Here is a 144,179-nt window from a genome sequence, read left to right as displayed (position 1 = left end):
GCAGGGCAACGAAATGAAATGATATTTTAAGGTCCACGAGACTAAAAATAATCTATGAGACCATTAGTTCCCTGTTTTTCGCTTTTTGCAATTCAATACTTTTCCATTTCAAATTGATGATTGGCCCAACCTTCCAACAATCCCCTCGCTAAAGAGACAATGCCAAGAAACATATACTAACATGTTCTCATAACTTTCTCTAATGTACTTGAGTGCATCACATTCCAAAATGAAATGTTTTTCTGATTCCATAGCTCCAGACGTGAAAAATGTGTACACCCGTTCTTCCCAAGCTTCTTTAGCCTTTTCCACTATCCTATTTCACACCGAAGTTGATGCGAGTTGGTACTTAATTGAGCAATAAGAACCTTTTCCCTCCACGAAATGCTAGCTCCAATGAACTCTTTTTGTTGTAGACCACACGTAGGGTTGAATTCCTCAATGTAGTACTTCTTCTTTCTACCCAATTCTTTTCCCCATACCTTTTTACGAAACTTCTCCATAACAAAAACCTTTGCATTGAGGTGGATATTCCATTTTTGTATCCAAGTGTAGTTTTGTTTCATCCATGTTTTCTTTCTTTCACTCATGCCTTCATTGAAGATAACGTTAGGCCATCTACCTACTCTCACTTTCTCAATTCTTTTAGATATCTTATGAGTGACACCATAGAAATTGCTTCAATGGGAGTTGCTCCTGTTTCCCTCAACATTATCTCATAAGGTATTGGACTTTTTATTTTGAACTTTCTCATGATCAAGCGTTTTTGGATTTTTCTCAACCTATTTCCATTTTGAGACGGGGGTGCCACTAGCCCACAATTCACACCCATATAGCATCATTGGACAAACTAGGAGTCCAAAAAGCACTTTAATCATTTTCCAATCCCATAACTCTGCCTCTCTACATCTGTTTTGAAGAGCATATAATGATTTCCACCCTCCTAAAATTCTCTTCTTTCTGTAGTCCTCCCAATTGAGTTTGTTGTTGAAATCAATCCTGAGGTACTTGTACTCATTTACTTCTTCAAGAATGTTGTCTTCAAAGAAGAAAGTATGTTGACTCTACTTCTTTTTATTAGTTAAAATCATTATTTTGGTCTTTCTAGTATTGACTTGCATCCCCGCTACTCTACAAAAATGCTCAAGGGCATATGAGTGCATTTTCAATCCATGGGCCGATTTAGAAATCAATACAATATCATCAACATAGAAAAGAAGCTTTATCACAAACTCCCCCAACCGAACACCATCTCCACCTTGCAAATTTGGCCACTCTTCCAATTTATCAATATCTAAACCAAAAAGAGTAGGGGATAAAGGGAAACCTTTCTTGACTCCAATGTCACTTCTAAAACTTTCTGAAATACCCGCTGAGGTTCTAATTTTGACTTTCACTTATTCATAAAGTCTATGGACAACGGCTCTATAATGCACAAGAATTTCAACTTCTTCCATTCTACGCCACAACTTGTCTCTAGGGACTGTGTCAAATGCTTTTTTTAAGTCAACAAAGCAACATAATACTTCTTCTTTGTTCTCCCAAACCGTTTCAACAATGCGTCTCAACGTGATACCATGATCCACTGTAGAATGCTTCGGCCTAAAACCCACTTGTCCTCTTGCCCTCTTTTCTTTTGTTTCTGCCCACTTACTAATTATGTTTTCTATCATGCTGCCGAAAAGCTTTGCAAAAAAAGGATTGATCATAATTGTTATATAGTTGGATAGATTATTAATGTCTCCACTTTTAAAAAGGGGTATTTCTAGGCTAGTTGTCTAGTCTCTTGGGAATCCTTACTGAATGATGTTGTTGAATATTTCCATGATGTGCAGTGCATGAGCATTCATTCCCCATTTTAGATACTTCGCTTGAAGTTCAACTAAGTCCTTCGCCTTCCCTATTTTCAGCTTCTTAATTCCAGTCTCCACCTCCTGTAACATGAAGAGCTTTGAATTTGTGTTGATCCTGGGGGGGCTCCGCCTCAAATTCTTTCTCGTAGAGTTGCCTTGCATATTCAAACGATTGATTGGCTGTAATATTATTTTCAATTTTCTTCTTCCTTGGAGTTCTTGCCAGAAAAGCTTTGGATTATTCTTGCTTAAATATATTAACTCTTCTCTCCTTGTTTGCATGAACTCATCTTTTTTCTTTTTTAGTATCTACTTATATAGCTTTACATTCATCTTCTCCCTTCTTTCTTTTTTCAAGGTTCTCCTTGCCATTTTGCATTCCTCATCAAACCAAGCATTTACAGGAAAACAATTTGATTATGATTTCATATTTATTTTTTTTATTTTTATTTTATTATTATTATTATTATTATTTTTATTTTTTTATTTTTTAATTTTTATTTTATTTTATTTTTTTATTTTAATTTTATTTTATTTTTATTTTTTATTTTTTATTTATTTATTTATTTTATTTTATTTTTATTTTTATTTTTATTTTATTTATTTATTTATTTATTTATTTTTTCAATTCTCAAGTGCACTTTGAATTATATTTGTTAACTCTTGATTGTTCAAGCTTTTGAAACCATTTTTCTCCTTCTGAATTAATCTCTCTAACATTGTGTTGAAGATAGTACAATTTTCTTGTGTTCGCAGAATTTTGCCCCTTGATAGTGATTGTCGAGAGCATTGGGTTTTCCTCCTATGCTGTCTTTCTTCTAACCATGATAACCTTATATATATTGGGTTATGGTCCGGTTTTAAGTCCCAAATATGCTCTCCAATATTAACTTCGTCTATCTTTTCTATTAAGCTTTGTGAACACATCACATAGTCAACGACATTTGCCCCATTGTATGTGTTGCAAGTGAAGTTCCCAGACCTTTTCCATCTATCTATACCATTGCAAATAATTAAGTTGAAAGCCCCACATAGTGTAAGCAACTCCTCTCCAAAATGATTGCTTACTTTGTCATCTTCTAAACATCTCACCCATTGGGGATTCTCCTCTTCAGTGAGCCAAATAGGATTGCTATCTTCTTTGCAACAAAGAATGCTAGCTTGATTATTTGTTGTTCTAGCATTGAAATCTCCCACTAAAAGAACTTCTCCCTATTGAGAGTACACGACAATATCTTGTTTTAAAGATGCATACAGATCCTTGCTGTCAAGCCCCTTATTTTTGTAAGTTTTTGAGACTTGAGGGGAAAAATAACATGCTGCAATTCTTATGTGATTCTCATTCTCTGATATTTTCAACCATAAATATTGTTTATTTGCATCTTCTTTAATTAACTGAATGTGACGACCTCCTTTTTCTTTCACTAAAACTAGTATTCCCATACCCTTTGCCATTTTATGCTACCTTGTTCCAAACTGCCAACTTCAAATAACCGTCAAACACAGGAGTTTTGCAACCATCATGCTCATGAGTTTCTGTGAGACAAATTATGTCTCTACCTTCCGCAATAGGCCCTAACCCAGGTCCCCTCCTCCAAGGGTAACCTCTACAATTCCAACAAACTAAACTTAGGCAGACCTGGGTAGCATTTGATTGCTACGCAATTTGGCACATAAGACTCAAATTTGAGTCTTCACCCCTTTTCATCCATGCTACTCTTGTTGTTTTTGTCCCTATTATTGAATTCTCTGTTTTTTCTTTACTGCCAGCTTGCTGCCCTGTTTTGCCTGGAGGCCCAAACACTGCAATAACGACTTTACCATTGTACAACCATGCCCTTTTCCCTTCATTTCTTGTTGTTCTAATTTTCTCCACTTCATCCCTTCTCTCCTCTTGTTGTTTCTTGGTTAAATCTTCAACGAGGAAGAAGTGTGAGCCTTTCAAGAGTTTCTTTTTATCCAAAAGCTGGTGTTTGTCTTGTACGCTTGCCATGGTGACTTTTATGGGTCGAGGCCTCTCTTCATATATCCTCCCAACCCTCCTTGCTTGGCAAATTTGCCCTTTCCAATGTAGTTTCTCTTTCAGAAAGTCTCTTGTCAAATTGAGAGTACTTTCATTCTTCCGATAATCTCTTATTCCCTTGATAATAAAATTTGTTTCCCCGTCATTTATTTCTTTGTGTTCTATTTCGTGTGCTCTATGAGCACTTGCATCTTCTTCTTCTTCTGTCCTTATGTAAACATTAGCATCTTCAGCTCTAGCTTTGATTTCTTTTGGACTATCTTTCTCAATGTTCCTTTTTGCCTTCTATTTGGAAATGTTTGTTTACTGAGATACTTGTGTATCTCCCTGAGTTTGTTTAGAAATTATCACTTCCCTGTTTTTTGTTATTAATTCTTTCATGCTTTGCCACGTTGTCTTCATGCTTTTCCATTCTTGTTTCTCTGTCTCTAGAGCCTCTTCTAACATTGTTAATTGTTCTTTTAAAATTTTATTACCTTCCATTAGACATCGGTTTGCAACTGTGATCTTTGAAATTTTGCGGTCCCTTTCCTGTTCTTTGGCTTCCAAAATCTCCAGCCTTGTCTTGGCCTTCATCAGTTCTTGGACATATAGATATGATGCCCAAGTAAGAGGTGTAGATGTGGCATTGTAAATGATTGATTCTTCTTTATTTTTGTTGCACTTTTTTTTTTGATCGGTTTTCTTCTCATTTATTCGCATTTAAGGTGAACAAGCCTACACCTTAAAATGCCCTGATATTGCTTTGCATTTACCCAAATCCACTTTCTTGTTTTGTCTCTTGAAGCAATTTTGACTTGACCCAAATGATTTGTTTCCACAAAACCTAAAATTTTCTTGTCATTTTTAACATTTTTAACATTTACTTGATGTACTAGTTTCTTTTGGGAGCTTTTTTTATTAGTTGTTGTAGCAAGTTTATGAATACTTCTTGCGAGTTGGGAATAAGATAAACGCTTATTCTTATGTTGGCTGGACATATATTATTTTTTACCAGAGTTAAAATTTTGGCCGCTGGATCATTATCGGTTTGGATCTGTGGAAAGCCTATCCGATTTTTCCCAAAGTGGAAGAAGGCAAAGCAGCGGCCGCGCCACCTTTGCTTCAGCCCGCTGGCATGGAAAGGGTGAATGAGTAGGTCTTTGTCTCAATTAAAATTTTGTTAGGATTTTGATAAAATTTTGTAGAAATTCGAATCATTGTGGTCATGTTTGAGAGCTTCAGCTATTACAAATTTTTGAGGATACTAAATCTATTTCGGCAAATAAAACAATTCAAATACTTTAGCAGTAAATTTTTTTGAAAATAAATAAAATATCCAGATGTGAAATGACCATCCAGTCAAACTGTCTCCTCCTCGACAGACAACGCTTTCAAAATAACCCCATGTATGGTATTGTTCATGGCCCATGGGTACGGCCACCTTGTGGATGCAGGTTCAAACCATGCTATAACTCTATCAATTTACCCCCATTTAGTAGCATCTGGAACAGGAGGGCCGAGAGTTCGACATCAGCGACAGCAACAATGGGCATCAACTTAATTGTCGATGGAGTGAGCAAGAAGACCTACTACTCTCGGACTGTACTCACGAAGCTGGCCCAGACCGCGTAAAGAGGAGCACTGATGAAAAGGGTGCAAAAAGGAATAATGCAGAGAAAAAGTGGCACCGGGGAGGGAAACCCTATAGTATTTCGAAAAACAAAAGCCACCCTGCATGTCTAAATATTTCCATGGCTTTTGGATTTGAAACCATAGCACTGATACCTTCTGGCAATTGGCGGTTTTGAGAACCTCACATACTGAAATTTAACGTCAATTACAGAAATGCAAAGTAGCCTTCTGCATTCTTGAGAGAAATTGAGGTTGGAATAAGACCAAGGCAATGAGGAACGTAATTTAGGTTGTGGTTTCAAAAAGGAATCAACACACATAAATTGGATTTGAATTTTGATACATGGGAAAGACAAAAACAGTTGACAGTTTGATGATCATGGTAAGGTTTTATGGATGATATCAATGGGTTAATTTTGCCCTTTTTGGGTTGGGTTGGCTTGACTTATGGTAATTTGAACTGATTTACATAATATTTTATAATACAAAGATGCTCATTGAACTGTTCATGTTAATTTACTTATTTATTAAATATATGACAAAATTATTTGACTAATTTTATCTATTTATTAAAGGCATAGTCTAATTTATAGACAAAATGGTCTTTTTCACCATGTTTTTTCAGGTTAATTTTAATCAAAATTCGACAAAGATTTTTTAAAGCTTGAGTTTAAATTGTTTAATCTGCATAATTTGAGTGCCTCTGGGTTTTTCAGGGTGTTGAATCCATTTATGCATTCAAAAATATATTTTAAACAACAAAAATTCTTGAAAATGTATTGCCTAATTTTAATAAATTCCTGTGAAAAAGCTATTTCATCTATAAATTAGATTACTCCTTTATTAAATATATATAACAAAAATATTTATTTAATATATTATTTCATATGAATGGCAAAGATTTTGAATGATATAATAAGTAGATTTATTAAGCAATTTAATATAAGAAAATTCTAAATTATACACAAACTTAGAATAAAAGTTATACACTATTTTCAATTTTTAAGTATTGATGCAGAGCCATCTTTATGCAGAGGCAACTGCTATAAAATTTTTGATGTAAAACCTCAGTGAAGGATGTTTGATGTAGAATTTGGTTGAACAGATTTGAAATAGATCTTTGCTGAAGATAATGGATGTAGATTTTTGATGAAGACAACTGAGGTAAATGCTTGTTGAAGATGATTGATATAAATTCTAGGCTTCAAAACTTTTCAAAACAGAAAGTTCATTTTGTCACAAGATAACTGCGATGATTTATTAAAACACAATTGATAATTTGCACTTTGATTGTTGATTAAATTCAGTAATGAAGTTTCTTATAAGAAATTTCTGCATCAATAATATCTCTATAGCAGATTTATATAATCAATTTGTGCGAGATTTATGCAGTAGATTTCTTGTAGCAAATTTTTTAGAGCATGCAAGAAAACAACATCCACGTTTTTTTGAAATAGAAACAAATAAAATGCAATGGAATGGTAAAATAATTTTCAAATCAAATTTTATCTAACTATAAGTAAAATACGCAGTTAGACTTATTATTATTATTCATAAATAAACTCCAAAAAAATCAATTAAATAAAGAGATAGATGTTTTTACCTTTCTACTTACAATATCCAACTCAGGTTGTTTGATCAAAATTTTAACAAACACCCACTAGGCATCCTCAAAACATCTGTTCTTTCACTTTATCAAATACTCATAATACCCCTTGTTTTGGGTGCTCTTGTTGACCCTCTTCACCACAACTTCCTCTAGCTCTTCGACTAGCTTGATGGGAAAATATTTTTTCCACTTATCGAGGGTACCTCCTTCATCACCCCTTTCTCCTATACGAAAGTTGTACAAGTGACCAACATTGAAGATCAAGAAGTGTCAAATTCCTCTGGTAACTCCAACTTATAAGAATTACAAGAAATATTCTTCAAGACTCGGCATGGTCCAATTTTCTTGTCCATGAGCTTACTATACATACCTCTACGAAACCTACCTTTTCTTAAATGTGCCATCACCAACTCACCTTCTTCAAAAGTATTTTGTATCCTTCGCAGATCTGCCCTTGCTTATTTTTGGAATTGCTTTGCTTTAGATTTTGATTGACCTACTTATGCATTTCGTACATGTCCTTTGCAAATTCATTGGCATCAACACTCCTTTTATCTTCTAGATTTGACAACTTAACCAATTCCATAACTCCCCTTGGAAATTGACCATAAACAATTTGAAATGCACTTTTTCTATTAGACATGTTGACTAAATCGTTGTAAGCGAATCAATCTGTGCCAAAACCAAATCCCACTATCTTGGTTTCTCTCCACTCAAACTCCTTAACGAATTCCCCAGACTCTGGTTTACTACCTCGGTTTTCCCATCCATTTTTGGATGGTATGCTAAACTTTATAGCAACTTGGAACCCAATTTCTTCCAAAGTATCTTCCACAAATGTCCACGGAATTTGATATCTCTATCAGACGTGATACTCCTTGGCAGTCATGTAATGTCACAATTTCATGGAAGAACAAAACAACCACTTCAATAACACCATTAGTTTTCTTGTACCATCTTCAAAAACCTGTCTACTAAAACCATCATAGAATCACGACCTTCCTGTGTTCTAAGAATCCATACTTACAAATTCCAAAGCTTTCTTTGGTAATGGAAGTGGAGGATACAATCTTGTGTTGTGATTCCTTCCTTTCACCAACTTACAAATTCTATACCACTCAACAAGTTTCTTACCATCCTTGTTGATGTTGAGCCAAAAATATTTCTCCTTCGCCAACATTTTGGTCTTATCAACACCAAAATGTCCACCCAAACCTCCACTATGTAGCTCTTTTACAAGATTTAGGCATAATGAGCTCTACGGAATGCACAAACTCTAATTCTTAAATAAGAATCATTCTTGGATGTGGAATGTTAGTTCTTGGTAGCATCAGAAGAACTCTAGCCTTGAAAATTGGTGGAGAGGCTAAGGCACATGAGTTCTAAAGAACTTACAAACCGTTTGGTGAAATTCCACCTGGATTGTATTTTATTAAAATAATTAATATTTTTAATGCAGTTCCTAAGTCTAAATTTAGGGAAATTAAAATATTAATGGGTATTAATCAAAATATGGGTGAGAATGATCTAGAAGACGAATCAAGTCATGTTTTAATCTTAGCTGTTGATCAGAGACTTAATCTCAGTCGTTGAAGACTCAATAGGAAAGGTATAAAATGAAGGCTTGGGGTTCATTTGGAAACACAAAGACAGAGATAATTGATCTGGAGTTCGATTTATGGGGCAAGGAAGCTAAGAAATTCGAACTAAGTGATCATTCAACAGGAGAGGGGCAGTGAGAATCCGGGAGAAGGAATTTCTGGAGAACACTGACAGAGAGGAGGAGAGAGATTATAGAGAGGCAGCACAGAAGCTGGGAGAGCTAACGTCGGGCTAGTCTGGGCCCACGCAATCCCGACGCAGAGCCGGAAGGGTCAACGCAGAGCAAAAAATATTCCAGTCACGCAGAATCCAGAACTACCAAGAACAACCGGAACTGCTGGGAACTGTTGGGAAAGCCAGGATAGTTGACATAGGGCTAGTGCAGAAATAGTCGGGGTTAGCCAGTCTTGTGCCAGAATTCTGCTAGGTGAAGTGAGGTAAAACTCACTCAGATTTTTCGCCAGTATTTTCTTTGTAAAGGATTGCTAGATGAGCATTCTAGATTTGTATTCAAATATTTCTCTTGCATAATAATAAACCCTCAGAACTGCTGCACCCGTTTTCCCACATTGGGGTTTTCTGAGGACTATTGTGTCAAAAATAAGTGTGTATTATGTATCTTGTTCTTTGCTCTGTTTTCTGTTTCATGAGATCAAATATTTAATTAGTGTAGGCTACAAAAGTAATTTGCTTTAGTATTCAGAAGAATAACTTGATAAATGCAATTTAAAAATCAAGTAGGTGAAGTAGATTTAGATTTGCTGCAGTAGGGGTTCCTTCAGTAGTTGGAATTTTCACATGGTATCAGAGGATTGATTTTGAAATAGCAAGAGAAGATCTAGTGCTGAGCAGTGAGGTTGAAAGCTGCACTTGGCAACAATTTGAATCCCCTTGAAGGGATTGCACAGTCCTCGCCGGGAAGTAGATCTGAGGAAATCTCTCTCTGAGTGAGAGGACAAAGAGGTACAATTTCGAGTTCGTCAGTTTGCAGAGGCAAAGGGAGTGACACAGAGCCTCAACGCAGTTCTTGAAGGGTGTAGTTTCTGTCGGAGCAAAAATCTGCTGGAAAAGAACAAAGACACGTAGAAGGGGAATTTTCTCCTCAGAGAACTTTCCGCCAGAAAGTTTGAATTTCTCACTTGCTGAGCAGTGACTAGAGGAGCCAGTTCGACAGTTGGGTGAGATGGCATCACATGGGCTCAGAGATCAGGACAGGTTAGAAGGAGCATCCAACTATGTCATGTGGAAGACCAAAATCTTAGTTGTTCTGGAGGAATATGATCTCGAGGCCTACTTCAATAGTGTTGTAGTTGTTCTTGCTGACAACGATCAAAAGAAGAAGTACAAGGCCAAGCAGAGGAAGGTGAAGAGGCTCATTCTTGATGGAGTTTGAGATCATGTGGTCTCACACTTACTGGGCAAGGATACAGCCCGAGAGATGTGGGAAGCCTTGTCTTCTCTGTATGAAGGCTCTTCTGAACAACGAAAGATGTATTTGGAGCAAAATCTGTAGTGAACCTTGCTACATAAAGGAGAAGGGGTGAACTTCTATCTTCAACGTCTTCATGACACTAAGGACCAACTTGTTGTAGTGGGGTCCACTCCTCAGCCAACTGCGATGGTGAGGATATCCCTGAATGGAGTCTCGAATGAATGACAAGTTTTCGTCTAAAGCATATTGGGCAGAGAAAAACTACCTTCAATGGAGGAGATGTGGGCGGATCTTCAACAGGAGGAGTTAAGGAGGGACCTAGTGAAGGTCAACCTTAGTGGCAGCAGTGGGAGTGGCACAAAGACAAAGGAGGAGGAGGATAACACAACTATAGCATCGAAGGGACAACATAAGCTGAAGCAAAAGGACATTTCGAAGGTGAAATGACTCAGTTGTGGAAAGTTGGGCCACTATGCATCCTAGTGTCCTTTGAAGAAAAAGGGCAAGGATGAGAAACATGATCCTAAGGCTACTTCAACAAAGATTGATGAGGATGAGTATGCCATGAGTGCCCACACATCTCTAGGAGGGAGATGGGGTGATATTGAGTTGTAGTCGGAAGGGCTACATGTGGGCAGGATCCTTGAGGAGTCCACCTCTTGGATTAATTCCTTGCTACGAGAGCCTAGGATTCAACAGTAGCCAGATGGACTTAGTATCAGATGATGCAGTGGAGAGTTTGGAGGATAGATGCAGTAGCTTGGGACCAGATATTGATCAGTGCAAAGCAAGGTTGGCAGCAGTGCAGTTGGCACAATGCAGAAGTCAGCAACAATGCATAAGATTCAGAGGGTTAGCAATAATCAGACTCCAATATTCATTATATCATGTTGAGCACAATTAAGTTCATCTAATTTTGGATGTTTTTTAGTTGCTTTTCTCAGCAACTGAGTTGCAGTACAGATGCAGTGTTAGCAGTGGCAGTGCTAGCAGCATAGACGATGCAACGTTTGAGAGGGAGTTGTAGTACAGATACAACAATGGCAGTGGAAGTGTCATGGGTAGTAGTACAGTTGCAACAACAACACAGTGTTGGTGGCAACAACAATGCAGAAATGAGGTGCTTCAGAAACAGAGCAACATGCAGGTGGACATTGTTGTTAGAGCATTTTCCTCACTAAGAGAAAGTGCTAGTTTTTGGTAGCATCAGAAGTGCTCTAGCCTTGAAAATTTGTGGAGAAGCTAAGGCACACGAGTTCGAAAGAACCCAGAAACTGTTTGGTGAAATTCCACCCAGATTGTATTTTATTAAAATAATTAATATTTTTAATGGAGTTCCAAAGTATAAACTTAGGGAAATTAAAATATTAATAGATATTAATCAAGATATGGGTGAGAATGATCTAGAAGGCGGATCAAGTTATGTTTTAATCTTGGCCGTTTATTAGACTTAATCTCGACCATTGAAGACTCAACAAGAAAAGTATAAAATGAAGGCTTGGGGCTCATTTGGAAACACAGGGAGAGATAGAATTGATATAGAGTTTGATTGATGGGGCTAGGTAGCTGAGAAATTCAAACTAAGTGATCATTCAACAGGAGAGGGGTAGTGAGAATCCGGGAAAAGGGATTTCCAAAGAATACTAACAGAGAGGCAGAGAGAGCTTGTAGAGATGCAGCACAGAAGCTAGGAAAGATGACACTGGGCCAGTCTGGGCCCATGCAGTCCTAACGCAGAGCCAGAAGGGCCAACGTAGAGCAGAAAAGTTGCCTATCATGCAGAATCCAGAACTGTGGGGAAAAACTAGGATAGCTGACGCAGAGGGCAGAAGAGTTGACATATGGCTGACGTAGAGCCTAAAAGGCTGACGCACGGCCTACACAGGGCCAGCGCATAAATAGCCAGGGTTAGCCAGTTTTGTGCTGGATCAGCGATAATTTTTCCAGGTGAAGTGAGGTAAAACTCACTTAGATTTTTGCTAGTATTTTCTTTGTACAGGATTGCTAGATGAACATCCTAGATTTGTATTCAGATATTTCTCCTGCATAATAATAAACCTTCAGAACTAATGCACCCGTTTTCTCGCATTGGGTTTTTCAGGGGACTATTATGTCTAAAAATAAGTGTGTCCTATGTATCTTGTTATTTTCTCTATTTTGTGTTTCATGAGATCAAATATTTAATTAGTGTAGGTTGCAGAAGTAATTTGCTTTAGTATTCGGAAGAATAACTTGATGAATGTGATTTAAAAATCAAGTAGGTGAAGTAGATTCAGATTTGCTACGGTAGGGGTTCCTTCAGTAGTTGGAATTTTCACATGGTATCAGAGGATTGATTTTGAAACAGGAAGAGCAGATCCAGTGCTAAGCAGTGAGGCTAAAAGTTGCGCTTGGAAGCAATTCGAATACCCTTGAAGGGATTGCACAGTCCTTGCTAGGAAGAAAATAAGAGGAAATATCTCTCTGAGTGAGACGACATAGAGGTACGATTTCCAGTTCGTGAGTTTGCAGAGGCAAAGGGAGTGACACAGAGCCTTAGCGCAGTGCTTGAATGACGCAGTTTCTGCCAAGGTAGAAATCCACTAGAAAAGAACAAAGACATGTAGAAGGGGAATTTTCTCTTGAGAGAACTTTCTGCCAGAAAGTTTGAATTTCTCACTTGTTGAGTAGTGCTAAGCAATGACTAGAGGAGTCAGTTTGAAATTTGGGTGATATGGCATCACATGGGCTCAGAGATTAGGACAGGTTGGAAGGAGCATCCAACTATGTCATATGGAAGACCAAAATCTTAGTTGTTCTGGAGGAATATGATCTCAAGGCCTACTTCAATAGTTTTGTAGTTGTTCCTACTGACAACGATCAAAAGAAGAAGTACAAGGCCAAGCAGAGGAAGGAGAAGAGGCTCATTCTTGATGGAGTTCGAGATCATGTGGTCTCACACTTACAGGGCAAGGATAAAACCCGAGAGAAGTGGGAAGCCTTGTCTTCTTTGTATGAAGGCTCTTTCGAACAATGAAAGATGTTTTTAGAGTAGAATTTGCGGTGGACCTTGATGCAGAAAGGAGAAGGGATGAACCTCTATCTTCAACGTCTTCAGGACACTAAGCACCAGCTTGCTACAGTGGGGTCCACTCCTCAACCAACCGTGATGGTGAGGATAGCCCTGAATGGAGTCTCAGATGAATGGAAAGTTTTCATCCAAAGCATATTGGGCAGAGAAAAATTACCTTCATGGGAGGAGATGTGGGCGACTCTTCAACATGAGGAGTTAAGGAGGGACCTAGTGAAGGTCAACCTCAGTGGCAGCAGTGGGAGTGGCACAAAGACGAAGGAGGAGGAGGAGAACACAACTCTAGCATCGAAGGGACAACAGAAGCCGAAGCGAAAGAAGGACATTTCGAAGGTGAAATGTTTCAGTTGTGGCGAGTTGGGCCACTATGCATCCCAATGTCCTTTGAAGAAAAAGGACAAGGATGAGAAACATGATCCTAAGGCTGCTTCAACAAATATTGATGAGGATTAGTATGCCATGAGTGCCCATGCATCTCCACGAGGGAGATGGGGTGATATTGAGCTGTAGTTAGGAGGAATACATGTGGGCAGGATCCTTGACGAGTCCACCTCTTAGATCAACTCCTTGCTACGGGAGCCTAGGATTCAACAGTAGCGAGATGGACTTAGTGTTAGATGATGTAGTGGAGAGTTTGGAGGACAGAGGCAGTAGCTTGGGACCAGAGACTGATCAATGCAAAGAAAGGTTGGCGGCAGTGCAGAAGTCAGCCTCAACGCATAAGATTCAGAGGGTTAGCGGTAGTCAGACTCCAACATTCATTGTATTATGTTGAACACAGTTAAGTTCATCTAATTTTAGATGTTTTTCAGTTGCTTCTCTCAGCTCTCTCAGCAACTGAGTTGCAGTATGGATGCAGTGTTAGCAGCATAACAGATGCAATGTTTGAGAGGGAGTTGTAGTACATATGAAGTAGTGGAAGTGGCAGTGTCATGGATAGTAGTACAGTTGCAACTACAATGCAGAAAGAAGGTGCCTCAAAAACAGATGGACATTGTTGCTAGAGCTCTTTCCTTACTAAGAGGCAGTGCTAGTTTTTGGTAATATTGAAAGTGATATAGCCTTGAAAATTGGTGGAGAGGCTAAGGCACATGAGTTCTAAAGAACCCAGAAACTGTTTGGTGAAATTCCACCTGGATTGTATTTTATTAAAATAATTAATATTTTTAATGGAATTCCTAAGTCTAAACTTAGGGAAATTAAAATATTAATGGGTATTAATCAAAATATGGGTGAGAATGATCTATAAGGCGGATCAAGTCATGTTTTAATCTTAGCCGTTGATTAGAGATTTAATCTTGGCCCTTGAAGACTCAATTGGAAAAGTATAAAATGGAGGATTGGGGTTCATTTGGAACCAAAGAGAGAGAGAGAATTAATTTGGAGTTCGATTTCTGGGGCTAGGAAGCTGAGAAAATCAAACTAAGTGATCATTCCGCAGGAGAGGGGCAGTGAGTATCCGGGAGAAGGACTTTCCAGAGAATACTAATAGAGAGGCGAAGAGAGCTTGTAGAGAGGTAGCGCAGAAGCCAGGAGAGCTGACGCTGGGCCAGTCTGGGCCCACACAGTCCTGACGTAGAGCCATAAGGACCAACACAGAGCAGAAACGTTGCATGTCACGCAGAATCCAGGACTGTTGGGAACAACCGGAATTGTCGGGATAGCTAACGCAGAGGGCAGAAGAGGTGACACATGGCTGATATAGAGCCTAAAAGGCTGACGCAGGGCCTACACAGGGCCAAAACAAAAATAACTGGGGTTAGCCAATGTTGTGTCAGATCAGCCGGAATTCTGCCGGGTGAAGTGAGGTAAAACTCACTCAAATTTTCCACCAGTATTTTCTCTATAAAGGATTGCTAGATGAGCATCCTAGATTTGTATTCAGATATTTCTCCTGCATAATAATAAACCCTCAAAACTGCTGCACCGATTTTCCCGCATTGGGTTTTTCCGGGGACTATTGTGTCCAAAAATAAGTGTGTCGTATGTATCTTCTCCTTTTCTCTATTTTCTGTTTCATGAGATCAATATTTTAATTAGTGTAGGCTGCAAAAGTAATTTGCTTCAGTATTCAGAAGAATAACTTGATGAATGTAATTTAAAAATCAAGTAGGTGAAGTAGATTAAGATTCGCTGCAGTAGGGGTTCCTTCAGTAGTTGGAATTTTCACATGGAAATCCATATATGTGATTCTATCAATACTCCAAGGTGTCTTACATGCAACAACATTTTCCTCCGACTCAACATATTTGCAACTTTATTTGATTTTCTAGATTTATGTTTCAAAACAAACATGCAATGTTGCAAAAATTCTATCCATTTGCAATGCCTCTAATTCAACCGACCTTGACCATTAATGTATTGCAATACTTATGATCAGTAATAAGACAAACTACTAAGGTAGCAAGTACCGTGTAACATACCTCCTGAGCCTACTCAGAGAATTAACTACTAGGCTTTCATTCTTTCAAATTTTCTTTGTTTACAATTAAGATCCAACCATCGTCACCAGTATAATTATTCCGTCATTATATGATCATTATATTCATGCGACTATACTCATATTCTTGTCAATTGAACGACACCAAAAATGATGAACCATCATTTGTAAAAATCGGTAAAATATATATAAATGATTAGACTTTATTTATTGTAATATGGAGAAGAGAACAAATTACATTAAATAAGTATAGATCCATTTTAATTTTGGATCTAACCAGCGATGAGAGGGATCAAATCACTCAAGATGCAAACCTATTTTTAAGTGAAAAAATTGAGGAAATGTTTGCACGTCAAGAGGTTTGATTTCTCTCTACTCTTAGTAGATTTGGAATTAAGATGGACCTATGCTAATTTTGAACATCACACCAATAAAATGTTTTAATTTTCACTTCTTTTGTATAATGTATAGAAAATATTCCTTTTAAATGTTACATGTCAACTAAACATAAAATAAATTACACATCATTTACATGTTATTTGTCAACTCCATATTAAGTAGTGAAAGAATTACATATCTCCCTCATATTAAAAATTTTAATTAATTAATTTTTTTTTTATTTTTTTTAACTTTCACTTACTTTATCTCTCTATATAAAGTTTGATGTAAAATTAAAGTGGAAATTAAAATATTTTATTTATAGCCAATATTAAATTTTTTCCTGTTAGTATTTTTAAATTTGTTAATATAAGTATTATTTTATTATTTTTAAATGTAACATTACATGAAAACCTTTCCCTCATATTAAACTATAGAACATCTCTTAATGCAATCATTAAAATGTTTCTCACTAGCATTTTTATTGTTACAAATGTTTTTTTAAATAATTTTTGCTTATGGATTATGTTCATTTTTTACATTCATTTTTGCTTATAGATTATGTTAATGTCTTTCTAGCAACGATTTTACAAATATGTAGTGAGTATTTAATGTTTTACGATGATAATGTGTTTGGTTTTCATCATATAATAGAATATGTATTTTTAGGTGCTAGGAATTTTCTTCAAATAATTTTGGATTTGAGCATTGGGATGTTTTTGTTATTTGAGATTATCAGTAAATATTTCCTTGGTTTTCAATCTTAGCGTTAATAAGATTTAGAATAGTTTCTAAACATTCGAATATTGTTTTACAAAAGTCTTTTCTTTTATAAGTTTATTATTTATATATATATATAATTTTTGAATATTTAAAATAGGTATTATTTAATAAACAGTGTGTTTAAATATTTTTCATTTGTATAAATCTAAAAGTTATAATGTTAAATATATTTTACGTAAATTATTAAAATTGATTTATTGTAATATGGAGAAGGGAACAAACTACATTAAATTAGTATAGATCCATTTTAATTTTGGATATAACAAGTGATGGGAGGGATCAAATCACTCAAGATGCAAATCTCTTTTTAAGTGCAAAATTTTCGGAAAAGTTTGCACCTCAAGAGATTTGATTCCTCTCTACTCTTAGTAGATCTCAAATTAAGATGGACCTATACTAATTTTGAACAACACACCAATTAAATATTTTAACTATAATAATTTTTTAATTTTCATTTTTTTTGTGTAATGTATAGACCAACATAAATCCATCTTAAGTATGGATCTAACATGAGCTGAGAGGGATCAAATTTCTTCATGTGCAAACTCTTTTAGAGTGCAAAATACAATGAGTTATTTATCATTGTTTAAATTTTATATTTGAATGCTAAATAGAGTATATATAGGACCAAATAACAATTTTAACCATAAAAACTTAATTTTTTCTATATATAGATATATATGAAGTTGATATCAACATAAATAGTTTATTTAAATCTCTTGTTGAAATATTTTGGAAAAGTAAATTAGATTTAAACATCTGATTCACACTTCTTCTTTTTTACTTCTAATTACTTTACATATTCATTTTTTTAATTATAGCCGACATTATTTTTCTATTTAGAATATAATTTTATTTTATTTTAAAAGGGCACATAGGGACGAACAAACTTACACATCCCCTCATACTGAGCTGTAGAATGAGCCTCTCGGCTCAAAAAGTATTCCTTTTGAAATCTTACATGTCAACTAAACATAAAAAAAAATTACACATCATTTACATGTTATTTGTCAACTCCATATTAAGTAGTGAAGGAATTGCATATCTCCTTCATAGTAAAAAGTATTTTTTTTTTTAACTTTCAATTACTTTATCTCTCTATATAAAGTTTGATGTAAAATTAAGGTGGAAATTGAAATATTTATTTATGGCTGATATTGATTTTTTTGTTATCAGTATTTTTAAATTTGTTAATGTAAGTATTATTTTATTATTTTTAAATGTATCATTACGTGACAACATCTCCCTCATATTTGACTATAGAGCGCCTCTTGGCGCAATCATTGTAAAATGTCTTTCTTAGTAGTGTTTTTATATTTACGATTGTTTTTTTAAGTAATATTTTCTTATGTATTATGTTCAATTTTTATATTCATTTTTGCTTATAGATTATGTTAATTTTTTTTCTAGCAATGATTTTACAAATATGGAGTAGCGGGTATTTAATATTTTATGATGATAATGTGTTTGGTTTTCATTATATAATAGAATATGTATTTTCAAGTGGTAGGAATTTTCTTCATATAATTTTGGATTTAAGAAACTAGATGCTTTTGTTATTTGAGATTATTGAGTAAATACTTACTTGGTTTTCATTCTTGGCGTTAATAAGATCGAGAATAGTTTGTAAACATTGGAATATTGTTTTACAAAATTTTCTTATCTTAATGCAATTGGTTTTTAGTGAAAGAATTTGGATTTTTGGTCCCCTTTTTCTATGATAAAGAAAGTTGTTTCCTAAAAGCATACCTTGATGATAAATGCCACATATCTCATTTTGTTTTATTTTCTATAGATTCAAGATAATAAGTTGAGTGTACAATTAGATTATTGATTTTGTTATCTTTATCAACAACATATTCTCATTCAAATAATTATTTTATGATGAATCCATTTACCAATACCTTATTGGGCTTATGTGGGTTGAAGATTTGGGTTTATTTTCATTATTAGCAAAAGTATGTTCTCAACAATATGATTGGGTTTTCCTGAAACATATTTACAAAAGAATGTAGTCAAGTTTTTACATTTATGATAGCCTTAACAAAGTGTGGAGAAGTTCCCCAAGTAGGGTGACTATGATAGGATTAATATCTCACAAGTGCCTCGACTATAGTGCCCATCCATTGCATTAATCATGCAAGGTAGATGGGGTTTTTTAGATGGAATTGAAGCATGTCTCCAAAGGAGTAGTAACATATGAGGGTAATGATAACAATTTCTACACAATGGAAGGTGATCCATCTCTCATTCTTGGTACAATTGGTGGGGAATTTTATTGTCTTGTTAAAAACAATACATCCACTTAACATAAATTATCGACCAGGGTATATCTTTTTATTTCAAGGATATTATGCACAATATGCGCAAGAAAAAAACATTAACTGACATTAACTACTTTCTAATATACTATCTTCTATATGCTTCCTCAAGAAGAACATAACCCTCAATCAAAACCTAATGCTTATTGTAAATTGTTCCACATTTGTAGGAAATATGTTAGGTCCCTATACCACTTCACACAATTCTGGAATTAAAACCCTATTGTTGGAAATGACATTTGCATGAAAAGAAAAGCACTCTACACTTAGTTCTAGAAATATAAATCATTCTTTGCATGAAGGAAACAACATTCAATTACTCTTTGTAGAAAGGAAACAACACTTAATCACTCAACAAAATTAAATCCTCACTTTCATAAACAAATTATTTTAAAACCATAATCAATTAGAAATCATTCACCAATTCCAAGTAACATAATACAATCAGAAAAATGAGATATTACTACTATAACTGCATCAATAATGTCAGGACGGAAATAATAAAGGACAACATTAATAAACTATATCAACTACCCGCAATAGCATCACATAATAGTAACCTATAAGAATGATCAGTAATGGGAATCATGTAACAACAAGCAATAAACATTAATCTGTAACAATAACTTAATCAACACTCTGTAACAGTAACAAAACACAACAATACAATTTGGTAAATACCTATGATGGATATAGCTAAATAACAAGGATTTGTATTCAAGAACACCTGTAAAATATCATGAGTAACAACAATATGCTAATCACATAGAGAATCAATAAAACAATCGATTTTGATTCTGAAAATCTAAGTCACAACCCACAAGCTAATGAAAAAAACAACTATGCTACTTTGTACAGTCTCAACAATCCCTTCTAAAGAGGAGGGCCCTTTCTCAACAATGATTTGGAGGAAAACTCACAACCTACAAATTACACACTAATTCATAAAATGAGTCACAAACTTGTTGAACCTTGCAATAACGGTAAAAGACAAGTACAAGTGTACAATTTGAGAGAAAATAAAGTCAACCCCCTTCTTGAAGTAGGGAGATCCATTTTTATAGGTTTTCACTTACATCCAATCCTAGCAATAAATCAAAACAAGAACAACCTTGAGAATCTTTTGATTCTTAAGTTGTCCAAATAGAGTTAACTAAGAGTTCTTTAATAACAAATGACAACAAATTGAATACAAATAAAGTTATTTCCAAAATGACCACTTGATTATCAAGTGACTAAAAAGTTGGGTGATAGTAACCACCGCAACCAAATTGGTGACATCATTTAGGAGAATAAGATCTCTGCTGACATAAAAACCACATTGATCTTGTTAGGTAACAATGTACATAAAATTCTACCCAAAAACAATATTGAGGCTTTGGTAGTAATTGCATGGTATAATAACGACATATGGATATGCTGGAGTAACAACATCATGAGGATGGTGGAGTAACAACATCCTGGGCCAGACAGGTCATCCTGTAAACATTTTCCTCAACATATTATCAGTAATAACACCCAAAACAACTATTCTCCTTTCAAAAGCAAGCAAAAAATAGTGGATTGGACTAACACAGATTTAGCATACCTAAATCAAAAGATAGGATATTATATATAAAATATGTGGCTATTGAGGATAAAATAGGAAAAAACATAAGGAAAAAGGTGATAAGGATAAACTAATTCATTAACCCAACATCTATCCCCAATTACATGCCACCATGTAAACCACTGATCAATCCGACTCTTCCTCAGAGTCAGAGTGTTATAGATGAAGTTCTGTGAAATCATAGGCATTTGCAGTATCATACACAATAGCTTTGTATCCATTAGAAATAATTAACTCCAACCACCATATTTTTTCATCTCTTGGATTGAGCTTGTAGTAATGTTGATATTTTTCCATAGGGAACCATATCAAAGAAACCTTAGTTTAAGGCCAAGCAAATTAGGATAATAATATGGATCTCATTTCTTTAGCTCATTGTTAGAGGTATCCCATCTGAGTCTATTGCCCTCCAAAGCATCTTGTTTTTGCGGGTCACTAGTTTGAGAGTAGAGATCTAGGACTTTTTTCCGAACAATGTCCAAAACAACAACTCACTCTACCGATCCAAGAAAACCTTCATAAATCCTGGTTACTGCAGCAGAAGGGGTTGCTTCTCCTCTAATCCATAGCCTCTTCTACTCTTGATTTATTGTTACAATATCATGAGCCAATTTCCATTTTAATTGGTTATTAAAAAAAAGGTAAAGGTCCATAGTTGAATGTCTCCAACATATGGTCAAAGCTTAAAATTCCACTTTTTTCAAACCAGGAAAACTCATCCATATATAACTCACATAATAAATGATGTTCCATAGTGTTACTTTGAGAAAAAGTGTATAAAAATATCATAATTACAATTAGCTCATAATATATTTTTGATTTTATCATTGTCATTTGAAAAGGAACATATAACTCATGAAGAAACAAGGGGTAGGAAGGGAAAGGTCCTATGCATCTCAACAACTCATGTGCAAGGTCATACATTACTCCTTTTCCCACTGCATCACCTAAATTCATCCTTGAGCTCCTTCAATTATTTCTTTTCCTTCTCTCTTTGAGCTCTTTCCACCTAAACCCTTGAAATATAAGTTATTCTACCCAAGCATCCCTAAGATCATGAATGATTCTTCTATGCTCACTAAGGAATATTAAGTCAGAATGCAATGATAGGGCTATTTGCTTCCTTTCTCCTCTCTCAGTGACCAAAGCATTAATATAAGAGTTGACTACCTCAGTTGTTGTTACTTGAGTAACAATAGTGTCAATGTCAAGTTTTTGTGAATATACCAAGGTCTCTTCCTCTACTACAAGATAAACAGCCTCAACTACTAGTTCTTGTGGGTTAGGCTAGGTTTCTTCTCCTTCTTTTGTAGGTTGAATTTCCTCAGCTACCAATTCTTGTGTGTCAACCATGATTTATGTTGGCATTATGACTAACGTGTTGTCCTTAATTGCAACCTACTTATTGAGTTGTCATTTGATGGAAACCTAGTTGATGAAGATGTCAAGAGGATGTGTCTACATGTGATAGAGGGTTTGATCAAAGGCATAGCAGTTCAGAGATAGAGAAATAATAAATATAACTAGTGTGTTGAAATGCATAGCAGTTCAGAGACAAAGAAATGATAAAGATGTAGTTTGAAGAAGTATACGCAGGTTTGGTTAAGCAAAGTCGAGTATACACAAGTTCTATGAAGTAAAGTCGAGTATACATAGGTTCTATGAAGCAAATCCACGTACACACACGGGTATGAAGAAGGAAAGGCGTGTACAATTTCCGCACCATGGTACTCTAAATACCAAGGGTCTTTACCATGGTATTGTCTCGTGGTATTGAGCCCAACAACGGATGTTTTGATACCGTCTAAGAAAACCATCAGCTGGAGTATGGTTTTGATTTGTGGTATTGGATAAGGGCTAAGCTATATATGGAGATGAATATCAAAGTGGTAGTGGGTGCGCAAGTGATGAATAGTTTATGAATTGTTAGATCTGAAGAAAATATTCATGTAATGGGTTGTTGATGTTTTTCTTGATCTAAAACTAAGTATGCACCCGAGAATTTGATGATGGATCAGATCGAATAGATTTGTGATGACAGTCATGATTATGAGGTGATTTGATCTGTGTTGATAGTGTCTTGATGCATGATTTTTCTGTGTATGCTAAGATCTAGGTAGGTCTGAAGTTCTGTGTTGCAGCGAAGGTTTGAGCCAGTAATTATAGATATGTACATAGGTTTTAAAGCCTGAAAGGTGCGTACACATGCGGGTTTGATATTGGTAAGTCGCATATATATCCTGATCTATATGGGTTTGTTTCCTGAAAGACACGTATACACATGGGTTTGTTTTGAGGAAAGCACGTAAAAAAACTAGGGTTTCTGATGAAAAGGATAGCTGATCAATTTAATCAGTCTTGTTTTGTTTCTGTTGTCTGTCAATGAAGTCTTCTTGATGATCTAGGCTAAAACAATGATGTTTTTATTAAGGATTGATTGATTGAAAAATGATGATGATACTGGTTGTTTGTGATTGAAGCTCAATGAAGGTTCTGTGATTATTTCAGAATGATGCAGTGGTTTTGTGTATGACATAGTATTTAGTTCAGGATGACAGTGGTTCACTTTCAGGTTTCATTGGTTTAAGATCTGTACGCGGGTATTCTTCATGAAAAGTGCGTACACATGCGGGTTTGCTACTGTAAAGTAGCGTATATATTTTGATATATGGTTGATCAAGATTTGTAGTAACAAAATTTGGTTTTTGTGATGTGCATTATGTTGATTGGTATTCTGGTTATAGTGATATGACTATTTTGGTTGTTTAAATTGATTGATTTGTCTTTGAGTTGATTGGTTGATTCAGTTGATTCAGTGATTGGGTTTCAGTTGATGGTTGATTCAGTTGGGTCAGAGATTGGATTGTTTCAATTGATGATTGAGTGATTTGTTGTAGTGATCAGTTTCAGTTTTGATATTTGGTTTTGGGCTTAAATGTTGGTAGTGGGTCTAGTCTGAAAATTTGATGAAACGTGGCCTACAAGTTGTGATGTGTTGTAGCAGATGGATCCAATATGAAAATTTATGAAACGTGGTCCATGGAAGTGTTGAGGGTTGGAGCCTTCAGTAATGAAGTTGAAGCTTCCTTCCAGCAATAGCTCGTAAATCAGATTAGAGGGTTGGAGCTCCCTTCCAGTAGGATCTGGAAAATGAGCAAAGTTTGTAGCCTTCTACAGGTGGGTGCCTGCCTGCTGGTATGAGTCCGCGCTCGTACAAGGCTGTAAGAAGTTTTTCTTTATAATAAAAAGAAGACATAGATGACAACAACGATGGTTTTTTTCCCACATTGGGTTTCCACCTTAAATCTTGGGATCCATGTGTGATGGTTTATTTTGTTCTTACTGCACATGGATAATGTTTATTTAATGCTTAATGAAGTACTCGTGCACTGAATCAAGATAAACAAAATATGAATTAACTAAAAAATATGTTTTACTGGATATACGCTAGTTGTATAAATAACAGTCGGTACACGCGTGGATTCCATTCAGTATATTCGTGTAAAAAAAAGGATATGAAATTGAAAATTTTAATGGTTTGAAAATATTGATTCACCCCCCCCCCCCAGTATTTTTCCCAAAAATTGGTATAAGAGAAAGTCCTTCAGTAGAAGCTTGATCGCTTGAAGGAGATTTGTCAAGATGAGTAGTCTCAAAGGAGTATTTTCTATCAGACCACCTATATTTAATGGAACTATCTTTGTCTTTTGGAAAGTTAGGATGAGAGCATACTTGCAGGCACTAGGAGCTGATGTATGGGAAATCATTGAAAGTGGATATCAATATCCAACCTCTATTCCTTTAGATAATGTAGGAAAGAAATAGTATGAAACCAATGCAAATGTTGTAAATGCCATCTTGGGAAGTCTGGCTGAGTCTGAGATTGTGAAGGTAATGCAGTTGAACATAAAAAAAAGGAATGTGGGATAATATTATGAAAAGTTATGAGGGCGACACCAAGGTAAAAGGAGTTAAACTTCAAACATTCAAAATATAGTATGAGACATTGAAAATGCATGATGATGAAAGCATTGCACATTTTTTCTTAGAGTAGATGAAATTGTTAATTCCATGAGAAATCTTGGTGAAGAGGTAAAATATGTTACTGCTGTTGAAAATATTTTGAAATCTTTGACTCCGAAGCTCAACTCCAAAGTCTCTGTTATTGAAGAAATGTAGGATTTGAAAAGTCTCACACTTGATCAACTCCATGGAATATTGACAACATTTGAGATGAGGAAAGGTGGTCCTTTAGACATGAGAGAAGCAGCCTTCAAAGCTACTGCAAAAGGAAAAGAAAAGGAAGAATCAGGTTATGTATCAAAAGAAGAAGAGGCAAACTTCGTAAAGAAACTCCAAGTGGGTACTGGAAGATTTAGAGGTAAGATTCCTTTCAAATGTTTTTCTTGTGGTAGAGTTGGTCATTACACTGCTAAATGTCCCTATAGAGAAAATCAAGAGAAAGGAAAAGAAGCTGCAAAAATAAATAAGAAGAGGTTTGAAAACAAGAGAAGTTTTTATACACATGAAGACAGTGATGGTCTTTCAAATGGTGAAGAAGGTGAGTCTGATCAAGATTGTCACTTACTTATGGAATTTGAAGATAAAAGTAGTAATGAGTTTGATGGCCTAGAAGAAAAGGGTACTTTTATTGAAAAATTTGACAAGAATATATCAGATGCAATGACAGTTACAAATGTCAACAAATATTCAAGTTTGGGAGCAACCCGCTTTCTATTGATCAAGAATGAAGAAGACAAAGGATCATCATGTATGGGTTTTTGTTCAAAATGTGATCCATTTTCTTGTCTATGTAATAATGATAGTGAAATCGTTGAGCTCGTACTTATGGGTAAACATCAAAGTAAGCACTCTAAAGAGAAAACATATTAAAAAATGATGCCTCTAGAAACAACAGATCAAGGAAAGTTAGAATCAATGGACAATACAAATGTGCCTATGTTGAGCAAAGATAATTATCAACAATGGAAAGAAAATATGAAGTATAATATAATGAATCTCGATGTCTGGCATCTAGTGTGCAATGGTTACACCAAGTTTCCTCCATCAGACAAGGAAGTGCAAAAGAACAGTAAGGCTTTGAGTAATATCTTTTGTAGCATATCTGATTCAACATTAAATAAGGTTATGCATTATACATCTGCAAAGCAAGTGTGGGATAAGATACAAGCAATCCATGAATAAATCCCAAAGAGGGAACTACTAGGTAATCCTATATCTAATAATGTGTCCAAAATGATAGATGGAGTTGCTTAATCAAAACAAGACAGGTTAGAAGAATATTTTTATCTTAGAACAAAACACGATATTGCTTTGAAAAAGATTGTTAATCTTAAAGATAAGTTGCAGGCTTATGATAAAAAGGATCATGTTGGTATGGTATCTAGCCAATAATGTGAAGGTCTTGAAGCTGAGGTTGTCTCTCTAAGAGTAGAGCTTGAAAAATCAAATAAGCGGAGTGAAGAACTACTTCAAGCATTTGAAGAACAAGAAAATGGGTTGAAAGAAGAGATTCTTAAATTAAAACAACAAATGGAGGAAGGAAGAAAGGTTGAAGAAATTATGAAGAAGCAATATCTAGAAAAGGAAAAGCAATATCAGGTTGAGGTAAACATCCTAAAAGGTAAATTAGAAGAAAAATATAAACATTTGTGATTTCAAGATAGTACTAAGATTTTGGATAATATTCTTAGTAGTCAAAGGTCTCCTGCCATCAAATATGGTCTTGGTTTTCATGAAATTGTTGAAGGAGAATCTAGTTCACAAGCTGAGGCAAGGAATTCTAATGCAAAATCTGAAATGCATAAAAAGAGATAAGAAGTCAACCTCATCAACAACCAAGGAAAGTAAATATTCAAAGGAAATCATTTACTCCTAACTATAGAAGTGTTAATCGATATTCTTCTCTGGTCAATAATTTTGAATGTTCTATATGTCATAATTATGGACACGTTGCAACCAATTGCATAGGTATAATGTTTCAAGCTAATAATCACCTCATAGAAAGATCATAAGCTTTCAGGTACTTTAATGGATATTTTTTTGCTTGCAATATATTTGGTCACAAAGCCATTGATTGCAATAGAAGGAATATGAAACATATAAGATGTTATGCTTGTAACAAGTTTGGACATATAGAAAAAGAATGCAGGAACAAGTCTATGGATCACTGTAGAAAACATGGTAAGCAACCAGATAAGACCATTAATGTCAGAAGACCTGAGAATAATGGATCCACCAACATTTATCATAATAAGCGAGAATAAAAAGAACATATAAGGCGTGGTCTTGCTCTCTGCTCATTTGAAGATGAAGATGAATGGTAGATAGATATTGGATGCTCTCATCACATGACTGGAGATAAGAGTAAAATGGAGTCTCTCAAGAAAAAACAATTGTTGGTTGTGACTTTTTACCTATTTTCAGCACCTTCTTTCCCTAGTTTTGATCCTCTTATCCTCCAGGCCTATGAACTTTACATGATTAATCACCCATTTTTCTCACTTTTATAACCTATTCCACTGTCATGTTATTTTGTCGTATTTTACTAAATATTACGATACTTTATTCCTTTTTGTGGCTAACTGGGGTGAGAATTGAAGGAGTATTTTGAAAGCTTTTCTCCTTTTTAGGTGTTTCTCACGGGAACGAGGCTATGGAGTAAATAGAAAGCATTGATCAATTACAGATTAGGGTAGATTAGTTTGTTGTTACACCCTATATGTTGTTACAGGTTGCGGCTGCACATTGAATGTTGTTACAGGATGATGTTACACTACGTGCTGATACAAAGGTCCGTTGTTACACCAAGGGTGTTGTCACCAGTGATTGTCGTAACATCTCAAACCGCTATTCACTCGAAGGATGTTGTTGCACCAGAGCTGGAAAGTGTGGGTACTATTCCACATAATCACTGTCGGCAGTAGGAATTGTTTATTTTAGAAGCAACAGACCCAAACGGTTGCAATCCTAACTAATGCATATTTTTATTTAAAATCGTAACTACTTTTATTTTTTATCATCATGAGAATCGTGAGATTCTCATGACTGATCTATTTCTAATTTCGAGCATGTAATAACTATCAAAGAAACTCGATTTCCTATGTACAAGGGGGCATATAGAAGAGTAATTTTACTCTGCTTCTGAAACTCTGAATTATTTTTAATATTAATCACTACGGTAATGTTGTTACTACTCTTCAGCTGATTCGTTAATTAATTTCGTGTTATTCCTTTGCCCCTGCTAAGGAGGAAGGGCCCTCCTCTTTGGCAGGGACTGCAGTGGTAGAGGTAGTGTACATTCTAGTTTTGTTATTTGTTATATGGTTTCTTGTTGTTGCTGTACAAATTGCGAATTACATTCGTTGTTGTTCCAATTTATATTATGTTGTTACACTGAATTAATAAAACAGAATGGTAGTAACCAGCTGGAGTAGAGATTAGTCACTATGTGGCACGCCCTTGCGTTGGTAGTTGTGAAGTGTGATTTCAATTCTATGGAGTGTTTTTTTATTTCTACATGAATGATTTGATTTCAGCAATTTGATTTAGCGACATCTTTTACTGTTCTTTTCACTTTTCATTCTTAGTTGTAGTGTATTAGCACAAATAATGTGAACTCCATTGAAACAACAAGACCTACCCTGGGTTGACAATTAAATGTTGCAGTCTCGGTCAATTAGGATTGATTAAAACAACACTACATTTTGGCGTTGTTTCTGGGGATGGCAGTTGACGATACAGTCAGCCAAGTTGTTTGTTTGATGATAGAGTGTTCCTAGTCCACAATCGTTGGGCGGTAAGACGAGAGGTAAGAACCTGTGCATTGCTCTAACATACTTGGGCGGGCTCACTGTTGTGACCACTAGGGCACTTAGGGCATGGCATTTTGGTGTTTTGTTTAGCATGTCTTCAACTCTTCAGTCGCTGGGCAGTAAGACGAGAGGTAAGAACCTGTGCATCACTCTAACATACCTGGGTGGGCTCACCACTGTCAAAGACTGAGACACTTAGGGTGTGAATTAATACACATAGGGTCCATGTGTGCAACTGTAGGAACTATAGAGATACCAAAACTACCCCCACTCTAATTAGTCATAGGAAAAACGAGTCGTAAAAAGGAAAGGAAGAGTGTAGATTTGGGAAGGAAAACATTTATCTAGGAACTAATCTTTAAGGCAGAAAAAGAACAGTCAAGCTCTCAAAGGGATGCAAGGAAAATAGGGCCACAAAAAGCTGTCACTCCCATAACAAGGGCAGAAACCTTTGATTCCTCTATCTCGGGGCCATATCATTCTAAAGCTAGCACCTGCACTCCCAAGATCAAGAATCCAATCCAGGAGTAGGAGGGGGAAGCTAGTAGCCAGAACTTGAGGATCAAGGGACAAGGGGAAACTGAGGGGGGAACATCAAACACCTGAGACGGGAGAGCACCTGTTATTTTATCAATATCCAGATACATGTAGTGCAGTGAAACAACCAGCCTCGAGGATACCTGAGCCATCAATCACACCTGCAAGACCATCATAAGAATAGTTTGAAGGACGTATGTTACAGCAAGGGTTAGAAGGATTAGTCATGGGGGACAACAATGAAAACAACGCTAAAACAGATGCTACCATTACCACCTTTGAGTTCCCAATCGGGGATATCGGAGGTGAAGCTCCTATGAAAAATATTCCTCTATCATCCTTACCATCCTTCCAAGGGATGATTGTGGAAGATTCAGACACCTTTTTATTTGAATTTGATGTCTTATGCAGAAGTTATGATTATACCTCAGATGCTTAGAAATTGACCTGCTACTTTAAAAGGGGTAGCCTTGAGATGGTTCATGGGACTGGGCTCTACTTCTATTCGAACATGGAACGATATGAAGGAGATGTTCTTATCAAAGTACCAAGACTATTGTAGAACCAGGGACTTAAGGGAGGAGGTATTTAGAATGACACAAAAGGAGGATGAGAGCCTGGAAGACTATGTAGAGTGGTTCCACTATAATCTGCAGAGGTCTAAACACAATGATTTAGACCATGAAATCTTGAAGACTATATTTATCAGAGGAATGAGGGACGACTGCCTTGACACCTTGAACCTATTAGGGAAGGGGGATATATCGTAGGAACCATTCGCTGAAATTGTAAAGCTCTGTCTAAGATGCTCTAGAGGATTGTCTAAGGGGAGGAGCACAATTCGAGATGCCTCTGCCCAAATACAAAAATCTGCAGGAGGAGGAGTAACTAGAGCAGAGATCGGGAATTTGTTCGAAAATTTCAAGACCGATATCCTCAGTACTCTCTCTGCCTAGATAACGATAATGCAAATCAAGAAGACACAAGAAGAAGCTGATACACCTTTGGTTGTGTTCTATCTGAATTATCGGAAGAAGCATCCTTTGAGGGAATGCGAATTGAACAACATCAACTTGTGTAATATTTGTGAGCTGGAACATTCGACAGGACAATGTCTGGAGCTTCCTAAACTGAAGGCAGTACTTAGAGAGTCAAGCAAGGAGGTGCAATCCTCTTATTTCATCGCACCAAGGAGGCCATGGAAACCACGAACTCCAAGTATGTGTCAATATTTTTCCTCTTTCAATTCGTGGAACAATGCATATAATACTCAGCAATATCCATGGCAATATCCTGCTCCTTCTTCAACACAATTTCCTTCACCCTGGAACTAGTGGTCTCCATCTCCCTCTATCCAATATCCTCAATCTCAACCATATCCTTGGAATCAGAACTAGAGAGGAAATGCCCAGAATACAGCTTTACCTGGATTACCCATGCAACAACAGCTGCAATTACCTCCTTTCCAAACTCCTGCTCCTACACCGCCTATGCGACCCCAACTACCTATGCAACCTAACCCAAACTTGAACAATAAAGCATCTCAGGGCATAGAGGCTCTGAATACCTTCCAGACCAGCTTATTACCCTCGCGGGGGTTAATGAAATTAAATTGTGATCGGGTAAGGTAATTAAACCAATTCACTCCCCTATCATTACAGAGGAGGAATGTGAACCATCCAGAAGAGATACCGAAGGCTCTGAGGTGGTTGTTGTGCCTATAACAGCCGATACAGAGGAAGTTGTTACGTCTGTAACAACCAACCCACGAAGAATTGTTACTGCTGTAACAACCAACTCGAGAAAGGCTGATACACCTGTAACAACCGACTCGACTGCTGTAACTCAGGACCCTCCGTATCCTCAGAGATTGGCTGAACCTGGAATGAATTCATAGCCCAAATCTGATTTTCTTAGGGAGTTGCAAAATCTACATGTACGAATTCCTTTGCTGCAAGCCCTTAAAGAAGTACCTATCTATGCTAAAACAGTGCGATATTTGTGCATCAAGAAACCTGGGAGGAATCCTAAAGACCCTGCTACCATACATGTGATGGGGAAATTATATGAATTAATGTCTGCTCAACCTCTTCTAACTAATTATAATGATCCAGGAAATCCTATGGTTATTGTCTACATTAATGATCAAAGGACCTATGGTTGGGGCTGCCATTAATGTAATGACAAAGGACCTCTTTACCACTCTCGGGCTATAGGGACTTAGACATACTCCTACTGTACTTGAATTAACGGACATGTCCCGTGTTAAATCCGAGGGGGCGTTAGAGGATATAGTGATTACAATAGCTTCTTGGAGGTATCCGGCTGGATTTCTTATCTTACAGCCCAAATCCAATTTAGGGGGACATCCTTTGATCTTAGCGAGACCTTGGCTGGCCACTGCAGATGCATTTATAGGCTGCAGATATGGATCTATGGTGATTTCCAATGGCCAAGAAACAAATAACCTTAACCTTTACCCCCCAAAACCAAATATGGATTTATACGACGCTTGGTGGGATGAGTTTGAGCCTGAATCAAATCTTACCTTACCACTCCTCACTCTGGGGAAAGACCAATATTTCAAAGATGAGACAGAAGATGACATCATTAATTGTTTTATTAGTAACTCACTTTATGTCACTTTTGTTAAAAATGTGAATGAGGAAGAAGAGGTGGAAGATATAGATTTTGAACAAATGAGAACCACTCTGAATATTGACAGCAGTCCAATTGAAATAGAACCAAGAAAGTTTTTGAATATTAACCCCAACCTGACTATTGAGAAAAACCAACTGTTGTTACAACTATTACAGAAATACAAAAAGGCATTTGCATGGGACTATACGGATATGAAATGGATCCACCCTAACCTATGCACTCACCGTATTTATTTGAAGGATGGCTGCAAACCAGTCAGACAACCACAGTGCTGCATGAACCTTGCACTAAAGGAGGTGGTGAAGGAAGAATTACAAAAACTCCTGAGTGCTAATTTTATTTATCTGATATCTGACAGTCAGTGGGTGTCACTGCTTGTCATCGTTCCTAAGAAGAATGGCAAGTGGAGAGTCTGTGTGGATTATAGAGAACTCAATAAGGCCACTCAAAAGGACCATTTTCCTTTACCATTTATAGATCAGGTCCTTGATACCCTTTCTGGAAAGAAATTATTTTCATTTTTAGACGGGTTTAGTGGCTACAATCAGATACAGATTGCCCCGGAGGATCAAGATAAAACAACCTTTACTTGCCCTTGGGGAACCTTCACATACAAAGTACTCCCTTTTGGACTCTGTAATGCGCCAGCAACCTTTCAGAGGGCAATACTGGGGATTTTTTCTGACTTGTTGAATGACTACCTTGAAATCTTCATGGACGATTTTACACCTTATGGAGATGCTTTTGAAATAGCATTAGCTAATCTGGAAAAAGTGTTGGAACAATGTGTACAGACTAATGTTGCTTTGAGCACTGAAAAATGTCACATGATGATGACTGAAGGGATCGTGCTCAGACACTACATTTCTGCTGACGGAATCAAGGTAGACCCTGCAAAAATAGAGGTAATTATGAAAATTCCAACCCCCAAGATGAAAAAAGAGGTACGTAGTTTCTTGGGGCATGCAGGGTATTACATGAGATTTATAGAAAAAAATTCAAAAATTGCATCGCCATTATTTTCCTTGCTCATGAAGGATGTCGAATTTTTGTGGACAAGAAAGTGTGAGAAGGCCTTTTTAAAGCTGAAATGTTGTGTATTAGCAACTCCGGTCTTGCGAGGACCTAATTGGGAACTGTCGTCTCACATAGCTACAGATGCATCTGATATTGTTGTAGGTGTTGTTTTGGGCCAACCGAAGGATAAGAAACCTTATGTTATTTATTACATAAGCAAAAATCTAACCTTGACTGAGCTCAACTACATAGTGACCAAGAAGGAGTTCTTAACGGTCATGCACGCCATCAATAAATTCCAACATTATATCACTGGGTATCAAGTATTTGTACACATTGACCACTCTTCCATTCATTTTTAATGAATAAGCCAATTACCAATGGTAGAATCACACGCTGGTTATTACTATTACAAGAATTTGATATCACAATTGTCGATAAACTTGGAAAAGATAATGTAGTGGCTGATTTTATATCTAGGTTAACTATTGATGACAATTGCATTCCTACTGAGGATTATTTCCCTGATGAATATCTCTTTTCTATTTCTACTTACTCACCTTGGTATGTAGATATAGCCAATTATCTTGCTGCAGGGAAGTTTCCACAGTATTTGTCCTCCAAGGAGAAAAGAAAGATTATACAGCAAAGTGCTACCTATACCTGGATAGATGGGAATCTCTATCACACTGGACCAAATTTCCAGATCAGACGTTGTGTTAGAGAAGATGAGATCTTTGACATCCTTAAAGCTTGTCACGAGGAACCTTGTGGAGGGCACTTTGCAGACAAACGGACAGGGTACAAAGTCCTTTCGACAGGGTATTATTGGCCAACAATATTTTAGGATGCCAATAAGTTTGTGAAGGGATGTGATAGTTGCCAAAGGATGGGCCAACCACTGCAATCAGATGAGATGCCATTACAACCCCAAATCGTCTTAGAACCTTTTGAGAAATGGGCCCTAGATTTTGTGGGACCAATTAATCCTTCATCTAGACAAAAATCTTACATCTTGGTCTGCACTGACTATGTCACGAAATGGGTTGAGGCAAAGGCACTAACCAGAGCCACAAAGCAGGTTGTTTCAGACTTTCTGTTTGAAGACATCTTTGTCTGATTTGGCATACCCAAGGAGATAGTCACAGACAGAGGGCCCTAATTTACATCCCATATGATCCATAAGTTGGTTGAAAAATATAAAATCCATCATAGAATCACAACACCTTATCATCCACAAGCAAATGGCCAAGTGGAAAGCACTAACAAAGTCATTGAGGGGATCCTTACTAAGACTGTGGCCAATCACCGAAGGAATTGGGCCGACAAACTTCTAGAAGTGTTGTGGGCATACAGGACTACACGGAGGAATACCACGGGATTCTCACCATGTGAACTTGTGTATGGAAAAAATCCCTTATTCCCTATTGAGTTCGAAATAAAGACACTAAGAACACCATTGCAGGTAAATTTGGATCTAGCTACAGCGCAAAAACAGAGATTGAACTAGCACAATGAATTGGAGGAGAAACCATTAGCTATTATCCAGCAAACAAAGATTATCCAGCAGCAGAGAGCTAAGTGGCATGACAAATTCATCAAGAAGAATAAGTTCCAAAAAGGTGATTGGGCTCTCTTATACGACTCAAGATTCAAAGACCTCAAGGGTAAGCTTTTCACCAGATGGCTAGGTCCCTATGAGGTAGATGCAGTCTTTGACAATCAGACTGTAAATTTGGTGACCATTAACAGTGTGAGGACACCATTGCTTGCAAATGGGCACCGTCTTCGGTTATATCACAAACCTGCTTCAAGGGATTCATTCGTCAACATTATCACAAATTCGGATCTTCATATTACAGGAATAGGGGAAAGCCCCCCTGTGCTGCAAAAATTCTAATTTTTCCAATCAGTGTAATAGCTGAAAATCAACCATGGTTGGCGGATGTTACACCTTAAAGCTTTAAAAAATATAATAATAATAATAATAATAATAATAATTCTGTAGTAGTTGAAAACCACCTTGTGGCAGCTATTACACACTCTATAACAACATTTTTTATTTCAAAGCATACTTTACAATAGTGTTGTTACATGATCTTTTCTTCTCTATTTTTGTAAAAATTAATAATATATAATAGTCATCTTGGTTGTTACACCTGTAACAACCGACAACTTCTATAAATAAGTGGAATAAGATATTTTATTGCAATAGACAACAGGCATCATCGTGGTTCTTGTCATCGAAGTTAAGTTCGCGCGTCTTGCTGCCGGAGCTAAGTTTGCCACCAATGACTTCTCCCCATGTCACCCAGGTACGTCATACAAAGGTAATATCGTTATTTGCTTTATTCGGTAATTATGGCAACTTAACACAACATCCCTTTTGACGGCCAAGGTCGGCTGTCACATTTAAGACGGGGAGGGGGTGAATCATATTGTGACATGACCTTTGCATGACCTGTGATTATTCAAAAAACCCATAATTAAGGCATGGTGATCTGGTAATTATTGTTACTTAATGCTCAATCATACCAAAAAAGGGAAGTGTACCTTCGACGAGACCTCCCATAACCCAGCATTAATAAGGCAATATTACTGTGCAGTATGAACCATGATTGCAAAATCCTAATTTGAAATCCTCACCTATGCCACCCTACCATTTACCCCTGTTGGAGCATTGCATCCCCATTCAGAGTGCTCAGAGAGGTGGGAAAAGAATAGTTGCAGGCTAAAACAACTAAGTAGTGTGTCGACTGCCCCGAAACTTCTGAAGGAAAGGAAAAGGAAGGAAAACAACATTGAATTTGCATAGCAATGGGTGGAGTAGCAATTCGGCATGAGCTAGGGTCAACAGAAGCCTTGGAGAATTGCCCCAAAGCATGCCAGATTTTCAAGGATGTAGGCCGGTTTATGTTCTTCCAGAGGTTGGAGGGATCAGATGGCAGAGTTGCCATGAAATTAAATTAGACGGAGGTTAGGGGGTTGAAGCTGGAGGTTATAGAAGAGGTGATTGCTCGAGTGACGGGATTACTAGTGGAAGGAAAGAGGTGGTTTAACAGGAAGGTTAATGACCCCTCCCTAAAGGGGGATTTCCTCCAAGAGGAAGAGTCACTGGTAAAGAAAGGGAGGGGGATTGACAGGTTGTCACTTCCCCAGCCATGGGCTAATGTTTCCCTCTACCTCATCAAGTACATTACTTGCGAGGGAAGGGAAACAATTGTGTTTAATTACCACTTTCCATTACTAAATCACCTTCGGCATCGACAACTGATAAATCTTCCCTACTTCTTCTTGGGAAACATTAAGCATATGGCCACAGATGTGAAAATAGTTGCGCATCCAGAAACATGCGTCACCAACCATGGCCTCATCAATCTCATTGTGTTGGACACCTTAAGTCGTCAGGGCAGGAATTGGGAGGAATTCATGAGAAAGAAGGCCAGGACCACCCGTAGGAGGCAAACCGGGACGTCTGAGGAAGCTCCAATGGTGACAAAGGAGCAGCCCCAGCCTTTGACAGTAAGGGTTGGTAAGAGGCCAGTCGACAAACCAATTGGTGATAGGTGGCCAAAGCAGAGAATAAGGGTTAGCGGGCACCTAGAGTCCCCATCCATGTCAAAGAAGGAAAAAGAGGCAGTAGAGCAGAAGGATGAGGAGCAAGCTCAGCCAGAGGAACCTTCTTCACCTGGTAAGAGAGAAACTCAATCCTTGCTGTTAAAAATTGAAAATTTAGAAAAAGAAAATAGAGAGCTAAGGGAACAACTAGCAGAGGGGAAGGCAGAGGCAAGAGCCCCAGGGTTAGACACTTTGGTCGAGGCAGTGGACAGGGCTAGGAAAGGAGATGTCCTGGGTACTGTGTGCATGGCATGTGCTGAGAAGATACTGACAGTGGGGTTTAGAGTCTGTGCAGTAGACACCATCTCAAGGGAAACACAAATTGAAATCTAGGAGGCTGACACACACAAACCCGTTGAGGACGTTGTTGTTACACAAGAACTAGCAACTGAGGCAGCGCAGTCCATAGAAAGTAATCTAGTAGCGGATACACAGGAGCTCTTGGCTGACACTACTATTACACAAGAACTAGCAGTGAAGACAGAAGTCAGCCAAGGAAAGGAAGGAGAAGCTGACATCTACGAGCCTATGGTTGACACTACTGTTACACAAGAAGCAATGGTGGAGACAGAAGCCTACCTGGGGAAAAACGATATACAAAAATCTGTGGATCACATTGCCGCTACACAAGAACCGGCAGTGGTAATGAAAGCCAATCAGGGAGAGAAGGAAACTGTAACGAAATCCATTGACGAATCTGTTGTTACACAAGAACCAACAACTGAAGTGGAGAAGTTTCACTCTTAGGAGGCTGTTACACCCTCAATTGATAGTACATGTGGGAGAACATCGGGTCTTGACGAAGGATGGTGTTATGAAAAGATGTTTTTGTTACCAGAGCTACAGAAATGGAAGCAGTAGGCACTCTCTCTACAAGAGGGGGTGATCTCGCTCAAGGCACACAAAAGGATGATGGATTCCCTTAGGGAAAAGTGGTTAAAGGAAGAATGGGAGAGAGAATGGGAAGCACAGAGGCACAAGGAATCCATGAAGAAGAAGGATGAACAGTTGTATCAATTACAACAACAAGTCTCAGACTTGACGAATGACAAGACCAAGCTCTGTGATTTTGCCCTAAACTTGCTAGCATGCAGGCAGTCGTCCCATCGTATCCAGTTTTCCTTTGGGAGCAATATTATTTATTGCAATTGAAAGCATTTTTTGAGAATCGGTCTTATTTGGGTTCTTCAACCCGAACTTTTCTTGAAATTTTTCACTCCTACGATTTTTACGAATAGAGCTTGCTTTGCGAGATATTTTTGAATAATATCATGTGTGAGTACGTCAGCACAAAAATGGTAGAAAGTTTCTTCTCCTTTATGAGAGATTTGCAGTTGCGAGCCTTTCTTTCGTTTATGAGGAACCAGATTGAGTGGCATCTGGCCATGAAATTAGCATAAATTAATGAAGAAAGGACAACATTATGGGTCAGAGCAGAACCAGGGATGGTTTATGAACTCAGGTGTGAGTTTAAGCTATTCTTGAGCACTCCAGAGATTAGGGAACAATCAGCCGTCTATAGGAAAAGGATTGTGAGGATCTGCCTCAATTTACATGCACATATGAAAAGTCGAGCGCTAGCAGGATGTCTTAAATGCACCGAAGCCTGTAGCGCTGAGTTGCAAGAAGGGGATCCTTTTGAATACAGAAATTTCATGGCTGCTATTACACAGGTGCCTAAGTATACTCAGATCATGCAGACATTGGGGGCATTATGGATTGGGCTCAGATTTAAATTTCCTTTGATTTGGTTGTTAGTAGAAGAGTATCAGCCAGAATACCACCTATGTGATTATGAAGAAGAATCATGGCCACGTCAGTTAATGTCCATTCAAGGGTATAGAGCTCCGGGTGAAGACACTACTGGTGCTTAAAATTTTACAGACTTGCATCGGGGGTATAGCAGGAGAAGTTGAGATCTGCATGGGGACATGTAGTTGCTTCAGTTGGGGGCAGATGTTGGGTGTGACTTTTTACCCATTTTTTGCATCTTTTTTCCCCAGTTTTGATCCTCTTATCCTCCAGGCCTATGAAATTTACATGATTAATCACCCTTTTTCTCACTTTTATAACCTATTTCGCTGTCATGTTATTTTGCCATATTTTACTGAATAATATGATACTTTATTCCTTTTTGTGGCTAAGTGGGGTGAGCATTGGAGGAGTATTTTGAAAGCTCTTCTCCTTTTCAGGTGTTTCTCGTGGGAACGAGGCTATGGAGTAAACAGGAAACACTGATCAGTTACAAAGTAGGGTAGAGTAGTTCATTGTTACACCCTGTATGTTGTTACAGGTTGATGTTGCACATTGAATGTTGTTACAGGATGTTGTTACACTACGCGCTGATACAAAGGTTCGTTGTTACACCAAGGGTGTTGTCGCCAGTGATTGTTGTAACATTCTAAACCACTATTCACTCACAGGGTGCTGTTGCATCGGAGCTGGAAAGTGTGGGTACTATTCCACATAACAACTGTCGACATTAGGAATTGTTTATTTTGGAAGCAACAGACCCAAGCGGTTGCAATCCTAACTAATGTATATTTGTATTTAGAAATAGGTTGTAACTACTTTTATTTTTTATCAGCATGAGAATTGTGAGATTCTCATTACTGATATGTTTCTAATTTTGAGCATGTAATAACTATAAAATAAACTCGATTTCCTATGTACAAGGGTGTCATATAGAAGAGTATTGTTACTCTACTTCTGTAACTCTGAATTATTTTTAATATTAATCACTACGGTGATGTTGTTACTGCTCTTCAGCTGATTCGTTAATTAATTTCGTGTTATTCCTGCAACCGTACTAAGGAGGAAGGGCCCTCCTCTTTGGCAAGGACTGTAGTGGTAGAGGTAGTGCACATTCTAGTTTCGTTATTTGTTATATGGTTTCTTGTTATTGTTGTACAAATTGTGAATTACATTCATTGTTTTTCCAATTTATATTATGATGTTACATTGAGTTAATCAAGCAGAATGGTAGTAACCAGCTGGAGTAGATATTAGTCACTGTGTGGCGCGCCCTTACGTTGGTAGTTGCGAAGTGTGATTTCAATTCTGTGGAGTGTTTTTTTTTATTTCCACATGAATGATTTGATTTCAGCAACTTGATTCAACGACATCTTTTACTGTTCTTTTCATTTTTCATTCTTGGTTGTAGTGTATCAACACAAACAATGCGAACTCCATTTAAACAACAAGACCTACCCTGGGTTGACAATTAAATGTTGCAGTCTTGATCACTTTGATTGATTAAAACATCACTACAACAACATGGTAATGTTATTCTTGGAAATAATGTTATAACAAAAGTATTGGGCCGGGGTAAAGCCATAATTAATAAACATAAAGGAGCAGTTGATGCTTTATTAGTTCAAGGGCTAAAGCTGAATATTCTAAATGTTGGTCAAATGGAATATAAGGGAAATATAATTGTGTTTACATCAACCAAGTACAAGGTTATGAATGAAGAAACTAGAAAAGTCATAGAAAGATGATATAGAAATCCAGAGAAATTATATGTGTTTGAAGAACAAAATTCTTGTAGATATGAGAAAGATTCAGGCTCAGAGTAAAAGAAGATGGTGCCCATTGCAGTCCATTATTACTTAAAAGAATACTTCCAATAGTGACTGCAGAAGTGGTATGAGGTACTTGACCTCATGAGAATAGAAGATGATTATCAGGTCCTCAGAATTAGTGATGTCTAATCTCAGGGGGAGTAATACATGTTTTGTCTTGATGGTGATTCCCATGATTATTTTTTATTTTCATGTTGCTTATACTACTGATAGTGCCTCTACTGTAATAACAATAAATAGGAACATTATGTACAGGCACAGGGGGAGTTGAAGTTGTGAATTTTAGTATTTCACTTTCTATACGCGGATCCTATGAAGACAAGTTGCGTGTATATGTGAGTTCTGAACTGAACAGTCACGTATATCTTGGTATGATGAAGAAACAGTGGGACAAACTCAGGAAAAGGGTTTGATATGCTTTAGTCAATTATTGTTTGGCTTTCATGTTCTGTTGGTTGATGATTACAGTCTGTTGATGCTATTTAGAAGTGATTTTGGCCTTTATAAGTTGTTGATACCTTGATGGATGAGTGATTGATGAAGATACTTTGAAGTTCTTACTAATAAATGAGATGATATGATCAGATCTGACAGTGAATAGTTGGCACAAGTTCAGGGGGAGCATTTTCTATGATTCTAATAATGCATTGTTGGCATTATGTTTTCTTTAGAATTCCTTTGTACATAATGATGCTTATCAATAGTGATGCTTCTTATGTTGTTGAAGTTATTGAATGATGATGCATGAGTTGCTAATCATGCTTGATACTTATCAATTATGGAAAGAACATGTAGATCTTGTTGATAATGTTGTTATCATGGATGAGTAGTTGATTATGATATATGCTTGAGTTTCATATTGGTGAAATAAGTTCTTGATGAAGTAGTGTTGGTGTGATAATTCTTCTTGTATGAAGAATTTGGGCGAAGTGAATGTATGTTGCTAAGACATGGTTATTGATATGCTATTGCTACATCTAGTGGATGATACTTGGAAACATGGCATATTTTGATAATGTTGAAGAATTATGCTACACTTCCCTATCTTACTTTATGATGATTGCTTGGTCCCCACTTATGTTGTTGTTACTACATATCTGGTCACAGGTTGGTGATATTGAAGCTACATTTTCCTACCTTGCACGAGTTGCTGCTGAAATATGGTCATGGTGCAGATCATATGTGGTGTATGATAGTTTATGATGACTATCATGGTATTATTGAGGTTATTTGTCTTGGTTATAAATGTCATATCTATCATTTCATGTAAAGGTAATGTAAATACCTATGATGTATTCATTGTAAAATTTAGTCATGTATGGACTATTGTGGGCAAGTCCTTTTAGACATGTGATGTAATGTGTAATCCCATTGTGATTGGGTGGTTGATATAATCACGAAGTCAAATATGTAAACCCACTATGATTGGGTTATTGATGTAAGTTTGAGTCCTTGGTGATAGGAAAATTCATATTTAGTTGAGTCATAGAGTCATGTACTTCATTGTACATCTGTCAGAAATTTTAGCATCTGCTCAGGGGGAGCATGGCCAATCTTCAATGTTCATACTCAGCAATTCAGATCTATGAAAACCTTCATTCAGCATTGGTCAATCCTTTTCCCTTGATGTCAAAGGGGGAGAGTAACTTGGTGTTTGAAAATATTGGTGCTTGGCTTGATGTGTTTTACAAGTATCTACAGGTTGTGGTGACCAAACACAAAAGTGGTTTCCATCAAGTCCAAAGGGGGAGATTGTTGACATTATGACTAATGTGTTATCCTTGGTGGCAACCTACTTAATGAGTTGTCCTTTGATGGAAACCTACTTGATGAAGATGTCAAAATGATGTGTCTACATGTGACAGAGAGTTTGATCAAAGGCATAGCAGTTCAGAGACAAAGAAATGATAAAGATGACTAATGTGTTGAAAGGCATAGCAGTTCAGAGACAGAGAAATGATAAAGATGAATTTTGAAGAAGTATATGCAGGTTTGGTGAAGCAAAGTCAAGTATACACAGGTTCTATGAAGAAAAGTAGTGTACACACTCAGGTTTGGTGAAGCAAAGTAGAGTATACGTGGATTATGTGAAGCAAAGTTGCGTACACACGTGGGTATGAAGAAGGAAAGGCGCGTACAGTTTCTGCACCATGGTATTCTAAATACCAAGGGTCTTTACCATGGTATTTCCCTGTGGTATTGAGCCCATCAACGAATTTTTTGATCTCGTCTAAGAAAACCATCAGCTGGAGTATGGTTTTGACTTGTGGTATTGGATAAGGGCTAAGCTATATAAGGAGATGAAGATCAAAGTGGTAGTGGTTGTGCAAGTGATGAATATTTTATGAATAGTTAGATATGAAGAAATATGCATGTAATGGGTTGTTGATGTTTTTCTTGATCTAAAACTAAGTATGCACCCAAGAATTTGATGATGGATCAGATCCAATAGATTTGAGATGACAATATTTATTATGAGGTGATTTGATCTATGTTGATAGTGTCTTGACGAGTGATTTTCAGTGTATGTCGAGATCTGGGTATGTCTGAAGTTTTGTGTTGCAGCGAAGGTTTGAGCCAATAATTACAGATCTGTATGCATGTTTTAAAGCCTAAAATGTGTGTACACACGTGGGTTTGATACTGGTAAGTCGTGTATATATCCTGAACGATACGCGGTTTTGTTTCCTGAAAGGTGCGTATACACGCCAGGTTGTTTTGAGGAAAGCACATACAAAAACTATGGTTTCTGATGAAAAGGATGTCTGATCATTTTAATCAGTCTTGTTGTGTCTTTGTTGCCTGTCAATGAAGTATTCTTGATGATGTGGGCTTAAACAATGATGTTTTAATTAAGGATTGATTGATTGAAGAATGATGATGATACTTGATGTTTGTGATTGAAGTTTAGTGAAGGTTCTGTGATTATTTCAAAATGATGCAATGGTTCTGTGTATGACACAATATTTAGTTCAGGATGACAATGGTTCACTTTCACGTTTCAGTGGTTTAAGATCTGTACGTGAGTATGCTTCATGAAAATAACGTACACACGTGGGTTTTCTACTATAAAGTAGCGTATATATTTTGATATATGGTTGATCAAGGTTTGCAGTAACAAAATCTGGTTTCTGTGATGTGAAATATGTTGATTGGTATTCTGGTTATAGTGATATGACTGTTCTGGTTGTTTAAATTTATTGATTTGGGTTTTAGTTGATTGGTTGATTTGGTTGATTCAGTGATTGAGTTTCATTTGGGTCAAAGATTGGATTGTTTCAGTTGGTGATTGAGTGATTTGTTGCAGTGATCAGTTTCAGTTTTGATATTTGGTTTTGGGCTTAAATGTTGGTAGTGGGTCCAGTCTGAAAATTTGATGAAATGTGGCCTACAAGTTGTGATGTTTTGTAGCAGGTGGATCCAGTATGAAAATTTATGAAACGTGGTCCACAGAAGTGTTGAGGGTTGGAGCCTTCAGTGAGGGAGTTGAAGCTTCATTCCAGTAGTAGTTGGTGAATCAAATCAGGGGGTTGGAGCTCCCTTCTGATGGGTGCCAATAAACGAGATTAGGTGGTTGGATCTCCCTTCCGATGGGTGCCGGTAAATGAGATCAGGGGGTTGGAGCTACCTTCCAGTAGGAGCTGGAAAACAAGAAAAAGTTGTAGCCTTCTACAGGTGGGTGCCTGCGTGCTAGTATGAGTATACGCCATTACAAGATTGTAAGAAGTTTTTCTTTATAATAAAAATAAGATAGAGACGACAACAACAGTGGTTTTTTTCCCACATTGGGTTTCCACCTTAAATATTAGTGTTCGTGTGTGATGATTATGTGTGATGGTTTATTTTGTTCTTACTTCACATGGTTACTATTTAATTAATGATTAATGAATTACTAATGCACTGAATCAAGATAAACAAAAGATGAACTAACTGAAAAATATTTTTTACTAGATATACGCTAGTTTTATAAATAACAGTCACGTACACATGAAAATTCCCTTCAGTAAAGTCACGTACGGAAATCAAGATATGAAATTGAAAATTTTAATGGTTTGAAAATATTGATTCACCCCCCTTGCCCCCCCTCTCAGTACTTTTTCCAACAATTGGTATAAGAGCAAGTCCTTTAGTAGAAGCTTGATCGCTTGAAGGAGATCCGTCAAGATGAGTAGTCTCGAAGGAGTATGTTCTATCAGACCACCTATACCTAATGGAACTAACTTTGTCTTTTGGAAATTTTGGATGAGATCATACTTGTAGGCACAAGGAGCTGATGTATGGAAATTGTTGAAAGTGGATATCAATATCCAGCCTCTATTCCTTTAGATATTGCAGGAAAGAAACAATATGAAACCAATGCAAAAGTTGTAAATGCCATCTTGGGAAGTCTAGCTGAGTCTGAGTTTGTGAAGGTAATGCAGTTGAACACAACAAAAGGAATGTGGGATAATATTATCCAAAGTTATGAGGGCGACACCAAGGTAAAAAGTGTTAAACTTCAAACATTCAGAATATAGTATGAGACATTGAAAATGCATGATGATGAAAGCATTGCAACATTTTTTCTTAGAGTAGATGAAATTGTTAATTCCATGAGAAATATTGGTGAATAAATAAAATATGTTACTGTTATTGAAAATATTTTGAGATCTCTAACTCCGAAGTTCAACTCCAAAGTCTCTATTATTGAAGAAATGTAGGATCTAAAAAGTCTCACACTTGATCAACTCCATGGAATATTGACAACATTTGAGATGAGGAAAGGTGGTCCTTCAGACATGAGAGAAGCAGCCTTCAAAGCTACTGCAAAAGGAAAAGAAAAGGAAGAATCAAGTTATGTATCAAAAGAAGAAGAGGCAAACTTCGTAAAGAAACTCCAAGTGGGTACTAGAAGATTCAGAGGTAAGCTTCCTTTCAAATGTTTTTCTTGTGGTAGAGTTGGTCATTACGCTGCTAAGTGTCCCTATAGAGAAAATCAGGAGAAAGGAAAAGAAGCTGCAAAAATAAATAGGAAGAGGTTTGAAAACAAGAGAAGTTTTTATACACATGAAGACAATGATGGTCTTTCAAATGGTGAAGAAGGTGATTTTGATCAAGATTGTCACTTACTTATGGCATTTGAAGATAAAATTAGTAATGAGTTTGATGGCCTAAAAGAAAATGGTACTTTTATTGAAAACTTTGACAGGAATATATCAGATGCAGTGACAATTACATATGTCAACAAATATTCAAGTTTTGGAGAAACTCGCTTTCTATTGATCAAGAATGAAGAAGACAAAGCATCATCAGGTATGGGTTTTTGTTCAAAATGTGATCCATTTATTGTCTATGCAATAATGATAGTGATGATGATATTGAAACAACTGAGCTTGCACTTATGGGTAAAAGTGAAAGTAAGCACTCTAAAGAGAAAACAAATTAAAAAATGATGCCTCTAGAAACAACAGATCAAGGAAAGTTTGAATCAATGGAAAATACATATGTGCCTATGGCGAGCAAAGATGATTATCAACAAAGTAAAGAAAAGATGAAGTGTAATCTAATGAATCTCAATGTCTGGCATTTGGTGTGAAATGGTTACACCAAGTTTCCTCCATCAGACAAGGAAGTGAAAAAGAGCAGTAAGGCTTTGACTAATATCTTTTGTAGCATATCTTATTAAAAATTAAATAAGGTTATGCATTATACGTCCGCAAAGAAAATGTGGGATAAGATACAAGCAATCCATGAATAAATCCCAAAGAGGGAACTACCAGGTAATCCTATATCTAACAATGTGTACAAAATGGCAGATGGAGTTGTTGATTCAAAAGAAGACATGTTAGAAGAAATTTTTGATCTTATAACAAAACTTGATCTTGCTTTGAAAAAGATTGTTAATCTTAAAGATAAGTTGCAGGTTTAAGATAACAAGGATCATGTTGGTATGGTATCTAGCCAATATTGTGAAGGTCTTGAAGCTAAGGTTGTCTCTCTAAGAGCAGATCTTGAAAAATCAGATAAGTGGAATGAAGAACTACTTCAAACATTTGAAGAACAAGAAAATGGGTTGAAAGAAGAGATTCTCAAATTAAAACAACAAATGGAGGAAGGAAAAAAGGTTGAAGAAATTATGAAGAAGCAATATCTAGAAAAGGAAAAGCAATATCAGTTGAGGTAAACATCCTAAAAGGTAAATTAGAAGAAAAATATAAACATTTACGATTTCAAGATAGCACTAATATTTCGGATAATATTCTTAGTAGTCAAATGTCTCTTGCCATCAAATCTACTGTTGGTTTTCATGAAATTGTTGAAGGAGAATCTAGTTCACAAGCTTAGGCAAGGAATTCTAATGCAAAATATGAAATGATCAAAAAAGAGATAAGAATTCAACCTCATCAACAACCAAGGAAAGTAAATCTTCAAAGGAAATAATTTACTCCTAAATATAGAAGTGTTAATCAATATTCTTCTCTGATCAATAATGTTGAATGTTCTATATGTCATAATTATGGACACATTGCAGCAAATTGCATAAGTAGAATGCTTTAAGCTAACAATCACCTCACAGAAATATCATCAACTTCCAGGTACTTTAAGGGATATCGTTTTTCTTGCAATATGTTTGGTCACAAATTCATTGATTGCAATAGAAGGAATATGAAACATATAAGATGTTATGCTTGTAACAAGTTTGGGCATATAGAAAAAGAATGTAGGAACAAGTCTATGGATCACCGCAGACAACATGGTAAGCAACCAAATAAAAACATTAATGTCAAAAGACCTAAAAAAGATGGATCCACCAACATTTCTCATAATAAGCATGAAGAAGAAGAATAGATAAGGTATGGTCTTGCTCTCTGCTCATTTGAAGATGAAGATGAATGGTACATAGAAAGTGGATTATCTCATCGCATGACTAGAGATAAGAGTAAAATGGAGTCTCTCAAGAAAAAAAACATGGTAATGTTATTCTTGGAACTGATGTTACAACAAAAGTATTGGGACAGGGTAAAGCCAAAATTAATAAACATAAAGGAGCAGTTGATGCTTTATTATTTCAAGGGCTAAAGCAAAATATTCTAAGTGTAGGTCAAATGGAAGATAAGGAAAATATAATTTTGTTTGCATCAACCAAGTGCAAGGTTATGGATGAAGAAACTGGAAAAGTCATAATAAGAGGAGATAGAAACCCATACAAATTATAAGTTTTTGAAGAACAAAATTCTCGCAGATATGAGAAAGATTCATACTCAGAGAAAAAGAAGATGTTGCCCATTGTAGTCCATTATTCCTTAAAACAATACTTCCAACGATGACTGCAGAAGTGGTTTGAGGTACTTGACCTCATGAGAACAAAAGATGATTATCAGGTCCTCATAATTAGTGATGTGTAATCTCACGGGGAGTAATACATGTTTTGTCTTTATGATAATTCCCATGATTATTTTTTTATTTTCATGTTGCTTATACTACTGACAGTGCCTCTAGTGTAATAATTGTAAACATGAACATTATGTACAGGCACAGGGGGAGCTGAAGTTGTGAAATTCAGTTTTCACTTTCTGTACGTGGATCCTATGAAGACAAGTTGCATGTATATGTGTGTTCTGAACTGAACAATTGCTTATATCTTGGTATGATGAAGAAATAGTGGGACAAACTCATGAAAAAGGTCTGATATGCTTCATTCAATTATTTTTGGCTTTCATGTTATGTTGATTGATGATTATAGTTTTTTGATGCTATGTATAATTGATTTTGTCTTTTATAAGTTGTTGATACGTTGATGGATGACTGATTGATGAAGATACTTTGAATTTCTTACTAATAAATGAGATGATATGATCAGATCTGATAGTGAACAGTTGGCATAGGTTCAGGGGGAGCATTTGCTATGCTTCTAATAATGCATTATTGGCATTATGTTTTCTTTAGAATTCCTTCATACATAATGATGTTTATCAATGGTGATGCTACTTATGTTTTTGAAGTTGTTAAATGATGATTCATGAATTGCTAGTCATGATTGATACTTATCAATTGTGGAAAGAACATGTATATCTTGTTGATAATGTTGCTTTCATGGATGAGTAATTGATTATGATATATGCTTGAGTTGCATATTGGTGAAATAATTTCTTGATGAAGTGGTTTTAGTGTAATAATTCTTCTTGTATGAAGAATTTGAGCCAAGATAATGATGTTGCTAAGACATGGTTATTAATATCCTACTGCTACATTTGTTGGATGATGTTACACTGCCCTATCTTACTTTATGATGATATGATTGGTCCCCATTTATGTTGTTGTTACTACATATCTAGTCACAGATTGATGATATTGAAGCTACATTTTCCTATCTTGCATGAGTTGCTGCTGACAGATGGTCATGGTGTAGATCATATGAGGTGTGTGATAGTTTCTGATGACTATCATGGTCTTATTGAGGTTCTTTTTCTTGGTTATAAATGTCATATCTATCATTTGATTTAAAGGTCATGTAAATACCTATGATGTACTCATTGTAAAATTCAGTCATGTATGGATTGTTATGGTCAAGTCATTTTGGACATGTGATGTAATTTGTAATCCCAATGTGATTGAGTGGTTGACGTAATCATGAAGTCAAATATGTAAACCCACTGTGATTGGGTGATTGATGTAAGTTTTATTCCTTGGAGATAGGAAAAGTCATATTTATTTGAGTCATAGAGTCATGTACTTCATTGTACATTCGTCAAAAATTTCAGCATGTGCTCAAGGGGAGCATGGTTAGTCTTCAATGTTCATACTCAGCAGTTCAAATCTATGGTAGCCTTCATTCGACATTGGTCAGCACTTTGCCCTTGATGTCAAAGGGGAAGAGTAACTTGGTGTTTGAAAAGATTGGTGCTTGGCTTGATGTGTTTTACAGGTATATACAGGCTATATTGAGGTCTCTCAGATATATAGCAAGGATAACTAGGAAGTGAAAATACCTCTACTATGGTTAAATATTGTTATTAGATGAGAAGAATTGTAGGTATGGAAAGATGCATCATATTGAGAAGATGGAATCATGTGAAAATCATACTATTAAAACATAAAAGAGCTCATGACATCATTATAGAAGCTTGAAAGGATAGCTGAAATAAATGTGTACATGATTGTAGCAATCCTCATGATAAAAATGAAGTAGCTCATGGTAACCTCATTGAAAGCATAAGTAGTATATATGGTTGGAAGAAATTCATCTAGCATGATAGTGGATAGATAGAATTCATCATACATCATTAGGAAGGAGAATTGGCAAGAAGAGGATAATCAAGATCCTCTATTGGAATCTTCGTTAGAAGGTTCACCTCTACTTGGAAGAAGAAAGTGTCTCGCTGATCATTCCACCTTGTGTGGATCTATGGTCTAGAAATAATATGGTATGATGAGAAAGGAGTGCAACATGTCAAGATAGGTTGAAGTACTTTCAATCAGGGAAGTTGTTAAAGGAAGTCTAGATGACCAAAAGAATAAAAGAGGTGTGTATATGTTTGATAAATTAAGTCATGTCATCATATAGTCGCAAATAGCATGGGTGAATTCTCTATATCATGAGCATGATCGAATAAAATGAATTTGTTCCTTTGGTAAGATGCATTAAGGCATAAGTCTTGAACTAGTTCACATATTTACAAGATGAAATCAACATAATATGTTCTCATATGGAATATGAGGTGGTTGACAAAGATAGAGGAACTAGGTATATAAATTATTGGGGAGAAATATGTGAAGAAAGGAAGAAGAATTCATGAAAGATGCAACTATAGTCACATAAGACAAGTAATCAACATCCTAAAATAATTGGCTAGGAAATATCCATGGAGAAGGTATGAAGACTATGATGAAGTCTGTAAAGGAATGAGACCCTTGACATTGAATGTCTTGGAGATATGTTTATGAATGTGCAGGATGTTGATATTGCAAGCAAGAAAATTTCATGATGAAAGGCCATCATAAAAGGTAACTTTTACTTGATGTTCATTTTTATTTTTGAACAACATCTGGTTGGGTTGAAACATGGCTACCGAAAGAATGGATGGAAGATCCTAAAAGTAACATGACTTCGAAAATATGGATGGATGAAGAAAATCCAGATGTGGACTAGAAGAACACTTTTCTATGAAGAGAAGGATGACATGATTGATGGTTCAACTCTATGGTTTATTGAAGGAAATTGATGGATGGTTTATGTGCTACAAAGAAAACCTAGAATATGAATGCTCCATAATAATGAATATGAAATTAATGAGAAAAAGGAGGATATATACAAGTTTTTGAAGAATATACCATGATCTCCACAAAAAATAAAAAGTTGTTATTGGAAACAAGTCCCTAGTTAAGAGGGAGCTTGGTTATATTCCTTTATAGGAATGAGTATATCTTCCCTAGTTGAGAGGGATAGATAGACACATCATTCTTCTCTTCATATTGTGAAGAAATAATGGAGGATTGGGTAATCATATGAAATTGATTTTGATACTCTTTGAGGATGTGGTAGGGCATCCAATAGGCAAGAGTAGTCAAAGAGGAAATGCGTTGAGGATTTGTTATTCCAAGATAGAAATTGTGCTAAAGGGACATACCCTGTGAACACTTGGGTGGGGTATGTGCCTTAAGAGACAATGATGATGGTTTCTATTAGTCATTGGTCTCGCCAACATTGTGCTATGATCTTGTGGAGAGATATAATTGTTAGTCAAGGCCTTGCTATGTGACAATTGGTTAGTATGTTGAGATGTTATAGCATAAGCTAAGCAAGTAGCTTATGAGATGACTTACCAATCTGACTCTTCTCATGAGAATTCTTCAGTTTGATAGTGTCCAAGTACCTTGTATGGATTATGAATACCTCCATAGTTAAGAGGGAGTGTTGAAATATGTAAATGGGTTAGGTATTAATAATGACATATGTAATCATGATGTTATGTATTTATTGTAAAGAGAAAAATAAATTTATTATTTTCATTCTTGAGGCATGGGTTTCATACTCAAGGGAAATTTATTTTTATAGGTAAAGCACCCATTGGGTGCTTCTAGGGCTTGTCATTGAGTCTACAAGTCAAGTGAGTCATTTTCATGCATGAAAGACCATCTTGGGCACGTTACATATTGTAATGGAAAATTTAGTTGAGTCAAAAATAGAGTCAAAGACCCTCCAAGACCTTGGCAAAAGTGAAAACAACAAGTTGACATTACCAAGGGACAATGACAAGTTGGCCTACAAGATGTGACAAGAAGCCTATATAAAGGAATCAACCTCATTTGAAAACATCATCCAAGCAACTCACAAACAATTCAATCAAGAGAAATAATAAGACCTAAAGAAGAGCGAAGAGAAGGAGATTTAAAGGAAGAAATAAATCGAAGTATTTTTTATTTGTTTTTGGTTGAATCTCCTCAAACGTGTGAGATCTAGGGCATCACTCTTGTTGGAGTACAAATGAGTTGCAAAAGAATCAAAATTTTGGGTGTCAAGAAAACTCTCTTTGTAAGTCGAGTTCTTAATAAGGAAGGTCCTATCCAAGCGAAGAAGAGAAGGCTCTCAAATCTACTCCAAACTATCCACACGTGTGAAATCGTAGAGATTTCAGGCAGACCAAGAATGGCAGACTTGTAAAAGAAGTTGAAATATTGAAGGGGATTCAAAATCTGAAGTGTTGCAACAAATTTGACCATCGTTGACTCTGTGGAAGAAGAGTTGATCAAAGGAATGATTTGACTTGGTCTTGGAGGGGTTTTTGGTCAAGGGTCATAGGTCTTGGAATTTTTCAATTGAAGTATTATAAGAAAATAAGAGTACTTATGGGTTTTCCTCTCAAGTGGAGAGGTTTTTGCCATTGTTGATTGCCTATATCTTTTGTCCTCTTGTCTCACTGTTCTTTATTGTTTTGGTAGTTGTTTAATGATAAGAACACTAATTATAATCAAGTGGAAGAATAATTTAATCAAATTAAGTAAAATACATCACAAGCAATTATCAAGGTAAGATAAATCGTATAATCTTGTTGCCCCTAGATTTCTCAACAAACAGGGTAGTAATTATGTTGAAGTTCTATTCGTGTTATGTGATTTGTCAATTGACTTGTGTGCCCTAGTAACTATCAAGAATGTATCCATGTTAGTCAATTATGAGGTTATGACAGCTATTACTTGAGCACTACAATGATTTGATTGAAAGTGGAAATATTTTTCCACTTGTTCCAAGTATGAATTTTGTTGATGACATACCACCACTAGGTATGGATATCATGACTTTGGTTACAAGTCTTTATAATATTTATTGGCGAACATTGTTAAGCATGTCACAATTGTTTTACACATTTTTTTTCAAATAAATATTCCAATACTATATATTTTAAATAAGATTAATATTTTTTTCGCATATTTCCTTCATTGTCATACTCATATTAGTTTTTACATGTTGCATAGTGTATCATAATGTGTTTAAATTGTATTTACATTCCAAATGAAATGAATTGCAATTTTATATATTACTACTTCCAAATTTAATGATTGTGTATTTGGAAGGAATTCAAATTAGTATGTTTATTTAATAATTATGAAATTTTAGGGGTGATAGGAGGGGGAGGGGCACTCTATGGCCCTGAAGAGGACAAAGTTTTCAAGTACTCATGGGTCTTGGTCATATGAAAAATAATCAAGAAAATATATATGTTCTCTACCAGGAAATTTTGTTATCCAAAGAACATCAGGGGCACGCACTTACAATTATGGGAGATTCTCTCTGAATCTTGCATCATCTGGTCAAAGGCTTCCTCCCAAAGGAGAAACCTATGGAAAACATCATAAAAAGAATCAGGAAAAATATGAAAGATATCCCATCCAAATCATATTTCCATGTCCTAATAAACTTCAACAAAGAAGAAAACAAGTATGCTAACGATGGATCTAAATTGAAGATAGGTTAATTAAATATTAATGGCTAAATCAAGCTTGTTATAATTCCCTAATGGTGGATGTCATCTATTAAAAAAATTAGTTAAATTGGTTTATACAAGAAAATATAAAAATGGAAAATTGGGGTGGGGGGGGGGGTGCAAGAAGGGTGATTGAGGAGCTTAAATACCACATCAAGAACCTCACTCTCAAGCTAAGTGACTCAACCAACTCAAACATTGCGACAACAATTAATTTCTCAGGCTTAAATGAACCTCTCCACGGTAGCAACAAGTTCATAATAATGAAATATTTTACTATCAATTAGAAGCGTTATGTGTTGTAAATTTTGTGTATTGTTGGGGTAGATTTGTAAGGTATTCACCTACAAAACACATCTTTTTGTTGCTAAGATATATTCTCCTCATGAAAATCATGTATTCCTATTGGAAAGGAGAAAACAATTGGAAAATTTTGATGAATTAGCTCTGTAATGCTTGATGTATTTATTGCGAATCAAGCACAAAATTATACAATACAAAAACTCTTTCTTGTTAAAAAAAATAATTATGAAATCATTGGTACATAATTGTATAAATTGCAATTCAAGGTACAAGTAGGCATACTTTGAAACACATTGATTCTCCAACATGCATGAGATGGATAATGAAATTCATTGTTTATGGTATCAACAAAATGAAAGATGAAATAAATGAGTGAAAAAGAGTTGTATATTGTAGAAGACCAACATCAATTTTTATTCTAAAGCTATTTCCCAATAGTTACAAGTGTCAAAGTTGGATGATATTAGGCATGGAAAATTACCTATTAATGTTCATTTCTAGAATATTTTTTGACACCAAATATTTCAGTTGTTGTACTTTCTCCTAATAACACTTTTTTTTACTAGGGAGACTTCTCATGTTCAAGAATATTGTATACATAAACATAACCTACCTACAAACCAGAACCCTAAGTATTCAACAAATGCAAGTCCAAATTTGGAGCATGGAGCAAGCATGCAAAACATACACATTTGATGTCATTCAACAAATGGTATCATCTAACATTGTGGGTGATAGTGATATTCTTTCCCAATTGTTTTATAATTTGCAACCTTTAGCTAGTGTCATTGGATCTGCCTTTTATCACCCTTATTTTTAAGAAAATGTGCTCCTACATATAGAATTAGTTGTCCCTAAAACTATTTATCTTGGAACAAAAGAGGTATTTCAATCACCATTCATCATGATTTTTATACAATTGGATCTACTATATTGGTTACTTAACCATGTTTTCATTTATCCTTATTGGCAAGACACCATTCAATCAAATATAGTTAGATAAATGAATGTCCAATATCAAATAATGTCATATAATTACTTGCTTCAAGGAGCATGGACTATCTGTTTGGTAAGATAATGTAAATGTTGTATGTATATAATTTACTACTCTTTCTTCTAACAATTTTGTGATTGAATCTATTGGGTTAAGAGTAACCTACTTCTATTAGGATATACCTGATAACCTTGATGGTGGAAAAGAGGGTTTATGTAGGAGTCTTCAACGAGATTGCCCAATCCAACATATCAGGAAACATTGATCCACACATCTCGGGATCCAATCGAACACACAACAAATATTCCATCCACATTGCAATCTCAATTGGGATTTTAACGAGGATCTCTCCTCGTGAAACAGTGAACGAAATCCAAGCACATTCACAGTCTCTATTTGGATCCAGAAAGACCTCTTCCCACCCGAAACACACAAATCCACTCTCACAAAAAGCTGATCTACCCTCGCTCCAGCCAGATCTGGAGATCTGATTATGTCTCGACTCTTACACCAGATCAAGCCCTATCAATGCCTCCCTCATAGGATTTACCATCCGGCATAGCGCGACCAAAGAAGGAAAGAGATACATTGTTGTACTACTTGCATCTATTGGCATAATATATGATGGGTTGCTCGGGTATATAGTGAAATTGATCCCTAACCCACAAGCCTTCGCAAATGGAATTGATGAAGGGTGCTCTAGATCTGGTGATAGGACTTTGTATCCACGCCCCCACTAGGCTGAAAACAAGCGAAAGTATAGAGAAACAGTTGAAATCGTTGGGACTGCATTTGATGATGGCTTATCTGGATCGAGAAATGAGAAATATCTATTGCCTACCTTACAGACAGAAAACAAGAAGGCGCCAGAGAACATTCACGATCTCAGTATGGAAGGCTATGTTGGCCCAAATCGAATGACTCAAGCAATGAATCGGGATCCATCTCGACCAGATCTATCAGATCCTGAGTACCTTACAACAGATCAACCTCTATTAAGGACAGATTCACTCACCACAGTGCCAGTTCTGATACAATTTTATCAGAACACTGCAAGGAAGGATTGTCTGCAAGCGGATCTAGAAGGGGAGGTGGATACAAGAATTAAAGTATGAAATCCAAAATCATCTAGGCATATTAGTAAGTATGCAAAGTTTGATTTACTCAGGACAAATTTTGCAGGATAATCACACACTACAGGACTATGGCATTGCTTCAGACTCGACCATCATCCTCAATCTACGACTGTGTGGTGGATGCTCTGGAACTAGCTCAAAGGGCACATGTACTTTTAAAGATGTGGTAAAAGGGAAGAATGAAGCCCAAACTAAACCAGCACCACTGCCAGAACTACCTGGACCCTATATCGTGGAGCAAAAGTCCCAGATACCAGCCTTGACAATATCTCTACATGAGGTAAATGAACTTTATGTAGACTTTCATACTAAATAAGTCATATGTATATTTAATGGTTTCTGGCCTAAATCAGATGCTTTACACCAATGGATTTTCTCTACATGGACAATGAATTGTGATATTCATCTATGTTCCAAGGGGTTTTTTATTGTCAAATTCGACACAGTGAAGGATAAGGATTGTGCCCTTAATGAGGGACCATGGTTCTGGGGCAATGCATCACTGTTCATGATCCCTTGGTTCCCAAGTTTTGATGCCACCCCTATGGTGGTTTGTAAAATGCTTGTATGGGTCAAGATACACAATCTTCCACTACACTTTTGGCATCACAAAGTATTAGAAGGAATATGGAATTCATTGGGCAAATTTCTCAATATTGATGCAGATAAAGTTTCAAGAGGCATTTTTACCTTTTCCAAAATATGTGTTGAAGTAGATATTAGTCAAGGTTTACCTGACCGCATAATATTGGTCCATAACAATACACAGTGGACTCAACCACTAGATTATGAAAATACGGCATTCTGTTATTGTGGCTGTCAACAAATAGGTCACCTTCATAGTGCATGCCCACAAGCTAAAAAATACCCCAAAAGAAATAAGAAGCAATCCCAAAATCCAAAAGGTTGGCAATGCACTGAGCCCCGAGAAGAAGCAGTAGAAGAATAAGAGACAACAGAAAACATTGCAGACAATAATGTACATATAATACAGAACAACCCACAGAAGGACAAGTTAGAGCACAACTTTGCATTAACATAGAGGCCCAACAACTCTTCACAACAGTATGAGCAGCACGCATCAGGAAAGGAAGTAAGTGGTAGCAAATGAATTCATGGATCAGAGGGATCTAATTCTGACAAAGAATATCCAACTAATACTAATGAGAATCAAATGTCTATTATAACATCCACTCCCAACATTGGTGGTTGGCGAAAAGTGGAAAAAAAGAAAGGTAGGAAATAATAGATTAGTCTTTTATGGATCCTGAGAAATCAAGACCTGCTATTATTGCATATGCTCATTAGCATCTACAACATGTAATTTTTCTCATTATGAATAAAATTACGATTTTTCCATTGAAAAAAAAAAAAAATTACTACTCATTTTTTACATCTACGCTTCTCATTTTAGGCACAATTAAGTTAGACATTGAAGTTTCTAATATTTTCTAACTAGAACACCATTCTATGCAATATGTGTAGAGAAATAAAATCCATAATTTTTAGGGAAATAAATGTTAGAATTAATGGTCCCACTCCCTTTTATTTAAATCTAGGTAGACTAATGAACTATCTTCCAACTGGTGCTCAATGTGATCTTGTGCCTAGAGTTTCTATGGATCAAGGAAATGAACATGCTTTCCTTTACGTTTTGATAGAGACATAATTGAAGTTCAAAAAAAATATTGTCCAAAATTGATTATTTTTCTTTTGTTCAAATGTGTCATGTTTTCCATGAATTTTGTCTTGATATTCAAGTTCTAAAAGGGTTTCAAGGACTTATTTGTAAAATAAGTATGAATGAGCAAGGCTTCCATCATTTATTTCATTGTAATAACGTGGATCCTAGTGAAAAAATCTTGTTCTAAGAGTATTTAACCAGGTTAAGGCAATACTAATAGTATAGGTTAATATAATATTGCAAGTGACACATGCTCAAGGTGGGCACTATAGATATAGTAGCCACATTATTAGCTTGCAACCAATTTTCCATGATGTGTTGAATAATTAGACATCTTAATTTTCAAAATATATGGTGCCCATTCTAAAAATTATTAATGTTATATCAAGATAGCACCAGTGATTGATTAATTGCATTACAAAATTCAAATTGATTAGTATTATAGGGATGTTTAATTTGACATGGATTGAATTGCCACTCTCCTAAAAATACCAACTGATGTGTCTACTAGGCATCAATTTGTTGATTGTGATATTGAAGAAATAGAGACAAATGATGCACACATTCAAGGGTTGAACACTAATCATTTGTACTCTCATCCTCCATGTTCTATAGCTCTACGACCCAATGAATGGAGAGAATTGAAAGAAATAAAAATATGTATTGAAAATGCAGATTCTACACCGATTCAATCATTGGAATGGATCAATATTGGTTTGTCTCCCATCAACAAATATAATTATAAAGAAGGATTATTAGACATGGCATGTCCCACATTATTCCCCATTGGTGACACAGATTGGTTTCATCCACTTATTTATAGCATTCAAGTACATGAATATGGATTACATTTTCTCATGTTTTTGGATCAAATATTTGGAAGCCAACCTCTCTTTCACTATTTACTATTGAACACGTTTATTTTTTTATAGATATGTAATAGCATGTAATCCATGTGACATCCATTGACATAATGATTCTTTGAATACTAAATGATAATATCTACCTAATGAACAATGCAAATATTTTTTTATTTTAATCCTCATTAAGATTATGAACAATTTTTAAATAATGTTTAAAGACATACAAACTATGGTGCAGATTTTTGCTTGTAGAAAATGGGTTTGTTCTTACATGTTACAACAATGCTCAATGGAAAATTCACATTGAATCAATATTATCCATAGATGAACAAAGGAGTAAAAAATATGAGCCTACATATCATGATGATAGGATAAATGTTCACAATGTTGATCTTCTTAGAATGTGGCATGCTAATGTTGATTATAGTTAGTTGTTTCTCAACATGTAGTCTTGAAATGCATTGTAAAGTATCATTCAAAAGTGGAAAAGAGGTTATTCATATAGATAGATTATCATTTATGAGATACATTTCCATAGAATAAATCTAATACATTTGGTAGTAGATCCATCATTCTTATGGGTGGTTTTGATCAGTTACCTCTTGTGAGAGATAAGCTTTTCAATGTAAATAAAACAACAAGGAAAGTTTGAGGAAAAAAATCAATATTGTTGTCATTGTGTATATGTTAATCCCTATATAAGGCCCTTGTTAACCATGAAACCCCTTGTTAAGCCCTAGTGATTGAGTGATTATATTTCTATTTTTATATTGTTATGTAGGACATAACCTCTCATCTTCTCATTTTATTATAATTGTACCCTTTATCTCCTAAATATATACTAAGGAGACCCAGTCTTAGAATCATAAAATATTGCCTTGTACATTGTATTGATTGTAAAATGAGGCTTCCCCCTCGAATATGACTATAATTATTGGTTTCTTATCATTTTTAATATACAACATTCATAACAATAAACAATGTTCCACAAACAAGGAAGTGATCCAAAACAATCCTATTTTTTGAAAATATTAACCAACATGAGAAATGCATAACCCATTTTTTATGATTGGTATCATATTATATCACATGTTGCTATGATTTTTCCTCCTATGAAAATTAATTTATATGATTTATATGAAAATTCACTTGTTCCAAACAAAAAAATTGGTCACCCTACATAACAGGCACATGTTGAAATCATTGAATTCTCCAATTGCAAGATGTTTTTACAAATCATACAAGATGAATTGAAATTTTTAATGATGATTAATTAGAATATGAAGCCCTGTTATGCCCTAGTAAACATGTCATGTTCACATCTATCTATTGGGTTGAATTTGTCTAAGTTAATAGTGAACTTGGTTATATTAAAAAAAAATCTCTATATGCCTGGTTGAAAGACTGCTCAACTTCTAATGTTCACTAATGTTTTTTTATAAGCACGTTAGTGTTCCATTTGACACAAATTCTCTAAACATTGTACCAATAACACATGTTATTAAATAAAATTGTTAACAAATATATTTGAAGTTGTCATGGGCCCTTACTATGCATAAATCACTATGGCTAACTTTAGAATGGAAAACAATTGATATTAGGAATAAAGTGTGGCACAGGTTGATATTCATAGTCATATCAATAGCTAAATCTATAGATGGTTTATGCATATCATGACCTTTCAATTTTGAGCCGCTTATGCTAACATGAAAAATAATTCACATGTTACAATTAGAAAGAAAGACGAGGAATGATTAAACTCCATGCCTTTTTTTACAAGAGGAATAAACAACTAGGTTAGTTTCATATTCGCATGACAAAAGGTAGATTTATACCACTACCACTATATCTGTAGGTGTCTACATATGCCCCTCCCACAAACACAACCTAATCGAAAGAATTTGAACCTTGATTCTCATAATTTACATAACACTCAGTATCACAATGATCGCCAATTTAATTACCCCAAAGGCATAATGATTAAACTCCATGTCAATGTAACATCCAAGATAGATATTTTCACTCTACATAGTATGCCTATGTTTTTGTTCATGTTATTGTCCTCATAAATTTCCATTACAATATTTTTCCAATTATAACTTTTGTAATATCTTTTATACCTTCATCAACTCCATATTATTATTTGAATAAAATTAGCATCGTTTGTCATGTCGGTCAATTTATTTGTTTAAACATTTTACCTTGAGTCAATTTATTGTACTTATGTTTTATAAACAAAGGGGGGAAATGTTCATTGTACCTTGGGTTGACTTGTTGTAATTAATTTTAAAATTTGTTGTACATGTTTTGTAAACAAAGGGGAATTGGTTCAATTGTGTGACAAATGCTAACATTTATTATTCTTCATGTAACTTTAACACAATTTAAAATGATTGCCTTTTTAAAAAGTTGCAGTGTTTTAAAATTACATTTAATATGGATTGATATATTAAAGGATGATGTTAAAATCTTATATTCATACTTGATTTCATTTGATATTTTGGCTCATAATTTGTGAAAAATATGCTTTTCTATTTTTATTTCTTATGGTTAAAATATTTTTCTTATTTAGGGATAGATGGAACGAGAGGGGTGATTTATAATCTCGATGAACAAAAGGAATATATTTATGCTTGAGGACTAGGAATCACAACAAATGATCAAGCGAAATATTGGGCCTTATGGAAAGGTTTGGATGTAGCTAGGGGAAACAAAATAGAAAATTTAATTGTTCTGGGATATCCAATGGTGGTGATAAGGAAAATTTTGTTGGCACTAGCTGGAGATTATACAGAACTTCCTCCAATTGCATCGCAGATAGCCCTCTTATCCTCACAATTTGATGATATATCCTATTTTCATATTCTTTGTCATTTAAACTATGATGCAAACAAACTTGCTAATGTGAACTCCCAGCTAGAGCAAGGCATAATCAAATTTGAAGATGGAGGGAGGATCCGAGCCCCAATCCGGTGATCGCAAGATTAGTAAATAACAAGACTCACAAGTCAGATGAACCAGAGGGTTCTAATACCAAGGGAATTTAATTAGAATGGCCAAGTGGAAGTCCATCTAGTGTGGTCGAAGGAAGAAAGAGGATACTTGTGTCTCAGGGGTACAACAAACGTTTGGCACCACAAGCAGGAGATAGTATACATCTGGAGGCCTTATCTTGGAAGGTAACATGTTTTAAATATGATGTAGAACCTTAACACAAGGTTGAGGGACTCACTGAAGAATATTTTTTCTCAGTACATTCAATTCATCATGCGAACTAACTGCGCGAGGACTAACAGGATGGCAGGAGAATTTATCTCAAGGAAACTCTGGAGTCCAAAGTTAATGCTCATTTTTAGGGAGAGATTACACCAATGGGATATGTCCCTGCTATATAAGCTTGGCGGTATCGACTTTAGTCTTGCTATAGCTTCATTGAGCTTGAGTCATCAACATAGATTTTGGAAATTCGCTTGCATGGAGGGCCTAGACTCGATGAACGACTTGGCTCTTTGGAAGAAGTTGGTAAAGAGACTCTTCAAAATATTGATGGGATTTTATGAGATGGTGAATTAACGACTAGAATTCATGGAGAAGGAACAAGACAATAGAGCGAATATGGTGGAACACAAGTTAGAGTGGATGCAAGAGACAAGGATATCCCCTTCCTAATATTTAAATGACACACACACACACATGTTTAGAGGAATCGACCACTAGGTGAGACCCATACTCGCGTGACGTGGGGTCGATTCTGACTGATACCACTACAACTCCTAAATGAACCATGTTGGCCCCTAGCATGTGGCTACATGTAAGTAACCAAGGAATTGAACATGTGACTTTTACTCACATTTACTTTACATTTTCACTGGATTTCCAAGTGAGATCCCCTCAAGTGGGGGAGGGGTATAAAACCAAATTATTATTAACGGTACTTTAAGTATATGTATTGAGTTACTCTTCAACTGTGACAATATCATATTTTATTCAATTCAACCACATTTATAACTTTCTAAATGGCTAAATACGATATAAAATTTAAACTAAACCTCTTAACTTATTACTATTGAATTATTATAATATGTGATGACATAAAGGAAACCTTGTGTCAACCTTAAACACAAAATATTATATTGTTTCTCTTAGAATGTCACATTGTGTAATAACATTCAAGTCAACCACATTATTGGTTTGAAATTTCGCAACCTACCATATTGTGAAAGTGAACCTCCTATTTTATTGCTCTTAAAATGTGATCATGTTTATAACATTCTATCAAAAATTTTGTCTATACTCTTTAGTTTTCCTTGACAATAGCAACTCCAAACATAAATTTTATTACTCTCCAATTGTGACAATGTTATATTAAATTTAAGTCAAACATAATTTTACTTTTAAAATGGAAAAGTATGAAAAAAATTAAAGTAAGCCTCCTAACTTATTACTATTCAAGTGTCAAAATATGTGATAATATTAAAGGCAATACTATGTCAACCTTTGACATAACATCTTCTATTGTGACTCTTGGAATGTCACAATGTGACACAACATTGAAATCAACCATTTTATTGCTAACATAAACCTTGAGGAATGCCACATGTGACATAACCCTTAACAGACATTTCAAGTCGGCATCAATCAACCAAGATGAACACAACAATGCAACATTACCATAAGAAACAATGGTTTAACATAATCAACATGGCCAACCATAATCAACCATTTCTAACCTTAATGATTATGGTTAACTAGTTACAAACATTGCAATTTGACATAAGTCAACCAAGATGATTATCAAAATGCTACATAACCATTAAGGAACATTGAAATCCAACGTTTCTTTTCATGAACATCAATATGTGATATATCCCCTCAAAATCACTATAAATTTTAACAAATTTTCACTAATATGTACCTCATAATGTGACATAGCCCTTGATGGATATCATCATGCCTCATAGCACTTGACATAAACATTCTCGAACATTGCAATTTAATATGAAATAACTATGATGAATGTCACAATGTTACACAATCATTAAGAAACATCACAATCCAACATATCCTTTCTTAAATGTCACAATGCAACACATCCCTTCAAAAACACTGCAATTTAACAAAAGGACACCAAGATGTACCTCATAATGCAACATAACAATTTAGGAACACAATAATTTCATATATGATAACCGACAGGAATATCACAATGCATCATGACCATTCAAGAACATTACACTAAAACATTACCATGAAGGAATGTTGCATCTGACAAAATCCTTAATGAATGTTGTCGCATGTGACATAATTGTTTAGGAACATAGTAATTCGACATGAGTCAACATTCATGAACACCAAAGTGGAAAATAATCATTGAGGAACATCTCAATAAATCATAACCCATGAGGAACATAAAATATGACATAACCCTTAATTCGACATAAGTCCACCAAGATGAATGTCACAATGCAACATCACCATAGTAAACCATGGTTAAAGATAAACATCGCATTATAAAGTAACAATGGAGGAAAGTTACAATCTAACGTATCCCTTAAGTAACATTTCATTGTGACATAAACATTTAGGAACATAGAGATTTGACATAAGTCAACCAAGTCAAATGTCGTAATGCTACATAACCATTGAGGAATATCAAAATTAACATATCCTTTTATGAATGTTGCATTATGACATTTCTTGCCCAAAAACATAGCAATTTTAAACAACTCCATCGAGATGTACCTTACAATGTGACAATGTGATATGATCATTGATGTACATAATAATTTTTATTTTTATTTGAAGTTGAAATTTTCATTTCCTTCTAATATAAAATTACATCATTGATAAGTCTAGTATAAAAAATCATCAAACCTCAATCCGCTACTAGGGAAACCAATTTTATTGGCTAATAGAAAAATTCACACAGTATCATCAAGAAAACATCTACGACCAAGCACAACAGTGCTAAGCATGAACAAACTCCTAAAAAAAATGAACCATTTACTTACATGAATCAGAGTCTGACGATGTCACCAGAGCAGAGCGTTGAGAAATCACTGCAATTGGCATAGAGGGTTTGGATTCACATTGGAGATGAATCTCCAAATATTTCAAGAAGGCGTCCATCCTCTCAATGTTATATCTTTGGTTCCACTGCACTCTGCAAATATCGTTCATAAAGGAGACAATTTCATTTCTCTCTTCCATTTTTTCCTTGAGGATGTTCCCTAACAAGGTCTTAAGCTACCAATACAACATAACAAAGTGCATGTATTAGTTCCTTCTTCCACTGGTGTTTCCAGGGTTAGGAATCCAATTCGAAACCTCTACTATAATTTCTACATCTAAGAAATCCTGATGCTCACCAGCAATATTGGATTCCAGTTGATAGATTTCCTCCCAAATGTTAGTGGGGGTCATAGAATGATAGATTGATGTTTCTTCTTGAGCTTTGGACTGAGCATGTGGCTTTCTTTGTTGGTTGTCTCCACATTTCCCTCTATAGCTCTACATATGTTGTCTCGATGTATATTCCAAATAGAGATGAGACCATATGCTAAACTGAACAGGCAACAAAGAACCATGAAAAGAAGCTTGACTATGACAGGTCAACTTGAAATCTCGTCTTCTCCCACAAGCCATCATAGAAGAAGGACTATAAGGATCATTAGGGCCCAATCTAGGCTAGAGGGGAAAAGGCTAAATAGAGTTGGTAAAAGGAGCACTAAACCCCCACGATCTAAGGATGGAATATCCAAATAAATGCAACCACATAAACACCACTAGACAAGCAATAAAAATAGACAAAAAACACCACTTAAAAACCCCTTTCCAAGACAATACAGGAGAATACGACTGATATAGGAGCCATACAATGAAATACATACTAGCAGTTAAAATAGAGAGGGCCATGTTGAGATTGGTAACTTGGAAGGTACTCCAAGCCCTAGGGTTCGAGGTTTTGGAGGAATTGGCACCACAAATGGCTTTGTGGGTTAAGAACCCAAGCATGTGGGATTTTCACCCAATCTTATGGGTGTGGAACCACTAGGATATTTGGACCCTTAGTACTGGGATAATGTAGGGAACCCTTATAGGAGCAAGGGGCCACTTGAAGGACCAAGAGATGCCTTGTATAAATTGGGATAATATTTTTTATGTGTTTCCAAGAGGGTTGGTCATCCGAACTTAAACAATAACACAAGAAATTATAGATATAACCATAAATACATAGATGCAGCAGAAATAACACTTCATTTCATTAAATATCAAACACTGAAATATGCTTACAAACATAATGGAAATAAAATAGCTCGATCGATGCTAGCTTATCTCTAAGAAGAGATGTGGAGGCTACATGCCTCTGAATTATGTTACAATGAGGCTTGAAGGCCTATTTATTATTGAGAAATAATGGAAAACCCTAAACATCCAAAAACCTAACCCTAGGAGATGAAGTGCCAAAACTATGGGCCCTGTTTGGGTAAATTGGTATATCAACTTCCCGGGGTCATAAATTTGGCATACGATATCTATTTGACATGCACAATACCTCATTAGAAATATATATCCGAGGACTAAAACTTTTGAATGGTAAATATAAATTGAAGGCTCATTTTTGCTCCGATTTTCCCCCAAAAAACACCATTTAGGGCCTCAAAACAGCTCTAGTAATTCAAGGCCCGAAAAACTGCTAAAAATAGTAAACTGTGCTACAATTAAGGAAACTGAAAAAATGAAAGAGACAATGATTGGGGTCCAAGTGGAACAGGCGGGTGGCCACCAACATCCACCTGGATCAGTCCTCCCCCCTTAGGAAGCAATGGTCCCCATCATTTTGAGTGCTTCCATGAGACGGGGAAACTTCTGTTGAACTTGGTCTCGAGTAAGCCACTTGCTTTGATGCAAGAGTTGGCCAGCTTTGACAACCCGATATAGTTGGATCTTCTGTTGGCGAGTGTTCTTGATTTGTGTGTCCATAATTCGATCAGTTGTGGCCTGCTCCATGCAGTCTGGGTTTAAATTTTTTGGTGTGAGTTTTTATGCAATGTCTAATGTGTCCAGTAATGGTGGGAAGTATGGTCGAAGGCGATCCACATTGAACACTAGGTGCAGGTCAAGGAATGGGGGAATGTTGAGCTCAAAAGAATTGTCTCCCACAACCTTGGTAATGGTGTAAGGACCATATCGGAGTGGTCTAAGCTTCCGATGAGCTCCGATAAGGAATTCTTTCTACAAATGCAACCAAACTTTATTGCCCACCTGACACTTTTGTGGCACTCGATGTTGATCATGTCACTGCTTATACTTGGCATTTGAATTCTCCAAGATGTCATGAACCTGCTAGCGGATGTGTTAGATGTGTTCAATAAATCTGGTCATTTTATCAACCTCAGACAATACATGTGTGGATTATGTCTATGTAGTCGCATGAGTCATGGCAACATCAATCGGACACAATGGTTGAAATCCTAGACCCACTTGAAAGGGACAGCGACCAATCGAGATATGGAGAGATATGTTATAATTGTGTTGCACATAGTGTTACGCAGTATTTTGTCATGCCTCTTGCACTTCCCTGTGACATACCCTGAAGTGCCCGAAACATGATCATTATACAATATACTCATCCATGTATACAGCTCAGATCCCTCCTTTAAATTTGCTTGGAAAATCTCTAGAGCTTTCCCTGAAGAAATAACTCTTAAAACCCTAAAATGAGGGTCATCGCCCTTATGAAGCTCAAAACCATGATGATCGCCTATTGCACCATGTTAGGCTAGTGATGGCATCACTATGTTCCCTTTCATACCTACGATGGTCTCAAAAAGGAATTTTTCCCAAAGAGGATGAGAAGCTTCGTGATCTAGAAGCTTCCAGAGCGATGAGCTGGAGGTGGTTTCGCATAGATGAGGTCGAATCCTCCTAATTTGACCTCTTGGTCTCATCCCTATGAGCTACCTCCTTGATATGTGGGCCTAATCCTATCTTTGGAGGAGTCCTAACTCCCTCTCCCAGCCTATAAATTCCTCCTCTCCCATTCCCAAATGGTTGGTCTATGTCCATTTGCACCCCTATGCTGAGCTTGTGCTTAGAGGCTATTCATTAGACTTGGAGAAGGAGTGTTTGGAGATTTTCTTAGCTTGGAATTGGATTACCACTCAAGGAGAGCCTTTCAAAATCAAGGCTATGGTTGTAAGCTTCCCTTTATTCTTTAAATAATATACAGTTGTTGGTTCATCTTCCCAAAATATATATGTTCATGTATGTATTAGCTTGGCATTCCTTGATCAACTAAGTAGGTTATTATTGGATTTTTTATTGGTTTTTGGCATGATTTGTTGTCTTTTGATCACTTGTGCAGGTACATAAGCACTTAAAGAAGTAGGAACAAGTCTGTGACACAAGTGGTTCGAGGATCTCAACAAAGGAAATCAAGATAGCATTAAAGCGGGGTAGGTCATCTCTCTCGTTCTACTTTTCAATTATAATCTAGGAAGATGTCTAGTTGATTGTCACTTCAGTTGCTAGACCCACTCATTGGGATAGAGGGATCGTCTCTGTCCACAGAGAGGATTAATCTTGTCAACACATAGGGAAGACTCTCATCCCAGGTTCGTGGATGTTGGAGTTGTACATGCGAAGTATGTGTACTATCATCCTATTGACGACCTCCGTCTAACCATCAGGTTGGGGATGGAAGGCAGTCGACTTGGTGAGCTTGGTGTCCAATAGTGTCCAGAGGCTTGACCAAAATGTGCTTAGGAACCTACTATCCCGATATGATATAATGGTCTAGGGGATCCCAAAAGGTACCCACACTCGTTTAAACAAGAGTTTGATAGTGTCCTCTATTGTGATACGCTTCTTGCAGGCCACCAACATAGCCATCTTGGAAACTCTTTCCACGACCACAAATACACAGCCATTACCATGCTTGGTAGAAGGGAGGCCAGACATATAGTCCATGGAGATGGATTCCCACGGCTGGCTAGGAGTAGGAAAAGGAGTGTACAAGCCTTGCTTCTTGATGGTTGACTTAGCGATAGTGTAGGCAGTGCAGGATCTGATATATTTCCCAACATCCAGTCAGAGTTTTAGCCAATAAAAGTACCTTTGTAGTATAGCCACATTTTTTTCCACACCAAAATTTCCTATGACCCAACTTTAGTGCACCTCCCAAATCAGCTTGGCATGCTCACTTGAAGGAACACAAAGGTGGCCCAAGTAGCATAATAACGTGTCATGCCCAAGTAGCATAATAATGTGTCATGGAGGTGGAAATCTGAAACTTTCTTTCCATCTACTAGCATTTGGTATGTGGAGGAAAACTCTATATCATTTTTGTATAGTTGCGCAATCCAGAGATCTCGTGGCCACAAGAGTTGAGAATAGTAGTTAGTGTTGCAATTAGGGGTAGACTGAGGCAGTCCGTAACATGATTGGTGTTGCCCTTTTTATATTTAATGTTCAAGTGGAATTTTTGCAGATATGTAAACCACTTCTAATGGAAATCGCTCTACAAATTTCCTTGTGTCTGTGTAAACTGAAGAGGTCAGTGTTCGATGTGGATGACCATCTCCTTCCCTAGAATGTAATGCTTCCATTGTCGGCAAGCTTGCACGATGGAATAGATCTCTTTATCATAGGTGGCATACTTCTAAATTGTATCAGAAAGTGTCTCACTATGATAGGCCACTGGATGCCTGTGTTGGGTGAAGACTACACCAATAACATAGTCAGAGGCGTCTGTCTCAATTTCAAATGGTTGTTATAGGTTTGGTAGTGTGAGTACCGGTGCAGAGCAGATGTGGTGCCTCAACTCAATGAATGCCTTCTGTTGGGACTCCGACAAAGGAAACTTTGTTTTCGCCCTGCCCTTATTAATTTGACTCAAAGGCCAAGTGACATGGGAGAATCCCAACACGAACCTCCAATAACAATTTGCAAGGCCCAAAAAGTTGTGAAGCTCTGTTAGAGTGGTCGAGGCTGGACAATCTTGAATGACATTAATCTTAGTCGGATCCACATGCACGCCATGCTCATTTATGATGTAACCCAGATATTGGACCTGGATCATGCCAAAGGTGAATTTATCCAAGTTGGCACATAGTTTGTGTTGCTGAAGGGTTTGTGTCGAATGTGTTTTAGGTGTTCTTCCCAACTCTTGCTGAAGATGAGGATGTCATCCAGATCAAGGGTACCCCTATGGGTGAGGAGAAGGTGTCCCTGTATTCTTCCACAACCATATCCACCTACTTCTACTGTGTGGAGGAACCCTTCCTTGGGGCCATGGATGTGGCTACGATCTTCCCCTTACTTTGAGAGCGAATAAAAAAAAACACACACACAAAAAAAAAAATCTGAATCTGGGAGATGATCTTACTGCATTGCTTAGCAAAGATAAAAAATATGGTGGCAGGGGGGACCACCTTTAGTATCCTGTATAAATTATGACCCAAATAAATAATAATAGAGTGAGGTTTAGACTCATATACAGCATGTCACTTCCACAATTATAGTTGTCTTAATAATACATCACAAACTTCAAGAGGAGAAACATCACACAGTACCTCATCTGTTAAGGGCTTGATGTTGTAGGGAAGCTGACACTGATGGATGGCGCAGAGATCTCTTCCTTGGTGAAGCCACCCGATGGTGTACGAATATGGATGTGGTGTAGTCGATAGGCCCAGCCACTTCATGACCTCTACTGAAATGAGGTTCTTTTGGATCCCACTGTCGACAATGAACTGAAGTGGAGAACCCTTCACCCGCATTTGTGAGTGGAAGAGGTGTTCCCCCTCCTCTTGATCTTCAAGCTCATTATTTTGTATCTTGGTGGTGGCCACAGTGGAACTGGGCTCTGCATCAATGATCTACTTCCCTTTTTCAATCCCATTATTGGGTTTTGACTCAGTGTCGGAACATGTGTCTGATTCGGAAGCCTTCAGCTCAAGCACTAGAGACTGCTTGGCTCGAAACTCACTTGTGTTATGAGTGTAGCTCTTGTGGAATTCACACCCCTTTCCCGTGTCCTTCTTTGTTTTCATTGTGTTGTTCTTTGCTTACGTATTTGGTGGGTTGTCTTGGGTCACCCCACCTTGTATTTTTCCTTTGCTCTATAGTTTGGGGGTGCCTTTCCCATGCTTTGGATTCACATATCCAACTTCCCACTTCTTTTATTTAAAATTCTGCTCAATCTTGACAATGTATTGGTACGTCGTGCCGAGCGAGGAGATGTTCAGGAACTACATCTTGTCCTTGATGTACTTGTGCAAATAGTAACAGTACTTGAGTACCAAATGTGGCTTAGAATCCTTGATACCCAACTTTGTGCGAACGGTATGAAAAACATTGGTAAACTTTGTCACGTCTTGGTCCCTTCCCTGTCGCAGTGTGGTCCACTTTATGTATTTATCCTCATAGCTCCCGACAAGGTAGTACTAATCCTTGATGGCATCCCAGAATGAATTCCATGTGGTTGTAGCTAAAAATAGTGAGGGTGTACTTTCGTCTTTCTTCTCATAGTAGGTTTCCCACCAGTCCTTGACGTGGGGGGCGACTTTGAGAATTGCAAGAGTAATCTTTTCCCGGCTGCAAAAATCATGAACAACAAAATATCCTTCTAACAAATTTAACCATTTATCTATGACGTCTGCATCTATCTGATCTTCAAATATGGGGATGTAAAAGTTAAATTGTACCTTAAAGGGTGTGGTGCTTCCAGAGAAGTGTTGAAAATAACAACAATAAATGTTAAAAATAGCATTGATAAAGATAGAATTTCAAGATATTCCAATTTTAATTTGTCCTTGAATTAAAATTGAGAATTAAAATTCGAATTTAGTCTCACCAACTATTTGAAAAATAATTAATTAATTCATCTTGATTTAATTAGTTAGAGAAATTCAAACATGAAGTCTTTGTGAAGTCATGCAATAGTTATCCCTTTGATTGAGGAAGTTATCCCTTGATTAAGGAGATAAGGATGAGTTGTATTTGAGTTGTAATTAGTTTGCTCAGTGTACTGAGTTAAGTCCAATTAAATTAGTTCCAAACAGTTTGAGCAACTAATTGTGAGTTCAGTCAGTTAATGCATGCATGCATGCAACTAGTGTACTCCAGATAACTGAGGATTCTCTCATAAATAACTCATGCATGTCTATTCAAAGAAAGACCCAGTTGAGATTAAAGACAGGGACATTGTACTATCAGTTGGAGTAATTTTCCTATAAAGGAAACTCATCCATGCAGAAGGAATAAGATTCCTTGAGGATTGCTCAATTTTACAAGGTGTGAGATCAATGTGAGTGATCAGTGTTACACTTGGTAACAGTAGGATCACCCAAGAGAAACAGTGCAAGGAAATAGGAGGCATAGAGGGCAGAGGAGAACGTTTATGAGAAGCCTTATTTGCCTGTGAGCATCCAGGAGGATTGTACTGAGAGCTAGCTAGTTGTGAGAGCTAAAGATTTGTGTAATCTTGATGTATTTCCACCTTGTATGATAATACAGGTAGCAGGGTTTTTATCTGAGTCTTTCCCCAGAGTATTCTTTTGTGTTTCATGTGTGATTGATTCTTCTTCTCTGTTATATGTGTTATGTTTGATCTTGCTCAAATCGATTAAGCTTCCGCAAGTTTGATAGTAGAAGTAGATCAAGTATTTTTCTTTAGTTACATTGCATTATCATATGATCTACAGTAAGAATTTCTGCAAGAAGATGCTAAAAGGAGATGTGTCGCCTTTGGGTAGCCACTCAAGGATCTGGGAAAATTTATCCATCATCGCGTTCCTCTATCACTCGAGGGCTTCTTCGAGCAAGATTTTGAAAGGATCTCCTGCTCCCTCATCTTTCTTCTCTTCCGAGATGGGAGGCCATCGAGATTTGTGAGGTTGGTCTTACAAAGGTTCGACCAGTGCGAGTCCTAACTCCTTATATCTAGACCTCGTTAGGGAAATGCAAAGAAAAACAAAGAAAGAGCAGATCGCTCGGATACGAATAATCCGACCTTAAACAGGAACATAAGAAATTACATATATAACCATAAATGCAAAGATGCAGTAGAAATAACACTTCATTTCATTAAATATCAAATACTAAAATATGCTTACAAACATAATGGAAATTAACTAGCTCGGGCGATGGTAGCTTATCTCTAAGAAGAGATGTGGCAGCGACATGCCTCTGAATTGTGTTACCATGAGGCTCGAAGGCCTATTTATTATTAGAAATAATGGAAAACCCTAAAAATCCAAAAACCTAACCCTAGGAGATGAAGCGCCAAAACTATGGGCCCCGTTTGGGTAAATTGGTATATCAACTTCCCGGGGTTGTAACTTTGGCAGAGGATCTCTGTTTGACGCACACAATACCTCGTTAGAAATATCTATCCAAGGAATACAACTTTTGAATGGAAAAAATAGTCATCACTTCATTTTTTTCCCAATTTTCCCAAAAAACATATTTAGGGCCTCAAAACAGCTCTGGAAGTTCACGACCTAAAAAATTGCCAAAAATAGTAAAGTGCACTACAACTAAGGAAACTAAAAAACTGAAAGAGACAGTGGTGGGGGTCCAAGTGGAACAGGCGGGTGGCCACCAACATCCACTTGGATCATTCCTCCCCCCTTAGGAAGCAATGGTTCCCATTACATTGAGTGCCTCCGTGAGATGGGGAAACTTCTCCTAAACTTGGTCCCTGGTGAGCCACTTGCCTTGGTGCAGGAGTTGGCCAGCTTTGACAACCCGATATAGTTGGATCTTCTACTGGTGAGTGTTCTTGATCTGTGTATCCATAATCCAATCAGTTGTGGCATGCTCCATGCAATTTGGGTTTAACTCTGTTGGTGTGAGCTATTTTTCAATGTCTTATGTGTCTAGTAATGGAGGGAAGTATGGTCGAAGGTGGTCCACATTGAACATTGGGTGAAGGCAAAGGAATGGGGGAATTCTGAGCTCAAACGCATTGTCTTCCACAACCTTGGTAATGGTGTAAGGACCATATCAGAGTGGTCTAAGCTTCCAATGGGCTTTGGTAAGGCGTTATTTCTGAAAATGCAACCAAACTTTGTCACCCACCTAAAACTTGTGTGGCACCCGATGTTGATCATGTCGCTTCTTGTACTTGGCATTTGAATTCTCCAAGATGTCATGAACCTATTGGTGGATGTGTTGGATGCATTTAATAAATCTGGCTGCTTTATCAGCCTCAGACAATACATGTTTAGATTATGTCTATGTAGTCACATGAGGCATGACAACATCAATCAAACACAATGGTTGAAATCCTAGACCCACTGGAAAGGGATTGTGACCAGTCGAGCTATGCAGAGATCTGTTATAATTGTGTTGCACATAGGGAAGAATCTCATCCCAATTTCGTGGATGCTTGGAGTTGTACATACAAAGTATGTGTACTATCATCCCACTGACGACCTTCGTATGGCCATCAGTCTGGGGATGGAAGGCAATAGACTTGGTGAGCTTAGTGTCCAATAGTGTCCAGAGGTTTGACTAGAATTTGTGCAGGAACCTGCTATCCCAATCTGATATAATGGTCTATGGGATCCAAAAATGTATTCACACACGTTCAAAGAAGAGTTTGACGGTGTCCTCTACTGTGATACTCTTCTTGCAGGCCTCTAAGATAGCCATATTAGAAAAAAATTCCACGACGAAAAATACACAGTCATTAACATGCTTGGTAAAAGGGAGGCCATACATATAGTCCATGGATATGGATTCCCATGGCTAGCTGGGAGGAGGCAGAGGAGTGTACAAGCCTTTCTTCTTGATGGTTGGCTTAGTAATGGCGCATGCAGTGCAAGATCTGATATTTTTCCCAACATCTAGTCAGAGTTTTGGCCAACCATAGTTTTCTCCACACCAAAGTGTCCTGTAACCCGATTGTAGTGCGCCTCCCAAATCATCTTGGCACACTTGCTTGAAGGAACACAAAGGTGGCCTAGGTAGCATAATAATGCGTCCTGGAGGTGGAAATCATGAACTTTCTTTCCATCTACTAGCATCTGGTATGTGGAGGTGAACTCTGGATCATTTTTGTATAGTTGTGGCCATCCAAAGGTCTCGTGGCCACAAGAGTTGAGAATAGTAGTCAGTGTTGCAACTGGGGGCCGGTTGAGGTAGTCTGCAACATGATTGGTGCTACCCCTTTTGTATTTAATGTTCAAGTGGAATTGTTTCAGATATGTAGACCACTTCTGATTGCGATCGTTTTGCAACTTCCCTTGTGTTTGTATAAACTAAGCAGGTCGATGATCAATTTGTATGACCGTCTCCTTCCCCATAATGTAATGCTTCCATTTTTGGCAAGCCTGAACGATGGAATACATCTCTTTATCATAGGTGGTGTACCTCTGAATTGTATCGGAAAGTGTCTCACTATGATAGGCCACTAGATGCCTTTCTTGGGTGAGGATTGCACCAATAGCATAGTCGGAGGCGTATGTCTCAATTTCAAATGGTTGTTGCAGGTCTGGGAGTGTGAGTACTGGTGCAGAGCAGAGGCGGTGCTTCAACTCAATGAACGCCTTCTATTGGGAATTGGACCAGGAAAAATTTTCTTTCAACCTGCCCTTAGCAATCTGACTCAAACGCCAAGTGATATTGGAAAATCCCAACACAAACCTCCAATAAAAATTTGCAAGGCCCAAAAAGCTACGAAGCTCTATTAGAGTGGTCGAGACTGGCCAATCCGGAATGACTTGGATCTTAGTCGAATCCACATGCACGCCATGCTTATCTATAATGTAACCCACATATTGGACCAGGCTCATGCCAAAGGATAATTTCTCCAAGTTGGCACACAGTTTGAGCTACCAAAGGGTTTGAAGGACCTTCCGAATGTGTTGCAAGTGTTCTTCCCAACTCTTGTTGAAGATGAGGATGTCGTCCAGATAAACAACCATGAACGAGTTGGTGAAGGGTCGCAAGTTGTCATCCATTAACCTCATAAAAGTAGTAGGGGCATTTGTCAACCCGAAGGGCCATTCAAAAAGGAATTCCTTGGATTTGAATTCAGTCTTCCATACATCTGTGGGCTCTATTGGAACTTTTTGATAGCCAAACTTCGTATCGATCTTGCTAAAATACTTGTCCCCCTTGAGTTGGTCTAGGAGGTCATCAATCTGTGGGATTGGATATCTATTCCTGACAATGATTTTGTTTAGTGCCTTATAATCAATGTAGAGCCTCAAGGTCCCATCCTTCTTCTATACAAGTACAATCGGGCTCCCACAAGGTGAGGAAATTTGTCAGATGTTCCCTTTTTGCAGCAACTCCTAGATTTTCCACTTGATCTCTTCATTTTCCATAATGGAGCGGAGATATATCGTTATGTTGGGTAGACATGCTCCGGGAGTCAAATCGATTGAATGCTTGACCTGACAGTGCAAGGGTACCCCTGTGGGTGAGGAGAAAATGTCCATGTATTCTTCCATGACTGTATCCACCTGCTTTTGCTGCGTGGAGGAACCCTTCCAGGGGCCATGGGTTTGGCTACGAACTTCCCCTTACTTTGAGAGAGAATCAGGAAGAAAAAAACATTCCTAGTCTGGGAGATGATCTTACTGCATTGTTTAAGATAGATCAAAGAGATGGTGGTAGGCGAGGCCACCTCCAGTATCCTGTATAACTTATAACCCAAAGAAAAAATAACAAAGAGAGGTCTAGACTCATATACAACATGTTGCTTCCACAAGTATGGTTTTCCTAATAATACATCACAAACTTCAAGAGGAGAAACATCACACAGTACCTCATCCATGAAGGGATTGATGTTGTAGGGAAGGCGACACTGCTGGCTGACACAGAGATCTCATCCTTGGTGAAGCCACCTGATGTTGTATGGTTGTGGATGTGTTGTAGTTGTTAGGCCCAATCGCTTCACAACCTCTGTTGAAATGAGGTTCTTTTTTCTCTCGTTGTCGACAATGAACTGCAGCGGAGAACCCTTCACCCACATCTGTGAGTGGAAGAGGTGTTCCCCTCCTCTGGATCTTCAGGATCATTCTTCTGGATCTTGGTGGTGGCCATGGTGGCACTAGGATATGCATCAATGATTTTATTCCCTTTTTCATTCCCCTTGTCAGGTTCTGACTCAGAGTCAGAACATGCGTCTAATTTGGAAGACTTCAACTTGGCCACTAATGACTGCTTGGCCCAACACTCACTTGTCTTGTGAGTGGATATCTTATGGAATTCACACCACTTTATTGTGTCCTTCTTTGTCTTCATTGTGTTATTATTTGCTTGCAACTTCGACGGGTTATCCTAGGTCACCCAACCCTGGCTTTGTCCTTTGTTCTGCGTTTTGGGGTGCCTTTCCCTTGCTTCGGATTCACAGATCCAAAGTCTCACTTCTTCTGTTTAATCTTCTTCTAAATCTTGATAGCGTATTGGTACATCGTGCCAAGCGAGGAGATTTCCAGGAAATCCATCCTCTCCTAGATGTACCTGTGTAAACAGTCACGATACTTGAGTACCAAATGTCACTTAGAATCATTGATACCCAACTTTGTGCGAAGGGTATGAAAAACATTGGTAAACTTTGGCAAGTCTTGATCCCTTCCCTACTGCAGCATGGTCCACTTTATGTATTTATCCTCATAGCTCCTGACAAGGTATTACTGCTCCTTGATGGTGTCCTAGAATGAATTCCAAGCGGGTATGGCTAAAAATAGTGAGGGTGTACTTTCATCCTTCTTCTCACAGTAGGTTTCCCACCAGTCCTTGACATGGGGGGCGACTTTGTGAAGTGCAAAAGTAATATTTTCCCTGATGAAAAAATCATGAAGAGAAAAATATCCTTCTAACATATTTAACCATTTCTCTACGGCATTTGCATCTATATGACCTTCAAATATGGGGATGTCAAAGTTAACTTGTACCTTAAAGGGTGTGGCGCTTCCAAAGTAGTTGTTAGAAGGAGATACGTTGCCTTTGGGTATTTGTTGAAGGATCTGGGCAAAGTTGTCCATCATCATGTTCCTCTATCACGTGAGGGCTTCTTCGAGCAAGATTTTGAAAGGATCTCTTTCTCCCTTTTCTTTCTTATCTTCCTCCACAGGAGGCCATAGGGATTTGCGAGGCTGGTGTTGCAAAGGTTTGACCAGTTCGAGCCCTAGCTCCTTATATCCCGACCTCGTTGAGGAAATGAAAAGAAAAACATAGAAAGAGAAGACTACTCTGATACCACTGACCCGAACTTCAACAAGAACACAAGAAATTATAGTATAACCATAAATACAGAGATGCAGCAAAAATAACACTACATTTCATTAAATATCAAATACTAAAATATGCTTACAAATAGAATGGAAATAAACTAGCTCAGGCGATGGTAGCTTATCTCTGAAAAGAGACGTGGCAGCTACATGCCTCTAGATTGTGTTATAATTAGGATCAAAGGCTTATTTATTATTGAGAAACAATGGAAAACCCAAAAGATCCAAAAACCTAACCCTAGGAGATGAAGCGCCAAAACTATTGGCCCTGTTTAGGTAAATTGGTATATCAACTTCCAAGGGTTGTAAAGTTGGCATATGATCTATGTTTGACGCGCACAATACCTTGCTAGAAAGATCTATCTGAGGACTACAACTTTTGAATGGCAACCCCAATTTTCCCAAAAAATGTTTTTTAGGGCCTCAAAATGGCTCTGGAAGTTTAGGACCAGAAAAACTGCCAAAAATAGTAAAATGTGCTACAATTAACTAAACTGAAAAATTGAAAGAGACAGTGGTGGGGGTCCAAGTGGAACAAGCGGGTGGAAACCAACATCCACCTAGATCAGTTGGTGGCACAAAAGACAAGTCGTCTAGCTTATAAGTGTGCCCTCAAGGAGTGTGTTAGAGCCCAAGGTGAAACATATAAATAGAAGGCTTGTTGAGGCTAGAAGGCACATCCATGTGCAACACATCACAAGGTTTCTCTTTGATTTAGCCACAAACCTAAAGTATCCTTAGCGAAGAAGAAAATGAACTCGTTTGGTGATTTTTCAAGATTGTTTTAAGGGTCGAGTGTATCAGGAGCAGGGTTGAGGTCAAGGAGGAAGAGTTGCTTTCTATCTCAATTTGGGTTGCAAGTTTCTTGAGTTGGATGCAGGTCGATGACTGGTTCATTTAAGAGGGTTGAGATTCCTAGAAGGGTCCAAACTCTAGGTCACATTCACTAGAAGGGACAACGAAGGTGTGGGGAAGGAGAACACGGGTTTTAGCCTATATTTTTCGAGGATTGGAGCAACCCTAACTATACTCAGAAATTGCACAACAGTAGAGTACAATAGAGATAACAGGACGTTGGTGAATAAGGTATGATATATTTCTTCTTGTGATGATTGTTTCTAGTGAATAGAGTCTAGTTTTGACAAATATTGTGGTTGGGAATCTTAAGGTTGTTGGAGGAAAACAATTAGGTGCTCAAAGTAGCCCTAGATTAGTTTTCAAGAAGGACATTGAGAGTTATAAGGAGGGCGAAGGTTGGAGGCTCTAGTGTTGACACCTTGAAGGACAAAGGACAATTAAGTGAGTAAGCCCAAGTTCATTGTTGGAGAAGGACATCTTGTTGTTATAGGTGGCATCCATCTGGCCCAAATTTTGTCTTCATTGGAGTAGCAGAGCAGGACATTAGAGGGAAGAAGTCTCAAAGGAGCTAAGGAGAAGTAGTGGGTAGTTGAGAGTTGTTTACAAACAAAGTTGTGAACAACTCAATAGAATACCCTATGTGTTGATGCATTGATGAACGAACGATCATCTAGAGTGTAGATTTGTAAGATGATCTCAGTGACCTAAAGGAGTAGGACCATTGATACAAGTAGAGTTGCAGATTGGGAGCAGAAGGACCAGCAGTTGTGTTCATGCTATAATCAAAGCAATTGAGAAGTTGACTACATCAACTAGATGATCAATGTATCCTTTTCAAGCAAGTTTGGTTTTCATAGTTGTTGACAATAAACCCTACTATGTATTATTGTATCAATGGATATATGAGGGTCATTATCCCTCGTACGAGAGCCCTAGATAGTTGTATTACAGTTTGTTAATATAACAAAGTCAGTTGTTAAAAATTGTAAAAAGTTGTCTATATTTGTTCACATGTTGATTTATTGTTGTATTTTATTTTGTTGTGAAAAGTAGTTTGTTGTGGTATATTGGATTGGTAGTGTTAGTGATTCTAAGACCCTAACGTAGATTCCAATACCATGGAAAAACAACATGGTATTAGATCTAGTTTGAAGGGCCATTGAATCGGAGTGTGCACAATGAAGTATAACTTAAGAGGGAGTCGATCACATCATTGTTGAAGGGCTTATAACAATGTCGAAATTATCAGTCGGTCTACCGTATGACGACAAGTTGGAAGGGTTGTCCAACTATAATCCATGGAAGGAAAGGATCAAGTTGGTTCTGATGGTGAAAAAGATCTAGGACTCTACCGAGAAAGAGATCAAGAAGCCAATTGAACCTAAGGAGTTGGAAGTGTACATAGAGTTGGATACAAAGGCGGACTTTATCATCCTAGATGGTGTCAAGGATCCTCGATACCTCATTTGTTGGGAAGAGCAGTGCCCATGAGATATGGAAAAATCTTCAGGATTTGTTCTAGAGTAAGAATGAGAACCAATTGTTGGTGTTATAGGATAAGTTGAAGGCCACCAAGATGATACAAGGTTAAGGCATGACTTCATATTTGACAAGGTTGTCTTAGGTTCAAGATGAGCTTACTACCATTGGTGAGATTATTTTAGATTCTAAGATGTTGAGGATTGCTTTGAAGGGGTTTACTCCAAAGTGGAATTTGTTTAACAAAGGGATTGTTGCTAGGGACAAGATGCAAAAATGGAACAGGTTGTGGGATGATTTCATTCAGGAAGAATTGCTAGATGAGGATCTTCATCCGAACAAGAAGGCTTCTAACGACAATGTGTCTTTTGCAGTGAAAATGAAGGGTAAGCAAAAGGAGGACTTAAGTAAGATTAAGTGTTTTAACTACGAAGAGTATGGTCATTATTCAATGAAGTGTCTGAGGAAGAAGTAAGAAGATGATGAGAAGAATAAGGGGAAGCAAGTTGTAGGTGTCTTTACTTATACCGATATTGATGACCTCTCAAAGAGATTGGAGAGTGAGGACTTTGCTTTGATCTCTCATTTCTCTTAGGGTACTATCAATGAGGTTGCATGGTACGTGGACAGTGGTGCATTGAAGCACATGACATGTTCGCAGGATGTGTTCAAGACTCTAGCTGAGAATAATTCGAAGTTGCACATGGTGTTGGGCGACAAGAGTTAGAAGGATATCAAAGGATCAAGTGTCGTGCAATTCATAACGGAGTTAGGTAAGTTGATGTGAGTTCAGGATGTATTGTTGTACTAGATCTCAGGTGTAATGTGTTGTCTATCTCAACAATCAAGTAGAAGGGGTTTGAGGTGTTGTTCCAACATGGAAATGTAAGACTCAAGCCCAAAGGCTCTAACTCTACAGGTGCTGTGATTGGAGTTAAGGAGCATGGTCTATATCGGATGACAGGCAAGCATATAGATCATGAGAAGAAGAAGCAAGACCAGGTACAAGTTCCATAGAAGAGAGTGCATGTTCCAGAGGAGCAGGTACATGTTCCAAAGAAGAAGGTCCAAGTTCCAAAGGTTCAAAGGGAGTCGAGTTTTGGAGGTATTTTACAGGTTTAGAGGGATAATGTGCAGCCCAAGAAGAGCGTGTGGTCAATGGGAAGCAATGATGCTTCTACGACTGGAAAAAAGGAATCGTGGAATGGCCTGAAATCATTTTAGGAGAAGAAGAAGAAGAAGAAGTAGAAGGCTTCCAGTGATAGTGACACTTCTGATAAGGGCGCAGTTGGGTTTGCTATAGTTGTGGGTGCCAAGAATTGGGCTAGTGTCGCCAGTAGTGACAATGATGACAACTTACTTCCTAGTCTTGGAAGTACCTCCCCTTGCTAAGAGGAAGTTTTGATATTGGTAGCTTTGGAGGTACTCCAGGCCCTAGGGTTTGGTGTTTTTGAGGAATTGGCGCCACAAATGGATTGTGGGCTAAGAACCCAAGCATGTGGGCTTTGCACCCAAGCTTGTGGGTGTGGAACCACTAAGATATTTGGACACTTGGCACTTGGAGAATGTAGGGAACCCTTAGAGGAGTAAGGGGCCACTTGAAGCACCAAGATATGCCTTGTAGAAATGGAGATAATAAGTTTTATGTCTTTCCAAGAGGACTAGTGGCAAAAAATACAAGTCAGTTGGCTTAGAAGTGTGCCCTTAAGGAGTGCATTGAAGACCAAGGTGAAACAAATAAATAGAAGGCTCAATGAGGCTAGAAGAAACATCCAAGTGCAACACATCACAAGATTTATTTATAGTCTAGTTGCAAACCTGAAGTAGCCTCAATGAAGGAGAAAAGGAACTCGTTTGGTGCTTTTTCAAGATTATTTTGAGGGCTGAGTGGATCAGGAGCACAGTCGAGGTCAAGGAGAAAAGATCTAGCAGGTTTGTGCAAGGTTAAGGGTTGTTTTCTATCTCTATTTGGGTTGTAGGTTCCTTGAGTTGATTGTAGGTGTATGACTGGTCTATTTAAGAGGGTTGAGAGGCCTAGAAGGGTCCAAACTCTAGTTGCATTCACTAGAAGGGACAAAATAGGTGTGGGGAAGGAGAACTCAGGTTTTAGATCTTTTTAGGAGGACTAAAGTAACCCTAACCAAAATTAGAAATTGCAAAACAATAGAGAACAAAAGGGACACCATGACACTGGTGAATATGGTATGTTATCCTTCTTGTTGTCATTGATTGTTTCTAGTGGATAGAGTCCAGTTTGGACAAAGATTGTTTTTAGGAATCTTAACGTTGTTGGAGGGAAAAAAGTAGGTGCTCAGCGTAGCCCTAGATCAGTTGCTAAGAAGGACTTTGACAGCTGTAACGAGGTGAAGGTTGGAGGTTGTAGTGTTGACACCTTCAAGGACAAAGGACAACTGAGTGAGTCATCCCAAGTTCATTGTTGGAGAAGGACATATTGCAGTGATAGATGGCAGCCCTCTGGACCAAAGTTTGTTTTCAATGGAGAAACATAGGAAGGAATTAGAGGGAAGAATTCCCAAGGGAGCTGAGGGGAAACAGTGGGCAGTTTAGAGTTGTTCACAAACAAAGTTGTGAACAACTCAATGGAAGACCCTATGTGTTGATGCATTGATGGATGAATGATCAGTTAGAGGGAAGATTTGTATGATAAGTTCAATGACCTAAAGGATAAGGACCATTGATAGAGGTAGAGCTACAAATTAGGAGAAGAAGAACCAACATTGTGTTCGGGGTATGATAAAGGTAGTTGTGAAGTCGACTACATCAACTACACGATTAGTGTATCTTGTTGAGGGCAGTTTGGTTGTCATTGTTGTTGACAACAAACCCTAGTTTTCATTCTCGTATGAATGGATGTATGAGGGCCCTTATCCCTGGTACGGGAACCTTAGACAGTTGTATTATATTTTTTAATATAACAAAGTTGGGTTGTTGAAAATTGTAAAAAGTTGTCTATATTTGTGCACGTGTTGATTTACTATTGTATTTTGTTCCATTGTGAAAAGTAGTTTGTTGTGTTATATTGGATTGGTAGTGTTAGTGATTCTAAAACCCTAACCTATATTCCAATGCCATGGAAAAAAAATATGCCCAAATGGAGCCAAGACACATAGAAATCAAAGGTGAACCAAAAATCGAGACCCATACATCTCTAGCCAAAACCAGGGCCAATAGGAACCAAGCCCGTAGCAACCAAAGGACGTTGATGTTGAATAATTGAGTCATAAATAAGAAATTCATGACAAATTCCTTTTGCATTTTTTTAGAAGTGTCATGAACAAAAACCACATGCTCCCTTGCAGCCCTTGTAGACTAGCACTCACACCCAAGCATCAAGACCAAAGGCCTAAAAACACCTACAGGAATCACTTCCCTCGTTAAATCGTCAACAAACAACCTCCCTATAAGGAAAATCCAGAGCTCAAACCATATTTTCATAATTCCAACCATTGAAATAGGTAGTTCACTGAGACAAAGAGAAATTTTCAAACCCAATGGCGATGGGGGAGCACTCCCTCTTTAAATTAAATAAGCAACTCCACACCAAATCGTGATAAACCCAGAAGCTTGCAATTGTAGACCCACCATCCTAAGCCACATTAAGATCGTTTACCAATTTGCATGGGAGGGCATGTACATGCCACCTACCTCTTAATTGCATTGGGAGGCAGTGGGGTGGAAAGCACCCTTCCCAACCTCCTCTAACATTTGAGTACTCATCCTAATTAGGGAGATGTACATAAAAATTCTATATAAATTGATGAATATGAATATCACAATGAACCATGACCATTCAAGAACATTGCACTAAACATAACCCATAAGGAATGTTGCAAGGTGACATAACCCTTAATGAATGTCACAATGTGACCTCACCATTTACAAATGCAGAAATTTGACATAAGCCAATGAAAATGAATATTTTAATGTGACATATTCATTGGAGAACATCTCAATTGAACACAACCCTTAAAGAATGCTGCATGTGACATAACCCTTGTTGGGCATTGAACCTTGACCAAACAATTGGGGAACATAGCAATTCATCATAAATTAACCAAGCTCAACATTGTAAAATGACATTACCATAGTTAACCTTAGTTAAACATTATAAACATGGTCAACCATATTCAACCATGACTAACCATGTCCAACCATGGTCTATTAAAGTGAATCAAAGTAAAACAAGGTCAAACATGGCAAACCATAGTTAAACATGGTCAAAACATGGATAGACATAGCCAAACATGTCAATAAAAGAGAACCAATTCTGATCAAATTCAACCATGGACAACCAAAGTCAATCATATTAAACATGGACAACCACAATCCTCCATATTAAACCATTATTTTCCAAATATACCCATGGTCAATCATGGTTGATCATGTTCAACCATAAACAACTATAGTAAACCATACTAAAACCAAAGTAAACCAAAGAGTTTGAGAGCCATGGTTAATCAAAGACAACCATAATAAAACATTATTGGCCATGGTCATCCATAATTAACCACATTTAGCATGGTAACCTATAATTAAACATGGTCAACAAAATTCAACCATGGTGAACCTATGTCAACTAAAGCCATCCATGTTCAAACATGTTCAACCATTGACTGCCAAATTTAACCATGGTCAACTTAAATTAAATATAGTCAAGCATATTGCAATATAAACTACTATAGTCAATTATATTCAGATATAGTCTATTATAACCAAATAAGGTCAACCAACTTTAACCAAGATCAACCATAGTTAACTATGGTTAAACTTGTGTTGATGCCCCGAAAATCGTTGTATCAACATTGGGGGATAACCACCCGGTCTGGACCTTAATACAGCTCCTTTTCCGTTTGGGATGGTGGCTCCGACTGGATATAATGGGACCAGTTTCCCAGTAATGAATAAAAGGGGGTGGATGAGTGATTGGTTTCTAATAAATGATAATGAATAGATGACTTAATCTAACAACAAAAATATAAATGACTATTCTATCCCAGGAGGCTTCTTTTCTCTTAAGTGCAACTCTTGATGATCTCTGTTCATTGATAGGCATATAGATGACTCTACACAATAAACATAGACATTCATTTACTTAATGACTGCTCTGTTCAAGTAGTTGAACAAAGTGATTAACAAAACATTGTTACACTTATCCTTTTATATTACCGATACATGTATTACAAAAGAAAAGCATGCTGTAAACATCCAATAGTGGAAATTGTAAAGAATGTTGTTAAAAACGCATGCATATATCTGATAATAGCAAGAGCGATCAAACAACAATTCACATAAACAGAATGAACTCAAACATAGATAGTAGTACCATATGAGCTGAAAATCATTCCCAATATCAATCGCTATTTGAATTCCTTCTTCCGACGCAGAAATACTTTTAAATAAAGGCAGTAGTGCACATTCACATGAAAGCTTCATTATCGAAATTGGAATAATTGGCCCATTCTTTATAAAAGAATATGCCTGAAGTACAGTAGTGCAACTTCAGGCTTAAGTCATATACAAAAACTTACGACCCTTTCCAATGCATTGAAAGGGTCTATAAATACTTGACTAAAACTAACTAACTATGAAATTAAAATCCTACTTAATTGGTACAACTTGATTTGGAATATCTTCCTCACGGCAATCTGGCAATCGGAAGCATGATTCATCACTTAGGCTGTTTGCCTTTCGACCTGAGTTGGCATATTGCAAGCATTGGTTCCACTTCTGGTGGTCGGTTGAGACGAGAATTGAGTTGGGCAGCATAGGTGGCATCTTGTATATTGGGAATGATACACCCGATTGCATCTGTGAGGCACTTGAGGGCGGCTCTCTGGCTGTATGGTTTGACTAGGAACAACCAATAGGTGTCCCAAGTCAAACTATTAATACCTACGATCAATCTCTTGTTCTTCTCTAGCTCTTGATAACATGACTGCTCCAATGTTTTAGCCGATAGCAATTTACCTAGGGTACATTGAGAGATCATGTTAGATAAGTAGAGAGTATCATTAATCAATTCAACCAAATTACTTGTGGTTAACTTGCATCTGGAAACTGCTCTCTCTGCTTTCATTAACTGGGACTGCCATTCCATAAATAGGATCTCTTTATGTGATTCTAGGATTTTTGGCAAATTAGCTGCCTGTCCCTCATCAGTGTCTTGCAACTCAAGAAAATTGGTTAAGGTCTCATCGGCCTGCTCCAATTCTGTTCTAGCATCAACCGATTTATCACTTATTGATGTTGTTAAGTCACATAAAGGTTCTGCTTGAGCGATTTGTTGACATAACAGCCTTATTTGTGTCACCAATGCTTTGTTAATCTGTAATGCTTCGGCTCTAAACTTAGCTAGCTGTGGAAGATTCTTGGACTTTTCTATTTGGGCTGATAATTGAGCAATTTTCTCATCTTTAGATTTCCCCATCTGTTCATGCATTGCTTTCAATTTTGCCAGCGCTTCTGACAGCTCCTTCTGCTTTTGAATGGCGCTTGAATCAATTCTTTGTTTTTCTTCCTACAATTGTTTATTCAGTTGATTGTTTATTTGTTGCTGTGTGTACAATTGCTACTCAAGTTGCTCTGCCTTCTGTTGTGCCTCCGATAACTGTACTTGTAGCGAGGCGATTGATTGGTCTTTTTCTCTTAACAGATTAGTCACTTCTGATGCCTTGTCCATGGTGGCTGCCGAATAGGCTCCAGCATATTGGGACAATTTAGTAAGGTCATCAGAAGGATCAAATTCCTCTTTCTAGACCACATTGGTTGTCATTGTTTGTTCAAGGAATAGGGAAGGTTGATCAGTCCTTCTCCTTTTCCGCTGTCGTTTTACTACAGCCCTGTGCTTTGGGCTGTAAAAGACATCCAATGGAGGTATCTCCTCCACTTGCAAAACAATCTGATCGGAAGGATCCTTAGGAATTATCTCTATTCTTGTAGAAATGGGTAGGCTGCTGGTTCCACTTGGAACCTATTTAGATGTTGTCTCCTGTGTGTTAGCCGCTTTTGATGTATCAGCTTCCTTTGAGCTCTCAAGATTGCTTATGATTGAGTCAAATTTATGCCATTCTTGGAGCAATTTCGGGTCAATCTAGGCATCTACATTCACCTCCGTGCTGCTCTGCTCCTGCTCTTTCCTCTGTGTTTCCTCTTGCTCTCTTCTCTGCACTTCCTCCTGCTCTCTTCTCTGCACTTCCTCCTGCTCTTTTGTTTGGATTTCTCCAGCAATTTTTGATGTAGCAGGAGGTTCCTTAGTGAGTCGCTGCTCAGGCTCGCTTGATTCTGTCATCGGGGTCATTGCTAACAGATCTAGAGGCAGAGTTTGCAACCTCTGTTCTCTAAGTCTGTTAAATTCAACTAACCCGTCATCCTGATATTTCATTCTGGCTAGTGATTTAACCTGAAATAGTGACTCGACTAAGGAGAACAGGTCATCAAACATATCATCTTTATGGTCAAATTTAGTTAGCTTTGCCTGTTCAAGTGCATTGTAGGCGACTTTGTTTGGATCAAATCGCCTATTAGGAAGAGTAGCGAGATTCAGTGCCTTAATCTTATCTGCTTCTTTCTCTGCATGTTTAAAGTCATGCAGAGCGTAGACACCGCATCTTAGAGGAAAAGGAGGCCAAACCTGCTTCTTTTTGTTCCTTAGAGTCTGTGTAACTCCTTCGGATGTAATCTGATAGGCTACCTCCCGGGCTAACAGTTTATCGGGTATATACAAAGGGAGGACATGAGGCTTGGCCTGGCTGCCGAAAACTCTTACATAGGTGAATTTTTCTTCTCCGAACCATCTCCCTATGGATGTCAAGTCAATCTCCGCTTGGTAGGAAATCTTAGGAGCAGGTTTATCAAAAATGGCATAGTGAATGGGTAACATAAAACCATTGCAAACTTGATATAAATGGTGTTTATAGTGGGCTTTCCATAACTTCTGGTGGTATATATGAATGGGCATGGGGTCTTGTGGAGTCCATCTCCACCCAAGCACAGGAAATTCAGAATTAAAACACAGGGTGTCCAAGATGTAGGCACTATAGTAGAATGGGGGAATGAATCTTTCAGTAATGCGGGATTTGTTTCTAAATTCAAGGACTGCGGTTGCTAGCTTATCAGACAGTATATTTCCCCAGTCCATTATTTCACTATTGCATGCTGCCTCCATCAAAGGAACCATCTCTATAGTGAAGTTTGCGGAATCATGTAACCCCCACAATCTACACATCATTACCCCGGCATAACAATAAGGAGAACACAAAGAATCGACAGAGTACTTACCCGAAGACTCATGCTTGTGTTTTGCTGGGTTTTGCCTCCAATCCCGAATGGGTTCTGATTCAATATCGTTCTCATTTCTGAATTTCTCCAAGAATGCCTTGTTGTACTTCTTCTCCGGTGCAGGAAAATGGTACATTTGCCTCAAATCATCAGGTTGAAATGAGCCGAAGACTCTCCCATCCATGGTGCAAAATGTCTTGTTTGTGATTGGGATTTCTTCAATTGCCCATCTCACCACATCTGTATATGGGAGAATTTGCTCTCGGGCTGCTATCCGATGAAGATAAGAGTTGGCTAAATCCTTTAGAGTAGCATCAGACTTCCGAGTCGTGTCTGCTGTGGCTTGCACCATTGTTACCTCAGGCTCTTCGCCTCAATCAGATTGTAGATGCTCAGCCAAGTAGATTTGCCGAGTCCTAGACATGTAGTGTCGGATATCAGTCCCTTTTTGCTTGCTTCTGGATAGGCAATGTGTTGCCCTGTAGCTGCCAAAGCGGAAGCTGTTGTAGTTTTCTTAGATTTATTCCCCATTTGGCTTGAATTAATTGCTTTGGAAGAGCTCTGCACAGGAGAGAAAATGAACGTAATGCGGAGAATTGGTATCGCAAACCCAAGAGGAATGAGATATATTAATCAATGAATAATGGAGGATTTAACTTAAGGTGGCCACGGATGCAATCTTTGAAGATATTTTAGACTTACTATTTCATTAAATGGTCGTTTAAACCTGTCAATCCTTTAAATGCTCATCATATCGTTTATTGGCCGAATGATTCATTTAAGCGTGGCTTTGATGTTTTGGCAATTGAGCATAAGTGAATCGCTATCGGGAAGAGAAAGGCCTTTAATACTAAATAACCATAAAATATCCCGGCTTTACCAATCTTTTTTGAAATCTGCGCTTTAGCTTTATCGCAATCGGCGATCGGGGGAAAGCTTAAGTTGTTATATTGGTTCCTTTCGGAATCCCCGATTGCCGATAGCATATCACCAATTTGCATCGGGAGTTTTAAACGAGGGCTTTAGATGCATGCATGGTACATCCCCGATCGCCGATAGCGATATCGCATCGGAGCGAGGAGGGGCCTTTTGTTATGATCGCTTACCTTCCAGATATCCGATAGCCTTTCGTGCATTGTCGCGTCGGGGAAAATCAATGGGTCTTTTAAGTTATGCATCCTTTGTCATTGCAATATGCGATCTTGCGATCGCTTTATCGCAATAATAAAAGGTTACTCATTCTTTATTATAAGACCGATTAAGTAATTTATCAAAAGGTTTTATAATGTTTTATTTGGTTTCAGACCTTTTTGAATAATGATAAGTTGATACCAATTTAAATGAAAAGGGACCCATTTCATATTATAGTTTTGAAAATAAAATTTGTATGAAATGGGGGGTTGTTGCAAAGCACAACAATTGGCGATTCGCTAGGAGAAACAGTTATCTCTGAGAAGTACTGAAATACTTAAACTTTCTCTAAATAAGAATCTCATCAAAGAGGAAAATTCTAATATAACTAGGTATATATGCATTCCAAATAAAATAAAAACTATCTTTGCTAATTTCTTCTCTTGTTAAAATTAGATACATTCTAAGTTTTAAATTGGCCTCTATTGGTTGATAATGATAAAATAGAAAACCTTTCCAAATCAGCTTTTTGAATTGACTCCTTTGTCATAGGTAGAGCCTTTGTTGCCAGCAAACGTTCATAGTTTCGCCAGGGTTACCTTTTAACCACGTTATTGTCAATTACCCCATCCATTTCAGAGTATGATTAACAGAATGAATTCAAAACATGCTTTCATATTTTGTATCTCTTTTTACTTTTCTATTATTTTGTAAGATAAAAAGCCATTGTCCTGGTTTGGTGGCCAGCTGAGTGACAATGCCATTCACTGGTAGTAATTTAACCGAACAAGCTGGCTCGTGATGAGACCCCTTGTCTTATGATTCTAAGCCATTACCCTGTTTTGGTATGCAGTGTTGGTAATGTCGGTTAAACTATTTCCCGATGATCATGGTAAGCAGGCTTGTAATAAGACCCCTTATCTTTTATATCAAATATTTTAGAATTACACTCTGAGTAATCACAAACTTTGATGAATGGGATGGACAATTTTCTCCTTAAGAGAGAATGGATGACAGGGTAAGAGTTGAAGATGCTGAAGTTGGATTAGTTTCTGTTTTGATATTGATAACCTTTTTTGTGACCAATTTGAAAACATAAAATGATTTACAATACTTCTAAACCTTGAGAAGAGTTCACAAAAATTGAAATGTGGTTTCAGAATGCAATTATACCTAGTTTCCTAGAAATTGTCCCTTTTGTTTAAGGCTTCTATTATTTTAAAAGCAAATATCAACACTACTTCTTTGAGAAACTTTTAAATACAGCAAAGGTCAATGGAAGATACCTTACAACTTTATTTCCTAATAGTCCTACAAACTACAAATTCCACTAAACTAAAAAAGGAGAAGGGGTTACCTCCTCAATTGAAGAATTTCTTTAAGATGAGGCCATTAACAGGGAGAGAATCTCTCATACCTGATAAATCTTGTAATATGAATGTCGAATGGCCTATCTTCTCGCAGATCTGAAATGGCCTAAGCCACATTTTCTGGAACTTGGTGTGTTTTACTTTATCCTCATGGGCTTTGTCCCATTTCAGAACTAAATCACCGACTTGCAACTGTTTTGAACTGGATGAAGTTGAATCAAAGGATGACTTGATAATTTGTTGATGTTTTGCATGAGTAACTTTGGCTTTTTCTCTTTCCTCTTCTAATTTTAAGATTTGATCATGTCTAAGTTGAATAGAAGAAGAAGGGCTTTCTTCAATAAACTAAACTAGGGCTAGAGAAGGAAGGACAAGATTTGTTGGTAGCACTGCTTCTTTCCCATATACAAGATTGAATGGAGAAGAACCTATAGAAGCTTTATGTGTTATCCTATCAGCCCATAGTGCGAATATTAAAGATTTGTGCCAGTTTTTATGATTTTGTTCGATAGTTCGCTTAATAATTTTAACTAGATTTTTATTGGTAGATTCTGCTAAACCATTACCCTGGGGATAGTAATTAGTAGAATATTTCAATTTAAATCCTCTTTTAATAGCGAAATCAAACATAGCATTTCCAGAGAAATAAGATGCATTATCAAAAACAACAGCATTTGGGACACCAAACCTGGTAATGATGAATTGATCTATGAATTCTATAATTGCCTCAAAATTTGTTGTCTTTAAAGGAATTTCTTCAACCCACTTAGTAAAATAATCAGTGGCAGTAAGGATATACTTATGCTGTTTGGAAGAATGTGGAGTGATTTCTCCAATGATGTCCAATCCCCATTGCTCAAATGGTTGTTCAATGTTGACTAGTTACAAAGGGAAAGCTGGCTTTCTTTGTCTTCCACTAGAAGTTTGACAACTTCGGCATTTCCTTACATATTCATGAGCATCTCTGAACAGGGTGGGCCAATAGTATCCAGCATGAATGATTTTGTGGGTTGTTGTGTCAGCTCCAAAATGTCCTCCTGCTGGTCCATCATGTAATTCCTGCAAAACCTTTTGTGCTTCAGGTTTTTCTAGGCATCTTAATAAAATTGAATCATAATTTTTCCTAAAAAGTACAACATCAATGATTGTGAAAGTTCTTGCTTTCAATCTAATGGCCCTTTTGTTTTTGTAAGACAGGGTAGGAGGTGCATATCCATTTTTCAAATAAAAGATCAAGTCTGCATATTATGATTCAGAATCAGTAATACTTATCTGATTGATTTCTTCGATATGTTCTGTATCACCTGGTTGTTGAATGTTGGATGCTCCTGCCAATAACCTGCAAAAACCTTGGCCACTAACAATCTTTGCTGGCTTGATTTCCAAGTCATATTCTTGAAGTGTTGTGTCCCAGTTTGCCATTTTTTCACCTAATTCCCTTTGGATTAATAGTTGCCTTACTGCAGGAAAAGGAACTATGACTTTTGTATGGGCTTTTAAAACGAAGGGTCTGTAATGTTTGACAGCTTTATATACAGCAAAGGCTTGTTTTTCTACTTCAGAGTAATTCAGTTCAACACCCTGCAGGTTTGAACTATAAAATGAAATGGGTGCTTCCAAGTTGTGATCATTAATCTGAGTGAGTACTGCTGCATAAGATGAATCAGATGCGATAGTATACAATGTGAAATGATTAGAAAAATTAGGAGTATTTAAAGCGGGGGCATTGATTATTGATTGTTTGATTAAATCAAACGCTTCCTTTTCTGTTGATCCCCATCTAAACACTGAATTTTTCTTAATCATAGTTTGTAGTGGCAAAATGATGTGAGAAAAGTCTGGAACAAATCTTTTGACAAAATTGATTTGGCCTAAAAATGACTGCATGGATTTTTTATTATGTGGAAAAGGGATTTCATAGATCTCTTTAATCCTATCTAGATCAATATAAATGCCATCTTTGGAAACAATAAAGCCCAAGAGCTTTCCTTGATTAAGAGCGAAGAAGGATTTTTTGGGATTGAGTGAAATACCGTACCTTCTGCAGCGTTCAAAGATTTGGTTTAAATCATGCAAATGATTGGATCTCTTTTTAGAAAATACAGTAATATCATCTAAGTAGACAACTATTGTTTTATTGATCAATCCTTTGAAAGCTATATCCATCGCCCTTTGGAATGTGGCTCCGGCATTAATGAGTCTGAAAGGCATTTTCTGATAAGCATAAGTTCCCCATTTTGTTCTGAATGTAGTTTTAAGTCTATCATCAGGATGGACCAAAACTTGGTTATATCCTGAAAAACTATCTAAAAAGGACATCAATTCAAAGCCTGCTACTGAATGGAGTATCTGCTCCATAGTAGGTAATGGGAAATTATCTTTTAGGCTTGCCTTATTCAGATTTCTGAAATCTATACAAATCCTGATATCGCCATTTTTCTTCCTAACAGGCACCATATTGGAGACCCAGTTTGAGTGCCGAACGGGGAAAATAATCTTAGCCTTCAAGAGTTTATTAAGTTCTGATTTAATTTGACTCTCTAAGTTCGGATGTATTTTCTTGAGCTTTTGTTGAACTGGCTTTTGTGCGGCAAGCATTGGAATGGTATGCTGGATGATAGATGTATCATATGTCTTTAAATCATCATACTTCCAAGCGAAGACATGTTTATTTTTCCTTAACAGTCTAATGAATGCCATTTTTTCTTCCACAGAAAGTCCTAATCCTAGATTAATGTTTTGAGGATTTTGCTCAGTGCCAAGATTTATCAATTCAAACCTCAAGGTGGAACTTTGGAGCTTTGTATTGGTCACAGGTTTAAACCTGTCTTTAATGTCGTAAAGATCCTCAAGCTTCACCACAGGCTTCGGTATTGAGTTTTCCTCGAGCTTTTCTCTCATTTGGTGATCATGATCGCTTTCCTCTATGATCTGATCATCATAGGACTTTTCGGAAGTCAAAAATTGTAAAATGTCTTCATCGTGATTGAATACTCTCCAATTAGTGACATTGTCAGGAATTGACGGCCTAAAAAGCAATTCTACTGAAAATCTATCTGGGCTATAATCTTCGGAAGGTAGGAGTTTGGAAGCAACATTGGCTAGCAAGTCGGCTGCTGAATTTTGAGACCTAGGGATGGAAGAAATATTGAATGCTGAAAAGTGCGAGGTGAGTTCTTGTACCAGCGACTGATAATGTTTGAGATGGTTTGAAAGACAATGAATTGTATTTCTCACCTGTTTGATAATAATTTCTGAATCGCCGAACACTTTCAAATATTGAACCTTAAGGCCAATCGCTTTGTATAGTCCTTGGACTAAGGCTTCATACTCTGCTGTGTTGTTTGTGCATTCAAACTCCAACCTACAGGACAGCATTGTTTTTTCTCCCTGTGGGCTAACCAAGATACATCCTGCTCCCGAGCCTTCGTTAGACTTAGAGCCATCAAAATATAAAGACCAAAATAAAGAATTATCAACAATTTTATTTACAGTTTTCTCAGTATCATTAAAACATCTTGACCTATCTGTTTGTGAATAATTTTCGATCTGAGATGTAAAATTGTTTACTGAGAAAGGAGATGGTTGGGCTGTGAAGTTGCCAAAGAATGATTCAAATGAATAATTCCCCAAGATATTGTTATTAAATGCTATTGGTTGATTTTCCTGTTCAAACTCTGTGACAGTGTGGGTCATGTGCTTTTCCCGATTGATTTTTATTTGATTTGGCTTTCCCTTGTAGGGTAGCCACATGTGTGACCAATCGGTTGAAATATACCCATGGAGCTTCTCGGACCAATCCCTACTCAAGATTAAACCATAAAATTCAGGTATATCTGCGATTAAGATATCAATTCTTTGAACTACTCGTGGATCAGTCGATAACCTGATAGTTACAGAGTTAATTTCTCCTACAACCTGTACCTTGGTTCTATCTAACTGCATAATGTGAATTGCAGATTTCTGGGGCTCAATGTTCAGCTTGGAACAAACCGAAGCTGGCATTATATTTGAGGATGCCCCTGAGTCAATCAAACAATTGTGCAGATTTCGATTATAAATCTCATAGTTTAAGAGGAAAGGAGGAGTATGGGAATTGGATCTGTCTCCAATCAGAATCGTATCAGTAGCTTCAATCCTGCTAGAAGGTGGTTGTCCTGAATCATTTGCAGCTTTTGCACTGGGAAGAGGTGAAGAAGGAACAGCATTCAATTCTTTGAGAAGCAATTTTTGCTGATGTTTTAATTTACTAAGTTCAAACATAGTAATGTTTGCCTTAGTTTTCTTCATATCATCAACAATATTGTAATCCATTGAATCGGATACTACCAACGTTGTAGATGTTGAAGGTATATTTGAGGTTGAAGGTTGGTTTTGGGGAACCATTGCAACTGGCTTCTTTGTGGATACCTTTTCCTTTGTTGTTGCAGCACCTGCACTTCTTTTCTTTGAAGTTGCCTCGACGGGTTCAGGGGCACCTTTACTCCTAGTGGTGACAGGAAAAGCTTCCTGTTCGTTTTCTGTATCGAAGTTAGGCAGTATGAAATCCCACATTCCATGGCATTCAACAACTTCCTCTTCTTCATCAGTTGGTGAAATTGTTTCCTCTTCTTCTTCTTCCTCAGGATCTGAATCTGCATTAGATATAACATTTGGTGGTTTTGATTCAGTTTTCTTGAAATTTCTAAAGGGCCTTTTAGTGTAGGTTTCTGCTACTTGTTTTTTGATTTCAACCATTTCATTTGACAAAGTCTTAAGGACTTTTTGCAGACCTTCCATATCATAGGGATCTTTAGGGGTTTTCTTCTTTGAATCATCTTTAAAAGAAACTTTTTTGGCTTTTCTATCTTCAAGAGTAGCTTTCTTCTCTAGAGCATTAATACGTTTCTCCACAGCAAGTGATTCTTTCATGTTTTCGGCTAAAGTTGGTTTTCCGGCCCTGTCTACAAAAATATCTATAATGGCAGGTAGGGCAGTTATATCCACTCGCTTCTGATTTTCTCACTTGGTTTGGAGGCCTTTGGGATTTTATTCAAGAGTTTATTGAATCGCGCATTAAATTCTTTATTCAGCTCCCTATGCTCTATTCTAAGATTGGAGATATCATTTATTAATGTGGCTAAAGATCTATCATCACCATACTTAGTGAGAAACTGCTCTTGGCAAATGGTCCAACTGGTAATGGATCCAGAAGGCAAGGAAAAATACCAGGATCCTACTGATCCTTGCAAAGTGTAAGGGAAAAGCCTAACGACAACATCTTCCTCCGTCACTCCTTTCAAGTTAACTGATAACAAGAAGTTATTAATATGTTCCTCAACCTGTATTCCATCATCTGGGTTAAACTTGGGTAGCCATTTTTTAGGAGCATCGGGTAATGCATGTAATGGTGCAGGCATATTGACCGCACCAGGTCTATTCCATGGATTTGCCATTGAAACACCAGTAGGGGATGAGATGGCTGATGAAACTGCAGATGTTTGGGAAGGACTTGATATCGAGGATTGAGCAGGTTGGGATGTTGAAGTTCCTAATCCCTGATGAACAACAATATGTAATGAGGGAGTGGATGGTTGACTTCGCACAGGGGAAGATGAGATGGAGGATGTGGATGAAAGTACCTCACTATCAGATCCTTCAGTGTTCTTCTTTGCCCTTTTCCTTTTAGGTAAGGGCAGCTCAGTGGGTTCAATATTGAGCTTTTCGCTCTGAAGTCTAGTGAGGGGATGAGGTAGATCGAATTGCAAAGTCTCACTGCTTTGAGATACTTCAGATTTCTGTGGTGTTATCGAGAAGCCTTGAATTTTATGGATGAGTAACTGGACTTCAGGGGATTCAGGACTTAATCGTTCTGGAGTGTTATGGATTTGAGCAGTGGTAGTTGATCCCTCTTCTTCTTGCTTGGATACTGGAGAACCAGCATGCAATTGGGAAGTACGAGGTGATTTGGAGGGAGATTTACTCTCAGAATGGTCTGTAGATTTGGATTTGCTCGCCATTCATAGTTAAGCCCTCCTTCTAGCGCCAAAAATGTTGATGCCCCAAAAATTCTTGTATCAACATTGGGGGATAACCACCCGGTCCGGACCTTAATACAGCTCCTTTTCCGTTTGGGATGGTGGCTCCGACTGGATATAATGGGACCAGTTTCCCAGTAATGAATAAAAGGGGGTGGATGAGTGATTGGTTTCTAATAAATGATAATGAATAGATGACTTAATCTAACAGCAAAAATATAAATGACTATTCTATCCCGGGAGGCTTCTATTCTCTTAAGTGCAACTCTTGATGATCTCTGTTCATTGATAGGCATATAGATGACTCTACACAATAAACATAGACATTCATTTACTTAATGATTGCTCTGTTCAAGTAGTTGAACAAAGTGATTAACAAAACATTGTTACACTTATCCTTTTATATTACCGATACATGTATGACAAAAGAAAAGCATGCTGTAAACATCCAATAGTGGAAATTGTAAAGAATGTTGTTAAAAACACATGCATATATCTGATAATAGCAAGAGCGATCAAACAACAATTCACATAAACAGAATGAACTCAGACATAGATAATAGTACCATATGAGCTGCAAATCATTCCCAATATCAATCGCTATTTGAATTCCTTCTTCCGACGCAGAAATACTTTTAAATAAAGGCAGTAGTGCACATTCACATGAAAGCTTCGTTATCGAAATTGGAATAATTGGCCCAGTCTTTATAAAAGAATATGCCTAAAGTACAGTAGTGAAACTTCAAGCTTAAGTCATATACAAAAACTTACGACCCTTTCCAATGCATTGAAAGGTTCTATAAATACTTGACTAAAACTAACTAACTATGAAATTAAAATCCTGCTTAATTGATACAACTTGATTCGGAATATCTTCCTCACGGCAATCTGGTAATCGGCAGCATGATTCATCACTTAGGCTGTTTGCCTTTCGACCTGAGTTGGCATATTGCAAGCATTGGTTCCACTTCTGGTGGTCGATCGAGACGAGAATTGAGTTGGGAAGCATAGGTGGCATCTTGTATATCGGGAATGATACACCCGATTACATCTGTGAGGCACTTGAGGGCAGCTCTCTGGCTGTATGGTTTGACTAGGAACAACCAATAGGTGTCCCAAGTCAAACTGTTAATACCTGCGATCAATCTCTCATTCTTCTCCAGCTCTTGATAACATGACTGCTCCAATGTTTTAGCCGATAGAAATTTACCTGGGGTACATTGAGAGATCATGTTAGATAAGTAGAGAGTATCATTAATCAATTCAACCAAATTACTTGTGGTTAACTTGCATCTGGAAACTGCTCTCTCTGCTTTCATTAACTGGGACTGCCATTCCATAAATAGGATCTCTTTATGCGATTCTAGGATTTTTGGCAAATTAGCTGCCTGTCCCTCATCAGTGTCTTGCCACTCAAGAAAATTGGTCAAGGTCTCATCGGCCTGCTCCAAGTCTGTTCTAGCATCAACCGATTTATCACTTATTGATGCTGTTAAGTCACATAAAGGTTCTGCTTGAGCGATTTGTTGACATAACAGCCTTATTTGTGTCACCAATGCTTTTTTAATCTGTAATGCTTCGGATCTGAACTCAGCTGGCTGTGGAAGATTCTTGGACTTTTCTATTTGGGCTGATAATTGAGCAATTTGCTCATCTTTAAATTTCCTTATCTGTTCATGCATTGCTTTCAATTTTGCCAGCGCTTCCGACAGCTCCTTCTGCTTTTGAATGGCACTTGAATCAATTCTTTGTTTTTCTTCCTGCAATTGTTTATTCAGTTGATTGTTTATTTGTTGTTGTGTGTACAATTGCTGCTCAAGTTGCTCTGCCTTCTGTTGTGCCTCTGATAACTGTACTTGTAGCGAGGCGATTGATTGGTCTTTTTCTCTTAACAGATTAGTCACTTCTGATGCCTTGTCCATGGTGGCCGCCGAATAGGCTCCAGCATATTGGGACAATTTAGTAAGGTCATCAGAAGGATCAAATTCCTCTTTCCAGACCACATTGGCTGTCACTGTTTGTTCTGGGAATAGGGAAGGTTGATTAGTCCTTTTCCTTTTCTGTTATCGTTTTACTACAGCCATGTGCTTTGGGCTGTAAAAGACATCTAATGGAGATATCTCCTCCACTTGCAAAACAATCTGATCGGAAGGATCCTTAGGAATTATCTCTATTCCTGTAGAAATGGGTAGGTCGCTGGTTCCACTTGGAACCTGTTTAGATGTTATCTCCTGTGTGTCAGCCGCTTTTGATGTATCAGCTTCCTTTGAGCTCTCAAGATTGCTTATGATTGAGTCAAATTGCTGCCATTCCTGGAGCAATTTCGGGTCAATCTGGGCATATACATTCACCTCCGTGCTGCTCTACTCTTGCTCTTTCCTCTATGTTTCCTCTTGCTCTCTTCTCTGCACTTCCTCCTGCTCTTTTGTTTGGATTTCTCCAGCAATTTTTGATGTAGCAGGAGGTTCCTTAGTGAGTCGCTGCTCAGGCTCGCTTGATTCTGTCATCGGGGTCATTGCTAACAGATCTAGAGGCAGAGTTTGCAACCTCTGTTCTCTAAGTCTGTTAAATTAAACTAACCCGTCATCCTGATATTTCATTCTGGCTAGTGATTTAACCTGAAATAGTGACTCGGCTGAGGAGAACAGGTCATCAAACATATCATCTTTATGGTCAAATTTAGTTAGCTTTTCCTGTTCAAGTGCATTGTAGGCGACTTTGTTTGGATCAAATCGCCTATTAGGAAGAGTAGCGAGATTCAGTGCCTTAATCTTATCTGCTTCTTTCTCTGCATGTTTAAAGTCATGCAGAGCGTAGACACCGCATCTTAGAGGAAAAGGAGGCCAAACCTGCTTCTTTTTGTTCCTTAGAGTCTGTGTAACTCCTTCGGATGTAATCTGATAGGCTACCTCCCGGGCTAACAGTTTATCGGGTATATACAAAGGGAGGACATGAGGCTTGGCCTGGCTGCCGAAAACTCTTACATAGGTGAATTTTTCTTCTCTGAACCATCTCCCTACGAATGTCAAGTCAATCTCCGCTTGGTAGGAAATCTTAGGAGCAGGTTTATCAAAAATGGCATAGTGAATGGGTAACATAAAACCATTGCAAACTTGATATAAATGGTGTTTATAGTGGGCTTTCCATAACTTCTGGTGGTATATATGAATGGGCATGGGGTCTTGGGGAGTCCATCTCCACCCAAGCATAGGAAATTCAGAATTAAAACATAGGGTGTCCAAGATGTAGGCACTATAGTAGAATGGGGGAATGAATCTTTCAGTAATGCGGGATTTGTTTCTAAATTCAAGGACTGCGGTTGCTAGCTTATTAGACAGTATATTTCCCCAGTCCATTATTTCACTATTGCATGTTGCCTCCATCAAAGGAACCATCTCTATAGTGAAGTTTGCAGAATCATGTAACCCCCACAATCTACACATCATTACCCCGGCATAACAATAAGGAGAACACAAAGAATCGATAGAGTACTTACCCGAAGATTCATGCTTGTGTTTTGCTGGGTTTTGCCTCCAATCCCGAATGGGTTCTGATTCAATATTGTTTTCATTTCTGAATTTCTCCAAGAATGCCTTGTTGTACTTCTTCTCCGGTGCAGGAAAATGGTACATTTGCCTCAAATCATCAGGTTGAAATGAGCCGAAGACTCTCCCGTCCATGGTGCAAAATGTCCTGTTTGTGATTGGGATTTCTTCAATTTCCCATCTCACCACATCTGTATATGGGAGAATTTGCTCTCGGGCTGCTATCCGATGAAGATAAGAGTCGGCTAAATCCTTTAGAGTAGCATCAGACTTCCGAGTCGTGTCTGTTGTGGCTTGCACCGTTGTTACCTCAGGCTCTTCGGCCTCAATCAGATTGTAGATGCTCAGCCAAGTAGATTTGCCAAGTCCTAGACATGTAGTGTCGGATATCAGTCCCTTTTTGCGTGCTTCTAGATTGGCAATGTGTTGCCCTGTAGCTGCCAAAGCGGAAGCTGTTGCAGTTGTCTTAGATTTCTTCCCCATTTGGCTTGAATTTGTTGCTTCAGAAGAGCTCTGCATAGGAGAGAAAATGAATGTAATGCGGAGAATTGGTAGCGCAAACCCAAGAAGAATGAGATATATTAATCAATGAATAATGGAGGATTTAACTTAAGGTGGCCGCGGATGCAATCTCTGAAGATATTTTAGACTTACTGTTTCATTAAATGGCCATTTAAACCTGTCAATCCTTTAAATGCTCATCATATCGTTTATTGGCCAAATGATTCATTTAAGCGTGGCTTTGATGTTTTGGCGGTTGAGCGTAAGTGAATCGCTATTGGAAAGAGAAAGTCCTTTAATACTAAATAACCATAAAATATCTCGGCTTTACCAATCTTTTTTGAAATCTGCGCTTTAGCTTTATCACAATCGGCGATCGGGGGAAAGCTTAAGTTGTTATATTGGTTCCTTTCGGAATCCCCAATTGCCGATAGCGATATCGCCAATTCGCATCGGGAGTTTTAAACGAGGGCTTTAGATGCATGCATGGTACATCCCCGATCGCCGATAGCGATATCGCATCGGAGCGAAGAGGGGCCTTTTGTTATGATCGCTTACCTTCCCGATATCCGATAGCCTTTTGTGCATTGTCGCGTCGGGGAAAATCAATGGGTCTTTTAAGTTATGCATCCTTTGTCATTGTGATATGCGATCTTGCGATCGCTTTATCGCAATAATAAAAGATTACTCATTCTTTATTATAAGACCGATTAAGTAATTTATCAAAAGGTTTTATAATGTTTTATTTGGTTTCGGACCTTTTTGAATAATGATAAGTTGATACCAATTTAAATGAAAAGGGACCCATTTCATATTATAGTTTTGAAAATAAAATTTGTATGAAATGGGGGGTTGTTGTAGAGCACAACAACTTGGTAAACTATGCTCAACCAAAGTTATACATAGTCAACCATAGCCAAACATGGTTAACCATGAACAACTATGGTCAAACATGGCCAATATATTAGACAACCATGGTCAATTAATGTCAATCATAATCAAACATAGATAGTCATACCAAAATATTGTTATACATAGTTAACCATAGTCAATTATAGTCAAACATGATCAACCATGGTCAACTAAGGTCAATCGAATTCAACCATGGTTAAATACAACTTACCTTGCTCAAACGTGTTAAATCATAGTTAAGCATAGTCAAGAATTCTCAACTAGAGTCAACCATTCTCAACTATATTAAATCATGGAAACCTAGATTCAAACATGGTCAACTACAGTATCCTGTATTGTAGATGTTTTTATAGTCATTGGGTTACTTGTTATTTTCTATTGATGATTTACAATTGTTCGCAATTATTTGGTTTCCTAGAATGAATCTTCATAACTTTTTTTCCCACCATTAAATTTCTAGTGATTATATGGTGATATGCCATAGGTGTAAGTTTGAGTAACCATATGTCATATGAAAATAAGAAGAAAAGACATGAAAGCTTGCAACTTTAGAAGGAACTTGTGAGATGTAATTCAGATTTGTAATTTTGAAATTTATAAATGAATAATTCTAACTTGCAATACTTAATTTTATAAATGGGAAGGAGCATTTGAGTTTAACTTCAAAAGATCCCATAAAGTTTCCCTAAAGACAATGAACCCATCTACAATCTTCGACTAGTTTGAAATATCCCAATAGTTTAGAAAGGAATTTGAAAGATGTTAAGGATGATATTTACACTCCTTCAACATTAGAAGAAGGTAGATGATTTTTACATTCCTTCAACTGTTGAAGAAGGTACGTGGTTTTTACATCACTTCAACAAATGAAGAAAGCAACATATTTGGAGAAGGCAATGTATAATGATGGTAATGATGAAGGTGATATATTGAGGTAATTGGAAGGGAGTGTTAAATGTCAATTTATGGAATTTTAGAGTAGTGTTAGAATTATCATTTGTCGCCAACATGATTTATTTTCTTTTTTTTGTATGAAATGGTTGGGGGAATTGGCAACAAGGCAGAATCTCACCCACTTCACACATGGGCAAAACATCTGACCTACCACTATAACCCCCATTTTTTTTGCGTAGCGCCTGCCGTCACATGTTTGTGCTATGTAAGGATTTGAACCAAGGTGGGTGGTGTTAACATTGTGAATCGTAACCATTTGGTCTAGAAGTGTAATCATATATTAATCCCATCGTGTAATATAAAATGGTTGAAAGACATTCAGGACCCTAATGCACTATCAATGATCCAGGTCGATATTGGTGGCCACCCACCTATTCCCCCTGTACCTCCAATCGTTTTCACTAGTTTCCTTGATTATAGCAACATTTACCATTTTTAGCAGATTTTTGGGTCCTAAACTTCTGGAGGTTTTTTTACCCCCTAAATGACATTTTTTTAGGTCCTTTGCAAGCCCTTTACCTTAGGACCTACCACAAATCCTATAGTAATCGAAGATATCTTTCTAACGAGGTATCGTATGCACCAAACATAGATCATATAACCAAGTTACAACCCCGAGAAGTTGGTTGCCCAACTAACTCCAATGGGGCCCACAAACTCTTGGTGTTCCATCTCCTAGGGTTAGGTTTTTGGTTGTTTATGGTTTCCCTTTGTTGTTCAATAATAAAAAGGCCCTTAAGCCTCATTGTAACATAGCACAGAGGCATGTAGCTACCACATCTCTTCTCAGAGATAAACTAACGCGTCCCGAGCTAGTTTATTTCCATTCTGTATGTAAGCATATTTCAGTTCTTTGATGTTAATGAAATGAAGTTTTATTTCCGCAACATCTTTGTGTTTATGTTTATATATGTGTTCCCTTGCCTTCATGCATAAGTTTGGATTAGTGGTATCAAAGCGGACTGCTCTTTCTTTGTTTTTCTTTGCATGTCCCCAACAAGGTCAAGGTATAAGGAGTTGGGGCTCAAACTAGTTGAACCTTTGCAAGACTAGCCTCGCAAATCCCAACGACCTCCCATGGTGGAAGAAAAGAAAGACGAGGGATTAGGAGATCCTTTCAAAATATTGCTCGAAGAAGCCCTCGAGCGACAAAGGAACACAACGATTGACAAATTTTCCCATATCCTTTGGCAAGTAGCCACAAGCAACGCATCTTCATCCAACAACCACTATGGAGGTTCCACTCCCTTTAAGGTACAAGTCAAATTTTTCATTCCCATATTTGAAGGCCAGATAGATGCAGACACCGTAAATAGATGGTCAAAGTCACCCCCCATGTCAAGGATTGATGGGAAACCTACTATGAACAGAAGGACTAGAGAGAACCCTCATTGTTTTCAGCGGTGCCCACTTAGAATTCTTTCTGAAACACCATCAACGAACAATATCACCCTTTTAGTAGATATGAATATAAATACATAAATTCAATGACGTTGCGGCATGGAAGGGACCAAGACATGCCAGATTTCACAAATATTTTTCATACCCTTCGCACGAAGTTGGGTATCAAGGATTCTAAGTGGAATTTGGTACTAAAGTACTGCGGCTATCTACACAAGTAAATCGAGAATGAGATGGAATTCCTGGACATATCCTCACTTTGTGCCACTTATCGATATGTTATCAAGATCAAGAAAAAATTTAAACAGAAGAAGTGATACTTTGGATCTATGAATCTAAAGTAAGGGAAATGTGCCCCCAAACCGCAGAACAAAGAACAAATCCAAGGCGTGGAGACCGAGGACAACCAGCCAAAGCCACAAGAAGATAACAACACCACAAAGCAAAGGACACAGGAAAATGGTGTGAGTTCCATAAGAGCCCTAATCACAAAACAAGTGAGTGTTGAGCCAATTAGTCATTGGTGGTCGATTTGAGGGCTTCCAAATCATATGCATGTTCTGACTTAGAGTCAGAACCTGATAAGGGAAATGTTAAAGGGAAGCATATTATTAACGTGGAGCCTGGGGCCACCGCTGCCACCACCAAGATCCAGAAGATTGAGCCCAAAGATCCAGAGGAGGGGGAGCGTCTCTTCCACTCACGATTGTGGGTGAAGGGTTCTCCGCTATAGTTCATTGTCGATAGCAAGAGCCAAAACAACCTAGTTTCAGCAGAGGTCATGAAGCGGTTGGGCCTATCGACCACACCACACCCATATTCATACACTATCAGATGGCTTCACCAAGGACGATATCTTCAGGTCAACCAACAGTGTCGCCTTCCCTACAACATCAATCCCTTCACAGATGAGGTATTATGTGATGTTGCTCCTCTTGAAGTTTGTGATGTATTATTAGGCCAACCATACTTGTGGAATCATCATGATGTGTATGATCCTAAGCCTCGCACTATTATTATTACTTTGGGCAATAAGTTATATAGGATACCAGAGGTAGCACCGCCTACCGCCATCTCTTTGATATCTATGAAGCAATGTAGTAAGATCATTTCCCAGAGCGAGAAATTTGTCTTCCTTATGATTCGCCCTTAGGTCAAGGAGAAGTTTGTGGCAACATCCATGACCTCTAGACAGGGCTCCCCCACATGAAAACAACATATGGAAAAGATTGTGGAGTAGTACAAGGACATCTTCACCTCACCCACATGGGTACCTCTACACTGTCAGATCAAGCACTCCATCGATCTTACCCTGGGCGCGCCGCTACCTAACAAACCAATCTATCGATGCTCTATTTTGGAGAATGATGAAATCAAGAGGTAGATTCAGGAGTTGTTGCAGAAAGGGAACATCAGGCCAAGTTCATCACCCTATGGGAGCCCGATTATGTTGGTACAGAAGAAGGACGAGACCTGGAGACTCTGTATTGAATATCGAGCACTGAATAAGATAATTGTTGGGAATAGGTATCCAATCCTATGGATTGATGACCTTCTTGACCAACTCAAGGGGGCCAAATATTTCAACAATATTAACTAGAAGTCTAGTTATCACCAAGTACCAATCGAACCCTCCAATGTGTGGAAAATTGCCTTCAAATTTAAGGAGGGACTTTTCAAATGGTTGGTGATGCCTTTCAAGTTGACGGATGCCTCCACAACCTTAATGAGGTTGATGGATGACATATTGAGGCCCTTCACCAACTAATTCATGGTAGTGTTTTTGGATGACATCCTAATCTTCAACCAAAGTTGGGAAGAGCACCTTCACCATATTCGAGAGGTCCTCCAAACATTGCGTCAACACAAATTGTGTGCCAATTTGGAGAAATGCACTTTTGGTATGACCCAGGTTTAATATTTGGGGTACATCATTGATGAATAGGGTGTGCATGTGGACCCATCCAAGATACAAGATATTCAGGATTGGCTAGCCCCAACGACTCTAAGAGAGCTCCGCAATTTTTTGGGTCTTGCCAATTTCTACTGCAAGTTTGTGTTGGGTTTCTCTCATATCACTTGGCCTTTGAGTCAAGTCACCAAGGGTGAAACGAAAGCAAAGTTATTTTGGTCTGAATCCCAACAAAAGGTGTTTTTCAAGTTGAAGCATCGCCTCTGTTCTACACCAGTGCTCACATTACCAAACCTGCAACAACCATTTGAGATTGAGGCAAATGCCTTTGAATATTCTATTGGTGCAGTTATTACACAATAGGGGCATCTAGTGGCATATCACAGTGAGATACTTTCAGACACAGTCTAAAAGTATCCCACCTATGACAAAGAGATGCATTCCATTGTGTAGGCATGCCGACAATGGAAGCATTGCATTCTGGGGAAGGAAACAGTCATCCACACAGACCACCAATCCCTGTAGTTCATACAGACACAAGGAAATTTGCAGAATGATCACCATAAAAAATGGTCCACATGCCTGCAACAGTTCCATTTGAAAATTAAGTACAAGAAGGGAATCACCAATAATGTTGCAGATTGCCTTAGCCGACCACAAGTCATGGCACTAACCATTGTGCTCCACTCTTGTGTACACGAGACTTCAAAATGGCCACATCTTTACAAGAGTGATCCAGAATTTGGCACCACATACCAGATGCCTAGAAGGTAAGCAGGTTCAGACTTCCACCTCTAGGATGCGCTATTATGCCACTTGGCACATGTATGTGTACCTTCAAACGAGCGTGCTAAGCTGATTTGGGAGGCACGCTACAGTCAATTCATTAGACATTTTAGGGTAGAAAAGACAATGGCAGTATTGCAGAAGTATTTTTATTGGCCAAAAATTCTACAAGATGTTGGGAAGTACATCAATTCCTACACTACTTATGTCATTGAAAAACCTGCAATCAAGAAGCAAGGCTTGTATACTCCTCTTCCTACTCCTAGTTGACCCTGGAAATCCATCTCCATGGATTACATGTCGTGCCTTCCTTCTACCAATCATGGAAGCGACTATGTTTTCATGGTGGTCGACAGATTCTCTAGTATGGGTACACTTTGGGATCCCTCGGTCCATTATCTTAGGCCAGGATAGTCGGTTCCTAAGTGAATTTTCGTCAAGCCTCTGGTCGTTGTTGTATACCAAGCTCACTAAGTCCATGGCCTTTCATCCCCAAACTGATGGCCAAACAAAGGTAGTCAACATGATGATCTTGCATATATCCTGTGCATGTACAACTCGAAGCACCCATGTACATGGGATGAGAGCCTCCCCTATGTCCAACACAAATACAACAAGGATCTCCACAATTCAATTGGCCACAGACCCTTTCAGGTGGGATTAGGATTCCAGCCACTATGTCCCATTGATGTTGACATACAATTTGCAGCTACTTAGCCATATTCAACTCATGTCCAGTCTCACGCTGACAGGGATAACAATTTCATTGAGCGCATTCAGTACATCTGCAAGCAGGTCCATGACATATTGATAGATAAAATGCAAAGTACAAGCAACGTCATGATCAGCATCGGGTGCCACACAAGTTCTAGGTGGGCGACAAAGTTTGGTTACATTTGCAGAACGAGTGCCTCCTTGGGCCCCACCGAAAGCTTCGCTCAATCCAATACGGGCCTTACACCATCACTAAGGCTATAGGGGATAATATTTTCGAGCTCAACATTATATTGTTCCTTGGCCTACACCTAGTATTCAATGTGGACCAACTGCGACCATACTTTTCCCCATTGTTGGATACATCCAAAATTGCTGAGCAATTGACATCAACATAGCTCAACCTGAGTTGTATCAAACAGACCACAACTAATAGTATCATGTACACACAGATCAAGAACACTCACTAGCAGAGGATCCAGCTATATCAAGTTGTCAAAGTAGGTCAACTCCTTCACTAGGGAAAGTGGCTCACAAGGGATCGGGTTCAATAGAAATTCCCTTACCTCATAGAGGCTCTGCACGCAATGGGGACCATTGCTTCCTGAGGGGGGAGGACTGATCTAGGTGGATATTGGTGGCCACCCGCCTATTCCACCTATACCTCTAGTCGGTTTCATCAGTTTCCATATTATAGTAGCATTTACTATTTTTAGCAGATTTTTGGGTCCTGAACTTCCGAAGTTGTTTTGACCCCCTAAATAGAGTTTTTTTGAGGTCCGCCGCAAGCTTGTAGTAGTAAGGGCCTGCCGCAAATACTGCCATACTCAGATATATCTTTCTAACGAGGTATCATACATGCCAAATGGAGATCATATGACCAAGTTACGACCCTGGGAAGTTGGTTTCCCAACTAACCCCAACGGGGCCCACAAACTCTTGGTGTTCCATCTCCTAGGGTTAGTTTTTTGGTTGTTTAGGGTTTCCCTTTGTTGTTCAATAATAAAAATTCCCTTGAGCCTCATTGTAACATAGTTCAAAGGCATGTAGCCACCACATCTCTTCTCAGAGATAAGTTACCATTGCCCGAGCTAGTTTATTTCCATTATGTATGTAAGCATATTTCAGTTCTTTGATGTTAATGAAATGAATTTTTATTTCTACTGCATCTTTGTGTTTATGTTTATATATGTGTTATGTTGTGTTCTTGCATAATTTCATATCAATAATTGACATGAATGATTGTGAAATATTTGTTACCAACACTTTTGTTTTTAGTTAGGTTGGCGGCATTACACATGGGTTTTGAATGGGTAACTTTAACATCAAAGAGTGCCTTAAAAATACACCCAATCACCATCTATTAAAAATCTTATAGGCTTATTACAAACACGTTGAAAAAGAAAAATTCACATTAAAACTTTTTTGTTCCAAAAAAAATACTTATATTACAAATATATTTATTTTTTCGTATCCATAATTTCAAATATTAGCCTTAAGGATTAAAGAGTGTAAGAAGACATTTATAAAACTAATATTAAGTCATCACTTAACTCATCACGACAATACTTCATCTTTGCATCGAGAGGCACTCTACAACCCAGTGTGGGAGAGTTGTTGTAGATGTTGTCACGTAATGTTACATTTAAATATAGTAAAATGATAATTTAAATTAACAAATTAAAAATAATAACAAAAGAAATTATTGTTGGCCATAATTATAATATTTCATTTTGCACCTTAATTTTATATAGCTTTATATAGAAATATAAAGTAACTGAAAGTAAAAAAGTAATTTACCTTTTAGTATGAGGAATAAATGTAATTTCTTCACTACTAGTTAATATGGAGATGAGTAAAAAACATAAATTTATTTTCTACTACTTAATATGGAGATGGGAGGAAATAATATCATTGATATCACATGATGTGTAATTCATTCTACATTCAATTTACATGTGATATTTAAAACAAAAATATATTAATAACAAAAAATATTTTACCGTCAACCATAAGTAAAATATTTCAATATCCATATTAAATAACATAATTTTATATCTACTTTTTTTTGTAAATAAGATAGTTTCTATTAATTCAAAATATGGTATTTACAATCTGAGTGGGGTGGCGCGAGTAGGATGCTCAAGCACCAGAACCAGTCTTTTCTTTCACAATGATTACAAAAAAGGCCTCTCTTACATCTCCTGAAGTATCTTTTACAGTGGTATACAAAAAATCTCTTTCTTCTGAGCTGTGAAGATTTTCTGAAATATCTTTTACAATGGCTTACAAAAAAGATCCTTCCTCTGAACTGAGAAGATAGAGAAGATAGATAGAGGATAGAAGGAGAGTTGCAAAATTTTCCAAAAAAGCCCCTTGATTCGAGAGGGCGAGAACTGAGTATGATTGGAAAAACTAAAACGTCGAGAGTGGAATTGATGTCGGGGGTGTCGTACACAAAAGGAACCTTCCAGAAACTTGGATAAAACAGCAGAGAATTTACCATTATGCAGTGTCATCCATGGGCTCGTCCTCTAGACTGATGGGTTTCTCTAGCGTGCTACCTGCAAGAGCGTCTGTCGCTTCCTAGTGACTAGTGGAGGCTCCTGCAGTTTCTTTTTTATGCTCAGAGATCTCCCTCCGTTGGCCTACATGGTAGTCAAGCGCATATGGAGCAATGCATAGTGTGGCGAGTCCCACGTGACAAAGTGGTGATGATGGACTGATTCCACGTAGACGTAAATTTATCACTCAGAATATCTAACTTCTTCTCCACAACTTTTGTGTTTTCTGATTGTTCCTGTAATGCTAGCCCGAGAATTGTCTTGAGCTCACAAGAAAGTTCAACGGTACATCTATATAAATTTTACCTGGCCCGGGTGGGGAATCCATTCAAATTCCACATCAACTCCTTCAGAGGTTAGTTTGTGTCTTATGTTAAGCGCTTGTTGTTCTAGGTTATGGATTTGATCCTGGGTTTCAGGGTTGACTAAGACAATGTAATTAAGAGTAGCTCGTCTCACGGAAGTCTCTACCCTGGTGCAAGGCTGCCAACTTGGGTTTTCCCACCTTGAGTTGTTGCGGCCGCTGCCGCGTCTGGGAGCAGGGTCAGAGCTGTGCCGAGAGGCCATGCTTTGGAAGGAAAGGGGTTCAGAAGGGGAGCTCTAAATAAAGGTGATGAGAGCGATTGCACTAGGTCAAAAATAACGGTGGGGAAGAGTGAGTTGGATGGGGTATTCATAGGAGGAGCAGGTCAAGGTTAGACAACCATTGAATGTTTCCAATAGGAGGTACAACATTTTCATGAGGGAGCACATATCGAACCTAGTTGAAAGGGTCGAATGGCGGCAACTATGTCGGGACGTTGTAAACAGGTTGATGCCTACTTCATGCAAGGAATTGGGACGGCTGCAGTTTGAGGAAATCATAATGAGTTGATGTGAGAGTTGTACCATTCCTTTTCTGGAGAGTGACAATCGATCTCGTTATTAAGATACTCGTACTCATAGTATCAATGTTAGTTACTGTTTCGCAGTCCCATCAGAGAAGACCCTCATCCAAGTCCATCCATGCAAGGGAGCAGTTTCTCGAGCTACGAGTTGTTCCTTCATTTACTAGTCTGTATGCCAAGTTGTTTTCCTTCCTTCTTATGACATGGAAGTGGAACCCACTTAGCTCACCAATGTGTCGGCTGATGCGGTGTAAGGTTTTGTTGAGCAACTAGTTGTTTGTTACCTTGGTGACCATCGTTCCTTGTTGAAGCTTCCTATAGGCTTGGGTGGCAAGAGTTGAATCTCCTTCCACTATGAGCGACCAAAATCTCTGGGATTTTGCAATGTCCAGACCATGCTCCAGAGCTTGGAGTTCAGCAACATTATTGGTAGTTGTACCTAGGTTTCCCATGTATATCCATATTATCTCCCCTTGAGAGTTTCTGAAGACACCCCCAAAACTTGCAACCCCTAGATTGCCTTTGGCAACTCCATCATAATTCAGTTTGAGGATATCTTTGTCAGGTGGGTGCCAATGGTAGGGCGCTTCCTGGTTTGTTCTCGCTAGAGTTGGAGAGTTTTGAGGGGGGGAATGTAGCTCGAGGAGATTAAGGATCCTCTGATCAGTAGGGCAAGGAGGATCACTAAAGATCAAAAGTTTGGAGGTGGCTACAGATTCCCGAATTATCTGTTTAATGAAGGTGAGGATGTTCTCTTCAGGCCTTTTTTCTTCTCTGAAAATTCTAGCATTGCATTCTTTCTAAACAACCCAGAAAATGATACTTGGGATGATATTCCAGGCTCTGTCGACCATAAGGTGTGAGGAGAAGGAGGTTCTCCAATTTTCAAGAGTATTGAGGATGGAGACTTTGTCCCTGTCAGAAGCTCTAAAAACCATTTCCGCCCACTCCCAAATATTATTGGAATAATCACAATCGTTCAGAAGGTGGTTTGTTGTTTCTTCGCTCTTTTCACAGAGAGGGCATCTTGAGGGTCCATTGAATCCTCTTCTGCTTAAATTATCCCAGGTTAGGATCTTCCTCTGCATTGTTAGCCACAGAAAGAGTGTGATTTTGGGCCACATTTTCCTGCCCCAAAGAATTTTCCATTTTTTCTGAGGTTGAATTTGATTGTGGTTTTCCATATATCCATAAGCTTCCTTGAGGTTGAAGTGGCCTGCAGAGTTTTTTCCCCATCTAATCTTATCTTCCCCTTTGTCGAATTGAATTTTCCTTTCTTGAATGGTGTTGGCGAATGTACTCCAATCAAAACCATTGGGCAGAGGTTCCCATTCTCTGTCATCCAACCATTCTCGCCATTTTTCCCTTCCGTTGTTGGGCTTCCAGTAATGGGCCACCCTGTGTTTTCCTTTTTATTTCATTGCATTGCGAAGTTGGGTGAATTGTTCCCTGTTTAGGTCGGGCAGTTGCTGCCATGCATCTTCCCAGAAAAGAGCTTTTTCTCCATTTCCTATCTCCCAGAAGCTGTGCTTTTGAATGACAACCTTATTTTCCCAAGCTTGATTCCAGATTGTCGATCCTTTGATGTCGTTGGTGAGCTTGATGAGATCGTCATTTGAGTGATTTGGCACATACTTTTCCTTCCATATGAGGCCCCATGGTGTTTGTGGGTTGTCTTTCCAACACCACTAGGTTTTTTCCCCAAGGGTTTTTCCAAGAATTTCTAGATCCCTCAAACCCAAACCTCCATCATTTTTTGGTCTGCACACCTTTTCCCAGGCTACAAGAGCCCATTTTTTTTATGTTTGTGCCCCTCCATAAAAAGTTTCTTTGGATGCCTCTAATGGTGTTGGTGATTGATTTGGGGGTGGAAAGAGCAGAGAACATATATAGAGGCATGGCTTGCAACACTGATTTGACTAGGACCAGCCTCCCTGCCAAGTTGAGGGAGCAAAATGTCCAATTTTCCAGTCTTTTGCCCAATTTGTTTATGAGGTCCTCCTAGTTGGATCTTTTGAAGGGTTTATCAGTTAGAGGGACCCCCAGATATCTGGAGGGGAGAGAACATCTTTGAAAGCCCAACGTTCGGGTTATATTTCTTTGAATGGCTATAGGAGTATTGAAGAAGAATAATTTGGATTTCTCCAGATTAATGGAAGTACCCAAGGCCTCCGAAAACCCATTGAGAATTTCTTTGAAAGAGGTAGCTTCCTTAACAGTAGGTAAGCCCATTAGTAGGGTGTCATCTACAAATTGTTATGGGTGGAGGGGGGCATTGTCATGAAGCTTGAGGCCAACAAGGGAGTTGTTAAGATTTTTTGCCTTTAGAGATCATCTGAGACCTTCGGCCATGATAACGAAGAGGAAGGGCGACAGGGGGTCTCCTTGTCTTATGCCTCTGGAGGGGCAGAAAGGCTTGGAGGGGGAGCCATTGAGAAGAATGGAGAAGAAGGCTCCTGAGACCATGGCCATAATCCAATTGATGCAGTCCTGATTGAAGCCAAAAGCCTTTAGAACTACCTTCATGTAGTCCCAACTTATTTTGTCAAAAGCTTTCGACATGTCGAGTTGCATCATCATTCCCGGTTTCTTTTTAACTTTTAGTGAGTGAATCAGTTCATGGGAGAGGATTATGTTGTCCATGATTTGTCTACCTTCCACATATCTCGACTAGTTTGAGGATATAAGGAGGGGAAAGACAACCTTGATTTTGTTGGCAAGGACCTTTGAGATGATTTTGTAGATCACATTACATAGGGCAATAGGAAAGAACCTATCCAGAGAATCAACACCTTCTTCTTTGGGAATGAGAGTGAGGAAAGTAGCATTGAGGGATTTTAGAACAGATTTGTTGACTCTGGAGTCTTCCACTAGAGCATGAACCTCCTCTTTTATGAAGGTCCAACAAGCTTTATAGAAGTCAATTGTGAAACCATCAGGTCCAGGGGCTTTCCCATTGGGCATGGTCATTACGGCCTCCTCTACTTCTTGCATCGTTACCTTTCTCAGAAGCATTCTGTTATGGTCCTGATTGAGGATTGCAGGGATGTTGTTGGTAATTTCCCTTATTTCTCTGGCTCTATCAACCCTGGGCTCTTATAAAATATTGCTGAAGTAATCATTTAGTTCATTTTCTATATCCTCGTGGTTATGAACCATACTCCCATATGTGGATTTAAGGCCTAGGATTCTGTTGTGTCTCCTATGCTGAATCATGGAACGATGGAAGAAGGATGAATTTCATTCTCCACACTTAAGCCAATTGATTTGAGACTTTTGTTGCCATAATTTTTCCTCCTATGAGACTCTTTCTTCCCAATTCTTGTGGAGGCTTAGTTATTCTTGCTTCATTTGATCATTGATTCCATTGTTGATGATTTTTTGTTGGAGATTTTCCATTCTCTATTCCAGATCTTTTTTGTCTTTAAATATGTTGTCGAAGACCTCTTTGTTCCAGATTTTAATTTTGTTCTTGATGAGATTTAATTTTTGCTGGAATTGATACATTTTGGTACCTAATTGGGGCATTAGGCCTTTCCACCAATCCTTCATATTTTCCATAAATTCTGGGTGCTCAAGCCAGAACGATTCAAATCGAAAGGGCCGATTTTTGGGACCAGAGGAAATTTGAACTTTCAAGGAAATCGGCCAGTGGTTTGAACCCATTTGGGGGAGGATGCGAGCCTCCGTTTCCCAGGAGGTCATGTAAATGGATTCAGAGAGAAGGAAGTGATCGAGTCTAGATGCAATCTGTCTCACTCCTCCCCTTCTATTGTTCCAGGTGAAGGTGCCATTGGTTGTGGGGATGTCTATCAGACTTAGCTCATAAATTGTTGCTTGGAAGACCTCTGAGTATTTTTCTATCTTGTGGATTCCCCCTTTTTTCCTCAAGGTTTAAGACCATGTTGAAATCCCCTGCAATAATTTTGAATGGCAGAGGGATGGTCTCCAGGATTTTCCTGACAGCTTGAAGCATTTGGATTCTTTCAGCTTCCCTATGTGGAGCGTAAATATTAGTAACGCATATATTATCACTGGAACCAATGATATTTAGAACAATGGTGATGGAGTGCCTCATTGCCATGGAGGAAGATAGCTCATATAGTGAGCTTTTCCATAGAATCAAAAGCCTACCAGCAGTACCCATTGCGGAATTTGTTGTGTAGCTATAATTTTTGAAGCAATTATTTTGAAGGATGTTGAGGTTCTCCATAGCAGTCTTAGTCTCTTGAATGAGAACAATGTCAGGTTTGTCTGTAATGAGTCTGTTTTTTAAGACTCGTTTTTTCCCTAGACCATTTAGGCCTCTTATATTCCATGAAATACAATTCATTGATAAAGATGTGGGGTGAGGGTGAGAGCTTTTACCTTTCCTTCATTGAGAAGTCTTGCTCTGAGTTCCTGGAGGAGCTGCCCTGTGGTTTTCCTTCCTCTTTTTCTGCTGGGACCTTTTGGGTTGTGCTGCTCTATTGTCATATTTGCTAGTATTCCTTTGTTTGTTGGTTCATCTGGTAGTTTTTGGAGTGTGCCCTATTTTAGTTCTTCCTATAGAAGGTATGCTCCTTCTATTCTTTGTATATGCTCTGCTAGTATGGTTTCCAAACCATTTTTTTGCCATTCTTCTGCTATGGAGATGAGATCAACTCCTTCAAGGGCTTCCTCTATTGCGTTGTCTTTAGGGGAATTTTTTTCATTGTTGGTTCCATATCGATGTCTTCTGGTAAATAGTCCTCCTCTATTTGGACATGCTCTGAATGATTCTCCACTTGCTTCTAATTTGCTAAGTTTTGGTTTCCTCCCATAGTTTCTTCTTCATTCTTTCCATCTGAGATTGGTTCTTCTTGGTCTTTCTGTAGGGCTTCATATTTGTTTTTACTGGCTACCTGGTATTGATCTTGTTTTCCTTGTGCCTTCTTATTGTGCCTGTTTCTTGGTCCTACTTTCGTGAAACCTTGCTCATCTGATTTCTTTTGAGCTTGTGCATTACTTTGTGGAGCCTTGTTCTGGGGACATTCTTTGAATAGGTGTCTGTGTTCATGGCACTTTCTGCATCTAAATGGTATATGCTCATAGTCAATATTTTGGAGCCAAACCTCATCTCTGAAGACTAGCTTTATTGCTTCTGGTAGGGCACCTAAGACATCCATGTAGACACATATTCTTGTGTAAGAGACATAGTAACCATTTTTTGTTCCCTCTGACATTTTTATGTATTCCCCTAGTTCATCTCCGATGCCTTTAAGCACTGATGGTGACCAATAGTCAGTGGGCAGCGAGTAGAGCCTAACCCAGACCGAGACTCTAGTGAAATCTTCTTTTTTCTAGGGTGAAATTTTCCTTCCAATATCTCATGTAGAGCCCAGCTGAGTTGAAAAAATAAGGGCCTCCTTCAAAAATTCGATCTTTGTCTTCAAGGAGGTCAAAAATGACCGTGAAGAATCCTTTCGATCCCAGTTGTAGCCTGAGCTCTCCTTTTGGTTTCCATTTTGTTTGAATCCACCAGTTCAAGGCTTTTTCAGTGGGCCAGATTCCCATGAATTTGCAGATGACTGCATGCTCCTACATGTAATCTTTATAGGTTGCTACATCTGGGTCTTGGATTTCCAACACCGGGATTTTTTTTGCTTTGGGGTTGCAGTTGTTATTGGTTTTCGCCTTTGTTCTTTGGGGCTAGTCCGATTGGGTATTTTCGAGCTCTTCTTCCATTCTTTCCCGCGAGGTCGAAGCTACTTTTGGGATGGTCCCATTTGCAAAATTGTCTTCTACATCTTTTCCCTTTGTTTTCTTTTCCTCTCTCGCAGATTTAGCTGTTCTGGAGGAGTGAAAGGCATTGTAGTTAGTGAGCTTAGTGAAGAATGAAGTTTCAGGCTCCTTGTTTTTGCCTGCTACAGTGTCCCGAAAGGAGGGGGATTCAAAGACCCCCCCCCCCCCCCTCGTTCCACTCCTGTCCCCCTCCCGCCTATGCCATGAGCTACAGCGTGCTAGAAGACTGAAACCCTAGTTTCCAAGATCAGAGAGATCAAAGAGTCGTCGTCCTTCAAAAAAATCGAAAATTTATATCTACTTTATATAGAGAAAAATAAAGTAATTTAAATTGAAAATTTTCTTATATTTTCACTTTACATAACTAAGGAGATATGCAATTTATTTGATTTCTAATATGGAGTTGATGTATAAGTTTAACATAGGTTATAAATAAAATATTTCAATACATAGGTTGAGTAAAAGATTTTAACATAAAATAACATTTTTTATTGAAGACTGGAGCCCGTGAGCCCGCGCCTGCACCCCTGACCTAGGCTGCTGCCTCCAGCTTCCCTCTGCGCGCCTGCGCCTGGCAGCCCTGCTGCTGGGCCGCTTCCCCTCCTGCTCGTTCCCCTTTCCACCCTGGGGCCTCCTGCCCATTCATCGGGGGCCTGCGGCCCTTTCCCTCTGTTCTTGCTGGAGAACTGCGGCGCTGCAGTTCTCTCTTACAATGGATCCGCCAAACCATGAGAAGGATGATCTGGAAAAAATGTTTGCCTCTCTAACCAAAGAGACCTCCTCAGAAAAAATTCGCCCTACAGCCTCAAAGTTCATTAAGAAGCTTGATGAAATCCCAGAAGTTCCGCTCCCTCCCGCCCTACCGAGGAGAGCTGCAGTAGCTTTAGCAGATCGCGGCCTGGTGGGCCAGTTCACCGGGCTATGGCCATCACCCCGCACTGTCCAACGCTGGGTGGAAAGAAACTGGAACTCAATGGTCCAAGGAAAGATAGCAATAAGGTTTTGCGGGAGGGGCTTCTTCACCTTCCTCTTCGAAACAGTGGAAGATCGCAACCTTATCTTCAGAAACGGCCCATATTTCATGGACACAAGAGGCTTGTATCTTAACAGATGGACCCCTGACTTCGACCCTGAGATGGACGTTCCCAGTGCTGTCCCAGTCTGGGTCCGTCTCCCCCATCTGCCTCTTCACTGCTGGGGAGATGAATCGGTGAGAGCTATAGGAAACGCTGTGGGGAAATATATTGATAGATCGGAGCCAAAGGAGAATATGCATGCATGCGCCCGGATATGTGTAGAAGTGGACCTGGGGAAAGGACTACCGGAAGCGATCAAACTTAGGGTGGATCAGTGGACGCACATCCAACAAGTGGACTACGAACAGCTGCCGTTCAAATGTAAGGTATGTCATGAATATGGCCATTTTGCTAATAGATGCAGTAAAAATAAACCAATAGAGTCTGAAAATGCAGAAGCACCGGAAGAACTATGGGAAAAAGTCAAGAGAAAGAAGTCAAATCCACCCCCGGGAAACCCCTCCAAAACCTCCCATGAAACCCCTGCCTCCCCTTCCCACCCCTCCGGATCTGGCCCACCTATTCCCTCCTCCTCCAACCCTTTCGAATCCCTTTCAGCCGAGGATCCCCCATCCCCCCCCTCTTCGCCGAGAGGCCTTACAATACCTCCTTCCTCTCCTCCCCCATCCTCCCCTCCCCCAACTGTTGAAAGAATCCTAACAAGGAACAAGACAAAGGAAATTATCCCGTCCACCGACCCACCCAGAAAAGTAGGCCGGAAGTCAAACAAAGAGATAAGAGATGAGAATGCAGCAAAGGAAATGGCCACAGGGACCCAACAGCCGATGGATACCTTTCTAGATAAGACCAAAGGAAGCGGGGAGAAGATGAAGGAGAAAAGCGGACCACACAACAAACATAGTAAATGATGAAGCTGGTCTCTTGGAATTGTAGGGGGATGGGCTCCTCCCTAAAAATCAATGCAGTCCGAGATCTCATCAAATCGGAACACCCAGACCTCCTACTTCTTCAGGAGACCAAAATCAGTGAACAGGACTTCCAAAACATTGTAAAGAGAAACAGAAGCTTTGAAGGAAAAGGGCTGAGCGCAGTAGGTGCCTCAGGTGGATTAGGAACCATATGGGATAAAAATAAATGGAAGCTTAAAGACAGCAAGCAAAACAAATGGTGGCTAAGAACAGATATGCAATATATATCCAATAATGAAGAATTCACAATATACAATGTCTATGCTCCTCCCCATTACAGAGACAAAGCCTCTTGCTGGGATTCAATCTCCATGGATTTAACGAGCGCACAAGATAGAAACATCTTCCTGGGTGGAGACTTGAATTTAATAAGAAACATAGATGAGAAGATGGGGGGAAATTTTTTTGCAGATCCCTCTAGGGAAGCTTTGGAGAAAATCATCCAAACTCACAGCTTGGTTGATGTTCCCCCACAGAATGGGCGTTTTACCTGGTCGAACAAGAGAACTGGTAGAAACAACATCAAAGAGAGGCTGGACCGCATACTGGTTCAAGAGAGCATCGTAGTCAACTTTTCAAGGATCCAGAGCACTATAATTCAAGGTTATTTCTCAGACCATAAACCTGTTGCCTTGCACCTAGTTAAAGGAGAAAACATGGGACCATTACCTTTTAAATACAACAGAGAATGGGAAAGGAATGAAGATTTCATGAATCTGGTTAAAGAGAATTGGGCAATAGAAATTGTTGGCTCCCCACATTACATATGGGAAACGAAAATCAAAGTTCTACGGGCAGCTATCAAACAATGGGCAAGAAACTTCGCAACTGAAGGGGAAAAAAGGAAAATCGAGCTTCAAGAGAAACTGACAGAGTGGAATCAAGAAAAAGAGAAGGGCCAAGACACAGCAGAAGACTTAAGGACGGAAACCAAATTACAAATGGAGCTGTATAATCAGAACCGCGTAGAGGAGGAAGAGCTGAGACAAAAATCGAGATGCCTTTGGCTCAATTCAGGAGACAAGAACACTTCGTTCTTTCACAACAGTATCAAGCTAAGGAGAGCAGGGAACAATATTGGTAAAATTACAAGGGAAGGCAGAGTCCTAACAGAACAATGGGAAATCAAGGAAGCAGCTACCAGCCATTTTCAAAACCTCCTATCTGCTGACCCCCAATACACGGAGAACCCGGATTTTCTAAATATAATAGAGAGTAAAATCACAGAAGAACAGAATGGAGAACTAGATAAGGAAGTCACGCAGGAAGAAATTGAAAGAACCATCCTAAGTATGCCTTTGGATAAGGCACCAGGCCCTGATGGACTCACAGTGGCCTTCTACAAAACCCACTGGGAAGTAATTAGGAAAGATTACATAAGAATGGCCAAAAACTTCTTCAAAAAATGCAAGATGGGCAGCAGTATTAAGGCCTCTCATTTAGCACTTATCCCCAAAGAATCGAATCCCCAATCCTTTGACAGATTCCGCCCAATCTCCTTATGTAATGTATCATACAAAATCATCACAAAAATCTTGGCGCAAAGGTTAAAAAATGTCCTTCCCTCTCTCATATCGGAAAATCAAGGGGGTTTTGTCCCTAATCGCCACATAACGGATAATGTCATTCTCATACAGGAGGCAATTCACAGCAGTTTATCCAGGCAGGAGAGGGGTATGATCATCAAGTTGGACATGGCGAACGCTTTCGACCGGGTAAATCACTCTTTTCTCAGGGCAGTCCTTCTGAAATTTGGCATCTCAGAGTTTTTCACAAGTAGGGTAATGGAATGCATTTCCCAAAACTGGACAGCTCCCCTCATTAATGGAAGGCCCTGCACTGCCTTCAAGAGCTCAAGAGGACTGAGGCAGGGTTGCCCTTTATCGCCCTTCCTTTACATCATAGTGGCTGAAACCCTCAGCTTGCACCTAGAGAACAAGCGCAAATTAAAAGAAATTACAGGGGTGGATATAACCAGAGGAACCAAAGGAATAAATCACTCCCTTTTTGCAGATGACACATTACTAATAGGGGGAGCCTCCAGCCTTATGGCACGAAGGTTCAAAAGAATCCTGGATCTTTTCCTTCAAGCTTCAGGAGGTAAATTAAATAACAACAAGTGTATGATATATACCTGGAATGTGCCAAGGAATATAATTCAGAGAATATCCACAATAATGGACATCCCTGCCCAGGGAAACTGGACCCACTTCACATACTTAGGGCTCCCCTTAGCCAAAGAAACAATAAAAGCGGAGATATGGGTGAAAATAATAGAGAAAATGAGAGGGAAACTTCAGAATTGGGGAGTGCATTGGCTAAATCTGGCTGGCAGAATCATTCTAGTAAAGGCCATCCTTTCAGCCCTTCCAATCTACCAATTTGCTACCACCCTAGCTCCGGCAGGCATCCATAAGCACATGGAGTTGATCATCAGAAGTTTCCTATGGCAAGGTGGTAAGCAAGACACAAAAAAGTTCAGCTTGGTGAAGTGGGACAAGGTCACCCTTCCTCTAGAAAAAGGAGGGCTTGGAATCAAAATACCAAGGATTGCAAACATGGCTCTGGGTGGCAAACTGGTTTGGAGAATTCTCAACGAGAAAGGCACATGGTGGACAGAGGTAATCAGGAGGAAATACTTAAATGGAAGCAAAAGCAACATCCTTGCAGGAAATATCGTCGAAAGACAATGCACCCCTGTTTGGAAATTGATCAAAAAGACACTTCCCTACTTTACTTCAAACATTTCAAAAGCCCCGGGGAATGGCAAGGATATCAACATATGGGAGGACAAGATAATGGGCTCGGAACCAAGGGCAGCTCGCATCGACTTCAGGCCTCTACAACGGTGGATGACAGAGGCAAAGATCAAAACTCTTCATGACATTTCCCTCTGGGATCAGGACCTTTGGTCTGGCTGGAGACCTCTCCCCCTCCCAGACGACCTGAAGTTCCTTTGGGAAGAGCTCAAGATGTCTCTAATTGGTTCTGCCCCTACCAACAGAATGGAGGAAGACAACTTTGTCTGGAACCCTAGTGGGAGCAAATACACGGTAAGAGAAGGCTACAAAGTTCTGCAAAACGCCTCAACAATCAACAATTGGCCTCTCCAGAGGGCTGTTTGGAGAACCGAGTGTATTCCAAAGGTAAGGCTCTTTAATTGGACCCTTATGCACTGTAAAATTCTCACAGCTGAGAACCTTAGGAAGAAAGGCATTCAAGGCCCTTCAATTTGCTATATGTGTAAGAATGCAGAAGAAAGCATAAACCATCTCTTCATTGACTGCCCCTTTGCTAAAGCTTGCTGGAAAATTATCACAGAACCCCTGAGCATCAATGCCCTCCCCAGTCAGATCACTACCCTTCAGAAGCAATGGGGAAATAATCTCCCGGACTCTGGCAAATGTAAAGGTCTAGTCAAAAGGATATGGAGAAGCATCCCCGCTAACCTCTGCTGGCAAATTTGGTTGGCCAGAAATAAGTATATCTTCAAGGGTAAACAACCAAGCATCTCCAGCGTCCTCGCCAAAACGATTGCTCTAATTACCGAGACCATTGAGGCAAATGGCAACTACCGGGAAGAAGGGGAACAATCGGACACAAGAGTCAAAGAGTGGATCAGCAAGTTCAAATTAGGGAGAGGACATCAGAAGAAAGGGAATACAGTGAGGAGGAACATGGACTGGAAATTAAGAGGAACTAAAGAAGAAGTCAAAAGCTGGATCCATAGCCAAAATCGCCCTACTCTCCACTTTGATGGGGCCTCAAAGAACAACCCAGGTCAAGCGGGAGCAGGGGGAGTAATCAAAGATTGTCAGGGGAAGACCATAGTCACTTTCGAATGGGGGTTGGGCAACATGACAAATAACAGGGCGGAGGCCTATAGCCTTCTTCTTGGGACCTCCATTGCCAAGAGCTACGGTCTGAGAAATCTACTAATTCTAGGAGATTCTGCAATCATCATTGCAGCCTTGACCACAGGGAAGGAATTCAGACAAACAGCTTTAAACAACATCAAAGCTAGGATTATGGGAAATATCAGGCCCCTCGGCAATGTCACATTCAAACACATTCTCAGAACAAACAATGAGGAGGCAGACAATCAAGCAAAAAAGGCTTCAAGCAGGCAAATATGTGAAGTTAAGGAGAATGACAGAATATACAGGAAAGATATTCCCTAAGCGGGCTTCCCCCGATAACCCCTCCAAAAATCGCAGCCACCTCAGGTATATTCTTCCTCGCTTTAGGCCCAGCATCCCCTCCTGTACTACCAGGTACTATCGAAATCCTAAGTGTCCTCAATATCTGAACTCCATCATTGACCCATATCCCTTCGGGATTCTCCACCTGACCAGCGCAGTCTCTTTCAGGGTCTGGGATTGTGATTTACCTCTCCGCACAAGCCAAGCCTGCAGCCTTATCAAATCAGTTGACCACCCTCCTCCCAAGAACAGAACCTCTAGGTGCGGATCCAAGCAAATGTGGCTCCTTCAGATCATTATATATGGCAGTGGGGCTTCAAGCAATAGCACAGATCAGTTCTCCTGTCCGCAGCTCGACTCCGGCAACAGAAGGCGTACCGTGGAAGAATTCATTTCTCTCCAGGAAGAAGAGACTCTCAAGGCGCTCTTGGTAAACTTAGCTACTCTCCTTGCTGGTTTTCACTCGCTAATCTCTCTGTTTATGCAGTGTTGCAGTGACTCAGACATATCCCTGAAGATCTCCCCCGGCCCTCTGAGATTATCGCACTTCTCCCTTCGATTTCAGCAGTCCATCGCCCTCCTCTTCATCTCATCCAGCTCCTGTATTCATCACTCCAGCATATTCTCCTTCGCTCTCTTTTCAATCCCGTTCATAGCCCCTCACTGTCCCGTCCCTCTGCGCGAAAGAATGGCCGATCAACACCGTCCTCCTGCTGAGAAAGGCCAACCTAGCATCCTCCTTGATAATCTTTTCAATAATAAGGAGTGCACAATGTGTAAAGCTCATACCATAATGATTAACAGCCTGACCAAGCAGCTGAAAGAGCTGCAAGATGACTATCACTCTGATAGGAATTCTAAGAGAAAAAAATTGGACAAAAGAAAGAACGAGATTGAAGCACTGCAGGAGCGCTGCAGCCATTTGGAGGCAGCCATGGAACATATACGCTCTCTCACCCAAAGCTACCAAGCGGAAGCATCAACCAAGGCAAGCGTCCGGAATCTGGACGATTCAGTCACCCAGCACTTCCCATAAGGAATGCATTGCAAATACTGCTGGATAGGAGGCTCTTTTGTTAGACAATATAGTCGTCTTTGTTTTAGTTTCTGTTTAAATCAAAGAAGCAAGGAGGAATATGGGTCTGCGTACCCACTTTTGATCCTCACCCTTCAGACAAATTTCCCGGATGTAATAGAACTATGTAGTGCTGTTTGTTTTATAATATAAAAGTATCCGACTTGGTTAAAAAAAAAAAAAAAAGATTTTAACATAAAATATATATATAGAGAAAAAAAATTGAGAGAATTCTTATTCCATTAATAGTTGCTTTCTAATTCAATGTATGAGGGATATTTGTAGCTTTTTCAATGTTTAATATAGATTTGATATGTAATATTTTAGAAAATATTAATAATAAAAATAACTAAATGTATAAATACAGGGAAAAATATGAGGGGGCATATTTTAACAATTTAATGTGGAGAATGTAAATTATAGAAAAAATATTTTAATGTTAACTACATATATATTATACCATCTTAAATCCAGATCTACCAAGTGCAGAGAGGGATCAAATCTCTTTTCAGTTTAAAATATGTTTGCATCTCAAGGGATTTGATCATTCTGGACACTTGGTAAATCCGGAGTTAAGATGGATCTAGGCTAATGAATAGTAACCAATATACAATTTTTTTTCTTTTGATATACAATATAGTTATCCTACCATATAATTACCCTAAAATGATACAAATGATACCATTTGGAATACACTGGATTTCATAAATCTAGATTTTAATTAAATTTGAATAATATTTAAAAATCCATGTGAAAGGAAAATATTTGTAGTTACCCTAAAATGATACAAATTGGGATACATTGGATTTCATAGATCTAGATTTTAATTAAATTTGAGTAATATTTAAAAATCCATGTCAAAGAAAAATATTTTTTTTATATGACATTATAAAATGGACTGTTTTATGCTTCGTCTTATGCTAATACCATCCACTGCATCTTTCTTTTATATATTTTAGTACTTAATATGACCACATTATAAAATGGATTACTTTATGCTTTGTCTTATATTATAAAGTATGACAATATTATAAAATGGATTATTTTATGCTTTGTCTTCGGTTAGCATCATTCTTTGATAAATCTTAATGCATAATGCACTCATTAGCGGATGGTACAAACTTTGATTAGATTTTTAGGAATATTTAGTAACGCATGGAAAGGAAAAGGCTTATATTTTTACAATTCACAATTTAAAATGGATTGTTTTATACTCAAAAGTCTGATGTGATAGTTTTTTTATTTTATAATTTTTCAAATAAGAAGTTGTATTTTATGATTTGTTTGTTTTTTAAACGATTTTAATATATTTTTTATTTTCACATAGATTTAATATTATCTTTGTGTAATGTTAAATATTTTAAAATATAATAATATAAATTAATATTATATTTTAATAGTTTATATTTAAATTAAGAAAACCTGAATGCCACTTTTTTGCATTTGAATATTGGGTGATATAATATATATTTGTTTGGTAAATTTTGTTTTTAAATGGGTGATGAATCTAATTTTGTTATATATATATATATATATATAAGTAATAGAATTGAATTGAATTATTTATATATATAGTACAGAGCTAATTTATTTTAATATTTTTTTATAAAATATTATTATTTTGGTAAATATAATGTGGATAGAATGAATAGTTAATACAAGGAAGCAAAGGTCGCATATTTTTTTTGAAGAAGTAAATGACTATAAGTACCTCGGGATTGATTTCAACAACAAATTTAATTGGGAGGACCACAGAAAGAAGAGAATTTTAGGAGGGTGCAAAGCATTATATGCTCTTCAAAATAGATGTAGAGAGGCAAAGTTATGGGATTGGAAAACGATTAAAGTGTTTTTTGGACTCCTAGTTTGTCCAGTTATACCATATGGATATGAATTGTGGGCTAGCAGCTCCCCGTCTCAAAATGGCAACAAATTGAGAAAATCCAAAAACGCTTGATCATGAGCAAGTTCAAAATAAAAAGTTCGGTACCTTATAAGATAATGTTGAGTGAAACATGAGCAACTCCCATCGAAGCAATTGCTATGGTGCGGCTCATAAGATAACTAAAAAGAATTTAGCAAATGGGAATAGGTAGATGGTCTAATGTTATCTTCAATGAAGGCATGAGTGAAAGAAAGAAAACATGGATGAAACAAAACAAAATTACAAATGGATGCAAAAATGGAATATCTACCTCAATACCTGTCCCACAAATAGCAAGGAGCTAAAGAATTTTGTTATGGGAAAGTTTCGTAAAAGGGTATGGGGAAAAGAGTTAGGTAGAAAGAAAAAGTACTACATTGAGGAATTCAACCCTAGATGTGAAACAAGACGGTAGAAAAGACCTAAAGAAGCTTGGGAAGAACGGGTGTGTACATTTTGCATGTCTGGGGTAGTGGAATCGGAAAAACGTTTCATTTTGGAATGTGATGCATTCAAAGACATCGGAGAAAAATATGAGAATATGTTAACATCGGTTTCTTGGCACTTTCTTTTCAGCGAGAGGATTGTTGGAAGGTTGGGCCAGCTCATCATCAATTTGAATAAAAAATGATTAAATTGCAAAAGGCGAAAAACAAGAAACTAATAAACTATTTTTAGATTTACATTTGATTGATATTTTTTAATGAAATATATTGTTAAATAAATCACCAGTTTTTGGAAATATAATTCTTACGCTTCCGGAGACAAATAGGAACTTGCTCCGATATTTTCAATGAGATATTGTTATTAAGTACATCAAAGTATTGGGGAATGTAACTTTTATACTTAGAGAGACAATGAGATAATGCTATTAAGTGCATAACAAGTATTATATTGCTATTAAGTGCATAATAAGTTTTGGTTAATATAACTTTTATTTTTTTTTTTTTTTTTTTTAAGAGATAAAAGCCTTTGGAAATTATATGATTCAGAGTTTGTATTGAAGTAATGTTATTTATTTATTTAATTTTAATTATATATATATATATTTTAATTATATTTTATGGAATTTAAATTTTAATGTAAATAATTATTATTTTTTTTAAATATTTAAATGAAATTATAATACTAAATTAAAATAAATATGATTAAATTATTTTATTTGAATTATTAAAAAGTGTTTTTTTTTTAATGATTGGAGACTTCCATATTATATGACGAATTTTATATATTACAGTGTTATTCCGAAAATCTATAACATAATTTTTTTTTGTTAATTAATTTTTTCCATTAGATCATAAATCATGCATACAAAAGATATCTAAAATCAATCGCATTGTCATGGTCTACCACAAGGGAAACCAAACCAACGATAATAGAGATACTATATTGATCTTATGTCTATTAATATGAACCAAAATAAACTTATCGTCTCAGTGTCACGATGACAAGACAAATGTCTCGCACTATTGTAAAAAAAATTACATACGATCAACTGGGTAATGCTAACAAGCCACAATTGCAAACTTTACAAGAAAATAAAAATTAGTTCCTTAAACATAAACATGAAAAACAAAAAACAAAAAAAGATCAGTGCATGCACCAGTCATCAGAGGAAGTTGTCGACAAAGGATGGATTGCATGGTTGGGCTTGTTGCAGTGTGTCACCCACACTAAAGATGCCTCTTAATGTGGGCTAGTCAGGCATCCAAGCTTACCAAACAAGAGCACTAGTGTTTTTTAATCCATTGGATGTTATTGAGGCAAGCTATAATTTCATTTTGATCCTCCTTTTTTTCTTTGATGACATGACCCAACAAAGTTTTCATTTACCAATGTAGGGTGATAGAATGAAAATACTAGTTCCCATGACCACTAGTGCGGCCAAAGTATGGGACCCAGTTAGAGACTTCCATTCTGAATCTGAATGGGCATTCCAGTCAGTTTTTGTCCAAGCTTCAAGTTAGCGGATTTCCTTTTGGAATTCAAGAGGCGTTATAGAAAGATAAATTTCTACAACTAATTGCACTTGGGTTTGGGCTCTAGGCATACTTAAGGAGGCTCAAATCTTGAAACCATGCCTTTAGCCCATTCTTTGCCTCAACATGATGCTAAGTGAGGGTTTGAACCTAGCACTAGGAAATTCTGGAGATGGATGTGAAATAGGAGATGAGCTAGAGAGAGGTTGAAATAGAGCAAGCTGAGAGAAACTCTTCCAGAGTGTAAGGAACATAGATTTTGCGAACCAAAATAGCAACAACAATAGGAGTGAGACTATGGAAGGTAGTAAGAGGGTGATTTGGGTGTAGGGGCGGGCTAGAAGAATGAGAGCAATGGGAATAACAACAGGTTGCTCAGCCTCAAAGATAACACCCAGAAACTTGGACCATAGAATAAAAAAACACATAATTGTGAAGACAATACTAGCTAGAGGTGGTGAAAAATAAAGAATTTACCAGTGTGTTGTAGGTGTTCTTATTCTAACCATTTTCTGCTAAGTTCGGGTGCCAACACCTCACTATCTTTCACTCAAATCCATCACATGCACCCTTGTTGTCATGAGAAGGTAACGAAGCTTCCAACCAATAGTGGGATGAGAGCTATTGAAGTCCATGCCAGCAGGGCGGCCTTCCTTTACTAAAGCGTTGGATAACCAGACACTAAGAGGGGTAAATCCCACCTACATCCTGGAGATAGCACAAAGGATGCAAAAAATGGTAGAGTAGTTACAAGTTGGGCAATAAGACGTGGAGGTCGCAGGGGTTGCCATATTAATTCACTAGATCCTCATTGCTCGTAGCATGTATGATTGCATAGGGGGAGTTGGCCATGCCTTTCCCCAAGTTAATGTCATGAGAGGCATGCGGTGACAAGCCTTCTCCCTCCATTGTGAACATTGTTTCCAACACCCCATCGAAGTACTAAAAAGGAAAATTTTAAAATGAAAACATTAATAAAATAAATTTACTTTAAGTAAGAAAATCATATATATATATACCATTTAAAAATAACATAGCTATAAACAAAATATTTTAAAAATGTGATTTTGTATAAATTAGTTAGTTTTGAGTAAGACTTAAAACTATTTTTAATTGGTTAAAGGTTATTGAAATCATTATTATATTTTTATTTTCAAATTTGATAAAGATAAAATTTCAATATTTATAATTCTTTAATTATAAAATGTTAATTTCCAAAAAAAATTATTATAATATCACTTATCCATAAAAAAATAAAATATAAAATTAATTTATCTAAAAATTACATTGAAACTAATACACAAATAATTATCAAGTAAATAAGGTATAAAATTAAGTTGGCCAAAAATAACATGGAAACTAACTCACAAATAATTTTAGCATGTAGATTTTGACAGTCCATAATATGTTGATGGGAGCTTCTAGAGCATTGTGTTAATTCGATGTGGTCCTCAGGATAGTAAGCTAAAATGATATGTTGAAGAATGCTAGACTAGGTATCAATGGAGCAAAGAAATTGAATATGATTGTTGAAATTGAACATGATTGTCCAAAAATATTATTGAACATACCATATTTAAGATTGTCCTATTCATTCTTTCAACTATACCGTTCTATTGAGGATTATAAGGTATAGTTGTTTGATGATTGATCCCATGCTCACGAAGGTAATTTTCAAATTCATTTGAAGGATATTATTTTCCATTATCAGTACGAATAGAGCCAATATCAGATTGTGCATCATTTTAAATCCATGCATGAAAGTTATTGATTGTTTCAAAAGCTTTAGATTTGTACTTCAATAAATAAACCCAATACATTCTGGTGTAGTCATTAATAAATGTCATCATATATTTATTACCATTTGCAAAAGGAACAGGCATTGGGCCAAACAAATCAAAATGAATGATTTCAAGCTTTTTATGTGCTCTGGAACGAGAATCATGAAATGATTGTTTATTGTGCTTTCCTAAGATACAAGCATCACATTGCGTAAGTTTCCTAGAAATTGTAGGCAAACTATTAACACCATTTTTCTTCAACAAACGAAGGTTATCATAGTTTAAATGTCCAAATATAGTATTCCATAAAAGACTTGATGGAAGTGTACCTTCATCATAGTGAGAATTATATGAAAAGTTTAGTGCACGAGCAAAGGTTCTTTGTAGCTTCAAAAGTCTTTCTTCTTCTATCCCAATCATGACAAGTGAGTGATCTGATGTTTTTCTAACCTCAACCTTTCCATCAAATATGTGAATGGAGTGTCCTTGTTGGCATATGTGGACCAAATACAACAAGTTTCTCCTCAACTCCAAGTAGTATAACACATCTTGTAGAAGAAAGTCTGGAAGACTAGACAGTTTGAGAATGATGGTGTCAAGCCCTGATGGCTTGAGTTTTGACTTATTTACAAAGTAGACTATTCCATCAACATTGACAATGAATTCTTCAAAGAAATATCTTCTAAAATTCATGTGGCAAGTCCTAATGTTGAAATTCCAGAAGACCAGATAATTTGAGCCTGAGCCATCCCCCAAGTTAATGTCATGAGAGGCGGTGGGGTGACAAGCTTTCTCCCTCCATTGTGAACATTGTTTTCAACACCCCCATCGAAGTACTAAAAAGGAAAATTTTAAAATGAAAACATTAATAAAATAAATTTACTTTCAGTAAGAAAATTATATATATATTAAAGTACCATTTAAAAATAACATAGCTATAAACAAAAAAAAATTATAAATATGATTTTGTATAAATTAGTTAGTTTTGAGTAAGACTTAAAACTATTTTTAATTGGTTGAAGGTTATTGAAATCATTATTATATTTTTTATTTTCAAATTTGATAAAGATAAAATTTCAATATTTATCATTTTTTATTTGTAAAATGTTAATTTTCAAAAAATATATATATAATATTACTTATCCATAAAATAATAAAATATAAAATTAATTTATCTAAAAAATTACTTTGAAACTAATACACAAATAATTATCAAATAAATAAGGTATAAAATTAAGTTGTCCAAAAATAACTCAGCAACTAACTCACAAATAATTTTAGCATGTAGATTTTGAGAGTCCATAATATGTTGATGGGAGCTTTTGGAACATTGTGTTAATTCGATGTGCTCCTCGGGATAGTAAGCTGAAATGATATGTTGAAGAATGCTAGACCAGGTATAAATGGAGGAAAGAAATTGAATATGATTGTTAGAGGAATAAAAAGGAAATGTAATTATTGAAGAAATTTATTTATTAAAAATTATTACAAATAGGTCAAAAAATATTTCGGACCTAATTAATCTCATTAGTTATTAACCATTAATATTATTATATAATTTTGCCCACGGGGGTTTGGATTGATGGTGAATGGGTGCGCTGTTAAGGCACTCCTTGCGATAGGTCACTGGTTCAAATCTCCCGTGGGTACGTAAGTTAGTCTTAATATAGAAAAAAAAAATATTATTATATAATTTTAAAAAGTTATGTTGAATTTTTTATCTTATTATATTATTTATTATGATTTTTATCATTTTATTTGTGTCGGGTGAGGAAAGTGACTCCACGAATGAATTGTGTTTTTGCATTGAGAGAAAACATGGAATATACAAGGAGAGAGAGCCTATTGGGATTCATCTCCTAATGTATATTCATCTTCCAACGTCCTTTATTTTCTATTTACAATATTTACATGACTTTTCCTAATCCCAAAGATTAGGTGTTAACATTCCCCCTCTTAATCTGAAGGATTGTGGTGACTCCAAGCATCATTTTGAATCTTTCAAATTATTATCTTCCAAGTGCTTTGGTGAAGATGTTTGCAATCTACTCATTTGTGGAACAATGTCGTAGGTGGATTGTCATGGCCTCAATATGATGTCGAATAAAATGATACTTTATATTGATGTGCTTGGTTCGATCATGAAACTTTGGGTTCTTGGCCAACTTTATTGCAAAAGTGTTATCTATTAAAAGAGGAGTTGAATGCACTTGTTTCTCCTACAAATCTTCCAGAATTTTCCTGTGCCATACAATTTCCTTCGTTTCTTCAGTTGTTGCCACATATTCTGCCTCAGTTGTGGAATCTGTTGGAATTGATTGTTTGTGTGACCTCCAGGAGACAACTCTTGATCCAAGACTCATAACATAACCTAAAGTAGATACTCTGGTTTCTTTATCTCTATCAAAATATGAATCAGAGTATCTAATCAAGCTAAAGTCATCCACCTATGTATACTTGAGTCCAAAGTCTTGAGTTCCCTTCAAGTAATTTAAAGCTCTTTTTGTAGCAAATCAATGACCCTCACAAGGCTTTTGCATAAACCTGGAGAGGATTCCAACATCAAATGAAATGTCTATTCTAGTAGTAGTCCGATAGTTGAGACTTCCTACGAGCTGTATGTACCTTGTTGCATCCTCAAATTCTTTTCCTTCAGTGGATGTGAGATTTAAATTATTTTCCATTGAAGTAGTCAAAGGATTGCATTCAACCATGCCAAACGTGTTCAACATATCTCTAATTTACTTCTTCTGAGAAAGGAATATAAACTTCGGATGTTGGGTTACTTCAATACCAAGATAGTAGTGAACATAACCCAGATTTGTCATGTCAAAACCTTTCCTCAGTTCTTTGATTATGGATGCAATGTAGTTCTCATTGTCCCCTATCATCAAAATATCATCTACATACACCCCAAGATATACAGTTTTTTTGCCAACTTTCTTGACAAACAAATTGCATTATCAAGATCATAATGTTTGAAATTGAGTTTTAGAAGATGCTCAATCAATTTCTCATATCGGGCTCTTAGTGCCTATTTGAGGCCATACAAGGATTTGACAAGCTTGCATACTTTGTGTTCATAACCCTTCACAACAAATCCTTTTGGTTAAGACATTTACACATTCTCTTTCAAATCTCCATTCAAGAAAGCAGTTTTTACATCCATTTGATGGAATTTCCAACTGTTTGAGCTACCAAGGCAAAGAGTGTCCAAATGGTAGCCCTTTTTACTATGGGGGAAAAAGTCTCCTCATAATTGACACTTTCCTTCTATGCAAAACCTTTTTCCACAAGCCTGGCTTTATGCTTGTCAAGTGAGCCATCTTCTTTATACTTGTTCTTGAATACCCACTTACAACCAATTGGTTTGTTTCCCAATGGAGGATAAATCAACTTCCAAGTGTCATTCTTTATCAAAGCATCATATTATTTTTGCATCTCTTCTTTCCATTCATCATGAGAAGTGACTTCTTTGAAGGAAGTTGGTTCAAAATCTATAGACAAATTTAATTCACAATCATAATAAATATCCATATCAACATGCGAATCAAGATTGTCTACATCACCTTCATTTTGTTTGGTTGAGCTTCTTGTTCTCGTCTTTCCAACCTCATCAGGATGAACAATTTCAAGTGTATTTGTGAGCCATTTTGGAGGACCTTTCTAAGATGGACCAGACTACTCAGTTGATTGAGATGGGGCTAAATCAAGATTTTGCCTCCCAATTCTCTAAATCACATCACCCAAAATGTCATCTTGATCAGTGGTTGAAGCTTCATGCGAGGGAGCGAGTGCTTCAGAAGGAGATTCCACATACTGATCTAGTATAGGGATCCCCTCTTCAAGATGTGGAATCTCATTATCAAACTCTTGAAAAGGCTTTGCATTTCCAAATCTATCCAAGCGATCAGGTTGCCCTTCAACAACATTGTCAGTCTTGGAAGATTCAAGAAAGATCACATCTCTAGATATTATAAACTTCTTATTTACTTCATCATAGAGAGGGTATTCTTTGGAGGTATCTGAGTACCAAAAGAAGATACATTTTTAACTCTTTGCACCGAATTTGTTTCTCTATTCCTTACGTATCAAGGCATAATAGGTGGAACCAAAAACCTTAAGGTGCCTCACCGAAGAAATGTGGACATACCACATTTCATAAGGATTCTTGTTTTTGATAGCATGAGATGGACACATATTCTTTATATACACATCACATAGAACAACATCATCCAAAAAAATCAAATTAACATTCTTGAAAAACATCATTGAACGTACCATATTTAAGATTGTCCTATTCATCCTTTCAACTACACCGTTCTATTGAGGATTATAAGGTACAGTTGTTTGATGATTGATCCCATGCTCACAAAGGTAGTTTTCAAATTCATTTGAAGGATATTATTTTCCATTTTCAGTACGAATAGAGCCAATATCAGAGTGTGCATCATTTTAAATCCATGCATGAAAGTTATTGGATGTTTCAAAAGCTTCAGATTTGTACTTCAATAAATAAACCCAATACATTCTAGTGTAGTCATTAATAAATGTCATCATATATTTATCACCATTTGCAAAAGGAATAGGCATTGGGCCAAACAAATCAAAATGAATGATTCCAAGCTTTCTATGTGCCTTGGAATGAGAATCATGAAATGATTGTTTATTGTGCTTTCCTAAGATAAAAGCATCACATTGCCTAAGTTTCCTAGAAATTGTAGGCAAACTAGTAACACCATTTTTCTTCAACAAACGAAGGTTATCATAGTTTAAATGTCCAAATATAGTATTCCATAAAAGACTTGATAAAAGTGTACCTTCATCATAGTGAGAATTATATGAAAATTTTTGTGCATGAGCAAAGGTTCTTTGTAGCTTCAAAAGTTTTTCTTCTTTTATCCCAGACATGACAAGTGAGTGATTTGATGTTTTTATGACATCAATCTTACCATCAAATATGTGAATGGAGTGTCCTTGCTGGAATATGTGGACCAAATACAACAAGTTTCTCCTCAACTACAAGAGGTATAAAACATCATGTAGAAGAAATTCTGGAAGACCAAGCAGTTTGAGCCTGATGGTGTCAAGCCCTGATGACTTGAGTTTTGACTTATTTACAAAGTATACTACTCCATAAACATTGCCAATGAATTATTTAAAGAAATATCTTCTAAAATTCATGTGGCAAGTCATGTCTAATCCTATCCCATAAGAGCTTACATGTGAAGCATCATGACCATTTCTATTACACCGTATGCAACGAAGATCAGACCTTTCTCCTTGGAAATGCTTGCCTCCCTATCTCTAAAATTCTTCCTTCCTCGTCCTCTTCAGCCTCCTCTTCCTCTAGAGGAATATTTTCCCCGATTCTTCTCTTTCTGTGCAAGGCATAAAACTTATTTAGGAGATTGAAAATTTGTCTTCTTCTTCCCAAAATATTTCTCTCTTTCAACAAACTTGTCCACCAGGGAGTCAAAAGAAAGATTTGAAAGTTTTCCACTTGCTTGTAATGACTCAAGATAATGGGAATAAGTGGGATACAATGCCTTGACAAAAGCAGTGACAAGAACATCCATTTTAACACCAGTGGTTTCTATGTCATGCATAATGGCTCTTATTTCTAAGGCTAAGGCAAGGGTATCATCATCCTTCAATTATAAATTAAACAGTTTGATCATCAATTGAACAACTTCTAGCTAAGAGTGTGAGTCATATAATTCTTTTAGCTTCTTTAAAGCACCAAAATCATTTGTAAAAGGAGTAATATGACGACTCACCTCTTCGTTGATGGATGCTCCAATCAAGGCATATGCTTTGTTGTTCTTGTTTTCCCAAATGGCAAGCTCCTTGTTTGAAATGGGTTTTTCAGGCGCATAGTCTCCTTCTCCTTCACAAACTCCTTTCCAAATTTCATTGAAAATGAGGGTGTGTTTTATATTCCTAGACCACTCATGGTAGTTCTCTTTGATAGAGATCTACTCCCACTATGGAGATGAGTGAATGTGTCATATAATCTGATCTATGCCTAAAATAATTTCAATAGCTGTAGAAAAATATGAATGTCTTTGTAATAGTTTTGATTGACTATATCTTAAAAAATCATCAATATACCTCCATACAACATGTAATTTCATTACCATATAAAAGGGAGTGAATGGCACATACCATACCACATACCACTCATAGTCTCCTTCAAAAATGAGCTCAAAATTCATATGTCACATTCACTCTCATATAATACATCACTTCATATACAATTCATATAATACATTCACTCCTTTCAAATCATAAGCAAAAACATAATATGCCATATAATATAACCATACAAACTTCAACGATGTGTAAGTACCAACACAGTCTTCAAAAAAGGCTAACGCGCATATAAAAATTATACACAGTCATAGTTTTAACTTCAATGCACCATTCAAATGTATATGAACAATTGCATCACACCATTCATGGCAGAGTAAGAAAGGAACCCAACATTGTCATAAAAACTCACCACATATAAACAACGCACCGAACAACAGTTATAATACATATCCCAATTCACCAGGTTTCGACCAACCTCAACATACCAAGATACCAGGAGTTTAATGCACAGTAATGAAAGGACCAACGTATACCACAACCATCAAAAACACACTCTCCATACAACACACTTCCAACATATGCAAGTTGGACTAGCGTTCATAACCAATGCTCGGGCTACTCAAGGACTGCTTCAACAATTATCACAACTCAGATTCAACGCAACATACAGAGAATCAATTTCCAAGGATTGATGTAGAGGGATAGGGGATAGGGGATAAAGAATATGGAAGGGAACAGGAGTTACAATGACAAAAAACTAAATTTGGGACATATGCTTTGATACCATGTTAGGCCAGGTTAGTAACTCCATGAATGAATTTTGTATATAAACAGAGGGAGACTATTGGGATTATTCTCCTAATGTCTCTTCATCTTCCAACATCTTTTATTTTCTATTTACAATATTTACATGATTTTTCCTAATCCCAAAGATTAGGTGTCAACAATTTTTTTCCTAATGGTATTTTGCTTTTTATTTTTATTTTATTAATTCATTTGAGTTTTTACCCTATCATTTTGGTCTCAAGGCTCCTCCCTATTTATTTTGTTTTTTATCATTTTATTTGTCTCCTAACACTCTTTTGCTTTTGATTTTTATTATTTTATTATTTTCCTTCTAATGATTACTTCATTTTACTTTTCACCTTATCATTTAGTTCTCAAGACTTTTCCCTATTTATACACCTTGTTTGATCAGATTCACTTCATCCTTATGTCCTGATGATGAGCCATATTGGTTGGTTCGAAACACCCTAGGATATGCATGTGATTGATCCGGAATAGCTATTTCTCTAAAGAGTGAAATTGTGAGATTGAATTAATAATGGTCAAATTGATATTGGATAAAATTAGATATTATTATTAAATATTAAACATTAAATTAGAATAAAATATTGAAATATTACCCCTATTCGGGGTGCGAGCTGTCAAACTAATCCATTAAGATTTTCTTTATGATGAGTACGCATAGGGATGATGGCACAGCCCCCCACACACTTGAAGCGAAGGGTCTGGTGGCCTTTGGATGGTTTAAGATAACAGTCATGAAGAAAGGTGGCAGAGACATTTTGGTAAGTTTTCGGATCGATGTGAAGGATAGCAGTAAGGGGATAGAAGGTGCAGAGGTCCTAGAGGCAAGAGTGGAGCAGCGGCTTCAGAAATGGTAGAGGTTCCATCGGCTCCAAACACTGGCTACCGGGTATGTAAACTAGTTCTTCTTTCCCTCCATCATGCTTCCCTATGTCTGGTTTGATAATTGGGATATGTATGGGAGAAATTAGCTAGTGGGCGGGAGTAAGTCGGGCTGGGGGAAGTGCATGGTGTCGGGATTCTGGTCGAAAAACTCCAGATTTATTGGCACCTCCCTAGTGTCAATCCACTATGGGATTTTCCTCTCTTGCATGGGGCTAATCTGGCTTGGGGAAAGGGTGTCAGCCGGGGGTATGCTTCTGTATAGCCTATCTTATAAACCAGGGGGTCGGGGGCTAGGATGTTGTCAACCTCTGTGATATTATTAAAGTCTATTATATTGTCTTCATTGTGGTTTGTACGGAGGTTTTGATGGGTTGGCTTCTAAGGGTAGGCACCCAACTCCCGAGTTGAAAAAGCTGCGGGGATGCTATCGAGGGACAGGGTCATCTGGGGTTTTGGATTGGGCATGAATCTAGCGCTGGACATGCCAACCTCGAATGGTTGAGTGAAATTAGAGTGGCAAACAGAGTTTTGGTTGGCTACTTCTCGGGGCTAAATGCTCATAGGTTGTGTTGTAGTGTTGGTAAGGGTATCGTTGAGATGGTGTTGAGTCACTTGTGTTGGGGGACTAGTCATACAAATGTTGGCAATGGAGGCAAGGGGCTTGGCATTAGTGGGATTGGTCACCCTGCTACAAGGTCTGTGGCTGGCTAGTTGTTGGGGCCTCGTACCCAAGGCCGGGGTCAAAGCGTTTGTAAGGCAATGGTTATGACAGGGTGTCATCTGGGGCAAAGGAACTTGCACCAGGGTGCGGGTAATTGACATATATATATATATATATATATGGAAATTATGGTGTTTTGTTTCCATATCAGGTCCTCAGCACGGTAATCAGTCTTAGGCACGAAGAACACCAAGGCTAGTCTCCTCATTTCCATAGGATTTGGCAGGCAAGCACCAAGACGATGTGGCAATGGGCAGAACGACGAAAAGTAAGGGTCGAGGCAAGAGACCTCGGGTAGCTGAGGTGGAGGATGAACCAAGCTCCTTGGGAAAGCGACGTGGCAGAAAGCCAGTGGCTAACCTGATAAATGAAGCGGCCACAGCATACAAGGAAGGCACCAGCGATGAGATCAGAAGGCTGATAGAAGAATGGGAGGAGGAATTAAACTGACAAGCGAGCATGAATGAAGTCAAAACGAAGGACTAGAGACTCCTGGTTCCAGATCATGGTCACACTATAGGGAGAATGACTTAATTTAAACAGACCGTGTATCTATACTCGCTGATGAAAGGTCTCTTAGCAAGGGCCATGGAGCAAATCTCGGTGAGCATGGCGATTGCTATTCAGGATTTCCCTAATTATAAATAGGATTTTCAGAAGCTGCAATTTTAAATGCAGAAACAAGAAGGACGCCTTGGTCGCATGGAGAGACACTTCCCTTGTCTGCTTTCACAAACAAAGCTGCCAAGATCCAGTGCTAAAGATCCGACCCCGGGTTGCATCTTCCTCCACTGAGCAGGATGAATAGAATGCTTGCTTTCAATTATTTTTTATTAGTCTTTATGCAGATAGCTTTTAATTTCCAGTTTACAATGATATATATGTATAGGAAAATAGAGTATGGGTGTGGACATGATAAACAAAATTATATAGCTTGGATAGATAGACTCGGTATTTTTTTCTACTGGATGGCTTATCATGCGGTTAGGTGGTCAACAAAATTGGTTTCCCGATGGGCAGGTTGAGACCAGCTAACCTATTTTTATGTGGTTGTAACTTGTTTATTTTCTAATGAAAATGAAGAATCTGCCAAGCTTACAAAAAAAATATATTAAATATTAGAGTACAGTTAAATAGTTTTCAAAAAGCCTCACGAGGGCAGTTCAATTGGTGATCAAAGTAATGTGAAATTTGTGAAAATTGAGAGATCCAAGGTTCAAATCCCCCGGTTGTGACCCTATTTATGGAGAGGATGACAAACCATAGAACCCTAAAGGTTTACTAATAGTTACATGTCAGGCGGGCTATTTGGTTTCTTTGTGATACAAAAAAAAGGTCTTCAAAAAGAATTATAGTGTTAGAATTAAACTAAGAAAGGAATAATGAAAATTTTAGGTTAAATTAATAATACAAAATTTGGTCACATTGAGTTAGGGATAGATTTAGATATTATTAAAGGTTCAATATTAAATATTAAATGAGAATAAACTGGCAATTGCACGAGATGTTGCAAAGGAAATGTCATAAGTCATAAATTCAAGAAGAATCGTGACATAGAAAATTATTAAAGATAAAATTAGTAAACAAAATGCCATTCAAAGCTAGAAGGTAAAAATAAACCACTTACATTATGCCAAATTTACAGATTCTATAACCTTTCCAACATAGATTGCCTCTTAATCTTCAAAGATGCTCTTTCAAGTTCCAATATCAAATATTGCACATATTTGAAGAAATACAGGTAGTAGATGACATTTGATAAGCTAAATAAAATAATATTAATTCATTAAAAACATTATGACTATATTTATAAATATAAATTTGCATCACAACCTTACACTTTTCAGACATCATCACCTATTAGATGAAAATGAGCCAGACAAAAACTCCCAATTATTTATAAATGTTGGTGAAATTTGCAACTTTGATCGGAAACTAGTGCAATGCAGTAGATAATGTTCGGTATCTCCAATGTTTCCTCTAAGAACATCATCTCTACTGCCAGTTCAACAATGAAATTGTAAAGAAACATTTTGAATTGCACTGGCACTAGCAACAAACTATTTTAGTATTTTGCAGTGCCCCCACAATAGTACAGGGTTTACATCTCTTGGTGGCCAAAATTATAATCTGTATTATAACTTCTTGTATATATCATTGATTAGATTGACAATTGCAACATACCATTACAAAAGTTTACATGGTGAAGAACCCTCTACATGATTGAGGACATTGATTATTCACACAATCCAATAAAAAAACTTTACTTCTAGTTTTCCTTTAGAAGTTCTTATTGAGTTACAATTAGTAATGGATAATATAATGTTATATAAATATTTTTGGGTTGATAACTTATCTTCAACTGGATAGTATAATGTTATATAGATATTTTTGGTTTGATGATTTATTTTCAACTTGATATCACATATTAGACATTAAGTTCTTCTAACAGTCCACAAAAATAAAGTTAAATCACATGGGTGTTTCTAATTCTCAAACACTAATGTACTGTGACATCCCTCAACTCACATGAGTGACATGCTTCAATGGTGAGATCTTTTCTAAAGTTTGCTCTCTATATATATAATCGTGCATTGAACATATTCTACTGGACTATCTGGATACCAATCTCACTTAGCCTTCCTAGCAACTCCATAAACTTTCCAAGGTCCACCAGGAGTATCAAAAAAAGGAAAGAATGTTTCTAAGCAATTTCCTACAATTCCTGTTACCCCTATAACTAACACCACTCCCTGCTGCCTCTCATATTTCTCTCTAGAGCTTTCACTATTGGTTTGGAATTTTCTCTGCATCGAAAGAGGTACGTGTTACCAAAATAGAAATCAGCAATGCAATGCAATATAATGAAGCAACAACAACAATTCCAAATGCAGCAAGATGCTTATCATTTAACCCATCCAAATACGGGTTTGATAAACACATCGAGATTTTGAAGCCCAAGTATGCATACTCATGTTTCATACATGAACCATTTCTATGTTGTTAAAATACACCATTGAGATTCACAACCCACATATACATATCAGACCAGATTTAATTGGATATCTGTTAATATTCATATTCAGTGCAATGTACCTTCAATTCACTTGTACAGACAAAAAGTTTTTAAATCCTTTAACCTCGCCTAGTAGAGCACCTCAATTTGTGTTTTGGTTTGGATAGATTTATGTTAATGTTGGTATTCAATGCATTCTACTTTCCATCCACCCACCCATAAATACAACGAGTGTTGATGAATCCTTCACTCTCACCTTATAGAGCACCTCAATTTGTGTGACCTCGACATATGCAACCTAGCATTGATATTAAACATGGTTTACAAGAGACTCTACTAATGTCCATATTCAATGGACCCTAGATTCAATGAACCCAACCCCCACCATGTATAGCACACGGCTCTCTCGGTATAATAACCTAACCCTAAAATCCTAAATAATTACAGGGGAGAAAGGAAGAAGGATAATACTTTCATTAATGAACTCTTTAGTTGTAACCGTGCAACAAAACTAAGCCAAGAATCGTAAGAAATTACCAGACAAAAGTGCATTATCATTGGTGAGTATTTTTTTATGTAACTGTGTGAGATATATTTTAATCCTACCCGAATCAAAAACCTTCATGGATGATCAGGAAGTTAGTATGCAATAAAGTGGTGTTTGCTTGTATAACTTTGTCTAACAAGAAAAAACATATTTTCAATCCAAGTAATTTAACAAGAAAAGTATGAAGCACGATTCACAAACGAAAAACGAGAAGAAATATTATTGTAATGCCACTCTCCATTGATTTCCCCAAAGTGAACAACCGTATTATAGTGAAGAAAGAATACCGAAACACCAAATATCTGCTCACCCCAAGTTTATCAGAGTTTCAAGGACCAATAAAATTGACTTAGAAATATATGTGCAACTAAAAGTGGAGACAAGCTAACCATAAGACAAAGGTATGTCCCCATGATTTTTTGGTAAAAATTTTGTTAAAGTTTTGGGACAAGCTCAAGATTCAAATCTCTCACCTGCATGTTAAAGTGGGTTTTCTCTTCATCAATGTGATGATGGGACTCATATCTCTCAAAAAATTAATCAAAAACAAATATATCCTACTTTACCACAAAGCAAGCTAACAAGTGAAAAGATCTAAAATGAACCACTAACCAAAACTCACCCTCAACTTACATGAAACATGCAACTCCACTAATAACAACACTTTAAACATAAAATCAAGATTATGAAATGCAAAGTAATACAACCTATTTGTCAAATATGACTTTGTGAGCAAGTTCTGCTTGTGGAATGTGTCAACCAAAATACTCCACATGAGACATTAAAATGTGGACACAAGAGCCTTTTGAGAGAGGACAACTTGGACATATTACTTAATTGCGTAGAGTAAGTCATTAATATGACCATATCCATGAGTATTAGTCTTAATTGGCCAAATTTCTCATGATTTTAAATAGTCCACATAGAACTTATTGCATTGAGTGATGCTCACAAGGGTGAAGAAGTGGGATTGATACCAATGAAATAAATCACATAACATCAATTATCACCTCCAAGGCCTGCACCTAGTAACCAGGACTTCCTGAGAGGTCACCCATCCCAAGATTCCTTTGGCTCAAGCTTTAGTTCTAATTGAATAGTTCATAAGGTACAATACTTGCTAAGGTTTTGCAAATGGGGTAGCAAGCTAAGTGGGCTTTATTGTGGGGAAAACTCCACAATTAAGTGTGATTGAGCCAAAGGAGTCTAGGGATGGGTAACCTCCCAGGAAGTCTTGGTTATTGGGTGGAAGCCTCAAAGGTGATGATCGATTATATACGATATATTTCGCCAATATCAATCCCACTTATTCACCCTTGTGAGCATCACCTGATGCAATGAGTATATTAATTATTCAAAATCATGAGAAACTTGGCCATTTGAGACTAATACTCATAGATATTATCATAGTTTAATAACTTACTCTACATAGTTAATCCTGGAAAATGATATCTAAATATTTTTTTTTCTAAAATAAATAATTATTAAAACATACAATTTTTAAACTCAAGTAATAATAATAATAAAATTATAAATATCTCTTTTCTTTCCATCAAAATTTCTCTTATTAATAATTTCCAAAAAACTAAAGAAACATGTCCTAAAATTACAATTTGCCTCTTCATGACACTACAATTTGTAGTAACTAAAAATCCCTTTTTTCCCATTGTTAAAATATTGTTGAGCCTAATTCATATCCATGGCATCACCCATTACCAATGTATCACTCTCATGGCGAACATTATTATACTTTTCAGAAAGAGAATTAGGATTTTTGATACAGCCCATTGACATTTTGAATTTAGCACTGCATTCACCACCACTACATCAACAGAAGAAAAAGAATGAAGGAACTAATTACATGGTTAAAAATCAGGAACAATGTTTTTTTTTAAACGAAAACGGGTATGGGATTTTTATATTCCTCTTGGGTTAAATGCCGGAAAACTGATTACATAGAGGACTTCTGTGTCCTGGTGCGAATCACTTCTGTGAGTGAGCATGCCTCTAATTCTGCAAAGTTCTTCCTTGATATAGCGTCTATGTTTTTGATTCCTGAAATTTTCCCCCACTTGGAGATACAGACAAATTGCCTTAAGAGCAAGCAGTAAATATGGCAGCGTTCAAATTAAGGGATGGGATCCCATGATTCTTCTTTGTCTTTCTGCTTGATCCCTGTTGAGAGGAGAGTAGCTTTATTGGCCTCTTTGTTTACCTCTTTATTAAGGGCTCTCAGCACATGAAAGTAGTTTAAATTCTGGAAGCCTTTTCCAAGGCCCTTTATTCTAGATATAAGTCTTACAAGCTTGAGATCCATCACTGGGGAGTTAGATATCATTGCATTTATAATAATTTGTGAGTCACCGATTACATTAGCTACTTCAATATTTATGTCTTGGAGAAACTTGAGGCCTTGATATAGGGCTAGAGCCTCAACTTGAATGCTGGTTGTATATCCAAGCCCCCACGCGAAGGAATGAATTATTTCCCCATATGGATTCACAATGACCCCTCCTGCACCTGCTTTTCCTGGGTTTCCCTTTGCAGCCCCATCAAAGAAGAGGGAATGCCTTGAAAGCGATTTGAGCCATTCTTGAAAGTCATCTTCAGATTTTCTTATTTGCCATTTTTTGTTAGGGAGAGCAATTCTGTCTGCTGGTTGGAATTGCAAGCCAAAGAGAGAACCCCAGGAAATGTCTTGTTGGCTGAGGTTTGTATCATCTTTAATGTCAACTAAGCATTCCTTGATTTGGCATTTAACTTTGCTCTCTAAAACCTTGCTGTTCTGTTTTGTGCATCTGAATATTCTTCTATTGCGTTCAAGCCAAATCTGCCAGCAAATAGTCTTTGGAAGAATGGCCCATG

Source organism: Pinus tabuliformis, chromosome J (genome assembly GCF_031772625.1).
Source record: "Pinus tabuliformis cultivar Carrire ecotype Pingquan chromosome J, CPIR1, whole genome shotgun sequence".
Taxonomy (NCBI): domain Eukaryota; kingdom Viridiplantae; phylum Streptophyta; class Pinopsida; order Pinales; family Pinaceae; genus Pinus; species Pinus tabuliformis.
The sequence above is the reverse complement of the archived record's forward strand: the minus strand, read 5'-3'. Positions refer to the sequence as shown.